Here is a 144,179-nt window from a genome sequence, read left to right as displayed (position 1 = left end):
AACAGCAAGCTCTCGTCGCCGAGAGCTTAAACAATTTGTACGTCAGGAACCTAGAATAACCATGATGGAACTTCGCGCCGAAGACATGAGGTGGGAGCGTGGGGGTTTACCGGGTGGTGCGCGAGGTCATAGCTACTCTCTGCCTTCAGCTTTTGGTCTTCAGTGTGTTGTGCAGGGTCTTGTTCAATCCAGCCCTCGGGTCTCTCCACCAGAACCTACTGTAAGTGAACTGATGGATCTGATGAAGCGTCAACAAGAACAGTTGAACCAGCTTACCCAGACTGTAGCTTCACTCTGGGCCCCATCAAATTTTCATCTGTTGGAAGTGTCAACAGCCTGGCCACTTGCTAGGGACTGCACTGGGGAAAGGGTTTACCACCAGGGTCCAGATGGGTCAAGTGGTCAAAATTCAGGTAGTGCTAGGCTGGTCCCGTCCAATTGGCAGCCAGAAAACTAGCGCCCACTGAGCTGTTGAGCCACAGCTCAGGTGGGGAGCCCTCAGGCTCGCAGGAAGGTGCGGCATGTGAATTGGTTGCCTCATGCCCAAATATGAATGTTTCTATTAGTGGTGTGGTTGTTTCCTGTCTGGTGAACACTGGGTCCATGGTATCCACCATGACTGAATCTTTGACTAAATTAAGGACCCCCTCGAAAATGAGATGATTCATCTCAAGGGGTTATCCTACTAATAAATACATTAAATCTCTCTTTATGGAGCAGTTTGCACCTTGAGGCCAGGATTGCCTTAGCTCTTGTAACTGGCTTCAGCTTCGAGCAGCAAATGGTCTGGCAATTCCCTACATCGGCTATTTAGAACTGGATGTAGAGTTGTGCGGAAAGGTCATGCCCCGCTGTGGAATTCTTGTGGTGAGGGATCCCCATGGTGCTGTGTCTTCTGCCCCTGGCATCTTGGGGATGAATGTCATTCGTCGGTGCTATAGAGAACTTCTTGGTGTGCTTGGACCTTCTCTTTTTGAGTCATCTGCAGTGTTACAGGCACCTCGTCCTGTTGTTGTGGCATTGCAGCAGTGCCATGAGTCGGTTAATCAAGAATCAGAGTCCACCGCCGGCACAGTGAAAGTTTGAAGTAGGAGAGTTGTGCGTGTACCAGGAGGCCACATGAAGTTGGTTGCCAGTACTTGTTCGGAACAGTTTACAGGTGGGACTGTTCTTCTGGAGCCGCCTGAGACTGGGTTGCCTGCTGGGCTACTTGTTTCATCTTGCCTGGTGCAGTGTATGTTCCTGTGGTCAACGTGGGGACGACAGCTGTTCTTCTTTACCCACGGACTGGTCTGGGCAACCTCAGTGCCGCGCAGGTTGTTAGTCTGCCGGCTGGTGTGACTGAGAATAGGACCACATTGGCGACTGTTAACACTCAAGCTGTTTCTTCCTCTGTGCCTTATAGGGTGGAGTCTGTGGATCTGCCTGTGTTGTTCGATCCAGATAGGGAAAAAGTAAGGTCCTTGTTGCAAAAGTATGATGAACTGAATGAAAACGACTTGGGGTGTACCAATTTTCTCTCTCATGATATACCCTTGCTCGATGAGGTCCCAGTCAGGCAGAGATATCGCCGCATTCCGCCTTCAGTATGAGGTATGAGTATGAGGCAGTGAAGACGCATATCAATCAGCAGCTTGAGTCCCAGGTCATACGGGAAAGCTGTAGTCCTTACACTTCTCCCATTTTGTTAGTGCGGAAAAAGAATGGAAGTCTGCGCTTGTGTGTGGATTATTGCTTGTTAAACAGCAAGACTCGGAAGGATGCATTTCCTTTGCCGCGAATAGAGGAAAGCCTTGATGCGCTGTCGGGGGCCCGCTGGTTTTCAACTCTCGATCTTGCTAGCGGTTACAACCAGGTACTTGTTACAGAACACGATAGGCCCAAAACAGCCTTTTGTACACCCTTCGGCCTTTTTGAGTTAAATCGCATGCCTTACGGCCTGTGCAATGCGCCGGGCACCTTCCAGCGATTGATGCAGCGGATGTTTGGTGATCAGCAGGGTCAGTCTCTCTTGCTTTATCTCGACGACATCATCGTGTTTTCATCCTCGGTAGGTCAACGTCTGCAGCATCTTGAGATGGTGCTCAGACGTCTCCAGACCGAAGGCTTGAAGGCTAGGCTTGAGAAATGTTCCTTTTTCCAACAAGAGGTAGGGTACTTAGGTCATGTCATCTCAGACAATGGAGTGTCTACTGACCCCAAGAAGTGTGAGGCCGTGGCTAAGTGGAGGCGGCCACAGAACATGTCTGAGCTGCGCTAATTTTTGGGTTTTGCCAGCTATTATCGTTGATTCGTTGAAGGGTTTACCAAGCTGGCGGGCCTGCTGCATCGCTTGGTGGCTAAGATGTCTGGCAAAAAGTCCAAAAAGGGCTCTAATAAGGCTCTGGAGGCTGTGTGGACTCCGCAATGTGAGCAGAGTTTTGAAGGGCTGAAAGATAGGCTTGTTTCCGCCCCTGTGTTGGTTTTCGCGGATTTTTGCATCCCTTTATTTTGGAAGTAGACGCTAGTTATAGTGGCCTGGGAGCTGTCCTTTCCCAGGAGACTGTCAGTGGGGTGAGACCGGTGGCTTATGCCAGCAGACGACTTCGGCCGACAGAGCACAATACGGCGACTTCTTGGCCCTTAACACTGCATGAAAAGTGGGATTTTCGCCCCCGTAAAACGCCGGTAGAAGCCCGTAAATCTCCGTAATTTTCGCCAGTTTACAGGCTGTGAACGTTGCGTTCGTCTGTGCCACATATTGTCGGAAACGAACCATGACGTATGTGGAGAGCTCCCACGGAGGTGCTAATGGCTCTAATAAGCATATGAATAGCAGCCAAACCTCTCCTGGCCAGAGTGTCTGGCCTAATTAGCATATGAATAACAGCAACACCGTGCCTGTCGAGAGAATGTCTGGCCTGGCTTGAATTTCCTCACTCAGTATTGGCTGAAGCCACTACTTTTAAACAAGAAAACTCACTCTACTGTGGCTCACGTTCTTGTGGCTAAGTGGTTCTATAAGTTTGGCATGCCAAGCCGCTTGCACTCCGATCAAGGAAGGAGTTTCGAAAGCACTTTGATCCAACAACTTTGCTTAGTGTATGGTGTAACCAAATCTCACACTACCCCTTACAATCCGGCTGGAAATGGGCAATGTGAGTGCTTCAATTGTACGCTGCACAACCTTCTTCGAACATTGCCCTTGCCACAGAAGCAGGATTGGGTTTCTTGTCTACCTTATGTCCTTTTCTGCTATAACACAACACCTCATCAGGGTACTGGGGAGTCTCCATATTACTTTGATGTTTGGTCAGGAACCAAGGCTTCCGATTGACTTCCTCCTGGGGCGTGTGGAAGAACCAAGGCTGGGTGATGGGCAAGGATGGGTGGCAGAGCACCAGGAGAGGTTGAGCGTTGCCTTCGATTGTGCTAGGGAGCGGCTGCTAGCAGCTGCAAGTCGTCGGAAGGAGCGGCATGACCAACAGGTACGAGATGTACCGCTGAGTGTGGGACAATTGGTGTATGTGAGGGATCATGGAGCTAGGGGGCGCCATAAACTGCAAGACCTATGGAGCTCGGAGGTCCATCAAGTGGTGAGCGCTTTGTCGGGAGGAGCAGTTTATGCTGTGGCACCGGTGAACGCACTGCACAAAGTAAGTGTTGAGGGCTGTGGTACAGCCAGTTGAGGCTGATTTTCCTCCAACTGAATCACCATCGCCCTCAGGTGTTGCTCAACTTGACGAGTCATCGAACAATGACCTGTGGCTATTGGTGTCAGGCACATCAAGTGCGCCAGCTTCTGGTCCCTCGGAACCTTCAACAGCAACTAGGCCAGATTGGGGCCTGTTTCCATCTTTTCAGTCGCAGTTGCAAGCGCCGTTGTCTTTGGCCTCAGATCAGCCCAGTACGAGTGCGCAAGCTATGCGTATGACCACTCGTCCCACTGCCGGTCATCATTTGAATGTTTATCGGCTTCCTCAGCCTGCAAGTAATAAGGCTAGTGGTCTGGTTGGGAGACCTCCAGACCCAACTTCAAATCTTCAATCTGCCATCTTTCGGCCTTGGTCGTGACCTAAAAGGCCTTCTTATCGTCAGGACGACGATACAAAAGGGTAGATGTGGCAGGATGAGGTTTTTCCCCTCCCCCTTACCTGTACACGGGAGTGCGCATCAGCACACCTGGGATTCATCCCGCTTGATTGAGAGAGGTGGGGGAATTACTTAAGCCTGTGTGTGGACTTGTTCTGTTTCTGTCTTCTCCCCGTTGGGTCCGTGGAGACGTGTCTGGGCTGGCATGCTGCACGTTGTCACCACTGCCCTCGTCAGTTTGCTGTGTTTTGGTAAGGGCGCTCTTTCATCTTTCATGCTTTCCATGTGTTGTGTTGCTGTGCGTGTGGTGCTAACGTGCGTTCCTTCATAGAGCCGACCCTGCTTTCGGCGTTGGATGTCCCCTTGTGTGTTGATGTACACCTGGGCTGCTGGCGTTGGATGTCTGGGTAAGCTGCATGCCTCCCTGTTTCGACCCATTGGTGTTATCAAGCTCTGACATAGTCTTATTTGTTGTAGTATGGGCTGCTGTGTGTATGTGCACGGGGTCTGAGAGCGGCGTATCCTGCAAATCGGTAAGTTGCTGTGTCTGCCTGCTTGCTTTAGATTTATTGCAGTCCTGTTTTAATGGTGCGTTTCACACCACAGCTGGACCGGGCTGCAGCATCGTATATGCTGCTGCAGGGCTACCGTGGTGCCACAGCCAATTAAAGGGCCAGTACTCCCCGGCGAGTTCTCCTCCCACTGGTGCTGTTCTGGACTATATGGAGCTGGTCTGGAACGAATAGAGCTGTTCTGAACTATATGGAGCTGGTCTGGAACAAATAGAGCTGTTCTGGACTACACAGAGCTGTTCTGGATGACAAAGAACGTCTTCTGGACTAGTACAGCTAAGGTTGGAAAACCCAGATAATTATTGGGTTACTGACATTGGTGGTGTCAGCCTTAGACTGTACACAACTATTGTTTTAAGTAAATACTGTATATTAACTGTTGTACACATTGCATGTTTTGATCTTGGTTGATTTAGTTTACTTTCATTAGCATGGTGGTTTACTGATTTGAATTGTGTTTTGTTTCTTTTTCTAATATCCATTATATCCCTTTTTACAGAAAAGATTGCTATTTTAAACATATCTAACATTGCAATTGTATATTTTTACAATTACTTTATTGTCTCTGACCCCTAATTTTGGAAATGAACCTTAAATTCCCTGAGTGTCATTGCCCACGTATTGCCACACATGCAAACCAGGTAGCATATTTAAAAGTTCTCATTGAGCAGTATATTATGTCTAGAGCTACACTGTTTCCAGCTGTAACTTTGAAGCCAAAGCACCATTTCTTAATGCATTACCCTGAGCTCATTCTGCATTTTGGCCTATTAATTCGATTGTGGACTTTGCGTTTTGAAAGTAAACATACATACTTTAAACAGTCTGCGAGGAAGCTGCATAACTTCAAGAACTTAAATAGTACTCTGGCAGAGAGGCACCAGCTTCTACAAGCTTATCTTCAGGCTGGTTGTCTCTTTTCACCTACTTTACAAATGCAGCAAGCAGATAACCATGGTATCCAGGAAGCTGTTATATTGAGAAACATCCATGAGACCACAGGTGTGACATCAGCTGTTACCTACAAGGGTACCAAGTACCAGAAAAATATGGTTATGGCTATGGAAGACAGTGATATGGGCTATACCTTTGGGAAAATTGCTCTGATACTGACTGACTCATCTAATGTCTATTTTGTACTAGAGAAACAACAGTCAGTACCCTTAGTTGACTTTGGTGTACAATGTATCCTTGAGTCAGATTCTTATGTGTGTGTTAGTGTGGAGAACCTTGCAGATTACTATCCACTGTATTTGTATCCCCTGTCTTTGTACTGACGATTTGATGTTAATCTTTTGCCTTTGTCTGTCTCAGGTAAATGCCGTCTGTGGCAGAGGAGCTCACAAGGCACTACCTTCACTTTCAGAGAGCGACTTCAACAACTTGTTGACACATTTAGCAACTCATGGTTTAAAAGCGCATTCTGGCCTTCAGTTTCTTTCCATTGAGGATGTTGAGGGTGTCATCCCTCAACATCCCTGTTGCTGTAAGGAGACTAATGTCTTAATATCTCAAAACCACAGGTAAGAATCCACAAATCTGATACCCATCAGGTCAAAATCATTCAGCCAATTTCATCAGTACTTACACATTCTGTTTGTGAAGAAGTTTAGTTAGTGGTGTAGGAAAACAGAAGTTTGCGTCTGGCAGTTCTGTTGGTATAAATTGTATATTTGTATATCATTTGTTTGCAATGGGTTAGGCCCTGACATACACATATTAGGTCTACAATATTCAATATATTTCAATACTAGCTTTAAGTAGAATGATAATTGGTTAATGGTAGGATGGAGAACATTTTGAAAAAGCCAGTAGTCACAAATCTGATACCCATCAGGTCAAAATCCCAACAGCTCCAGCTACAGTGCATTACCTCCACCTCCCCCACCTTAAAGGTCCCCCCCTCCACCTCCCCACCCACCTCAGTGACGACTCTCTCCATCAATGAGGAAGACGTCAACAGACTGTTCAGGAGACAGAACCCCAGGAAAGCTGCTGGACCGGATGCTGTCTCCCCATCCAGCTTGAAGCACTGCGCTGACCAGCTGTCTCCATTGTTCACAGACATTATCAACACCTCACTGGAGACATGCCATGTGCCAGCCTGCTTCAAGTCCTCAACAATAATCCCTGTTCCCAAGAAGCCAAGGACCACAGGACTTAATGACTTCAGACCCGTCGCCCTGACCTCTGTAGTTATGAAGTCCTTTGAACGCCTTGTGCTTTCTCACCTCAAAGCCATCACTGACCAAAATGAGCCGTCCTCCAACCTGGAGAAATAACATTGGTCTCTACAAGCAGCCAGCGGTGAGACGGCAGTAAGAGTGCTTAGGGACCATTTACAAACTAGGCTACAACACCGAAAAGAGATACAACAAAAATATTTACTAATTAAATGATTAAATAAGGTAGTGTCTCCAAACTTACCTCAATTATAACTTGTCTCCTGCTAGTTGTACTACAATTCAATTTCAATTCAATTCAATTTTATTTATAGTATCAAATCATAACAGGAGTTATCTCAGGACACTTTGCAGATAGAGTAGGTATAGACCACACTCTATCATTTACAAAGACCTAACAATTCTAGTGATTCCCCCAAGAGCATGCATAAATGCGTAAATGCGACAGTGGCAAGGAAAAACTCCCTTTTTAGGAAGAAACCTCGGACAGACCCAGGCTCTTGGTCTGACGGTGCCGGTTGGGGGTGTGATGAACAGTGGCAATGATAGTCACAATAAAGATAATGAGCTGAGCGTCAGCTGCAACCATGATTTAGGTGCCATCCTAATCCAAGGAAACATGCTGGGCGAAAAAAAAAAAGCATAAGGACTCCGGGGAATAAGCTCCCCAGAGCTAGGTTAGTAACAAGCATTTCTGGGACATGGATACACACGGATGGAAAGAAAGAAGAGAGAGAACCTTAGTGTGTCAAAGGAAGTCCCCCGGCAGTCTAAAACTATAACAGCATAACTAAGAGCTGCAGAGAAGCAGAGCTAGGGAGGCAGCGCGCCGTGACTGTGGCTACACACCCTCCCCCGCCGGTCTAGGCGAATGCCTCAACTCCTCACTCCCTAAATATACATAAGCTTTCTATGAAGAGAAGCAGAGATAGGGAGGGGGTGTGCCATGACTGTGGCTACACACCTTCCCGCCGCCGGTCTAGGCGAACGCAGCAACTCCTCACTCCCTAACTATAAGCTTTATCGAAGAGGAGAGTTTTAAGTTTACTCTTAAAAGTGGTGATGGTGTCTGCCCCCCGAACCCAGATTGGGAGCTGGTTCCACAGGAGAGGAGCCTGATAAGCTGAAGGCTCTCAGTCACCAGTTGAAGTCACCAGTCTGTCAAGCTTCTGAAGTTCGCGGACGACACCTCCCTCATCGGACTCATCTCTGATGGTGACGAGTCCGCCTACAGGTGGGAGGCTGACCACCTGGTGAAATGGTGCAAGCTAAATAATCTAGAGCTCAATGCTCTAAAGACAGTGGAGATGGTTGTGGACTTCAGGAAGAATTCAGCCCCACCTGCCCCCATCACCCTCTGTCTTTCCGCTTCCTGGGAACTATCATCTCCCAGGACCTCAAGTGGGAGCTGAACATCAGCTCCCTCGTCAAGAAAGCACAACACAGGATGTACTTCTGCGGCAGCTGAAGAAATTCAACCTGCCAAAGACAATGATGGTGCACTTCTACACAGCCATTATTGAGTCCATCCTCACATCCTCCATCACCATCTGGTACGCTGCTAGCACAGCCAAGGACAAGGGCAGACTGCAGCGTGTCATTCAGTCAGCTGAGAAGGTGATTGGCTGCAATCTGCCGCCGCTCCAGGACCTTTACGCCACCAGGACTCTGAAGCGTGCTGAAAAGATTGTGGCTGACCCCTCCCACCCCGGCATGGGATATATGGGGGTATATGGGGTATATATATATATATATATATTTATACTTATATTGTTTGTTCTGTTTAACCTGTTTGTTTAACTTATTTTAGATAATGTCACACATTTTAGATAATGTGTGACATGCACCTACAACACCAAAACAAATTCCTTGTATGTGTAAAAAACGTACTTGGCAATAAAGCTTTTCTGATTCTGATTCTGAAAACTTAAAGCCACTGAGGGGCTGCTATGCGGACTTAAACAATCAAACAAACAAACAAACAACCAAACAAACAGTCTATGGCTAGTAAACTAGCTGACGCACTCTCTTCTACCGAACACCGCTTAGTAGTCTCCTGTTGAAATCACAGACTCCAATAGTCATCGTTGCATTTTGCTGGGCATTTATTGATCACAAAGTTCTTCATATCAACGTGCAAGAAACCATGTGTCCATCAAGCTCCATCAACAAACATTTCATCATCCACATGAGCGCACTGTAGCGATTTGATGCGGTCAAAAACAGTTTGTGCTCCTTCGCTTAACAGCACCCCTAGTTACCTGTTGAAAGGTTCCTACCTATATAGACTTCACCATTTTGCCTACCAGTGCCACCAGTGGACAATTTGTGTCCTACACCCAAACCAATGAAAATGGCTCTTACATACCGGCCCCTAATTGTAATGACATACAGGCAGGACAATTCAAACATTCATAAAGTAGAGCCATGGTCAAAAAGACAACTAGACACCTTTATCATTTCTCAGAACACACATTTTGAATGCACTGCTAACCTGTACCCTCATGTAGCAGGTACATTTTAGTCACAGGCCTTGTAATTACTCCAGACTTTGTCTGCAGCCGCACTGAGCGGACAAGTCCATTTTTGTCCTGGAAAGCCTCCAATACTCTTCCAAGTGGCCAGGAGCCCCATGGGGCACAGGGATCCATTTTGACAATAACATCTCCTGGTTTTAGATTTCTCTTTTTTTGATTCCATTTTTGCCTTTCCTGCAGCAAAGGTAGGTATTCTCGTATCCAACATTTCCAGAAAAGATCAGAGATGTACTGAACTTGCTTCAGTCTTCTCTTTACATACAGATCATGCGATTCAAACAATCCAGTTGGCAATGATGGTTTTCCTTTCATTAGGAGAATATGGTTGGGAGTGAGTGGCTCAAGGTCATGTGGATCATCCGACAGCTTGGTGATAGGCCGATCATTTAAAATGGCCTCAGCCTCACACATAACTGTCATCACCTTCCAACGTCTGCTGTCGAAGAACGGAACTGAGAATTCTTCTTATCATGCAGATTACATGCTCCCATACACCACCATGATGTGAGCCTGCAGGAGGATTATAAAACCACCTAACTCCTTGAATCTGTGCATGATTCAGAGTTGACAGAGCCTCCCTTAGCTCTTTTCCGCTCCTTTGAAGTTAGTTGCATTGTCAGACTGGATGCGAGCAACTTGACCTCTCCTAGCAATGAAACGACGCAAAGCATTAATACATGCATCTGTATCCAGAGAATTTGCCACTTCCAGATGTACTGCTCTGCTTGACATACAAGTGAATATCACTCCATAGCGCTTCACTGTGCCTCGTCCTTTCTTCACCTCAATAGGTCCAAAATAGTCGATTCCAACATTAGTAAATGGCGGAAGGTCAGGAAGAATCCTCTCCTTTGGCAAATCCACCATCTTTTGCTCCAACATTCTGCCATTGTATCTCCTACAGAAGGAACATTCAGTTATGATTTTCCTCACAGCTGAGTTAGCCTTTGTAACCTAGTACTTTCTCCTCAGCGTGGACAGCGTATGGTTACGACCACTATGGGCAAGCGGTTGATGTATGTATCTGATGATGAGAGTGGCTATGTGTTGATCCTTTGAGAGGATAATTGGATGTTTCATTTCCTCTGGTAAGGAGCCTTTTGTCAACCGTCCTCCAACTCTCAGAATCCCATTATCCACATATGGGTCCAACCTGTAGATAGCACTGCCTCATTATGGGTTTCCCAGATGCCAACATAGAAATCTCCTCTGCAAATTGTTGTTGCTGACAATATCGAATAATGGCATGCTCAGCCTCCAAAAGATCCCCTGTCGACAAATGCTGCCCTTATTTCTTTTGGTGACATTGAGCTACTGGCACAGGCCTCCTGTGACTCATCTCCAAAAGAGTCTTTCTGATTTTGAGGAACCAGGCCACTGCTACTTTCAGCTTCCTCCAATCTGAAAAGTAGGCCATTATCGATTGGTGGCATCAGGTGAATCGTCCACCTTAACAACATTCACTATGGCTTCCTGCTTGACCTCCAAGTCATCTGCTCCTATTGCAGTTTTCACAACATTTGCCGGCCAGTCCTCTTCTGGTCCATGCAAAAACTCTGGACCACCAATCCACCTACGACTCTGCATGAAATCTCCAACCCTCACTCCTCTGGATGAATCATCTGCTGGGTTTTCCTTTGATCCAACATGCCGCCATTGGGATGTTTTGGTGGCTTCCCTGATTGTCGTGACCCTGTTAGCCACAAGGGTATGGAAACGTTTGTCCTCATTTTCCATGAACTTGATGTCCTCTCTTGATATACCTCTCTCTTCTGTAGCTCTCTCATTGAACTCACGATTATACTTCTGACTCAGCAATTGCCCCAATCTTGACACAGAACTCCTGTTGACAGTTACTGCTGAAAAGATGTTGCAGTCGTTACCTTTTAAAAGGTCCATTAATAACCCAACCCAATGCTGTCCTTATAGCAGATGGTCCATCCCCTCTGCTGTTAATCTACCTCCCAAGGTTCCAACATCTTGGGTGTGTTGCTTCCAATCAACAGGTCCACATTAGCCTTAATGCTGGGGATTTGAACATTTGACAGATATGGCCATTTTGCCAAATCTCCTTCGGTCACAATGTTATCTGTATTGACAGGCATTTTCTCTTGGGTGAAGACTTCTGGTAGATTATAGAAGAGGTTGCTCTCCAACCCAGACACTTCCAAGTCTGAACATTCATATGCCGGCACAACCTTTTCCTGTCCCATGGTTTTCAGCAAAAAGTGCGTTCTTCTACCAGGCAGATTGAGTCTTTTCATTAGATGTTCTGAACAGAAGGTGGCAGTACTGCCAGGGTCCAAAAATGCGTAGGTGTTAATTATCCGGTCTCCTTTGATGGACTTGACTTGGACTGGCAAGATGGAGAGAAGGCAGCGATCCCTACCGGCCCCTGTATGACCACAGGTTTTATGAGATGCTGTGATGTTGTAAGTGACCTTTTCTTTGGAATGTTCCTTGTCTGTGTTAACTTCATTTCTCCTGTCGAAATGAAGCACACTTGGATGGTTCTGACCACAACTCCTACAGGTCAGACTGCAGTCACGACTCCTATGCCCATAAGCAACCGAAGCAGAGCTCCTTCTCCCTCAGAAAGTGTATTTTATCTTGATGCTTCTTTCTTTCTTTCTTTCTTTCGAACCTTTGACAGTCTACCAAAGAATGATCATGAGAACAACACACACAAGTAGACTTTACTGTAGAGACATATGAGACCTCCTTTAAATCTCTGTGGCTCTCATTTGATGACACAGGTGCAACGGCGGTTGCAAAGCTATTTCCCTTAGCTCTATTCCATATCTGTGTTTTTAACCTGTTAACAACCCTTTATCCAGAATTTCCTGACGACGTTTCCTGAATGTCGCCAAATAAAGGGTCTGAGAGGACTTTGACATGTTTTTCAATGAATGCAACCAAATCCTTAAACAGAGCTCTGCAGTTGTATTTTTCCAGAATGTCATGTGCAACAGTTCTCCATCGCTCTCTTAACCTAAATGACAACTTGGACATCACTGCTCTCATGTTGCTCGTCATATCCAACTCTTGCATGTACTGTAACTTCTCCATGACATTACAACATGAACGCAGGAACAGAGAGTAGGCTTGTAATGCATTCACATCTTCTGATTTTATTGATTGCCAAGCCAAAGCCTTTTCCATGTATGCAGCAGCAATTTTATATTCATTTCCAAAATGTTCATGCAACAACCTTTTTGCATGAGCATAAACTTCAGCAGGTTCAGCATGTTGGCAACTACGAACTAGCTCCCTTGGCTGCCCTCTAGTAAACGGCTCCAGGTAATACAAGCAGTCAGCAGCAAATATCTCCAAGATGTTTGTCCTCCACTGGTTGAGCATTGAAAAGATATGGCTGATTTTCATCCTCTAGCTGCAGGTTACGCCGAGTAGGATGCCTTTTATTTGCTGGCTGAGCATGAAGCAAAGAGGGTTGTAACTGTTGATCCGTGTAACTGTATTGTTGTGAATTGTGAGGATAAACCCGGTTTTGTGGTTCAGTCCACTCTTTTGGTTGAGTTGTTTGTTGCCAACATGCCTCCTGTGGCTCCTTAACATTTGATGTTGGGTAAGTTGCTGGCAATGACCAATCTTTACTTGATTGTGGTTTGTTCTGCTGAACTGGCTGGTACTCCTTTGCCATTGCATTCAGCTCACTTGCTTCTTTTCTTTGTGCCTTTTTCAGGTAGGAATTCATAGCGTTTGATGATGTCCTTGAAACACTTTGTACGTCTGAGGCCTGCAAAACTGCTAATTTAGCAGTAGATGCTTCTAGCAAAGCTTCCAGCTCCAGCTGTTCCCTTTGCCTTTTTAGCTTTTGCTGTTGCTCTTTCAAAACCTGCATTTTGAGATCACATTACACCTGTTCTTGCCTCGCTTCATTGGCTACTGGTTTGCTTTAGAATACATTTCAAGATTCTGTTGTTTGTTTTTAAAGCTCGTTATGGTCAAGCCCCAGCGTATATCGCTCAACTATTAAAGCCGCACGTTCCTCTGAGGTCGTTAAGGTCTGCTGACCAGCTACTCCTTGTTGTCCCTAGAACGCGGCTCAAAAATAGGGGAGATCAAGCGTTTTGAGTCGTGGCCCCAAGGTTGTGGAATGAATTGCCTCTGCATGTCAGATTGGCCCCCAGCGTTCACAGTTTTAAATCACGACTTAAAACTCACTTTTATTCATTGGCCTTTAAATCGGCTTGAGAGCTTTATTATGTATTTTATTTTTCTAGTATGTTATTTGTTTTTAAATGTTTGTTTTGTTACTCGTGTGTTTAAAATCATGTCAATGTCCAGCACTTTGGTCAACCTGGTTGTTTTAAATGTGCTTTACAAATAAAGTTGGATTGGATTGGACTTTCTTTAAAGCTTCCATGCGAACGAGCAGTGCAGCTGTGTCTGCCTCTTCCTTGACTCTGACAGAGGAAGCAGTGCTTGATTTTCCACGGCACACACTCTTTTTGCTTGTGTGCTTGCTTGAAACATTTGAAACACTGTCCTCTGGATTTATTTTATCATCATCATCATCATCATCATCATCATCATCACCAACTTCATCATTATTGTCAACCTTATTTCCATGCTGTTCAGAACTTGTTACCCACATTTTCACATTGGAAATAAGATCATTATTACATAACATTTTTGCTTTGAACCATATGTTATGCCTTTCCCTTTCATCATCAGGTAGCAAACCCATTAAAGAACCATGAATACCTTTTGCTTCAACACACACATTTACCAAATCATCAAGAGCACATTTTACCTCTGATTTATTATCACCTTCTTGTTTAAGCTCTTGTAGCTTTTTCCTCAAATTACTAGCCTTATTTAGCTTAGCTTTCCGGTCACTCTGTAACCTTTCCAACCTTTCAATATGTGCTTTAGCAGTTAATTTCACAACACGTTTTTCCCTTTTTTCTCCTTGTGTATCACAGTCATTCGCGCTAATGTTCGTTTCAGCTGATTGCGCAATAGCCTCGGGCCTGTCCATGATTTCACGTGTATCCACTGTTCAGTTCAATCCAGTAGTTCACAAAGTCAATTGTAATTTGTCTTTGACCACCAATGCATTGGATTTATGACTAGTGTGCACACAAACAAAAATGGCCATTGATAGTGTAGCGCTACTCATACCTCGCGTTGGAGCCCTGCCAACCCCTGTGAACGACTCCGCTGTCCGGTATTTGAAGTGCAGCTCTTTTCCTGGCGCAGTTGAATGGGATCTTGATCCGATGGTTGAAACGTGGTACACACCGCTACACCGTACGCCATCCATCGCCCGGCCTCTCGCTGATCAGCTGGATGCTACACTGTCAGAAAAAGAGGTACAATACAGGTCCATTTTTGTTCCCTAAGGTACAAACTTAGCAAATGTTCCCTTAAAAGTACAAAAATGTATCTTTAAGGTACATTTATGCACGTTTAAGGTACAATTATGCACCTTCCATTGTACATTGTGGACTTTCCGAGGTGTAAGGTACATATTTGTCCCTTACATATTTGTACCTTAATGTTTAAATGTAAAACGGCAGGAATTAGTGGATTCTCATCACAGCAGAAAATGTCATCTCTCAATATAGAAACACAAGTTAACCTATACTATCAAACTCAATAACTCAATAACTAAATTAACTGTAAAGTTTTGGGACAATTGCAAAATAAATTAGAATGTTTTTTTGGTGAAGTGTCCCTTTGAATCATTTTTAATCATGTTAATGAGGAGTGTGTAATAATTTATATTTACAAACAGTATTGAACAATTTAATTTTCAAACCCTTTACCCTATTTATATTAGAATGAAACTGACAAATAATTGTTAACGCTTTAAGTTGTGCTATATTGAAAGGATCTAGCTATAGGCTAACGAGAGCTCAACTCGGCGGAAGCATAAATATTGCAGCGCGGAAGGATACCTGAGTGAATCGACAGTGATCCAAATGTCAGTGTCGGGAGTATGGCGCTTGGACATTTATCAACGGAGGATTTAATCACGGGGTTACTTCGTTTTGGAATAGAGGTCACTGAAGAGGAGAGAAGTAAATTCAAAGGTAAGTTATGTGAATGTTTTATCTGTGTTTGTGGTGTTAATATTCAAAGTTGGAAGTTAACTTTACCGTTAGCACTAGCTAGCCAAGTTCATACTCTGTCAACATTAGCTAGCTACACTCAACATTGATGATTGCCATTATTAACGTTAACAAGTTAGTTAGTTAGTTAAAACATTAGCAGTATTATGTCCCATACACGCCATTCTACACGTTATGACATGGTACTTAGCTAGCTAGCTAGCTAACGGTACTTAGCTACAGTTCACCATCGAGCTAGCTAGCTAACATTAACGTTAGCTATAAAACTACTGCGTCAGAGGAGAAAAAAGTGTTTTTGCCGCCAAAAAGTATTTTGTTCTGACTTTCGTTAACGTTAGCTATAAAACGTTAGCTGGACTGTGTCAGAGAAGAACGATGAAAAGCATGTTTTCCGCCTAACAGTCTTTTGTTCTGAAATATAGCTATGTTAATGCTAAAGCAAAGCCACTTGGGCGGAATGTGTCTACCGATAGCCAGTGAGGGTTTGAAATGATGATTTATTCTTTATTTTGTCGTCAAACTGTCTTAGAACATTTTCGTAAAACCATGTAATGTTAACGTTAATTAACGTACAAAGACTAACGTCAAGTTACAACACCAGTCACGTTAATGTTACCTGACCCTTTCGAGTAGCTAGCTAAGCTTAACGTTAGCTAGCTGCTGTTTTCAAAATAACCCGATTACTATCATTAATTTAAAAAAAAGTAAGATAGGCCTAATGTTACGTTATATTAATATATTCTGTGAGTGTGAGAGCGAGAGACACATTTTCAGCGTCTCCAATGAGGTAGCTACGCCTAAATACTTTCTGTGTTTTTATATGGAAATTAGGTCCGGACCAAACGGAGGATGATAGAGAAGCGTGATTTAGGCATCAGCATCATGTGCCTTTTAAATTGCGTAACGGCACATTATGCTGTTACCACAGTGGTGGTTAACATTGCTGTTTTTCTTTTCTGCATTGTTAGATAATGAAGTTGACGGAGAAGCAGTGGACTATGGATTGACTGAGAGGATGGTTTCGTACCTCTTTGAAGGATCGTTTAAGAAGCAAGCTAAATTCAACCGATTTGTTCAGCAGTGGAAAGAAACCGTCACACTAACCCTTGAGCCTATCCTGGTACATTCAGAGACGGCTACAGCGGAATCAAGGTACCTGTAACAGTAATGTTATGTGATTGTTATAACATTAGGCCTAAGTAGAACCATGGGAAATAACTCTATAATCTCATAGACATATAAATAATATAAAATGTAAAGGTTACTACTGAAGAAGTTTTTATCTGGATCTGAATTCACCTGGCTCCAGTAGTTTATGTAGTGTAACATTATGCATTAGGGTGTACACACTGTAATGCATAATCTTAAACAGTCTTTGTAGTCCGAACGCAGGGGTAGAATGTAACTAAGTACATTTACTCCAGTACTGTACTTCAGTCTAAATGTTGAGGTACTTTACTTGAGTCTTTTCTTTTCATGCCACTTTCTACTTCTACTCTACTCTACTACACTTCAGAGAGAAATATTGTACTTTTTACTCCACTGCATTCATCTGTTACAGCTTTATTTACTAGTTACATGTAGTTTATAAATCTGATGTTTTATTCTAAAGTAAACTAGCCAACAATATAACGGCTACAAGTCCTGCTGAGACGATTAGACCATTAAACACACAACTGGTTGGATCCTTTACACTTTACACAATGTTTTAATACTTTAACTACATTTTCCTGATGATACTTACAGATTTCTGCTTAAGTAACATTTTCACTGCAGGACTTTATTTACTGTAACAGTATTGGTTAATTTGCCATACATTTTAAGACTATTGTTTTATTTAAGAGTCCATGCGGGGTTTGTCAACATGTTTTATTTCCCTATATTTGTGTTGGAGTTCATATTAAATTACTAAAGGCTCTCTTTAAAATTTAATTTTAAAATCCTATGATAATGTTGTGACATGTTTCCCGTTTGTTGTTTGTGCTATGTTGCAGCTATTTCAGGAAATGGGCCAGCTTCACGATGAAATGAATATCTGCCGAAGATTTGAAGATGGCTTTAAGATCCTAGTACCAACAGTGCTTAGATTGACTCAAAGGAAATCTCCCCTTGCAGATCTGGCTTTGGAGGAAAGAGAGGCTGCCCTCACAGAATATGTCCCTTGTAAGTGACTCACTGATCAGCCATGGTCACCTCTAGTGTTGTGGAGCAATTTAAGCTTAATTTCTTTTCTATTTGTCTTCAGACAAGATAAGGCCTAACCAAACAAAATACACTGTACATTCACGTAATACACTTTCTTCTTTTTTTTTTTTATTACTTATTTTTCAGGGATTTATTTCAGAGCTGCAATCCTGCTGTTGCCGATCCTGTTTAGGGAGAAAAATGACATTCTCGTCATACTTGGGGAGGTGTGTAATTTGCGTATAATTATTTTTTGTTTACATTACTTCACGCAGAGACTGGGAGAATTATATGTAACAACACGTCCCTTGGACATACCTGCAAATGTTGTTTTTTGGCGAAAATCGCCGCTTTGAATGGGAAAATGTCATCCACGTGAATCGTGTAGATCAGAAGAGTTTTTATTTGGGGGAGGGTCCGAACCGGTGCTAATACGGCAAGGTGTGTAAAATGTGTCACCTTTTTCAGCTTTTCTGAGTTTGCAGGTATGCTTGGATGTCTTATTTCATAATACAAAGTTTGTAGCTATCAATACTGGGCCTTGGTGTGGACATGGGGGGGCCGCAAAGCTAAATATAGCTTAAAAAAAAATGCATGAACCGTAAGAAAGATCTCTGATTTCACAAAAAAATGTTTTAGTCTTTTGATAGGCCATTTAAATGATGGCCTTTACTTACCGGAGACGGGGTTTATATATATATATATATATATATATATATATATATATATATATATATATATATATATATATATATATATATATATTAAAAAATGTAATCTAATTAATTACATACTCTATGATTAATTAATCGCATACATAATTAACCTGCCTGAACCGATACTTTTTAAGAAAGTAAAAAAAGAAAAGAAAAAAAAAGGGTACTAAACAACAGTTGGTGACATTAAAGAACGGCTTGTTTATTGCTAAGGCCATATGGTCAAAATTAAACGATTTAATAATAATGTAACAATAACAATAACTTATTTCACTAGTAGATTGCTGTTGAGCGACAAAAACAACAACCAGATAGGAAAAGGACATTTACAATAACTTCAAATGCACCACAAGGCTGTAGTTTACCAGTTTCATTGAACGCACCGTCTGTGTTGTTTCTCCGACGGCAGTTACAGATTGTTACATACAGTAAAACACAGTCAAACTTTACACCGTTTAGCATTAGCTGTCAGCATTTTAACCGTGTTTAATCCAGCTACTAGCTAGCGGTAGGCTAACGTTAACTGCTGTCGAGTATAGTGTTAACTAGCATCACGTGCAGCGGTGTTTGTGTTTCCTGTAACGTCTGTTTCAGAGCAGCAGAGAGAAGCGCAGACATATCAGTGGCACCAGATTTTCGTCTGTATGCAAACGTCAATATGGAATGGATTAATCTGCGTTAATTTTTTTAACGCGTTATTTTTTCTCAGATTAATTAATCGAAATGAACGCGTTATTTTGACAGCCCTTAGGGCTTAGGGGTATCTACAGATTCCACCAGCAGCAAAAGACATGGTAAATCCACCTATCATGTGAGATGACAGATTGTCTCCCAATATTGCAGCTACAGCTCCAAAAACATGCTTCTCCATGCCATGAACAAGGATAATAAGTCCCTCTGATGATAGTTTCTTATGGTCATCCAGTATTGGTTTCAAAATGACATCTTAACCAAACTTTGACGTGGACAAGCAAAGCTAGATGGGTATGTTTTAGCTGTGAGCAGTACTTTGAACCTACGTTTCCAACAGGGTTGTAGAGCGTTGTGGATGAGCTCAAAGCTTGGTTTTTTTTATGCAGAACACAGACATCATTCAGTGTCATGTAGTTTATCCTTTAAGTGACTCATGATTTTATTGTTTTTATAACATATTTTTTACTTTGGCTTGGTGTGCTAAAGTGTTTTGCTTGGTCTTTGATAAAAATACTGTTTTTATATTGTGTTTTTCTGCACTATAGTGCTGTTCTTATTAGTGATTAGTGATGTTCATGAAATTGAAAGAAGGAAAAGATAAATGGTGCCATTGTATTTATTCCCATGCAGTTATTCTCTGATATCACTGTTCCTTTGTTTTTGGAGTGCCAGTATGAAGTTGTCAGTTGGTCAATGAAATGCTTCTTAAAAAAAAATTTTTTTAAATGGTTTTTATATTGGACATGACATCCTAAAACATTGTGGCATTTTATTTTGGGATGTTACACCGTATGGTTGTGAGATGAATTATTGAATCTGTGAATTAAACTGTTTTGCATTTTAAGGACTAAAATAAATAAACTAAAATTCAGTTAGTTGTTGTTTGCCTTTTTTATTTCACTTAACGAATAAATAGGAACGTTTTTGCCACTTAAAGATACAAAATGGCTTTGTCACTGGGGCGTACCTTAATGGGACAAAATTGTACCTTTTACAGGGGTACTTTGTTTAAGGTACATTATTGATCCTCAAACGTACAATATTGCCCCTTTAGAAGGTACAAACAAGTAAGGTACAAATTTGCTCCTCTGATTCAAGGTACAACAATATACCTTTTGAGGGTACCACCCCAGTGACAAGCTTTTGTTCTATTAAAGGTACCGTTTTGTACTTCTTTTTTTTTTCTGAGAGTGTACAGCTGACTCTGTGAAAAGCTGTCCATTTCCAGCCGCTTCCGACATCTAACGCTGCCGAGATGAAACTCCTCCAGTTTCCATTGTTTGAGCAAAGTTTTTGACTTGTATAATGGCTAAGCCTAAAACTTAAAGCCACTGAGGGGCTGCTATGCGGACTTAAACAATCAAACAAACAAACAGTCTATGGCTAGTAAACTAGCTGACGTGCTCTCTTCTACCGGACACCACTCAGTAGTCTCCTGTTGAAATCACAGACTCCAATAGTCCTCGTTGCATTTTGCTGGGCATTTATTGATCACAAAGTTCTTCATATCAACGTGCAAGAAACCATGTGTCCATCAAGCTCCATCAACAAACATTTCATCATCCACATGAGCGTTGCGCACTGTAGCAATTTGATGCGGTCAAAAACTGTTTGTGCTCCTTCGCTTAACAGCACCCCTTGTTACCTGTTGAAAGGTTCCTACCTATATAGACTTCCCTCATATGCCTACCAGTGCAACTAGTGGACAATTTGTGTCCTACACCCAAACCAATGAAAATGGCTCTTACACTGATAATAAGGAATTACAGTAGTCCAGCCTGGAAGTAACAAATGCATGGACTAGTTTGTCAGCATCGTTTTGAGACAAGATGTTCCTTAAAATACGTAAATTTTCACCAGACTTGATGCAGTTTTTGAGTTTGTTGAGCACCTCAAAAAGGCAATCAATTTGCCGGATAAAGAATAATAATAATTCCTTCAGTTTCAATAGGGCCTTCGCTGCTGTCGGCGCTCGGGCCCTAATAAGAATTTCTTCAGTTTCAATAGGGCCTTCGCCGCTGTCGGCGCTCAGGCCCTAATAATTCCTTCAGTTCCAGTTGTCGGTGCTGACTGAAAGTCCTTGACTAAACTATACACAGGTTTCCTGTTTACAAACATTACAGGGTGTGTGTGCATACCAGGGGCAGAAAGCCAGATTGGTGAGCTGGTCCGCTACTGCAACAACCTTAAGTATTGAAGCTTTCCTTATTGTTTGTATATAACTGCTAACTCAATAAAATGTGATTTTAGTTGGATCTGTTTGTCTATCTTTAATTTTGCATGTTACTGTGATATACGTATGGCTATAATTGTCATGTTAGGCTAGTAATGTAATGCCATGTAAGCAGTGCAGCATCTACTGGACAGCCCGAATTTGCTTTTATATTAAAGTTACGTTACGCTTATTTACGTTACTTTACGACCTGCCACATTTCATGACTGCACACATACACAAAATACTGTACTGTATATCAAAGATTTGACCATGGATTATGTGGGAAGCCTTAGCACCTCCGACCGTGCCGATTATATTAAAAAACTTACTCTCAGCAATGGTGAGATCTTGCCAGATCCCTATGCTATGCAGGACGATCTGTGGATTGTGGATCAAAAGAAATGGCCAGCAATTGAATGGCCTGATATATACAACTATCTAATTCAGACACCAAGTGTCTATACTAGAGAAAGGATTTGAGCGTACAAATCCCTTGATGCATACAACTACGTGCTATGTGGTCATGTGCAGCTTGTCAAATACTTTGATGCTGCACCGGATTTTTGCGTGTTGAGGTCAGGTGTGCTCCCTAGTCAAAGGCAAGGCATTAAAGCCAAGCTGTATGATGCCTGGGTGTTATGTCCACAAGGTCCTTGGGTACATCCTCACGGCTAACTGCAAATGCATGGCAGGGTACGTCTACCTATCAAAATGTATCTGCAATCACACAAAAATTAATGTATGCTAATTCTGCTTTTTTTCACATTACCCTGTCCATCACTCCAGCCTCGCCTCTTGTTGTAGTCATGCTGCTGCCATCATGTGTCAAGTTGAACTGTCAGGATGGAAAAATGCTACTGAGGAGGTTGCCTGCACGTCCAAGCCCAATCAGTGGAAGGATATGTCCCGGTCAAGGGACCTGTCACCAGCTGACCTAAAAGTTAAGTGTGCAGTAAGCTTTGACAAAATGAGAGGAAGATGCACAATTACTAAACTGGAACATCTACAGGATGTGACTAAAGAGCAGGCAAAGTGCACAACATGGAACATACACAGAGTAGGACGTATAACTGGAAGTACTTTTAACAGGGTTGTTAGATGTAAGCAATTGAAAGTGTGGTCAAACATGTAATGCAGTATGACGCCAAAGAGCTCACTGTACCAGCTGTCATGTGGGGCAGGCAAATGGAAGATACTGCACGTCAGTGTTACGAAACAGAAATGAGGAACACACATACAAATTTCAACCTAAAAGCAGTGGGGCTAACCGTGAAAGCAGACAAGCCATATCTGGCTGCTTCTCCTGATGGGGTATTCTCCTGTGACTGCTGTGGAACAGGTTTACTAGAGATCAAATGTCCATACAAATACAGAGAGGGACTACAGGGGTCTCAAGCTGATGCTACCTTCTGCCTAGATGAATATTATGAGCTGTGCCATAACCACTCATACTACTCACAGGTTCAATTGCAAATGTATCTTTGCCAACTGAATATGTGTGATTTCATGGTGTGGACAAAGAACAATAGCATCACCCGCCGGATATGGAGAGATGGCCACTTCCTTGAAGAAGCCCTTTCAAAGGGCGAAGTGTTCTTCATGGACCACCTCCTTCCTGAGCTGGTCTGCCACCACCAAGACCCCCAGTTGGCTGAAGAGGTCAACTGTCCTCGTTGCAAAAGACCCAGCTTTGGCAAAATGATCACATGCAAAGACTGTTGCCAACAGTTCAACAGTGACAACATTGTCAGACAGACCAAAAATTGGAAATGTGGATATAAAGACATAAATATTAGCCTAGGTGGATACTGTACTGCACATGATGCCCCAAAAAAGTCACCTCAAGTCATACATCATTGTTAAATATATATTCATTAATTTCACTTTGTTTGTTACATCACAAATTCATTAATTATTCATACATCACACATACAGTTATACATTTTTAACACTTGTTTTTACAATCATAGTATTGTACGCTATATTCAAGTTGTCGGTCCGTTTGATCACAACAAAGCAGTGGTTCTTAAACTAGGGGTCGGGACAAGGTTTTTACATATATGCATACAAATGCTGCTGTCTATTTCCGGGGTACCACAGACCTCTTCAGATTTGTGAGACCTGCACAAATGGTGACAATGTGATCCAGCATGCTAGGGCGTGAATCCCAGGGGGGTCGGGGAGGTCAGGACCCCCCCCCATCTAAGGGTTGTCCCCCCCTAGAAATATCATTAAAACAATGCTGTGTATTGTAAATAACATAAAGATGTATACTTAAAATATCTGTGTAAGCAGAAAAACAATACAAACCCCCAAAAATGCTTTTTAAGTTAAGAAACATTTTGTGTGTCCCCCTCCCTTGCCTCACAGTGGTTTGGTCCACTGCATGCTGTAGGATCTGCGCTAGACTCACAGTCACGTCGGGTAGTAACGGAAATGTAGTAAGTAGGCGGTTCAGGGCTGTTTTATTCACATTAAACATCGGATGAAGTTTTTCTTTTCTCAAATAGAAATGATGCTGAGTAATTAATAAATTAGTCATGACAAAAAAGTTCGCTATGTTAGTGTAATATAATGTAACGTTACCTAGCTTATAGCTTGTTGGATAGAAATGCACTCACAACTAACGTTACCACGGCGATAAGCCTAACGTTATGTGTGTGAACTGATATTAGGGTTAATATTGAAGATCTACAGTTGTGTTTTGCTTAATATGAAGTTAAGTGGCTGATCAGTTAAATATATATCCTCTGTCCCAGAAGAAACCTAATATTTATGTGGAGGACGCAAGATCATTTTATAATTATAATATGACCACGTGGTGAACTATGAACCTAACTCATATTTAGATATCTGACGTTAAAGATTTGTGTTGTTGTTAAAAATGACAGAGAAAAGAAAAACAGACATAAGATCCTTTTTCAGTAGGCCTACACCAAAACGCCAAGTAAGTACAATAAGTCCTCATATCAAGACAATTTGGTAACGTCTTTATAAGAATGGGTGCTTATGGAAATACTAACGTCACTATGTCACAGGCAAAGGAGACAGAAAGACCTGAGGAACAGGGAGACCAGGAACAGTCAGGTGGAGAGTCTCAGGGAGACCAGGGACAGTCAGGTGTAGAGTCTCAGGGAGACCAGGGACAGTCAGGTGTAGAGTCTCAGGTAAGTGTGTTGAGCTTAGTTCATATTCTTGATATACACACTGACACTGTTTGGTACCCACTCCCTTAAAATTTTGGAAACAGTGGAGAAGGGAAGGCCGAATCGGTATGCTATGTCCTTGTTGGAGAGGCCAAGTTTGAATTTCCTGAGCACTAACAGGAGGTTCGCCCATGTTAGTCCACCCTTCAGTGTGATCACTGTGCTTCTTTTGAGAATGCTCAAAAGCCATAAAAAAGCCTTTGCTTTTTAGAGACCGTTGAAGAAGCAAAGCGCAGAGTCTGAAATAGAATTGAACCCGAATTTGGAGTTCTTCAGTTTCTCTTTCAGCTTCGGTTTTCGTCTTGTACGGCCTCCAGCTCTCTTTTCAGTGAGGAGTAGTCCTCACGCAGCTCTCTATATTGTCTTTCGAGTGCACTCTCAGGGGAAAGCTCATCTAAAGGAGAGAGACAGAGACACACACACACACACACACACACACACACACACACACACACACACACACACTAACTTACAACAAGTTGAAAGGGATTTTACTAAGGAAAGGCAAACATTGTGTAACAAACTAACAGTGTCAGTTTATGAATTAATCAAAATTAGGAGTTTGGCATACCTGCAGCTGATTCCAGATCAGGCATGACACTACAGGTGCTGGTCATATAATTAGAATATCATGAAAAAGTTGATTTATTTCAGTAATTCCATTCAAAAAGTGAAATTTGTATATTTTATTCATTCATCACACACAGAGTGATATATTTCAAATGTTCATTTCTTTTAATTGTGATGATTTAACTGACAACTAATGAAAACCCCAAATTCAGTATCTCCGAAAATTAGAATATTACTTAAGACCAATACAAAAAAGGATTTTTTAGAAATGTTGGCCAACTGAAAAGTATGAACATGAAAAGTATGAGCATGTACAGCACTCAATACTTAGTTGGGGCTCCTTTTGCCTGAATTACTGCAGCAATGCGGCGTGGCATGGAGTCGATCAGTCTGTGGCACTGCTCAGGTGTTAGGAGAGCCCAGGTTGCTCTGATAGTGGCCTTCAGGTCTTCTGCATTGTTGGGTCTGGCGCATCGCATCATAATCAGAGATTGGCATGGGGTACTTTCCATAAAATCATCTCTCAATGCAAATCAAACCAGCTATTAGGCTAACCGACATAAAAACATGTCAATCTCTAGGTATGGTGAAGGGTATGTGATGATGTGGGGCTATTTTAAATCCAAAAGCCAAGGGAACTTTATCAGGATGCATAGTATCCTGGATCCATGAAATAACTGGCCTTTAAAAATAAAAATCTGCCTGCCTCTATGGGAATTTAACATAGGGGTGTACTCACTTATGCTCCCTGTATTTTAAGTAAGAACATTTATTTATTTACGATACATTATTCATTCACAAAGAAAATTGGTGTCCTTAAAGGTTGGATTTTTCCTCATTTTTTTAATTAAGGCATTACATTCAATTTATCGCACCGTTGTGACGAAAAGAGAGCTGAGCCAGAAAGCAAAGCTCTCAATCTACCGGTCAGTTTTTGTTCCTACCCTCACCTATGGTCATGAAGGCTGGGTCATGACCGAAAGAACAAGATCCAGGGTACAAGCGGCCGAAATGGGTTTCCTCAGGAGGGTAGCTGGCGTCTCCCTTAGAGATAGGGTGAGAAGCTCAGTTATCCGTGAGGAGCTCGGAGTAGAGCCGCTGCTCCTTTGCGTCGAAAGGAGCCAGTTGAGGTGGTTCGGGCATCTGGTAAGGATGCCCCCTGGGCGCCTCCCTAGGGAGGTGTTCCAGGCACGTCCAGCTGGGAGGAGGCCTCGGGGGAGACCCAGGACTAGGTGGAGGGATTATATCTCTAACCTGGCCTGGGAACGCCTCGGGATCCCCCAGTCAGAGCTGGTTAATGTGGCCCGGGAAAGGGAAGTTTGGGGTCCCCTGCTGGAGCTAAGCGGATGAAGATGGATGGATGGTTGGATTAAGTTCAATTTCCAAAAGATGATTTTTTTTATTCCTCTTTTTAGTCAAATTTAGCATGGGTGTACTCGTTTATGCTGTGCACTGTTATAAAGGGTTCTGCGGGAATACTATTAAATCTTCAAGTCCGATGCCATATGCCAGCACAAGGTCGAGGGTGTGGTTAAAACAGTGAGTGGCCTTATGCACACTCAGACTAAAACCAATTGAATCTAGTAGTGAGTTGAAAGCAATACTAAGGCCATTGCTGCCAACGTCCACATGGATATTAAAATCACCTACAATAAGTACTTTGTCTGATTTAAGCACTACATATGATAAAAACTCAGAGAATTCCGATACAAATTCAGAATACGGACCTGGAGCTCGGTAGACAACAACAAATATAATTGGCTGTAATGTTTTCCTTGTTGGATGTTGAAGATTAGGCTTTCAAACGAGTTATAATTTAGTTTAGGTTTAGGATTAATTAACAGGCTTGAATCAAATATGGCTGCAACTCCCCCCTACAGCAATTACTTAAAAAAAAAAAGAAGCATATTCATAATTTTGGTAAATAAGTTTTGCCAATTTCTTTTTTTTATATATGTCATAATTACAGAGTCATGTCTCCAAAACTTTGTTGTACTACAGGACTTACCTTTCAGAAATAAGCATAATATAATTTTAAGGGAATATTTATTGCCAAAAACATTTAATATTTGAATAATTAAAAAGAGTGGTCTCTCTTAACTAGAGACACCACTAGATAATTAGTCTTCTGCTGGTTTTACTACAGCACTTACTTTTTTAAAATAGGCATATGCATAATTTAGGGGAATATTGTTTGCTAAAAAATGTAATGGGAGTCATAGCAAAAAAACTATTCCTAGACTTTCAGTTCACGGCTGTAACGTTACTGTTACAGCGCCAAGGTCTGATCCCAGCAAACTTTCTGTTGCTGCCGTTGAGTTTGCTGATCTGGCGGAGAGTCATATGGCGGTTCGGGATCAGATCATGGGGATCAGACCTCCGTTGCTGCCGTTTTCTTGGATCCTTGACTTTGAGAAACGGCTCCTATGTACGTTCAAACTTTGACCTGTGGAGGGCAGTAATACGCTTAGCAGCGTCTACACTGCCGAAATTCTACAATAAGAAGAAGAAGAATCACGTGACGTCGGGGCCTCTACAGTCTACTTTATTGTAGTGAGGTGGACACTAATATTTAGTAAAACTATATTTTAGAAACAGCTATGGATATAACGCTGTACCTTATAGCTGCGACCATCCTCAGTGTCCTGATTTTGTTTGCGTTGAAGTTGCGGAGGAAAACACAGGAAAGTAAGGAGCTAGAGCTAACGTTAACGTTACATTGGTGAACTAACGTTAATGTTAACAGCATAGTCGTTAACAAGCCGTTTGTAAAAGTTAACGTACCGTTTTCTACACAGTGTCATATTTTGACATTATAATAGATATTTAAGTAGTGAGAGGAGACGTTCAAGCTGAAATCTTTTCCGCTGTAACGTTAATTAATGTTTTTCTTAGTGATATTAGGCAACGTCAGCTCACAGCTGTCAACCTGTCATCAACTACGGAGGGTGCAGTTGTCGACCTGAACGAGAATTATTTTTTTCGTCATCTGTCAACAATTTTACTGGAGACACACAAGTGATTTAATCTTTATTGATACTCGTAAACTCAGTTATACAAAACGATGTTTACTTTGTCATTGCATTATTGCATAAAGTGAAAGCCTTACTCCAAAGTTGTTATATTTTATGCATATGATACCTAAACTTAATGTATTCTGCGGCTACATTCAGAAGATTAACGCACCTATCTAGTCAGGACTGGGCAAATGCTTAATTTATATTAATACATACTTGGCTTTAGATCAGAATTGGTGGTGATGATGACATCCTTAGCTGAAACCTATTTCAAGAAAGATAGATTGTTGCGTTTTTTATGTCCAAAGGTTTCTTACCTAATTCTATGAATGGAGAGATAAATTGTATCAGGGTAAGGACAGGGATGCACCAATCTAACTCTAGTTCTAGTGCCCAACCTCAGGGTATTAACTAATGCCTTGTACTGATCTGATATATGGATAGTGCTTTTTTCCTTTGCAGTCTTAACATATGTGTATTGCATAGACCGTACTATGACATATTGTGCTCTCTCTCCATGCTCAGTTGATGAGGAGCAGCGGAGGGATGTTGTCCAGGCAGTGGGGCCCCCTCAGCGGCCAGCCGAGGAGCGAGGTGCTGGTATGCCTCGCAGGAGGAGGAACCTTGCAGCGGTGATGGCTAACAGAAGACCACAGAGAGAAGCTGTGGAACAGGGTAAACACTGTCAGTTATAACTTTGTTTAAAGGAGACATATCATGCTCATTTTCAGGTTCATACTTTACTAGAACATGTCTACATGCTTTAATGTTAAGAAAAAAAACATTTTTCTCATACTGTCTGTCCGAATACACCTGTAAACACCTTCTGTCAGAAACGCTCTGTTTAAAATTGGTGTGTCAGGGCCTTTGGTGTCCGTCTCTTAAACCCCCTTGCCCGAGAAAGCCCAGTCTGCTCTGATTGGCTGACGTGAAAAATTTGGCACACCTTTGCAAAGGCACACTGATAAAAAATATCCTGCTTGATCTACTTAATGCACAATCAACGTTCAATTAAGGCAACGTTTTGCATCAGATTATTATCTAGATCAAGCAAGGCCAGTATTTGTACAAACATACTTAATCTTTTATTCGTAAAAATATCTTTGCAAATAAAGTCAACTAAGCCATATTTCTGAAAGTATAGTTATTTGAGAAGAGTGTTAAAAACTAGTGTTGTGTCGTTGGCGAAAGAGTCGTTCAAAAGTTCTTCTGGGAGAACGAACTGAACCGAATCACTTCCTAAAAAGATCCGTACATTTCTCAGTTCAGTTGAGCTCTCAACAGCTCAGTCAATCGTGTCCCACTGCAGAGCTCCAGGCTCAGGACCACCTCCGGTGCTGGAAGCTGAGGAGTCAGTAAGTGACTGATTCAAGTCATTCCTTCACAGGAGGAATGGCGTGTGTTTAAGACAGAAAATAGAGAGCTGATTGGGGACGGGTTGCTAACATTTACTGGAGCTGCAATGAGTCTCTGTAACGGATGTATGTTGCCAAACTGTATGTAAAATCCCGTAACGCTATTCTAAGGTGCCGTCTATGTGCTGCGTTTTTCCTTAGTGGTGGTTAGCTAGCAAATAAGCCCACTGACAGCAAGGTTATTGTTCATATTTTGGCACAATGTTTAGTAATGACAGTAGTAGTGGTCATAGTCAGTGAATCTGAGATGCACATTGCAAAATGTATATGGAATTGTTCATTAGCTATGTGTGATATCTGTAAAGCTGAAGACTCACAGTAGTAAAACCGTTTTTATTTTTTTTTATCCAAAGACTCTTTTCTGTGAGAGAAAGGACACTATATTCTGGAATGTAATTGTCAGACATATGATGCTTTTAAGAAATGATTGCAAATAAAACTGTTGATAAAAAGGAACAATACAAGGACCCTGGAACTGATGCACCTAAATGAGAAGTTGTATTGTTTGTGCGTCGTCTTCTTTGGGATAATCAGATGTATGAAAAAGATATATAGCCAAACATGTAGAACCTCTATATCAGATGCTACAGAATGAGTGAATTGACTCAGTACTCATATATCAACATTTGGAAGATTTATGGGCCTAGTGTGTAACAGGGAAACCCAGAATGGAGTCAAAGCAGAACCGAACTATAGGGTTCCTACATACATGTACAAAAATATTTACATGGAAATCAAAATATGACAAACTGTCTTTAGAAGTTGCAATTGCATCACCTACAGAGTAAAATTATTAGTTGAAAGCTCCCATCTCAACAGATGAAGTCTTGTGATACATGTAATCTGTGATGTGAAAAAAAGCATGTAACAAGTGGGCTGTTGATTTCAGAGGAGGAGCATGTGGAGGAAGAAGAGGGGGAGCAACAGAACTTTCAGCCGACCGTGAAAGTTGGAGCCAAGAAGCAGAAAAAGCTGGAGGAGAAACAGGCCAAGAAAGTTCAGAGAGAGGTAAGGGGTTCATACTTCACACTAATACCTCTTTCACACCAATGAACAGAAGTGGACTAGGGTTATCTGACCTTTCAACCCTTCTTTTGTCAATTCAAACCAAGCCAGTCAACATGGGTTAATCCCCTGTCATGACTTTTTTGACTGAGGTTTTTAAAAAGTCTGAGTGATGGACACAGAAAAAGTTCTGGAGCATGAAGTCAACATGGAGCCTGAGCAGACTCTTCTGGGACACATTTTAGGTAAAATTTAAAGTAAAGCTAGGCTTTGCTGTTGGCTTCCCAACTCAAGACGGAGAGAAAAAAAACAGAGAGCTTGTGCGAGTCATCGTTCGCACTGAACTGCCGGCTGCAGAAGTGTGTCTCGGGCGTGCAAGAGAGAAAAAGAAAGCGGCGGTGCTTTGAATAAGAGAAATACAACTTCTTTTCTAATGGTTTTTCTGGTGGTTCTGATGGTTACGCACAGTGATACAAAATCAGTTTTTTAGGGTGTTTTTACACCTATAGTTTGTTTGCTTTGGTCCGAATCAGTTGATGAGTTTGTAAACTTGGAGCGGTTTCCCCTTGGTTCAGTTTTGTTTTACACCTGGAAAAATCAAGCGTACCAAAATGGCGCCGCGTTAAGCTAAACGCTAAAGGGGGAAAGAGTCATCCAGTGGGGATTTACGGGCGGGTAACTGCGGACCTCCGGGTACTGCCGCCATTCATCTGCATGTACGGCAGTATAGAAAATCTGCAAACTTTCCCTTAATTTACCAGCTAACGCTAGCGGTAGCTAGCTAGCTAGCTTGATTGTCATAATGATGAACAAGACATTTTTTGGTGACCAAATGTTCCAATTAACTGTGATGAAGTAAAAGTTTAAGAAGAAAACATGGACAACATCCAAACAAGCTATTAAAATGTACACAGGGCCATGGTTAGTATTGCTAAGTCTCTGTCATGATTGACAGGTCGGAGTGTGTAGCTACGCTCCTAAAGCATCACCTGCTTTATTGTCAATTTAAAAATAAATGGGACCATAATTTACAAAATGAACATCATACTGTATTGAAGAAGACTTGGAAATAGCGATTGAGGTCATAACCTTATTATAAAAAATGTTTATTGAGGTAATAAATCAAGTGAGAAGTAGGGTCATTTTCCCATAGACTTCTACAGAAACAGATTAGATAGAATTCAGGTTTAAGGCACTTCCGTGTTGGCTTTATTTCTCAGGCCCGAAAGGTTCATTGATTGTTTTTACAGTCTGTGTAAATGTAACTCTGAGATTGGCAACTTCATTCATTGTTTCTGGTCATGTGTGAAGCTACAAAGCTACTGGTCTATTATTGTGGATGATTTTTGTGTAATTTTTGGTGCTCCTATAGTGGTAGATCCTACAGCTTTCCATCATAAAGCATCATAAATGTCAACAAAAGGCTATTCAGTCTACTGACTTTTGCCGCTAGGAAGAATGATTAGCTTTTTTGGATCAAGGACATCGCTCCAACAAAAACGTCATGGCACAGTCTTGTAATGGAGCGTATTCTGAATTACTACCTTACATGTGTGCTTCGCTCCTCTCTGAACACATTCTATAGTCTGGTAATGAGGTAATGCCTCCTCGCTCATCTTAATTTGTTTGTGACCCGTTTCTCTGTACGGTGGAGGCCTCTCCTACTCTGTAATGTTAGCCTTGCTATGTTAGCATACACTATGCCATTCCTCACTGTCTCATTTTCCGCTTAATTTCTTCCTTACTACGGACAGATAGTAGCTCCCGCACCTCAAAGTCTTGTTACATATCCATGTCGTTTTTTAATGAGCTATGGCTCCAGTACAACTGCGCACACCCATTTGCAACCGACATATACTTTTACTGCCCCAGCTAATCACTTCACAGTTTAGGCCTTTACAGGTCACTATCATTCATTTTTCCAACCCACCCTCTTTAATTTAGCAGCTGGCTAGTTAGCTAGCTAGCTTGCTAATTCCACCCACTACACTGGTTACAGAAAATGAGCAGAACAAAGTTGTCACTCATCTGGTGATAACAATGTGCTTTTCTACACTGTAACAATAATGTGTGTATGAAGCATTAAGGCTGGCTGGCTGGCTGGCTGGCTGGCTAGCAGCGCATAATCAATAATCAGTCCTTCTGACTGATATGACCGCGTACATTGTTTTCAGTGCGCAACGATGAAAAACACGAAGAACAGTTGTTACTGGATGTAACTTTAACTTCAGCTCTATGAGCGGGTGAGACTGCACCTGGACGCAGCAAGAGATGTGACCCATGACCAGATTGTCATAGTTCATAAAAATGCAGCGTAGTGACGATACAGGCATTTCTTTTAATCAGTCTTTTATTGTTGTTGAAAACAGCTAAAGGAGCATTCTCAGAGAGCATATTTTTATTTAATATAGGCTATTTGTTTTAGATACATTTTTCATTTACATGTGTTCTATCCATCCATCCATCCTTGCTTCAAAGTCTTCACTACATATACTGTATGATTCTGGACATACATGGGTGTGAACTGCAACTTGTTGTTGGTTGGTGGACGCATACAACCGCAAGGCAGTAATTCTACATTTTAGTATTTCTAGTACAGCAACTTTAAAGATTTAGTTACAGTGTCTAATGACAACCTCAGTTCCCTGTTGAGGTTTTAAAACTCCACAGTTTGCAGCATCATCCAGTGTTGTCATGCGTTGCATTGTATTGTGTTGTTTTTTTTATTTATTTCCAGGCGGAGATGGAGGAGAGGGAGGAGAGGAAAAGGATGCAAGAGCTCAGAGAGCAGGAGAGACGTCAGGAGGAAGAGAGAGAACGACACCTGGAGCAGAAACAGGTTACACACGTTTACCAACGGTTTTGTCCCTGTGTGTTTATACGAGGAGATGCTGAGACTCTTTGGTGGTGTTTATTCAGGAGGAGGAGGAGCGTCAAGCTAAAGAGGAGCAAGAAAGACGAGAGGAGGAGGAGTACTTAAGACTTAGAGCCTCTTTCATCATAGAAGACCAGGGGGAAGAGGAGCAGCTCACTGATGACCAGGTCACATCTCTGCTGAGCTGAAATCATTTTAACATTCCATATTCTCTGTATTTTGTCTGTAATATATTTTAAATAAGTGTTTTTGTTTTTTACTCTCAGTCACGCAACCTGCTGCAAGAATTCATACAGTACATTGAGGTAAGAGCTGACAGACTCTTCACACTCCAATCTATGCTGACGTATTTGAATACAGTGTATTTTACACTTTCTCCTTTGTCCTGCAGAGCTCGAAGGTGGTTCTCCTGGAGGACTTGGCTTCTCATTTTGGGATGAGGACACAGGATGCTATTGGCAGACTGCAGGACCTGTTAGCTGAAGGCTCTCTCACAGGTTAGTGTGACCAGGGCAGGTATGGATTAAGCTGATCCGAGTAAAGAGAGAAACATGAGCTCTTTTTCTTTGAATAAATGGCAACAAAAAGTTCCAGGGTGTGACGACTCATGGCTCTTTTCTCCACATCTTGCATCTATGAAGCCTGAAATGTGTATGGATGTCTTTCTTATCTGAGATCTGTGTTGCAGTAGAGGGAATGCTACAGTTTTCCTACAACTAATATACACAGGAAATATAGTTACAAAATAAAAACCATACGATGTGCTGTGTACAGTCATTAAAACCAGATAAATATCTGTTACCACACTGATAAGAAATAAGCTCCAACCATGTTTTCAGAATGCTTTAAAATACCAGAAATGTCAGCAAAACTAGTGCTGAGTTGATAAGTCGATCAACAAAGAAGTAATTGGCTTTAGCGTTAATGGCAACATTACATTCTTCTCACTTGTGAGCTTTTTCTTTTCTTGAGTACAAATAAATATCTTTTAGTGTTAGACTGTTGGTTGGACAAAAAAATGTCACTTTGGGCTTCGGATTTTGTTTTTATTAAAAAAAATCAATTAATTGGGAAAATAATCCACATCCTTATTGATTAAGAATAAGTGATAGTTGCACCCCCACAAACAATGCCACAGATTTATGATGGAGCATGACAAGCAAACAAATACCATCAGAGATCTGTGAAAATGCAGCACTGATGTTTTCCATTATCTGTGGATGAAATTGCAGGCTACATTAAACCATAAATTTCCTCTGTAGACTCCATATCATCCCACTTAATTTCTTGCAAACATAAAGAAAAAAAGCTGGCTTCAATGACCTTGACTACTTGGTTCGGTCAGTGGTAGTTAGATATGATGCAAGTTTAAACAATGCCATCGCCATCAACTGGGGCCCGTTTCAGGAAGGAGGTTTAACAAACTCCGAGTCTAATCCTGATCTCTGAGTTGATTGCGATGGGAAACTCTGAGTTTTTGGTTTCAGAACAGCTGATATGAGTTGGTTCAATCAACTCAGAGTAGGTTCACGCGCGTGCACCACCACAATAAAAAGGCAGCATGAATGGAGCCATGATACGATTCACCATGGTAACAACCACAAACAAACGGGTCTGCGGAAATACTCATGCGCACATACAGGAAGTTTGAACATGTATTTCGTTTAAAAAAAAAAAAAAAAGTGTATATCATATTTAATCATAAGTATAATATTACTGGTGAAATGGTATTGAACCTATAATCTATTTCATTTAGGTGCAATACTGCGGGCGAAAAATAATTATTTTAATTCTGTTAATGATGGAGCTGCAGCCTCAGAATGGGAATCCCATTCTGAGGCTGCAGCTCCATCATTAACAGAATTATAATTCATAATCTTTTATTTCAAAGGGTACACATGGATGTATTGGGTTTACATCATTCACCTGCAATACTGTGGAACTCCTTTTTTACTGGCTCTTACTGGTATGTGTCCAGGGAACACTACAAAAACATTTACAACAAGTTTCTGAGCAAGTCACACTCTTCTGATGGCGCTTTGTTATAGTGGCTTTACTAAAATGCTCCACATCACCAATGTTGTAAAGAAAACTGCCGTTTGCAAAAAAAAACGTAATGTGACACAAATAATCTGCTAAGGTTATGTAGGCTACATATAGTAACTGCATAGAAAATCGATACTGCTCAAATAGTAGTTAGTTATATGGAAATTAAAATGCGTCAGGGCCTCAATATCATCTCCCGACGTATGTTTAACACCCTGCGAAGTAACACAGCTTCTTCATCGATGGGATTGTCGACAAAAGGAAATGCCATGTTCGAGAAAAAAAACATTTTATAGTCTGCCTAACATGGTTAATAAACCAACACGTTTTTTTATTCATGCCGATTACAAACTGCGCTAAAATGCGCCTGCTACAGACTGAATGAATGAATGATGAAATGAAACCGCGCTGTGTCAGAGGGAGGAGACTGAGAGAAACTCAAGGTTTCTTGAAGAAAACCTGCTCCCGACCAGGTTAGGTTCACAGGCTGTTACCATAGTTACTGACTCTGAGGTTAAGTTACCTCTCTTTCTGAAACAGAAAACCCAGAGTTTCCCTCATCTCAGGGTTAATAAACTCAGTTTTCACTAAACCTGCTTTCTGAAACGGACCCCAGATGTTTATATTAACCAGAACAAATCCTTGTTCCAGTATTTTTTGTGGCAGTTACAGTTTATGTAATACTGAACTCATTATTATGTGTGTATAAGTGATTAAGTAGTATATCCATTTCCATTTTATTGGGGCCTGAGCACTGAGTAGTGCAAAAGCCCTATTGTAATGAAAGGAATTATTTTATTATTAGTGTATCTTCGATGACATGACATGCTGTGTTTTGCTGTATGTTCCTTGCAGGAGTGATTGATGATAGAGGGAAGTTTATCTCCATCACTCCAGAAGAGCTGAACTCAGTGGCTCATTTCATGAGACAGAGAGGCAGAGTGTCCATCACAGAGCTGGCTCAGGCCAGTAACTCTCTGATCAACCTAATGCCCGAGAGCCGCAGCACCGCCTGATGGACACCTTACAGTAGTAAGCAAGACACCTGGAAGACGGCTCACCTGCTGGCGAAAAGCATATTTTGGACTGTTCATCTGATATAAACTGGTGTTTGTTCTTTTATTTAGGGCTCAGTAGGTGTCAGACTTCATATAGTTCCGGACTTGTTAGATTGACCTTAATTAGTTTTGAAATTAACAAACAGTAACTGCTGTGTATGACATTAAATTAGCAAGCCCAATAACATTAAAAATGATTTTTACATTATTGTGAAAATTAAGAAATCCAGTTTGAGATTCATACTTTTGTCATGTTTTCTGTTTGGGCTTGTTTATTGTGACATGACTTCATGACAATTGCGTCATATAAGGTCTGTAAAAGGATAAGATGTACCAATTAAACATAACTTCTCACCTAACATGCCATTGAGATGTCCAAAACCTATGTCTTTAAATCCATCTAAGTGGATGCATGTTAAACAAAATGCAGAGTATGCTGCTATAGTACATCTCTGCTTCTCACCACACAAGGAAAGCGGAAGGTGACGGACATCTGGCCGAAAAGAGAGTCATCTGGCGGAATTTCCGGCGGCACCGCAACAATCATGGAAATGGAACGTCGTGGATATAGACTAGTTTGAACAAATGTCATTTTTGTAAGGATTTATATGTAGCACAAATTACTTCGCTGTACTGGGTGGAAAGAGATATCAGACTGATGTCTAATCTGACTGTGGGTAATATTTCCCCAAATGTCAGAACTGTGCCTTAAATACACTTTAAATGTGTAGTAGCATTATAGTCCTGTAGGATCAGCACAGGACCTGATGTGGAACTACTATTTAAACTGAGTGGAGGACAACACTCAGTATGCCTTCTGTGTTCTACTCACTTGTATCATAAATACTAACATCTGCACCATGTATTCAACCGCTTAAATAGACATATGTTATAATCTACTTTCTGACTTATGAAGCAATAAATATAAGAGTTCATACACTGATGACAGGCACATCAGGCATTTAACCATAAGTTAGCTTTTGTTGTTATAAAATCAGGATGGTTTGGTCTCTTGTCTTTCCGTTGATGAAGTTAAATTGAATCCACAAGCCTAAAACAAAGTCAGTCTTGGATGCAGAGATGTATTTCAACTGGATGTCTCCTGATCTTTATCCTGTCCTCTCTGACTCGGTTTTCCCTCAGTTAGCTCCCATGTGGAGGTGGCTCCTCTATCCTGAAAAACAAGAAAAATGTATCAGTCCAATCTTAACTCAAATTGTGTAAAATTGTTTTTATTTCGATGTGAGCCAACACAGCATACCTTAATCAGCACACCTAAGGGTGCCAGTTCACTTCTGAGGATGTCACAGGCTTTGAGGAGAGGGATTCTCTCTGGGTAAAGTCCAAGTTTGTTGGGGGATCCAGTGATTGTACCATCCTGACGAGCAAGTGCGAACGCTCGAACTTCACTTCTGAAATGAGTCAGCTTCTCCACAATGCCCTCCAGACTTCCACAGCTACTGACTCCATCAGCCTCCTGAATATGACAGTAGAACAGCAGAGGTAAGGAAATGTGTCAGAAACAACCGCTTCTAATGTGGACTCCCAAATATCTGGTGATATTCTGTGTTGTTCTTATTGTCAACAAATCCAATATGCAGAGCCAAACCAACAATGAATGTATCCTACTAACAAGTACAAACAAACAGCGAAGGAGGCTGACAGCGGAGCTACGCTCAGTCGCCCACTACAACCTAACTTACCTGTGGCTAAGGTAGTGTTTATACAACTAGCTTACAACTATTTTGTTTTGAAAGGGAAACCATGTTAAAGTTGCTTGTATGTGTATTCATTCAATTTGAGTTTATTTGACTACTTTGCAGTTTGCAGAAAAAAAAAATAGTTTAGATTCTGTAACCGTTTCATGGATTCTCCTTCATATAACGTTATTGTATAATGTTGATGAGCCAAGCAAACCCTTTAGTAATCAAAGCTTTTAGTAAACATGATGGCATTAAAATGTTTTTGTGATATTTTATGTACTCCTGACAGTAGAATAAGCCATTATAAACCTATATAAAGGCCCATTATTGTTATTTATTTAAATTTATTTTAAGAAGTTTGATTATATTTTCGATTTGAATGCACAATTGTTTTTTTTTAATAAATAAATAAGAATTCAATACATTACATCTATGTTATTTTGTCTTAGTTAAGTAATGTTTAGTTAGGAAAGTCTGGTGCCTATAGTCTCTTCCACATGGTGGAAGGAAGGTATAAGGTGGAAAAGGTATACAGTGTATTATTAATTCAACAATGGTATTGGATCAATATCGACAGATACACAAAGCCCTGGTATTGGGACTGAAAAAGTTGGATCGGTGCATGCCTAATCAAAGCCTGACTTATCTTATTCCTCTGCACCAGAGCTCCAGTGTTGTCCAAAAACTATTCAAAACACACTGTAGCACTGGGTGGCATGTTCTCTCATTACCATGAACAATTTAATTTGGACTCATAGCAACACACACCCTTCTGCTGCAGGTTGAGAATCTCCAAAAAAATAATGTAATGTAAATGTTATCCCTGAGCTCTGACCTTAATGTGCAGCAGATCGATCCCAAACACATCCAAGATATCTCTGATGTAACTGACCATCGCTCCGAACACTGCAGGGCTCCGAGCCACTCCCTCAGACTGAAAACACACACACACACACACACACACACACACACACACACACACACACACACACACACACACACACGTAATAATAATAACTTAGATTATATAGTGCCTTTTGTGAAACCCAAGGATGCTTTACACAAGTTGAGGGGGACAAAAAAGAAAATAGTAAGCTAACACAAACACACACTGAAAAGAAATAAAAACTGGGTGCTAAATAGGAGGGGTGCAATTTCATGTATGCTACTGATGTACAACCACATGTAAAGTGCAAACCACTCAATTTCAACATTTTATTTATTTAAAATTTTTACACAATTGACAATATAAATCCCATCCCTCTTCCCTCCCAAATCCGTGCCTACAACCTTTTACATGAAATAATTATATATTTTTTACACTGCACTGTAACTCCATCTGCACCGCAGCTCTGCGCGCAAGTGTGTCAGAGCCGAGTCCCTCCCTCTGTCAAACTTGCAGAGGAGAGAACAGAGAAGCTTGAGCTTATGCGCTCTTAGGTTTCGAAACTTGGCACAGATTGATTAAACGTGAATCGGTACTCGGTAGTACCGACGTAATTTGGTCGGCACCATAAAAAGGACTGAGTTCGGTACCCAACCATATCCACTACTGGTAAGGTAGTAACAACCTTTGAATGAATAGCAGAAATATTAGAACTGTAACCTTTAGTCTGTCCATGTAATTCCAGGAGTCACAGGTCAGACACAGTGAGTTTACCTTAGAAACAGGCTGAAGTTGGCAGTTTCCATGATAAACCAGATTCATCACAGCACTAATGGCTCTTGGGGTATCAAAGTCATCTGCCAGTGCTTTCACCACGCTGCATTTAGTCTCAGCCAACCTGAAACACAAGAACAAAAGTCCTAATCTGAAACATGAATAGGATAAGAAATAATAATTTTGTATTTACTTTTCATTTTTGAGGGGGAGGGTTACCTATATAGTGCATATGGCTATCTCGCTGTGAAAACAGACTTCAAAAACACCTTTAAAAAGTGATAAAAAATTCAAGCCAACGCATACAGAACCTTATTCTCCACACAATGCATTTTGCATATGCAGGTGCTGTTGGAAATCATCTGATGATTCTGTGTTGAAAGCCTCATCCTGTGATAGCATAAGTTGCTTTCCTGCCATCACGTTCCCACGCCACTTCAAACCTGCACCCAGTTGTCACTTTACCATTGTGAAAGTGTACACTGCTGATTTGGTAATTTTAAATTAAATACAACTTTTAATACAGTGTGCTGATGCACAAGGCAAAATGTTCGTCATACTTATTATACTGCTTATTGTCCTTCCGTATAGATGTTTCGCCACACTACTTGTCTTGCAGCATTGACAAGACATGCGCATAAAATACATCAAAACGTGGAATGTTTTTGGGGAATGGTGAGCTATGTCTTGTCTCAAAAATGTGTAGACAATAATGGGAAATCGTCTGGAAACGACGTGAACAGAGCTCAAAACTCTCTTTTGAAGCCATTCCGATCCGCCATACTTTATGTAGAAAAATTATTACTAGTTTAAACAGGCCATGACACTGGGCTAAATGGGCATTCTGATATCTGTTTCGTCCAATTTTAAGACCATTTCAGATTTTAGTGAATGGAATGTTCAGAGCTAGAACGCCAGTGCCCAGAGGTCCAACTCTGCTGGATGACTTGCGTCAGTCGGTTGAAAATCTATGACTTTAGCAATTATGACGTAATATATAATATTTCTTTTATCTGCTAAGTTCATTTTACACATACACGCCTGGGGACCAACTCCAGTTGTAATGCCAGTAGCTACCTTAAAGAGTTACCTAGCATGCATGTTTTTATGGTGGAAGGAACCCCGAGCAACTGGAGGAAACCCATGTGAACACGGGGAGAACATGCACACATAAAGGCCCTGCCTGGACTGTGCTGGGATTGTACCCCGAAATAACTAAGGCCCAAATCAGACCAAAGATTCGCGAGACAAAGCCATTTAGGAACAAAAGTTCAAAACTCAAAACTGGCCCATCTCAGCTCGGGTCAAGCAAGCTGATGGTTTTGCCTGCAACTCAGCTTGTCAAGATGCCAGTGGCTGGTTTAAGAATGTAAGGGACGTCACCTGTTTCAATCATGGATGTATAAAAAAAACGGTTTCAACAGCCAATAGCGAAGTCAGCTGGTCAAGTCAGTTACAAACTGTTAACTGATTGTGTTAATGTTCATTATGTCCTCAGTTGTATATTATGTAATGTAATGCTGTACTGTTCTGTATTGTGTATTTGTTTATGCAACAGGGAAGCGCTAAGGTGCAGGCTATAGAGGACCCGTCTGCGTCATTATGTTTGTTCCAGTTGATTTGCCGTAGTTAACTTAGAAGCTGTCTGACCGTGAGACTGATGTGTCTGCAGCTCAGCAATAAATATGCCAAGAACGGCTAAAGATGATTCATCTCTATCGTCCACTCTTTTACTCCGAATGCAACGTTAGCTGCAACAATAGTGTAACATAACAGATCGAAATGGCAGAATTTTGGACAGAGGCTCAACGAGCGTTCACGTGCACAGTATATGGTTTGGTTTAGCGAGCTAGTAGTCTATATCCTTCGTGTTCCACTTCCGGGATTTCTCCAGTTCTGCAGGAATGCATGCATTTTCTGTTTCCTTCCGCTTTCTTTGTGTTGGAATTTACAAAAAAGCCTGAAATTCTCATCAACAGGCAACAGCTGGTTCGGGTTAGTAACATCTACTTGCCCCTGGTTACAACTAGCTGCTTATTAATCGCCTGTAGCCCGCTGAGGAAAGACATGCTTCACAGGCCCTTAAGGCCTGAAGCCCTGCCCCCGCAGCTGCACACAGTGGCTGTTTCTTTTTCTTTTTTTAACCTTTATTGTGCGGTAGCTTAGTTTTATTTTTACAGTTTAGTATTATACTATCTGTAGGGATCATTTCCATAATTTTGTCAGACACTTAGAATAACAATCTGAGCCTGTCAGTGGCTAAAACAGCACTTTTAGCAGACAAAATTGACGTTGCACATTTGCCCTATAAGATAACAATGCAGCCCAGGTTGTGCAGCGTTCTCACTCACTACTCGACCAATTTCAAAGATTTTTGTTCACATTAGTCACTTCAACAACTTTTCTAGTTATGTTTACTCTCCAACAACCATAACCCCTCACACAAAGAACAAATAATATGAGATACAAATACAATGAAGACAATCCAAAACATCAATGAATTGATCAAATTATGGAGGAAGTTACTACCTCTCCCAGAGAACAGCTTCCTGTACAGGTGTACACTGCAGCTGACCCTTTATGTAGGCCTTAGCATCGTGGATGAAGGTGGAGATGGTGCCCAGAGAGGTCCGAGCCTCCAACATGCTGCTTTCACTGTAGTCTATAGCTGTGAAGACACCCAAAGAAAACATGAATGCTCTTCTGTTCAATATTTAAAAATAAACATCTTACTGCAATAAATGTCAAACAAGACACGGCCTACATCCTTCACCATTACTGTGGAGAATATGGAAGCTGAAGTGTGCCACTGAAATAATTAGCTACTTCTTTCAGTGTTAATTACATTAAACATGAATTGCCTGATATTAGAAAAACAATTGATTTTGCTTTTACATTATGCAGTTCCATGAATACCAAACCAATAAAGTTAAAATTATGACTACATTTAGTTTTTTTGGATAGGGATTCAAATGTATTTTTTAGTTATTTGATTTCTTGATTTGCCTTCATATTACATTGCACTGGGCAAAAGCACAGAGTGAAGAAACCAAGACATTAACAAAAAAGAACCACTTATTTTTCCCACCTGATCTGTATTTGGTCAAAAGACAAAACATCCTAAATTCACTGGCAGAGTAAGACTGCAAGAAATCCTAATTGAAGACAAGAAAAGACAGAATTACTATTTTCACAAACTGCAATTTACAATGGGGAGGATACAGGGATTTATTCTTATAGTTACTCGATATGTGATGAATAATTCATGATGACTTTACCTTGATGGTGACATAGTTCTTTAAAGATTTAGACATTTTCTCTGCACTGCCTTTTAGGTGTAAGTGTCCTAGAAGCATAACAATAAACCAGGTACACATTAAAAAACAGAAACACTAGGCTTGGCAATCTTTAGAGAGGAAGCCACTTGACTTGACATATAAAGAGTTGTGCAGCAGTGTTCAGAGTTCGCACAGAGGTTAGTTGATAAAAAGAGGACAGGAATATACTTAATTTTTAATATTCCCTTGTTCTCTAACCACTGTGTAAAGGAGTCTTTCTGGTGAACCGGCAACCGCAATACAAAATTCACACAACACAATTTTGTTAGACTTTTAGGAACAAAAACAGTTTGAGAGTTAGGATTTACCTGAGTGGAGGAAGTAGTTTGCCCATTGTCCACACTGGTGATAAGCTTCACTCTGAGCAACCTCATTCTCATGGTGAGGAAAGGCCAGGTCAATACCTCCAGAGTGGATATCTAGCTGACTCCCAAACACTGAGCTAAAACCGCAACAGAGAAAACACAAAAGACTGAGTCTGAAGAGCATGCAATATAATTAGTACAGTCTATTGATTATTTCCATGAATTGATAAATCTGTAAAATGGCAATAACAAGTTCAAAGAGACCATAGCGATCTTTTACAACTGCAAATGTTTGTTATTCATTTTTACAATGATATTAAAGGGTAACTACCGTTTTTTTTCAACCTGGACCCTATTTTCCTATGTTTTTGTGTCGAAGTGACTGATGGGAACAACAATCTTTGAAATTAGTCCAGTATTAAGCAAGATCGCTGCAGTTGGCAGCCGCGAAACAAGCTACAATATAAGTTAATAGGGCAATTGTCCAGTTTGTATTTACTGAACATTCTTACAGGATTAGACTGCATTAGCTTTAACTAGGTAGACCTAATAAACCATCAGCTGAGTATAAGTTTGCAGTACAATTGTCTGTCGCGATGCTCTATAAGACTGCGATTCAAAGTTTTACTAGTCCTATATGTAATAAATCAAATACACAGTTGCATATGAATTGTCCTGAAATCCTTTCATATTATTCCCATTTGTTCAGTACCACATTTTTTAGGCCTTTCAATTAAAAAAAGGAAGCATTTGCTCATAGTAATTTATTAACATTTTAGGCGCATAGGTCTTAATTAAGAATTCATTTCTTCAAGTCTTTTCTTTATGCATTGAGGGCATGGTTATGTTGAACCTGCATCCTCAGAAAGGCCCAAGGATAAACTCAAGGTATAATATAAGATTAAATAAAGCAGACAGGTTGTTGTAAATCCAAACCTAGCGATGGTAGAGCATTCAATATGCCAGCCAGGTCTTCCTCTGCCCCACGGAGATTCCCAGTATGGTTCCTGAGGTTTGGACTGCTTCCAAAGAGCAAAATCCCTTGAGTCTCGTTTATTTGTGCTGCCTGTAGAACCGTGCAGTTTGTTGTCCATTAGTAAAGCCAACATTTAGTTTGCCTAATACAGAACAAGCAGTGCCAGTTATCACACTGTTTCTCAAAAAACTAGGGCTGTCAATCAATTGAAAAATGTAATCTAATTAATTACATACTCTGTGATTAATTAATAGAAATTAATCGCATACATAATTAACGGTGCCTGAACCGATACTTTTTAAGAAAGTAAAAAAAGAAAAGAAATAAAAGGGTACTAAACAACAGTTGGTGACATTAAAGAACGGCTTGTTTATTGCTAAGGCCATATGGGCAACATTAAATGTTTAATAATAATGTATAACAATAACTTATTTCACTAGTAAATTGCTGTTGAACGACAAAAACAACCACCAGATGGTAATGGACATTTACAATAACTTCAAATGCACCATGAGGCTGTAGTTTACCAGTTTCATTGAACGCACCGTCTGTGTCGTTTCTCCGACGGCAGCTACAGATTATTACATACCGGTGTTGAATCCTCTACAGTAAAACACAGTCAAACTTTACACCGTTTAGCGTTAGCTGTCAGCATTTTAACCGTATTTAATCCAGCTACTAGCTAGCGGTAGGCTAACGTTAGCTGCTGTCGAGTATAGTGTTAACTAGCATCACGTGCAGCGGTGTTTGTCTTTCCTGTAACGTCTGTTTCAGAGCAGCAGAGAGAAGCGCAGACATATCAGTGGCACCAGATTTTCGTCTGTATGCAAACGCCCTTAGGGCTTAGGGGTATCTACAGATTCCACCAGCAGATAAAGACATGGTAAATCCACCTATCATGTGAGATGACAGATTGTCTCCCAATATTGCAGCTACTAGCGTAACTAGCGTCACGTGCAGCAGTGTTTGTGTTGCCTGTATCGTCTTCAGAGCGTCAGAGAAAAGCGCAGACATATCAGTGGCACCAGATTTCGGTAGCCAGGGTTGGCAGGAAGAAGATTTTTACAAGTAAATGTTCCAATTAATAATCCAGGCAGAACATTCTCATCTCCCTCCATTTTACAGTCCAATGGTGGCTAGAACGGTCCGGGTCAAACGTCAATATGGAATGGATTAATCTGCGTTATTATTTTTTAACGCGTTATTTTTTTTCTCAGATTAATCGAAATTAACGCGTTATTTTGACAGCCCTAAAAAAAACACATTCCAAAACCTTTAATGGCCTACTGAAAAGTGAGCAGAACTCTGATTGACAACAAAGACATTTTGATAAATTAAAACAGAAAGAATAGCTGTAGAGAATAATATATTCTGTTATTACTGAGTCATTATTATGATTATTTTTTAAATAATTTTAAATAGGCCAAAACTATTTAAACTAGAGATGCACCAAGTGACCGGAATTGGCCGGTTTTCACGTGCTCGGCCATGACCACCGACTGGCAAGTCAGTCTGACATGCCGTTTTCATGCCAGTCAATGCTACAATTAACTGACAACATAAGTTATAAGAGTTACAGTTCTCAAGGACACGGACACAGACACACACACACAGTCCCTTCTTCCTTTCTCTCAACTTTTCCGCCGTGTGTCCGCGCTATTCTTGAACATGTAGGGAACCTCGTGAATTAACCTGCAACATGTCAGCTGTTTGGAAATTCTTCAGCGTGTGTGCAGAAGATAACAACTTTGCAATATGCAACACCTGCAAGGAAAAAGTAGGGCGTGGAGGGATGACAACAAAAATCAAATTTTTTTTGTTGGTATTGGATGTGAAAAGAAGGAAATGGTTCTAACATTGCACTTTAGATGTGTGTGAATTCCCCACGCCAGGAGTAATTTATATAGTTCTATTTTATAGTGATCCATTATCTGTTCAAAAAATGTTCTATGTTCTGTGAAAAATGTTCTATTAAAGAAAATATTTGTGTGTGCTGTAAAGTGGTTAGAAAAAATTAAATCGGAATCAGCTAGAATCGGTATCGGCTGGCCTAACTCAATGAAAATCGGAATCGGCCTAGAAAGTTGTAATCGGTGCATCTCTAATTTAAACTACTTCAACAAAGTGGGAAATAATCCCACCTATGCTATCTGTATTAACAGATACAGACCATGTGTAAGTACTTCTCCTGGTGGGAAGAGTTCTCCCAAAAAGTCTCTCACATTTGGAAAAGATAACAGCACTCCGCTCTATCAAATGCCTCTTTAGCGTCCAAATAATTGTCTTCAGTAATACAGACCAGGGGCCGAATTACAGAAACTTCTTAACATGCAGATCCTATCCTAACTGTTACCATGTAACGGTAACCATGGTAATTAGGGTAAGGACCAAATTTAGAAAAATCTATTTAGGAAACAAATGCCAGTTTCTTGTTTCTATTGTATGTTTCAATGTAGAGTAGGTTTCAGTGTGTTTAGCTTGGCGAGATAAGAAAGTAGCATCAGTTGCTAGGTAGCAGACATAAAAGTTGATAACCGATGTTGGATTGAGTATTTCCTAGTCTCGTATAAGTCTGGCTACACCACAGATACATTTTAGAAAAGAAGAAAAAACGCTCTGGGCTGTTTGCATTTCTTTACAATCGGAACCTGTGGTGAAAGAGGCTCATGTTGTCTTTATAATACTTGTATTTCTCTACCAATAATTCAACAATGTTTTTTATTCAAACTAATGAGTGTAAGGCAACCGTGCCTGTCTAGAATTAACTAAAACACAAACAAAGATTTTGGTAGAATTTTGATTATTATTACTCCAAGAGAACAAATCATACATTCAATCATGAAGATAATCTCATAATTGTGCATTTATATTGCAGACAATATATATATATTTTTTTAATTTGCCTGAACTTAATATGTAATCACTGTCTTTGGTATTCTAAACGGCTAATATTACTACTTTAAGCAATTTCTTATGTACAAATCCTAAATAGTATTATGGCCTATAGGCAGGAAATTACAATCAGACACCCAAGACAGAAACAACCTACTGTAATATATTATTTATTAATGTCAAAAATTGCAAAAACTGTGCCTCTGCTAGATAGTCTCATGAAGGAACTTGTTTTGGTAGGTGTTTGCACCCAGCAAAAACATAATATATTAAATGAAGTTAACTGTTCACACAATACAGTAACGTGAACTATTTAAATTAGCTGGATACGTGGTTAAACGTAATTTGCTCTTACCAATGTATCGCTGTGTACTTCGTCAATAGCAATCCCCGCCAGTCAGTCCCAAAACATCCCAGTTAGATATAGTAAATGCCAGAAACATATTCCTTGTAAACATTTACAATCATTCGCTGAAAGAAATGTAATTTAATTGATCCAGACTAAGTATTTCCTAACCATACGTTAGGATGAAGTGAGAAAAGATAGGATTCCTAAAGTTAGATAGGGTTTGCTTCTACAATACCAAATTGGGAAAAATCTTTCTCCAGGAAGTTTCTGTAATACAGCCCCAGTCCTCTAAAGGCTCTGACACACCAACCCGATTATCGGCTGTCGGACAGTCTGGCGAGGTCGGTGACTCGAGTCTGTTCGGTGTGTTCCGTGCTGTCGTCAGTCGGAGGAGCCGTCGGCATACATTTTGGCCGATTTGACTTGTTGAATCGGCCAGTGGGCAGTCAGACTCAATGACCAATCTGATTGGTGGAGTGCTAGCCCTTGAGTAGCGAATCAGTGCTTCTTCCACAAAAAGAAGCCTGAGAGCTGACAACGCCACTATCTTCTTATTACTAGCCATTGTATTTTCTTCTGTTCAGCGAGTAATGCAACAACGATCCTTCTTGACTACTATCAACACTCTCTGATGAAAACAATGACTGACGACAGCGTGCTCGGTGTTTACTAGGTCTAGAGAGATGTTCCGTCATTTCCGGTTTTCATTTTTGGACGACAAAACAGATTAGCGCCACCTGTTGTTATGGAGACGTACTACGTCTCGCGCCCACGCAGAACATACGCTCAAGTTGGCGTCGCTTCGGTGTGTTCCGAGGCACTTTTTTGAGAGACGGGAACCGACTGATCAGTCCGACTGCCTTTTCTGCCGATGGTCGGCCGTCGGGTGCTGTGTCTGAGCCTTAATACGACAAAATGACTTACACTGACTAAAGCAGACATAAACACTTACCAGGTTCTCCCTGAGAATTCACAGCTCCTACAAACTTGCCATAACGATCACCAATGGACTGGATGTCAAAATACACATCACCTACAACCAAGGCATTTCACAAATGTTGAATCAGGTATTGTGGGGATACAGCCATTATTTCATAGGCGAAATAACAAGAATTTCTAGAGGTACTACATAATCACCTTCTTTTGTGGCATAAGCATGTCCATTTTTGATGATCCCCTCAATAAATGCAACAATATGATGCACATTTTCAGTGACTCTTAAATACACTGCAGGAGGAATCACCTTAAAAAACAATGACAGAATATTAGGTTTATAGACACAGTAGCCCCAGTTTGTGCCTCACAGCAAATCACTTTTTTTTTCCATTTTCCCTGCATTTATGGTTACACTTGAATTAGAGAAATAATAATAATAGAAAATGAAATTCAGGACAAGACAGGTTGAGTAACAAGATTTACTTATATACTACCTTTTAAAGACATGTTAATAACTGTCACAGACTTTTATATCCGGTTGATTCAAGAAAATGTTCCCTCTGGTGTATGTTGGAATAGTATACATTTAGCAAGTGCAGAATCTGACAACACAGATCAGCTTGGGAAAGCGTCCTTAACCAGACTGAGTAAGTTAGGTGGAGACAGAGCTCAGAATCTACTTGAATAAATTAAGTTGATACATCTTGTTAAATGCAAAGATGCATGATCTGATCCATTGAATCAGTATAGGCGCTGATACTGACCGATTAAGCGGATTGAGTATCAGCAAGATGTGACATAGTTTCCTTGCCAATGTCATTTTAGAATTCTGTATCTCCACTACAGTCATTATTTTTGTTTGATTTCAACAAAAGTTGTTATGTTTAAAAGCGCTATTCTAAGAGTGTCTCACACAGCTTAATCTAAAATAATTGATGTCATCCTTGAAGCAAATTAAATCTCATACATTAGCTTTGACCTAATCACACACCTTTAATGACAGCATATCCCTCTTGAATTCATCCTCATACACGGTGGCTATGGTGGTTGGGGAAACATTGTCCTATTAAACAAGGGAAGCAAATTTTCTGAATAATGCTTTCAACAGAGGTTATAAAAACAGCAGTCATAAGAATCATTAATTTTAACACACTCTTGTAATCTTACCTCCCAACTTCTTTTGATAATTTTGTCATCAATGTCAGTGATGACCATGGCATGGATGACAGTGATTCCAAACAACCTGGACAAAATCCTCTGCAGGATATCAAACCTGACATATGAGCTGTAACAAGACACAAAACGCCACTTAGCTGAAACACATTTTACAATCTTTGGCTTACATAAAAAAAGTGTAAATATCATTACCATGCATGACCCAGGTGGGCATGGTCGTATACGGTGGGTCCACAGCTATACCTGTAACACAAAACATGTAAAATACAGTGTAAGGTTATTATGCATGCGGTGTAACGTTAGCTACATTTGTCATATAACGATATTCCGTACCAGGTAGCTACTCTCTCTCTTTCCAGAATGAGAGGCTCTTTTTGTTTGGTCAGGCTGTTGAAAGTCTTTAAACCCGTGGCAAACCCGCTGGGTCTCACCCATTTCTTCCCTGAAACACTGCTACAGGGTCCATTTGAAATGAATTTGTCACTGTTGACAGACTGAGCTGTATTGAAAACGCCGCGGAGAAGCTTTGCTTTCCATAACACCGACCTTAAGTACCTGCACATGGTGAGACCTTGTTATGAATAGAGCCACATGCGCACTGATACCTTAGCCTTACTACTTGACTCGCACAAAAATAACAGGGACGCCACTTTGCATCTAATGTAGCAACAGAGCCCCTTTTATAATCAACAAACTAGGCGCTATTTCAACGACTGTTTTAACGCGCATTTACAGTATGTCATCCCCACCCACACTTCTCGTGAGATTCGGATACCGGAAGTGTTTACACGTATCATGTGATTTGCTCTGGTTGGCACTGTGCTTGAGTAGCTATAATAATTTTCACGTTACGGTTTTGAAGAACCTTGGGTTTTTATCTAAAGGGAACTCTACAAGATGCAGAACGTGATAAACACAGTAAAAGGGACAGCTCTCGGAGTGGCTGAGTTTCTCACTCCAGTGTTGAAGGTAAACTTCCATTAACGTTACACGAGCTAGCTTGTGCTAGGTGGTGGCTACTATGAGATAACATACGGACATGCACATGATCAACGCTATCCCCTATCCTACAGTAACATGCGTCATTATTATTTTTGTTAGTGTTATCAATGGCACAAGTTGGATACCCCTAATGTAGGGTTTTCACCTTAAGTTACTATGATAAGGCTTAGGAGCAGCACCCAAGCCGTTTTGGGCCATACCACTTAAACCTAAGCATCGAAACTAACTAAATTACTTTCCCCAGATCTAATGGTTCTAGTTGTTCCCCAGTGGTATTATGTAGCAAGTTTTGTCTTTAAGCTTTTTGGGGTGCTGTTTATTTATAATCTGCTTTTGCTTTTCCAACTATTTGTACACAGATATGGAAGTAGTAATAATGGTTCAAAATTATGTGAAATTGCATATGTTTTTTTAATTGAAAATCTTAACATTTATTGGGGGGAGGACCTCCAAACCCCCCGCCAATACGTGCACCTAAGTCTTCCTCAAACTAAGGGAAAACCCTTTATTAAGACCCTTTATAAAAGTATCTGCACAGTTCTTGTAAATACGCAGCACATTCGAGCTGGAGTTTAATGCTATATATTAAAATAGCATTAACTCTATGATACAGTTTTGGTTCTGTTTTTACAGGAATCGAAATTCAAAGAGACTGGAGTCATTACACCAGAAGAGGTAAGAACATACAAATTCGGATTATGTGTTGTATTACCTTACTTTATGTAAATAGGTACTCACAAATCATACATCCTATCTGTAAAAGTATGGATCATTAATCCTCTCTTTTTGTATTTTAGTTTGTAGCAGCTGGAGATCACATGGTTCACCATTGCCCCACATGGAAATGGTGAGTGTCCACTTTGAGGTGAATCACAGATATATGATTTCCTCATGGTAAGATCCCCCCTGAAATATGATTATTTGCTCTTGGAAGCATGATTGATGTTTGGGAGAGTGAGTTCAATGATTAACTTTCATATAGACAGAGGCCAGCAGTACTTAAAATTATTATTATTATTATTTTGTAATTATTTGGTAAAGTTAGTTTTTACCCTATAGTACCACAACGGTGATGTTTGCTCATATATTGGACTAGAGCTGTGTAGTACGGATAAGAAAGGCTATTACCGTTAAATTGCTGATATACTTACATTAAATATCCTTTTGCAAAAATATCTGTATATGTGTAGAAAGGGCCTTAGTGAAGGTTAAAATAAGGACAAATATTATTTTATATCTGTGGTTCCATCTCCCGTCAGGGCCACTGGAGAAGAAGTGAAGGTGAAGCCATATTTACCCCAGGATAAACAGTTTCTCCTGACACGCAATGGTAAGAGGTGTATTTCATTAATTTCATCTTTTAGTTTTGTCATTGTTCTCCACTGAATTTGAACTCTACTATGCAAATCACTTTGTCACATCAACAATATGTATTTGTTACATTTAAAACTCCAGTTCCTCCATTAATTAAGTTAATTAAGTTCTCTAGCGAAGCAACTCTGCAATATCCATGCATTTTACTTAATTTAATTTGCAGTGTGGCACACTGGCTGCATGTCTTTTAAATTAAAGGGAAAGCAAGTTTAAATAAAAAAGAACTGTAAATTATTTTTGACAGGCATGTAATTGCATGACACATTATAAAATGTAAATAGTGAAAATTACATAAGGCTCCTGGATTTAATTTTAAACAATTTCTAATTAACACTGAACATTTAAATTCTTATTTCAGTGGCACAGTTCAGCCTCCATAAATGCAGATAGGGTCTTCTATAGCCCTTTTCACACTGCATTCTTTTAGCCCAGGGTTAACTCAAGCCCAGGGCTATACGATTCACACTGTATTCTACTAGCCCTGGGTTTAGTGTCAGTTGGTCATGTAACGTTAACATTCCTTTAGCCCCATTTCAACTTTCAGCCCCAGGCTACCCCTTTAACAGGGGTTTGAAACGGTTAACCCTAATTGATTGACCCGGCTACACAACCCATGTCAATGTTCACCTCCAAAGTTGACATAGAGGTAGTTAAAAAGCTGCCTGTGAAAACCAGCGTTAGAACAGTACGAAAAAGTAGGTCTTGCACATTTCGCGATTGTGAGAAAAATGTACTTTGCGGAAATGGGCGTGTTCTATGTCATGTGATTCAGATTGGTTTTACAAACAAGTCGTGTATATAAGGTTTTTAAATATGCGATGTGTAATGTGGGAGTTATAGGCAAAAACATGTTTAACGTCATAGGGCCACCTAGTGGTCCACATGTGTAATTTTTGGTATGTGAGGTGTATGATGCATTCTACATCTACCCTGAAAATTGAAGTTGCTCACATGAGTTTAAGGCTATGTTTAGACGGAAATGATCTGAAGAGAAAACGCAAAAGTGGCGTTGCGTTCTCACTTTTTATTCCGCGTTTAGACAAGAGTTTTGGGTGCATATGGTGATGCAAAAGTGTGTGAAATCCGATGTAGTATGCATGCCAGGCGGCTAGGTGGCACTGCCCCACAACACCACCAAGTCCGCGCGCCTACGTAGAACCTTCCTTCTACTTCTCTCCTTAGTAGCGCGAAACCAAAACATGTCGAAGCGAACAACAAAAGCTTGTCTGGAAAGACGAGGAGGTGGAGTTGCATGTTTGTCTGATGATGACCGGCACAGTCGACCGTGATGAGCCACAGCACAGCACCCACGGGAGCACTACCAATATTCTGAGCCTCGCAGCCCTTCAGCCACTGCTTGAGAGCGAGAGGCAGCGGGCAGAGGAGGCTGAAGCAGACCCTCCTCTGCCTGCTGGCCGCTGCCACGCTCTCTCTCTCTCTCTCTCTCTCTCTCTCTCTCTCTCTCTCTTCATGCAGACAGAGGTCCTATCATGCAGATAAAGGTCCAATAGACCACGTTGTAGTCTACTCTGGCTCAAATGAATAGCCTACATATGGTCATCGAACTATAACAACCTTATCCACATTGTTGAAATCATTTAACTATTGAGCCATTACATTGAAAATCTTTTAGCTAACAGGAGCCTATAATTTCTATAGCCTACTCCGTAACAACAGACTACCTGGACGCCTTTTTCTCGTCTCCACACCACTGTCTTCAGACTTTTGCGTTTTTACCCTTTAGACGGTAACGCGACAGAGGAGCGTTTTTAAGATTTCCACTCTGGAGAGTGGTTTCACTTTTTTGCGTTTTTAAGCCCCAAAAACGCCGTCGCCGTATAAACAGAAGGAACATCCGATAACATATTTTTTTGTTTTTAGGGCCTAAGAGGTGGTTCCAATAGACCATGCCCACTTTAACGAATCAGTACACCATTGTAGGCGTGGCCTCAGGAGTGGCCCTAGATGGTACGCGGTAATTGTTATGCATTGCTCCCCGCTTGTGACCCAGGTAATTTCTGAATTGTCATGGCCAGGGATATACCCATGTTGACTGGCTTGGTTTGAATTTCCAAAAGAAGGGTTGAACACTGGTCAGATAACCAGGGCCCATTGGCGTGAAAGAGAAGTATTAGTAGTTTTTCAGGGGATATACACACCAATTAGGCTAAACCTGCTCCAGTAGTTTTCTGTACTTTTAGTTTTACTGTAGCTCTTTATTCTCTGTTTTGCAAGAAAATGCTACTGGTTGCAGCTTGTCTTAAGCATCCCATAAATTAATTTTGGTAGCCTCCAAAGACATTTTTTTAGGAAAATTATTATAGTTAACACATTTTACCTTTTCATATCAAAACACCATTACTGGCTAACTTAGGTCACCATTGAGAGCTGTACCTTTTTAACCTTCTCTTGTGTGTCACTCTTTTGTGTTCTTGCAGTTCCCTGTTACAAGCGTTGTAAACAGATGGAGTATTCAGATGAGCTGGAAGCCATCATAGAGGAGGATGATGGAGATGGGGGCTGGGTGGACACTTACCACAACTCAGGTTGGACACCATCTCTCAACATCCATACATTGCATTTATCCTGAGCATGGCTGCATCAAGTTCAGTTTTTCAAAGCCAGAAACCCACATTGGTTGGACCAATATGCAGCAAATTTGATAAATTAACATTTGTATTTGCTCTTGAAAATACATAAAAACTTAAATTCACACTAGGGCTACAGGATTTGAAGAAAGTCATATTGCGATTGCGATTGCGCAAGAGCCTCGGTCCTAGCCTCATCACTGTCGCACCAATAATGACGTTAAATCCAACCCTCTCGTGTAATATTGCTTGCTGAAACGTTCTACACTTGTGATACTCACGTGACCATACACGACACACGTGCTACTACCTAAACAGACTGATTAGTCATATCTTTTGTGGACGTTTTTCCGACGGCAGCTCTTAATACATCGATGGGGAAGCGTAATTCAGAGGGCAGATTCAACGTATATTCAACACAGAACCATAAATCAGGCATTAGTGAGAGCGAGAACGGCAGGTGCTAACGAGTGACTGAGTGGTGAAGCAAGAGAATATTGCGACCTCCCGTGAGCAGTGTCGGCTTTAGAGTAGTAGTGTTAATTTCGTCAGACGAGACTAAATATGTTCGTCAACGACCTTTTTTTCCATGACTAAGATGAGAAGATGACGAGACAACACCAATAAAATAAAAACTAAGATAAAATCTCTCTTCATTTTCGTCTACAATCGTCTCTACTTTTTCATCATGAGATAGAACTAGTACAGTGTCCGTTTGGAGCGCGTGCCTGTTCCAAACAGGCAAATTGCTGCTTGGTTCCCAGTATTTTATTCCCCACAGCTTTATCTAACTAAGCGCGGTTCAATCAGGCGCAGCCCGTTTGCGTCTCATCTAGAGATTCGACGTGTCCCCTTTTTGTCGTCTAGCCATCACACATCCAGTTAGCGATGTGGCGGGGGAGGGAGGGAGGAAGCCCGGTTCAGCCTGCTGCAGAAGCCGCTACAGCGCGTAGCAATGTGCCCTGGCCCCGGGCAAGGGAAGGAGACAGGCTTAGCCTGCTGGTGAAGCCGCTCTTCAACAGCTTGCAGAACGGCCGGAGTAATGTATGCAACTGCTGGCAACAAAACAACGTGCTGTAGAGCCCAGGAGCCCTGGCGCTTATCTAACATGTGTCTGTGTACAATTGTATTTGCATGAAGGAGAGGCTCAATATAAAACCAGACGCGTTTAACAAAGTTGCATTCAACAAAAATCATTCAACAAGTGTATTTTGTCAGGTAATTATGACATTTAACCAATATTTGAGATGTGTGAAACACTATTTGACTTTATTTTTTTATTTAAAAAAAGACTAAAATGTTTTGACTAAAACTTGACTAAAATGACGAGACTTTTAGTCTACTAAAACTTGACTAACAAAAAAAAGATATGTGAATGACTAAATATAACTAAAACTAACAAGGACATTTGGCACAAAACTAAGACTAAATTAAAAATAGGTGACAAAATTAACACTATAGAGTAGCAGCTGTGTGAGGGAAAAAGAGATAGCAAAGACAATATAAAGTGAGTTAACAGTGAACAATAAAACAAGAAGTTTCTTGCATGTCAATTCCTTATCAATTATAGTTCTTTTAACATTTCCTGACACTGCTGTGTTTCAGCAGGTGTGATAGGAGTTACAGATGCTGTACAAGAAATTTCACTGGACAATATTAAGGTATGCTTCATAAATGTTTTTGGTCTTGTTTTGATTCTTTGATTGAATATAATATATATATATATATAATAAAGGGCTGTCAAAATAACGCGTTAATTTCAATTAATTAATCTGAGAAAAAAGAACGCGTTAAAAAAAAAATAACGCAGATTAAACCATTCCATATTGACGTTTTACCCGGAGCTGTTCTAGCCACCATTTGATTGTAAAATGAAGGAGGGAGACGAGAATGTGCTGCCTGGATCATTAATTGGAACATTTACTTACTAAATCTTCTTCCTGCCAACCCTGGCTACCGAAATCTGGTGCCACTGATGTGTCTGCACTTCTCTCTGATGCTCTGAAACAGACAATACCGGCAACACAAACATCGCTGCACGTGACGCTAGTTAACACTATACCCGACAGCAGCTAACGTTAGCCTACCGTTAGCTAGTAGCTGGATTAAACACGGTTAAAATGCTGACAGCTAACGCTAAACGGTGTAAAGTTTGACTGTGTTTTACTGTAGAGGATTCAACACCGGTGTGTAACAATCTGCAGCTGCGGTCGGAGAAACAACACAGACGGTGCAGACGGTGCGTTCAATGAAACTGGTAAACTACAGCCTCGTGGTGCATTTGAAGTTATTGTAAATGTCCTTTTCCCATCTGGTGGTTGTTTTTGTCGTTCAACAACAATTTACTAGTGAAATAAGTTATTGTTATACATTATTATTAAATCATTTAATTTTGACCCTATGGCCTTAGCAATAAACAAGCCGTTCTTTAATGTCACCAACTGTTGTTTAGTACCCTTTTTTTACTTTCTTAAAAAGTATCGGTTCAGGCACCGTTAATTATGTATACGATTAATTTCGATTAATTAATCACAGAGTATGTAATTAATTAGAATACATTTTTTAATCGATTGACAGCCCTATTCATAACACATCCCAGAATTCAACAATACAGACATTCCTGCTCTCATGTCGTCTCCTTTGGTTATTTATTAGTCTCACATTGGCAGAGCTATCTCCACAGCACTGAGTAAGCCAGAAAACTGAGTGGTCAAAGCAGCGGCTATTGAACGGTTTCATATCCTATGCATTTTTTCACAATAAAAGTCCCCCGTTGTTTTGTTATTTTAATGCTTTTATTAAGAAGCGGCAAAATCAGGAAAAGTTTGGTCTTCATCTGCAGTAACGTGACACAACTCCTAAAAGCGAACAAAAAACATAAAATAAAGCAGATATAATATATAAACTAAACTTCAAACTACAGAGATTCAGTTAGAAGCTACAAATGTACTGAGAGCTCAACACACAGACTTTTAAAAACGTCTTTCTCTCCTGCACAGGTCCTTCTGCCCGCCTGTAGACATATGTCGGCACACAGACAGACTGTGGGCAGTGCTTTTTTATTAGTCATTGCATGTTTCTAATGTATGATTTATGTGAGAGTAACAACAATTACAAACACACATACACTCACACACAAACAACCCTTATGACTAGCCAGACTACATACAACATATACACTAGATGGCCATAAGTCAGTGGACACACCTACTAATTATTGAGTTCAGGTGTTTCAGCCACACTCATTGCAGATGCATCAAATCCAGCACATAGCATCTCAGTAGACAAACATTTAGAATTTAGAATGGTTCGTAAAGAGCTTAGTGAATCTAAATGTGGCACTGTCACCTTCGCCAAGTCAGTTTGTGAATTTTCTGCCCAAATAGATCTGCCCCAGTCAACTGTAAGTGCAATTATTTTGAAGTGGAAGTGCTTAGAAGCAACAACGGCCCAGCCACAAAGTGGTAGACCATGCAAACTCACAGAGCGGGATCCACGAGTGCATAGCAAATACACTCACAAAGTCTTCCCAGAACAGTGGTGGCTGTCTTTGCTGCAAAGAGGGGTCCAACTCCATATTAATGCTCATTTTGGAATAAGATGACCAACAAGCTTATATACGTAGTTGTGAGGGTCAGGTGTCCACTGACTTTTGCCATATAGTGTATCAAAAGTCACCCAAAACACCACTGTTGTAAAAGCATGTTTTTTACACTTGCCTCTATTGGTATGTTCACATGTAGATAATGTCAGGTTTATGTGTCCAGATTTACAGGTGTTTGCCTTTGAAACACCAGCCCCCACAATACAGTGGAAGTCAATGGAATTATGTTTGGGTTGCTTAAGGCTTTGATAAATTACACTATAAGATTAGTGCCCATTGCTGGTTGGTGCACCCCATCTTTTTTGAGTGGAGAATAATGGCCTCAGACTCAGAGGTGCTGTTCTTCATCCAACAGTTACTTGACAGGTTTTGTGGAGGTTCATTCTTGACCTAGGAATACATACTGTATACTGTGATAACATTTCTAATCTCAGGGTTAATTTACTTAGCTAATCCTGAAGCTTCCAACTGTATGGTCGTCTTCAACAACAGCTGACAGCTGTTGTTGAACAGCTGACAGCTGTTGTTGAAGTGTGTAGTTGCAAATGTGTCTTTTTAATTTCATTTCTCTAGGACAAAAATATGAATGCCACATCGGCAGCATGTTGTGGTGATGATGATGATGATGATAATGAAGATGATGAAGATGGAGAAGCAGCAGATATGGAAGGTACTAACCATTAATGAAGCAGTTATTTTGTTTCCTTCAGAAAGCCTGTTCTTTAATTTATGTTGTCCTTAATGCTGTTTTCAGAGTACGAGGAAAGTGGCCTGTTGGAAACAGATGAGGTAGACGTCACAAAGGGCTGCAGCAGATCATTTATTGTGTGATCTAATACCAATTACCGTCATTCCAACTACCACCTTACACTTCTTTCCTCTGTCTAGGCGACCTTGGATACCAGTAAAATGGTTGAAACCAAAGCCAAAGCAGAGCCTGGTAGTGAAGATGCCATCCTTCAGACTAGAACATATGACCTGTACATCACATATGATAAATACTACCAGACCCCTCGACTCTGGCTGTTTGGATATGATGAAGTATGTTCCTGGGCAAAATAGGACTTTATACCCCTGTTTATTCAAAAAAAAAAAAAGCCTGAAATAGTATAAGCATGGAAGTGTTAATCTGTTCTATAGCAGAAGGGAGCCCTTTGTTATGTATGAAAATGTAAAGCATATTCAGAAAATCTCAGATTTTATACAATTGACCATACTGTGTAGCAGTCAAGTGAAATTTATTTTTAGGACATATACAGAGTTTTGATAATCAAGGAAACCATTGATGTGAAGTTGATATTCTTTTGCTAAGCTGCAGTAAGTGATTTTTTAAAACTAGGTTAGAGAAAGACAAACTAAACTCACATAGACACAGCACTAATAAACTATCCGCTCATCAAGCTGTTGTGGCATTTCCCAGGATAGGCAACCGCTGACTGTAGAACAGATGTATGAGGACATCAGCCAGGACCATGTGAAGAAGACGGTCACCATTGAGAACCACCCCCACCTTCCCCCACCTGCCATGTGCTCTGTCCACCCCTGCAGGTAAAAAAGACCAATGGGGAAAAACCTTTCTTCTTTAGATGCCCACATGCAGGTAGAGTTTGAGAGCAATTTCACTGTCATTGTTGTGAGTTTTATATAGATCTTAAGTGTTTCCTGTATTCTATTTTTCCATAATGCCATACAGTAATTAATAATATATATATTAATATATAATTATAATAATATAATAAACCACACAAGGGTACAAACTATATGCCTATAAATGGTAAAATTAAAATATTGCCTAGCCGTACTCAATTCAATCTAGGGGCTGATATGGCCAAAATCTTAAATCCCGATATTCTGTAGGTCATTTCATATCTCGATAACAATATATATCACAATATAGCATGTTTTCTGTTAATTCAATAAATAAATAGTTATAAGCCACATGGCAAAGTCTATTTTTGTATACTGCTGTATGAATTAAATACTTGATGATAAATGAAAAGGTCTGATTATTTTCTCATTTTGAACTTTACTGCGAAATTAACATAACATGCAAGGATCACAATGTAATTTGTTGTCCGAATGACGTAAATATTGCCACCATGCAGTTCGGTCGCTGGTTATTTGACATTGCGAGAGAAACAATATAGAAAAATATATAAGATAGACAATGTATATAATTTTGACGATTTATATCGCCCAGTAGGGGTGTTGGATTAAATTGACCAATAAGGAATTAGCTTTAGCCTAGCCCGTAGCCTATCTTTCCCCGTCTTTGTTTACTCAACCCAGCCTGCAAAGCGCTTCCTGTCTGCTGAGCCGGGGTGATAGCCCCTGAGTGTATTGTAGTACAAATTTTTACTCTGTCTGAGAAAGATGAGATGTGACAGCAGAGTGAAGACCGCTTCTATAAAAACAAAAGTGCATATATGTTGCTTTGCCTGGCCATAAGCCCACAGCACGTTACTTTAAGCATGCTCATTTTGAGTTTGAATACACAGTTGCTGATCAAATATAACTTTTTACCAAGTCAATGCAAGTTTAGCATGAATCAATGTTACCTTTTGTCTTAGATTTGCCTTTGCATGTTTACACTATTGCAAACAGTTTGATACAACCTTTTCAAATATATAAACTCCATAATCGTATACACACTTTACTCTGCTTTCATGCCATACATTTTTTGCCACACCGCCTTTATTAAACACACAGCAGACTGAAGTAGAGTTTTATTAGTTACCATATTATTTAATCATGTAGCCTATATATTTAAACTTATATTTAACTTGCACTATTGTATGTCTCATTTTTTACTTTTTTTATTTGTGATTTTCTGTTTTATAGAACGACTGCTTCTGTAATTGTTATGCATCTGACAATAAATAACTTGAATCTTGAAACTAGATTCTGAAATTAGCACCCCTATGTACTGAATCGGAATACATTTTTAATCGGGAATCGTTTTGAACCAATAATTGATTTTGAATTATATCATGACCCCAAGAATCCGAATCAAATTAGTCTCGCATTGCCAGACCTATTTCCACAGTGGAGTAAGGTCTGGCTACACAACACATACATTCTAGCATAAGAGGAAAAAACGCTCTCGGTTGTTTGTATTTCTTTAAACCAATCACAATCATCTAAGCTCCAGACACAGCAACAGTGGCTCTGCAAAATAATCTCATAAAGCAACTGCTTCTTATAACTTATTAATTAAAGTTAACTGTTTACACAATACAGTAACCCGAGCTATTTAAATTAGCTGGATACATGGTTAAACGTAATTTGCCCTTACCCAAACGTCCCAGTTAGATAGTAAATGCTGTATAAACATCTTCTTTGTAAATCTGTACAATCATTCCCTAAAAGAACCAAGCATGCCATATTGCACGACCCAAACTTTCTTCAAAACTTGTCATTTTCAGCGTGCAGCTTGCTAGCTCTAAGTTTGTTGTTGTTTCCCGATGCGAAGGCACCGTGGTCTTTCTTTATCCTGCAAGGGGAAATTCACAATTTGTTACAGTTATTACACACCTGAAAATACACACCCGCATAGGACCTATACATGCACTAAATGGAGAGATGTCAGGCAATTATCCATTATTTTTTACATGGAAACATATGATTACATGTTTTTTCTTTATAGTGGTGTCTTAATGGATTTGAATAGGAGTGTTTGATAGTGTGACTGTCTGTTAAAAATGTTATTTTAGACTTTTTCACAGACGTAAGAACCTCTGGCTGATCCACCCTTTACTTTCAGACATGCTGAAGTGATGAAAAAGATCATTGAGACTGTGGCAGAAGGGGGTGGAGAGCTGGGAGTGCATATGTATCCTTTCATGGTAATACCGGTTATATGTCTGCTTCTTTGACTTATGCAACAATTCTAGTTGACTGTTGTGGACACTTACGACGATATGTACTAATGTCTTGTGGCCTTTTTTAGGCATTAAACAGCCAAATTGTGTTTGTCTATTTTCTAATGGACCACTGACCCACCCCATGCACCACAGAAAAGTGCTGTTTTCTACAGCAGTTTTATCACAGAGTTAGAGCTACTATAGCCAGTTCAAAAGAGTGAGTGAGATAGAAATGCAAGAAATATAAGATGCTTTGGAAAGTTATTATAGCGAAGCTCTCAGTTCAGTACCGCAACATAAGACAAAAGAGCAGCAGCGACAGCCTGTTAGTTCTCACAAAACAATTTACATTTCAGTTTCCCTCAGGTTTCTTGACTGTTAATGGCTGACAGCAGCTCCTGTCTAGTGGGACATGATAGTTATTTACAGAAACAATCTAGTCAAATGAGGTTTAAAACTATTACTAAAAATCTCCCACTGATCTTGTATAATTTGTTCTATCACTGATCTTTTTGTTAAGCTGACAACATTAGGCTATTTAAGTAATGTTTCCTCACGTGTAGTCTTCCTCTTGCACAATAACTGTATGCTTGCAGCTCCGACAGTGCCTTTTCTTCAAACAATACTCTAAGTTCAACAGTAGGAAAAATTATTAGTTAGTTAATTTATATAATGGAGCACATCTGAAGCCGAGTGGTTACTTTACTGCAACGGCCAGGGTTCGATTCCAGCCTTAGGTCCTATGTTGCATGTCATACCCCTCTCGCTCCAGCCATTTCCACTCTGCCTTTACTCTGTCAAATAAAGGCAAAAATGCCACACAAAATGTTTTACATCTGTTGTCTCATAAAATACCCAGCTTAATTAACAAATTGCCGTGATGCAACATTTCACACCTCTGATGGTAATTTACAAGGTTACAAGGTTCATTTGGTTGTAAGTTATACCCTCTTTATGCTACACACACACACACACACACACACACACACACACACACACACACACAAAATAATAAAAACAATATATACAGTTACTTATAGAAATCCTTATATACATAAAGTATATACTTAGAGAGACTTTGGTTTCAAATGGGAATGAGGGTAGTGCAAAAGGTAGTGGTATGGTAATGTAATAAAACCAGCATAACAGAAAGTTCCAAGTCATTTTTTTAGTTAGAGTGCAGAGAATGAGGTGGAGTTGAGGAGTCTCACTGCTTGAGGAAAGAAGTGGATACTCCTGTATTGATTGCCAGACAGCAGCAGGGTGAACAGAATTGCTGGGGCGGGTATTGTCTTTTACCTCACTGATAACACTGATGCTTAGTAGATAGGTACCAGTAATGTTCTTGGTGGATTTAATGACTCCCTTCAGAGCCCTTCTGTCCTAGGCTGTGCCAGTTTGTAATATTTCTAGTCGGGGTGCTTTCTATTGCTCCCCTGTGAAATTGAACAATAACTTGGTAGGGGGATTTTGCCTTCATTAGTTTCCTTAGGAAATGCAGCTGTTTCTGAGTGTTCTTTACCAGGGTGGAGACATGTGATGACCATGACAGGTTCTCTGGGATGCTGAATCCCAGGAACATAAACTGCTCAGTTGCTCCACCACAACACTTATGATGTAGACAAGGGTGTGTGTGTCTTTGCCTCATTTTGAGAGGCTGATGTTGAGAAGAAGAAAGAGGAATTTATTATTCGTCACATACAGTCGCACAGTACAATGTAGTGAAATTCAATCTATCCTATTAAATTAAATTCAATTTTATTTATAGTATCAATTCATAATAAGAGTTATCTCAAGACACTTGACAGATAGAGTAGGTCTAGACCACAAGCATTTAGTGCAACAGTGGTGAGGAAAAACTTCCTTTTAGGCAGAAACCTTGAGTGGTGAGGAAAACATCCTTTTAGGGAGAAACCTCGGACAGACCCAGGCTCTTGGTAGGCAGTTGTCTGACGGTGCCGGTTGGAGCTACGATGAACAGTGGCAATTATAGTCACAATAAAGATAATGGAACTATGACTAGAAATAATAGTTCTAATAGTTCAGGGTGTAGCAGGGCATAGCAGGGCGCCGAGCAGGACCACAGCGAGAGCTGCAATCATGATTTAGGTGCCACCCTAATTCAAGGAAAACTGCGGGGCGAGAAAACATAAGCTGGGGAATAATTTTATTTTTATTTTGTTTTTTTAATAAGCTAAGCTAAGTTAGTAACAAGCATTTCTGGGACATGAATGCACACGTCTGCATTTAACTCATGCTAAGCATTAGGAGCAGCGGACAGCCACATACAGCGTCTGGGGAGCAACCTGGGGTTCAGTGTCTTGCTCAAGGACACTTTGACATGTGGCCAGATAAGCCAATCTTGTGGTTGAGGGCTGACCCACTCTACCTCTGAGCCACAGCCACCCCAGCAGTAGGTTGTTCTCTAAGCACCACCCTGCAAGATTGTTAATTTGCCTGTGATATGAAGTCTGGTCATTGTCTGAAAATCAGCTAATGATGGTAGTGTCATCCACAATCTTCACAACAGAGTTCTCTCCATGTCAGGGTACGTGTGAATGGGGTGAATGGTGCCTGTAGTGTGTAAAGTGCTTTGAATGGTCCCTAAGACTAGAAAACCATTCTATAAATGCAGTCCATTTAGTAAATATCCTCCTTGGTGAGATTGTTGAGGTCATTTTTGCCTGCTTGTATGGGGCCTTGTGATGTTCCATCTGTCCCAACACTTTGAACACTGGAAGATATCCCAACAACTAAGCGCATGATATTTGGTATGGATAATCATAGTGAGGTAATTGGTGACTACTAGACCTTTTCTCTAGTGTCACCATCAGTTAAACCTGTTCACTTCTACACAAAAAATATCATGATGAAACAAATGATATAACAATATACATTTTTTAGTCAGAGATTATAGTATATAGTAAATTTCTGACTGAAAAATGTATATTGTTATATCATTTGTTTTCATTTGTTTCATCATGATATTTATTTATATATATATATATATATATATATATATATATATATATATATATATATATAGTATATATATATATATATCTTGGGTTGTATTATACTGTGTGGGCCCATGTCATTTTCTCTAGTGCTACATTGTTGTGTTATGGTTCTGATAACAGTATGTTTGTGGGATGATTGCAGCTGCAAGGGGCCACTACTGGTGCTTTAGACTAATTCTGATACTAACCATATCCTTGCTAGTAACTTGGATTCTACTCATTTTACTGTTCATTTGAATACAAAGTTATCTTTAAGTCTGGAGATACACCTTGAGCACCAACATAATGTCACACCTACAGAGTTACTGTATTGTAATTTCTCTCAATGCTCCTCTGTGTTTTCCTTAACTGAGACTTTCAGGTATCTTCTGATTTTCCTGAAGTTTGTCCAGGCCGTCATTCCCACAATAGAATACGACTACACAAGACACTTCACCATGTAGTTTCATAAATCTGCCTCTCTTAATGCAACATGGGAAAGATCAGCTCTTCTGCCTCTGTGATCAGATTATATCTGGTCTGGTCTGATTACAACCAGTTTGTTGAGTGTTTGTATTACTCTGAGACACTTTGCGTGGGCGCAGGACATTGGGGAATGTTGGAGGTATGTGGCTAAACTGTTCTAACATTTTGGGAAACAGACTTGTTTTCCATGAAACCCAGAGTCAGATAAGAAGACCAGTGTCAGTTTTATCTGTGTGCATTCAGTACAGTTACACGTGTTCTGTATAACTGTTTCTAGCCTAGCTATGGTATGAAAAGTGCAACTTTCATTAAAGTCAGAGCTGTCTTATTTTCATGTATCATTTAATTTCACCTGTTGCAAAATAGAAATGTGAAAAAAACAGGCTTGGATATATTGGAAGTAGCTTGCTATCTAACAAGTTGTTGAATTATGTTTTTTTTTTACTTTTGACAAAGCTGGCTAGTAGTTTCTTTTTACTTCCAGTCTTTGTGCTACCCTAGGCCTACCACGTCCTGGACACCTCTTTACTGGATACACAAAAATGAAACTGATGTCTTTATTATCTGACTCTGGGTAAGGCTGCAGACAAGGCTTCGTCCCAAAGTTGGACAGTACATCTGATGTTTCTCTACAGGTTTAATGTTGTGACCACAATGTGGTGAGCTCTCATAAATTCCTTGTTAAGCTTTTGATGATGTTAATAAAATTCACCCCATTCCACACTGCTTTGCTGCTTGAAATGTAAGAGTCTATTTCAGAAAATAAATGAACCCTGGTCATGCAAAGGGTCAGCTATTGCTGGAAACCAGGTTGATGAGAACAGTGAAACTCAACAACAACAGTAAAGTTGTGGGCCATAAAACCAAAACAATGAGCATGCCCTGTTCTACACTGTGGACCTTCACTGACTTTTGTTATCTGTTTATGTACAGTACATCATTTCCCTGTACCACTACAAATAATATTCAGAAGAAAATATTTCAAATCTGTGGATTTGAACTTGGACAACTATTGGTAGGAAATGTATGTGTTCTTGCTAACATCACTGTCTAAAATGTTTCTGTACGTAACAGCAGCATTGACTGAAGTTTCTTGACTATTAACAATACTGTTCCCATGCCTTACTGCAGTGATTATTATTGCTTCCATTCTGATGCACTTTGTAGAAGGCATGGCTGAACCTCATTATTGCAAATCAGCTCTGTATGCCAGTTTGTCTTAATACTTCATTCTCTGAATGTATTGATGGCCAGGCCTTTTCTTTAACCCATGGTTCTTGTGGTTTGCTCATATGTTTTTTGTGTTTTACTTCAACTGGATAATTTTCCCCCTGTAGCTTGTAAAAAAAATCTTGAGACGGATTGACTTGTTTCTACAAGCAATGGTGTATCACTACCTGCTGTGTCTAAGAGCTGTGTGAAGGTTGGCTCTATCTATTGTGTGGCATTTTCACAAAACAAATGAATTATTTTATTGTCACAAGCCTCTTTGTGTACTTCAATAAACTATTCAATGAATTTCTGGTCTATTTTGTTGATAAGATTTTGAATTATACACTATTTTGGCTCAATACAGTAACATGCGTTTGGCAGTAATTACACAACTAAATTAAACCTTGCTTGTTTTCAATTCAATTTTATTTATAGTATCAAATCATAACAAGAGTTATCTCAAGACACTTTACAGTAGGTCTAGACCACACTATAATTTACAAAGACCCAACAATTCCAATAATTCCCCTAAGGGCAATCATTTAGTGTAACCGTGATAAGGAAAAACTTCCTTTTAGGCAGAAACCTCAAGTGGCAAGAAAAACTTCCTTTTAGGTTGAAACCTCGGGCAGACCCAGGCTCTTGGTGGGCGGTTGTTTGACGGTGCTGGTTGGGGGTACGATGAACAGTGGCAATTATAGTAACAATAAAGATAATGGAATTATGACTAGAAGTAGTAGTTGTAGTATTTAATGGCGTAGCAGGGCACTGCAGGGCGTAACAGGGCATAGCAGGACATTGCAGAACGTAGCAGGGCACTAAAGGGCACTGCAAAGTATATACGTGTATTATAGTAGCAACAAAGATAATCGAAATATGACTAGAAATAATAGTAGTTGTAGCAGTGCAGGGTGTCGAGCAGCACCACAGCAGCAGCTGCCACTGCAGGGCGGGATGGTGAGTGTCGAGCAGGACCACAGCAGCGGCTGCCAGTGCAGAGCGGGATGGTTGGGCATCGAGCAGGACCACAGCAGCAGCTGCTAGTGCAGGGCGGGATGGTGAGTGTCGAGCAGGACCACAGCAGCGGCTGCCAGTGCAGAGCGGGATGGGTGAGCGTCGAGCAGGACCACAGCAGCGGCGGGATGGGTGTGCGTCGAGCAGGACCACAACAGCAGTTGCCAAAAACGAACCACCTGAACCACCAAATTTGCTAGGCGATAAAGCATAAGGACTCCAGGGAATAAGCTCCCTGGAGCTAGGTTAGTAACATTGCACATGAATGCAAACAGATGGAGAAAGAGAGGAGCACAGTGTGTCATAGGAAGCCCCCTGGCAGTCTAAAACTATAGCAGCATAACTAAGAGCTGGTCCGAGGCAAACCTGGGCCAGCCCTAACTATAAGCTTTATCAAAGAGGAGAGTTTTAAGCTTACTCTTAAAAGTGGTGTCTGCCTCTCAAACCCAGACTGGAAGCTGGTTCCATAGGAGAGGAACCTGATAGCTGAAGGCTCTGGCTCCCATTCTACTTTAAATTGATTGGATTAAATATTCACTCTGTATTGCCAGTTGGTCCAGTCTCCTGATGTGACTTGCTCAGTGGTAACACTTGAATATTTTTGTTCATGAACATTAAGTAATGTACATTAATCAATAAAGAGTTTCTTTATAATATTGCAAACCAAATGCTATTTGTGTATTTATTGGGGAACAAATCCTCCTAGGTTCTACCTAGGTAGGCCTACATAAACGACAAAACACCTATGCAGGAAAACCAAAAATACTATATTAGACCTTTATTTTTTGCATTTATTTTTGGGAATTTGTAAAACAAAAAAGTTAAAATGTCTTTCAGAGAACTTGTTTCACTCCTCTGCTCTATATTTACACCAGCTGATGGCGGTAGTGTACAAAGCCTGGCCATTAAGGTTCTCACCACCAGAGAAGAAGCTGTATGTAAGCAGTATAATAACAAAGATTCTCTATATTATAATAAGTAGCAGTTAGTTGTGGAGCCGAGGCAATGCTGGTGAGTCCAACATGTCTGTGCTCAACCCAACTGTTCTGCTCTGTGTGTATGGCTTCTTTTCCAATCTCCGGCCGTTGGAGCCTTTCCTCACCGCCTACCTCATGGGACCAGACAAGAATCTGACAGAGACTCAGGTGAGTTAGCTTGCTTGGCTAAAGACTGAGCGCTGCCAACTGCTTACAAGACCTTGCGTCACATTTGACACAATAAACATTTGAAAGGTTACAGAACGCAGCAGAATGATACCCAATTTGTGCCTCCTATTTATCAATCGTTCGATTTTTTTTTTTTTTAAATCAAATTACGTGAAACTTTTAATTAAATTGTCAATTTCTTTAATCTGTCCTAGTAATAAAAATGTTAGAAGACTCTTCTGCAGGATCTGCCACACAAGAGACTAACTGCTTATTGTCACTTTTCTGGGTGGCTATGAGAGACGACGCTGAAGTTGGCTTCCGATTCGGAGCTTTCGATTCGGCGGTTAAGGGGACATTTAGGGGAAACTTAAAGCTGAAGTTAGCGTCCGATTCAGCAGGGACACATAACTTGCATTGCTGAGTGACTGATCCTCCGTTTTTTGAACCTCTTACTGCATTGAAGCATGTCAGTCATTAAGTTTAATTATTAATTATGTCTAAAAACACACTTTTAGATTTGTGAAAGCTTTTTTGTCTTTATGAGAACGCAATAAAGGGAGATTTCAGTTTTTTCCAAATGTAGACCACATTAGACCAGGTCCAGATCCAAAACCACTAGGCCTACATCTAGACTTGTCAGATCTGGATCTAACTGTGGTCTAACTGTGAAATCCCTTTATTGCGTTCTCATAAAGACAATAACGCTTTAACAAATCTAAAAGTGTGTTTTAGACATAATTCATAATTTACCTTAATGACTAACAAATTTTCAATAGCCTACAGTAAAAGGTTCAAAAAACGGAGGATCAGTCACTCAGCAAGGTATGTTTCCCAGCAGTGGCGTAACGAGCCAACACCGGGCCCTTATGCAGGATTATCAAGGCAGGCCCCCCTACTACAGCAGGTGATGACGGCGCAATGTCCATGAGTAGGCTACCATGAATAGGACAGGATAGGATCATAGAGACACAGCATATAAGAGATGAGATGACAAAATCAGGAGTAGCCTACACGCACCACAACAACAACAAAAACACTGGTGAATGCGCACCATAATGCGATTTTGTTTGTGGTTTGTTGCGGAAGACAGTGAAAGTTGCAAAAAAGTTGCAATTTCTTTGTATAGTAAATAAAAAGGAAACTTGTTTTGGGGAGGATAATAATTATTACTATTAATTAATTACTCTGGGCTAGGAACCTTACCAAAAAGGCTCAGAATGCTGCAAATGTTGGTATAATATGAAAATGGCTGGTGGATTTAAGTATTTAAAAAATATGAACATATCTATCACTGTCAGTGACTTGTTGATCTTTACATTGTTAGTTAATTTCCTATCCTGGGCTGGGACACACATTCATACGGTTTGATAAAGTACTTATTGGACTTTAACTTATCATTGCACTTACAATAACGAGCGTAGCTGTCCTCAATTTAGGTCATCCTGTACGTCTCATCTGCGGTTTGTCCTGTATCCACCGTGTGTGATTGTGTGTGTTTGTTTGTGTGTGTGTGTGTGCGCGTCAGTTGCGGGGGGAACGGAGCAGCAGCCCCGCCCGCTGCAGAGAGCCGACAGGATTGAAACAGCAGCAGCTTTCAGCAACTTTATAGTGAAAAATCGTTACAGTGTACATTGATGTTAAAATGTATACAGGTTGGCAGGACGATCTGAAATGTTTTGCACGGTATTTTGCTGTACGTTTTGTTGGTAAATGTGAGATGTTTGTGAGCATTTAAGTAAACAAACTAACTTAAATATGTCTTAACCTTAATACATTTAACTTAGTGCAGCAAATGAGTCTTTTCTCTCAACACCAAAACAGTTCTCTTTAGGATCCCAGCAAACCCCCAACCAAAACATAAACCGTCTCTAAACTGTCTCCCGCTGGACACGAAAACAAAATTTAGTGACGCTCTTGCGCTTAATAGTCAATCTTTGATAAAACTAAACTTAGTGATGCATCTTGCGCTTAATAGTCAATCTTTGATTTTCTTCTTGTGTTTACCGATGTCGGGTCCAGGAAATGAACGGCCTGTAAGCGTAGTTTCCTAGTGGAATCACGGAAGAATTGTGGAGAATTGAAGTAATCCACTTCTGTAAAACGGATGACTAAGAAAGACAGACTTTTTTACTTGTTGCTAAGGGCTGGCAAGCTACAAGACACCCTCTGGACAGAAACTGGTGAGTGGCCGTGCACCATCTTGGTTTGAAAGTGCCGGCATCTGGTGGTGTTTCTGTCTGGGCGTTTGTGATTAAAGTAGTGCTGAAACGATTCCTCGAGTAACTCGATTACAAAAAATCCTTGATGCAAAATTCTTTGCCTCAAAGCTTCGTTTAATCAATGTAACTAACGTTGTACGGCTCACTGTGTTTCCGCACGGATGATTATTACTAGCGCACAACGGGCTGACACTTCTGTGGACAAATGAAGGAAAACAGCGAAAATAGTGAGAGGCTAAGAGAAGAGACAGGCGAGAGAAAATGACAGAAAGTTTGGGATCATTTAAAGCTGCAAACATGCTGCTACATCATCTCAGTAGAAAACATCCAGTGTACTCATACATTCCACGGAATGAACCCGACAGAAGGTAGAACATACGTCTGCTGCTCTCGTCCAACACACTGTTTTACACAACTACAGCATGCAACTCTGCAAATAGCGATGTTTTACAAACAATTTAAAACGAAAGCTGTCAGTTTGTAGTCTAACTGTTTATTAGTTTGCTACTAATCTTGAAATTTGGACAATTCTTTGTAAACTTAGCTGCTGCGGGAGACAAACCAGCCCCTTCCCCTTGGAGCGGTCAACCTCATGGCTACTTAATATGCACGTGAATGACGTCATCGGACCATGCCAGTGATGTCTGCATTCTTTATTCTTTCTCCTCACTCAGTATTAGGCTTCTGAAAATGTGGCCCCCAGAACATTATAGTTGAATGGACCTGCTGTAAGCTTTGTACCGTCACATTTACCCTCGGGTTAGTGAACAGCTCTTTCCAGTGCAAGGAGCCAGAGGCAAGAAGGGGGCCACCAAAAATGTACTTCTTTTTTTTTAAGGGTCTTGGTGGCCCATGCAGCTGTGCTTAAAAATATTAGCATCTATTCCTGTTATTGTATGCAATTTGGCAATAAAATATTTAGCTTTTTCTAAAAAAAGGAAACCTCTCTTTTGTATATTTACTATTGCTGTTTACTATAAAGCAAAAGTATTTCTTATCCGATTACTCGATTAATCGATGGAATAATCGGTAGAATACTCGATTACTAAAAGAATCGATAGCTGCCTAGATTAAAGGCAGCGATCACTACAACCTGATGTAAATGATCGGAGTAAGGTAATTGGGATAATGCAGACCCCTGATCAGTTAAAAAATACTCATATCGGCTACAATCTGATACTTGGGATCAGGACATCCCTAGTGACAATTTGTTGTTGTCAGTTATCTGTTACAGTTGGATCAAGCTACTTACCCAAATCCATATTAAGTTCCATATTTCTATCCCTATATAAAACTGATGTTTTGTAGATGGCTTCATAATAATACAGCTGTGTGTCTTGTAAAGGCTCAGTCCTTTTTTGTCTGTTTTGTGACGCTAGCCCCAACAACAGGCCCATACAAACTTTCCATAGACAGAATAATCCCTCATTAAAAATGGTCAGATCCTTTGGAATTTCTGGTTAATCCTTCAATAATTACGTCCACCAAGTTGTAAGCTGGCCTAGAAAAAAACTAGCAGTAATACATCTTTTGTTGCCCTGAATGACGTTACCAACGCTAGCCCATTCTAAGGTGGCAAATTACTGTCAAGATATCCATGCTTTGTACTGTATCTGAAGTCTTGGAAAAATTGGTTTAGGTGAAAAAGCAGATTTTTGGTAAGTCAAAGCAGTTTAAGTAAATGCAGAAACTCTTAACTCATTTTTAAGTAAATCTGACTGGAAAATATGTGCATTCGCTTCCCAAGAAATATTAGGCCAATTGGCCAGATGGTGAAGCTCTAATTAAGGCTTTAAAATCTGATTTTGGGAAGGCCACGCCCCTGACACCATAAATCCGATTGACCTGAATTTTGACACATAAATCCAGCTCAATCTGATTTACAAAAAAGCCTCTTAGACCATAAATGGACCATTTTGGATTTTTTGAAAAACACAGGCTGTGGTCGAATAGTCAAAAATTACCTCCTTTTTTCTTTACTAACCACTTTTCCTTAACCCCAAAGGTAAACGTCATGAGGTCAAGAAAAGTGAAGTGAAGGTAAATTGAAAAGGAATTATAGCTGCTCCGCATCGACGGTCGGGGTCAAGCATTTTAAACACGTAGAGAAGGTGTCCAAAACACAATGGCTGATAATGTGAAAGACGTGACCTTATAACCGTTGAGCCTTGAACTTGCAACCTTTGAGTCCAAAGGCAAGCACTGATCTCAGTGAGCTATTGTCCATGGATCTCATTTATAAAACTGTGCATAGGATTCCTACTAAAAGTGTACATATGCCCAAAAGCCAAAAATGGCATACGCCAAAAAAAATCTGATTTATAAAACCGTGCGTACGCACATCTATAAGCAATGTTCCCTTTATAAATCACACATTACCCACAAGTGTGTGTACTTGAATCAGCCTCTTATCCCGCCCTGTACATGCCCATTTTTAACCATAAATAGTCAATGCAAAGCACCTCATTAATGGTGATCAGTATGTTAATGACACTGGCAGTTATTCTTTCGTTACGCTGAATCATGATGACTGGCGGGTGGGGAAAAAGCAAAAAACTTCTCAGACACTCGGGAATTGCTGCAAATTAAATTATAATTTCGGCCTGTTCTTGCAATGTAGGGAAACCTGATCCTGGACTACCTATAGTAATAATACTGTCCAAAACGGCAGGCATTTCGGCACTCGGGGACAGCTTCGATATACCAGACCTAGATTTAACAGAACTATATATTATATCCAAACGGGCCTTAGTGATAAAGGTGAAGATTATATATAATATTTACATAAAAAACACGTAGCTTCTGCCATTTCCCTCTGGAAACAGCCGGTGGCCCCCAGAGTGGCAAAGACCTGTATTTGGACTGGGATGGACCGGGATGGCATGGTTCCGGCGTGTTGCCCTCTCTACCCGACCCAATTAAGTACATAGATCCAAGAGCACAGCTTTAGGGAATTTAAATCGGCATATTAGCCAGTCATCGTCATGGTCCCTGAAGGCTCTTTCTCTCCCGATTCTTCCATTGGCATAGTCCTCCTGCAGTGCCATCATGCAGCATTACACACGGGGGGGTCACCGTATTATATGTTTACAACAATTTGTGATTGTTAACACCTTGCCAAAATCACAGCATCAACTAGTGGTATCCACCACCCCGAGATACAATTTAAAGACGAAAGTGTAATGGGCAAACACAGTTTCTTCATGCAGGTTTTGTCACGAACAGTATTAAAGTTCGGACCGATAACGAGTACCTTAAGTGTAACGATTGCGCAAGAGTTTAACGGCTGTATTTCCAGAATTTGACATTTGATGATATATGCACCATATTGATCTAATACTAGGGTATTTGATGCTATCCTGTATTCCATGGAGTCGGGCCTTCTCCTCCTCCTGCGCTCCGTAGCAGACAATGTGACGGTGAGACAGCGCCGATTAAACATTAGGAAAAAAAAAATTATTAAAGATTTGAGTCAGATTTTAAAGGTGTTTATGGAACAATTCTAACCCAGTACAAGCACAAATAACACTGCTGGATTTAATCTTCATGATAACGTGGATGATGTGGAGTGAAAAAATGTGCGTGAGGCATCAATACTTGAAAATATTACGAGTAATCGTTATTCCCACGTGTACTTTCTGCAGTCTGACATCAGTTCACCACCTCATCATATGCGTCGCCAATTCCCATTGTCTCCAAAATGTGCGTACGCATGGGTCAGAGTTTGCGTGGAGGACCGCACATTCTGCCGTCAAGTTTGTTTTTTATAAATCACAACCTTTGCGTGGGAAGTGACGTTCGCACATTTTCAGCCCCGTTTTGTGTGTACGCCATGTTTATAAATGAGACCACAGGTGATGACTCCTCCAGCTATTGATAGTATATTTTATTGAGTCAGCCTGGGTTGACTACTCGATTACTAAAAGAATCGATAGCTGCCTAGATTAAAGGCAGCGATCACTACAACCTGATGTAAATGATCGGAGTAAGGTAATTGGGATAATGCAGACCCCTGATCAGTTAAAAAATACTCATATCGGCTACAATCTGATACTTGGGATCAGGACATCCCTAGTGACAATTTGTTGTTGTCAGTTATCTGTTACAGTTGGATCAAGCTACTTACCCAAATCCATATTAAGTTCCATATTTCTATCCCTATATAAAACTGATGTTTTGTAGATGGCTTCATAATAATACAGCTGTGTGTCTTGTAAAGGCTCAGTCCTTTTTTGTCTGTTTTGTGACGCTAGCCCCAACAACAGGCCCATACAAACTTTCCATAGACAGAATAATCCCTCATTAAAAATGGTCAGATCCTTTGGAATTTCTGGTTAATCCTTCAATAATTACGTCCACCAAGTTGTAAGCTGGCCTAGAAAAAAACTAGCAGTAATACATCTTTTGTTGCCCTGAATGACGTTACCAACGCTAGCCCATACTAAGGTGGCAAATTACTGTCAAGATATCCATGCTTTGTACTGTATCTGAAGTCTTGGAAAAATTGGTTTAGGTGAAAAAGCAGATTTTTTGGTAAGTCAAAGCAGTTTAAGTAAATGCAGAAACTCTTAACTCATTTTTAAGTAAATCTGACTGGAAAATATGTGCATTCGCTTCCCAAGAAATATTAGGCCAATTGGCCAGATGGTGAAAGCTCTAATTAAGGCTTTAAAATCTGATTTTGGGAAGGCCACGCCCCTGACACCATAAATCCGATTGACCTGAATTTTGACACATAAATCCAGCTCAATCTGATTTACAAAAAAGCCTCTTGGACCATAAATGGACCATTTTGGATTTTTTTAAAAACACAGGCTGTGGTCGAATAGTCAAAAATTACCTCCTTTTTTCTTTACTAACCACTTTTCCTTAACCCCAAAGGTAAACGTCATGAGGTCAAGAAAAGTGAAGTGAAGGTAAATTGAAAAGGAATTATAGCTGCTCCGCATCGACGGTCGGGGTCAAGCATTTTAAACACGTAGAGAAGGTGTCCAAAACACAATGGCTGATAATGTGAAAGACGTGACCTTATAACCGTTGAGCCTTGAACTTGCAACCTTTGAGTCCAAAGGCAAGCACTGATCTCAGTGAGCTATTGTCCATGGATCTCATTTATAAAACTGTGCATAGGATTCCTACTAAAAGTGTACATATGCCCAAAAGCCAAAAATGGCATACGCCAAAAAAAAATCTGATTTATAAAACCGTGCGTACGCACATCTATAAGCAATGTTCCCTTTATAAATCACACATTACCCACAAGTGTGTGTACTTGAATCAGCCTCTTATCCCGCCCTGTACATGCCCATTTTTAACCATAAATAGTCAATGCAAAGCACCTCATTAATGGTGATCAGTATGTTAATGACCCTGGCAGTTATTCTTTCGTTACGCTGAATCATGATGACTGGCGGGTGGGGAAAAAGCAAAAAACTTCTCAGACACTCGGGAATTGCTGCAAATTAAATTATAATTTCGGCCTGTTCTTGCAATGTAGGGAAACCTGATCCTGGACTACCTATAGTAATAATACTGTCCAAAACGGCAGGCATTTCGGCACTCGGGGACAGCTTCGATATACCAGACATAGATTTAACAGAACTATATATTATATCCAAACGGGCCTTAGTGATAAAGGTGAAGATTATATATAATATTTACATAAAAAACACGTAGCTTCTGCCATTTCCCTCTGGAAACAGCCGGTGGCCCCCAGAGTGGCAAAGACCTGTATTTGGACTGGGATGGACCGGGATGGCATGGTTCCGGCGTGTTGCCCTCTCTACCCGACCCAATTAAGTACATAGATCCAAGAGCACAGCTTTAGGGAATTTAAATCGGCATATTAGCCAGTCATCGTCATGGTCCCTGAAGGCTCTTTCTCTCCCGATTCTTCCATTGGCATAGTCCTCCTGCAGTGCCATCATGCAGCATTACACACGGGGGGGTCACCGTATTATATGTTTACAACAATTTGTGATTGTTAACACCTTGCCAAAATCACAGCATCAACTAGTGGTATCCCCCACCCCGAGATACAATTTAAAGACGAAAGTGTAATGGGCAAACACACTTTTCTTCATGCAGGTTTTGTCACGAACAGTATTAAAGTTCGGACCGATAACGAGTACCTTAAGTGTAACGATTGCGCAAGAGTTTAACGGCTGTATTTCCAGAATTTGACATTTGATGATATATGCACCATATTAATCTAATACTAGGGTATTTGATGCTATCCTGTATTCCATGGAGTCGGGCCTTCTCCTCCTCCTGCGCTCCGTAGCAGACAATGTGACGGTGAGACAGCGCCGATTAAACATTAGGAAAAAAAAAATTATTAAAGATTTGAGTCAGATTTTAAAGGTGTTTATGGAACAATTCTAACCCAGTACAAGCACAAATAACACTGCTGGATTTAATCTTCATGATAACGTGGATGATGTGGAGTGAAAAAATGTGCGTGAGGCATCAATACTTGAAAATATTACGAGTAATCGTTATTCCCACGTGTACTTTCTGCAGTCTGACATCAGTTCACCACCTCATCATATGCGTCGCCAATTCCCATTGTCTCCAAAATGTGCGTACGCATGGGTCAGAGTTTGCGTGGAGGACCGCACATTCTGCCGTCAAGTTTGTTTTTTATAAATCACAACCTTTGCGTGGGAAGTGACGTTCGCACATTTTCAGCCCCGTTTTGTGTGTACGCCATGTTTATAAATGAGACCACAGGTGATGACTCCTCCAGCTATTGATAGTATATTTTATTGAGTCAGCCTGGGTTGACTCAATAATATGACTTTCCTAAACTGGAACTGGACTGATTGTTAATCAGAATCAGGTGTGTTAATGCAGACACACATTTAAAATATGCAGGGCAGTTGTCCACATCACAATGCATGATTGTATATACAGTATGCAACACCAGGGGCTTGAATTTAGAACCTTTGACACCATAGGCAGTTTCTGATCTCAAGGAGCTATTATCTGGGTGATGTCACAAGTGGTATCGCAACACCTAGTAGACAAGGAGCAGGCTTGCATGAAAATTAAGAATTTTGAACTGCTGTTAAAAAAATATATATATATCTAATTAGACAATTCTGAGAATTTGTGTATGTTAAGACATAAACATTGAGATGCCCCCAATTTATTTTTTACAAAGATCAATAATTGCCAAATTGATGTTTAAAGATGCTCTATTTTTCATTGACTTCAATGCGTAGACAAGGACACAATTTAAAAAAAAATAAATAATAATAATTAAAAATTCAGTTTTTGAGATAAAATTCTGAAATTTTGCACACCACATTTACAGCGATCTTTGAATGTTGTGAATTTTTTCCATGAACATCAAAGATATAGTTTGGAATAAATTGCAGGATTTGTTTACACTACTGTATGCAGTAAAATGTTTTTATGCACTGTGAGCTCAATTTTTGACATATCAAAAATCTTAATGGTAAATTTGTGGAGGACAGTCAGGAGATCCCCACATTTGGTGTCAATTGAAACAAAACTGTGGGAGGAGATAGGGTTAAGAAGTTTTGCAAAAAGTAGACTGATGGACTTCAAAATTGCCACTAGGTAAAAGCAGAGTACAGTTTCAGCTCTATTGGGGCTACAGTTTGGTGTAAGTTGTGACGTTTAGCTTATACAGCTGATTTGTTATGAATTTTTAAAGTTTTGAATTTTAGAAGGCTGTGTAGCGCCACCATCAGGACAATTAGCACACAAATCACTCTGATTGAGTTTGGCATAGGACTGGACTTGTGTGCAAAGTTTTGTGAGTTTTTGTGCATGGGAACATGGATTTCTTAGGAAGAAGAAGAAGAATACCGACAAATACAATAGGGTCCATACACCTAAGCTGCTCGACCCCTAATTAGATAAAGATAACCCCGGTGCGAGGAGAATCCGACAGCCCTTACACTCAGCTATGTAATTATGCGACGGCTGACGATATTGACAGGGGTCTGCGGTAGTAAAACTACACTGTTCCGAAGGTGGACTAAAGAAAGCGTAGCTGGATACATTGCCCCGTCCGATCTCACCGTGTTGTTTCATGCAGGCTCTATAAACGTGGACAACCCAGTGGAAATATTACAAGATAAGCAAAACGTGTTAGGCTTACAAATTTACTGCACATTAATATGGTTTTATGGGTTAAATGGTGGGTTAAAGAAATTCATCAATAATGAGGACAATATTCTCTAAACTGTAAACACAGCAGAGCTGTCTGCTGATAAAAATGAGTTCTGTTTTCTCTGTCAAATTTATAACTACAGTTTTTGAGTTTTGCTGCTTAAATGTCCAATGGCATTACTGCGCTCATGGAAATGTTTACAGTTACTGAAAGCAGCCTCTCTAATCATTAAAGTAAATCTCTAAATAAAAGACTCATACATCACTACAATACATAATTTTAAAAGCAATAACTTATTTGGGTGTGTGTATGATTTAGAGCCCGACCGATATATCGGCGGACCAATATTAGGCATTTTCCAAATTACCGGTATCAGCATTTATAATGGCCGATAAATGAATATTTAAAAAATAAAATACTCCTACGCCAAGTTATGAATGTTGGCGTTGCATAGTCCACCAGAGGGCACTCTACAACGTCCCTATTGGCAACACTGGTGTTTAACCCTTTAAGTTTCATATCTTAAGTTTGTATTTTTATACATTTTATTTACTTTAATATATTTTGATGTTCCTCTTTTCTGTTGTGACAATAAAACAAACAAGTTTATTTTTAAACTGCATTATCATTATTTTAGTGAGGACTCATAAGTAACTACAAATAACTGTTAGGGAAATCTGTTTATGTTTTGTTACGCGTTTCTGGATTGTTTTTTAAAATATATATCGGAGTATCGGATTTTTAAATCCCCAAATTTTTGTATCGATATCGGCCTTAAAAATCCTTTATCGGTTGGGCTCTAATATGATTTAAGCGTAATTGATTCAGATGCTTCTCCGGGAACCATCACCTTATCGTGGTGGAGAGGTTTGTGTGTCCCTATGAACCTGAGGGCTGTGTTGTCTGGAGCTTTGTGCTCCTGGTAGGGTCTCCCAAGGCAAAGTGGTCTCAGGTGAGGGGCCAGACAAAGAATGGTTCAAAAATCCTATGAAAAATCGAGGAAGGGATGAAGTGACCCTGCCCGGAGGAAGCCCGGGGCCCCCGTCTGGAGCCAGGCCCAGATGGAGGGCTCGTCAGCGAGCGTCTGGTGGCCGGGTTTGCCACGGAGCCCGGCCGGGCACAGCCCGAAAAAGCTACGTGGCGGACATCCCTCCATCCCATGGGCCCACCACCTGTGGGAGGAACCGCTGGGGTCGGGTGCGCTGCCACATGGGTGGCAGTGAAGGTCAGGGGCCTCGACGGACCAGACCCGGGCAGCAGAGGCTGGCTCTGGGGATGTGGAATGTCACCTCTCTGTGGGGGAAGGAGCTGGAACTTGTGCGGGAGGTGGAGCGCTACCGGTTAGATCTGGTGGGGGCTTACCTCTACGCACAGTCTTGGTTCTGGAACCATACTCCTGGATAGGGGTTGGACTCTTTTCTTCTCCGGAGTTGCCCAGGGTGTGAGGCGCCGGGCGGGTGTGGGGATACTCACAAGCCCCCGGCTGGCGCCGCTACGTTGGAGTTTAACCCGGTGGGACGAGAGGGTCGCCTCCCCTACGCCTGCGGGTTGTGGGGGGGGAAAACTCTGACTGTTGTTTGTGCATATGCACCAAACAAGAGTTCAGAGTATTCGGCCTTCTTGGAGACCTTGAGTGGAGTCCTGCATGGGGCTCCAGTCAGGTACTCCATAGTTCTGCTGGGGGACTTCAACGCGCACGTGGGTAATGATGGAGACACATGGAGAGGCGTGATTGGGAGGAACGGCCTCCCTGATCTAAACCAGAGTGGTTGTTTGTTGTTGGACTTCTGTGCTAGTCATGGATTGTCTATAACGAACACCATGTTCAAACATAGGGATGCTCATAAGTGTACTTGGTACCAGAGCACCCTAGGCCAAAGGTCAATGATCGATTTTATAATCGTTTCATCTGATCTGAGGCCATATGTTTTGGACACTCGGGTGAAGAGAGGGGCGGAGCTGTCAACCGATCACCATCTGGTGGTGAGTTGGGTCAGGGGGTGGGGGAAGACTCTGGACAGACCTGGTAAGCCCAAGCGGGTAGTGCGGGTAAATTGGGAACGTCTGGAGGAGGCCCCTGTCCGACAGACTTTCAACTCACACCTCCGGCGGAGCTTTTCATGCATCCCTGTGGAGGCTGGGGGCATTGAACCCGAGTGGACAATGTTCAAAGTTTCCATTACTGAAGCTGCGGTGAGGAGCTGTGGTCTTAGGGTCTTAGGTGCCTCAAGGGGCGGTAACCCACGAACACCGTGGTGGACACCGGTGGTCTGGGAAGCCGTCCGACTGAAGAGAGTCTTTCCGGGATATGTTATCCCAGACGACTCCGGAGGCAGTTGCAAGGTACCGAAGGGCTGCAGCCTTTGCCGTGAAAGAGGCAAAGCAGCGTGTGTGGGAGAAGTTCGGAGAAGACATAGAGAAGGACTTTCGGTCGGCACCAAGGTACTTCTGGAAAACCGTTCGCCACCTCAGGAGGGGGAGCGGGGGAACCATCCAAGCTGTGTACAGTAAGGATGGGACGCTGTTGACCTCAACTGAGGAGGTAATAGGGCGGTGGAAGGAGCACTTTGAGGAACTCCTAAATCCGACTAATACGCCCTCTATGGTAGAGGCAGAGATGGAGGATGAGGGGGGATTGGCATCAATTTCCCTGGTGGAGGTTGCTGAGGTAGTTAAACAACTCCACAGTGGCAAAGCCCCAGGAATTGATGAGATCCGTCCAGAAATGCTTAAAGCTCTGGGTGTGGAGGGGTTGTCTTGGTTGACACGCCTCTTCAACATTGCGTGGAAGTCTGGGACGGTGCCTAAGGAGTGGCAGACCGGGGTGGTGGTTCCCCTTTTTAAAAAGGGGGACCAGAGGGTGTGTGCCAATTACAGGGGTATCACACTTCTCAGCCTCCCCGGTAAAGTCTACTCCAAGGTGCTGGAAAGGAGGGTTCGGTCGATAGTCGAATCTCAGGTTGAAGAGGAACAATGCGGATTCCGTCCTGGTCGTGGAACAACGGACCAGATCTTTACTCTCGCAAGGATCCTGGAGGGAGCCTGGGAGTATGCCCAACCAGTCTACATGTGTTTTGTGGATCTGGAGAAGGCGTATGACCGGGTGCCCCGGGAGGTGCTGCGGGAGTACAGGGTGAGGGGGTTCCTTCTCAGGGCCATCCAATCTCTGTACGACCAAAGCGAGAGCTGTGTCCGGGTTCTCGGCAGTAAGTCGGACTCATTTCAGGTGAGAGTTGGCCTCCGCCAGGGCTGCGCTTTGTCACCAATCCTGTTTGTAGTATCTATGGACAGGATATTGAGGCTTAGTCGGGGTGGAGAGGGGTTGCAGTTCGGTGGGCTGGGGATCTCATCGCTGCTTTTTGCAGATGATGTGGTCCTGATGGCATCATCGGCCTGTGACCTTCAGCACTCACTGGATCGGTTCGCAGCCGAGTGTGAAGCGGCTGGGATGAGGATCAGCACCTCTAAATCGGAGGCCATGGTTCTCAGCAGGAAACCGATGGAGTGCCTTCTCCAGGTAGGGAATGAGTCCTTACCCCAAGTGAAGGAGTTCAAGTACCTTGGGGTCTTGTTCGCGAGTGAGGGGACAATGGAGCGGGAGATTGGTCGGAGAATCGGCACAGCAGGTGCGGTGTTACATTCAATTTATCGCACCGTTGTGACGAAAAGAGAGCTGAGCCAGAAGGCAAAGCTCTCAATCTACCGGTCAGTTTTTGTTCCTACCCTCACCTATGGTCATGAAGGCTGGGTCATGACCGAAAGAACAAGATCCAGGGTACAAGCAGCCGAAATGGGTTTCCTCAGGAGGATAGCTGGCGTCTCCCTTAGAGATAGGGTGAGAAGCTCAGTTATCCGTGAGGAGCTCGGAGTAGAGCCGCTGCTCCTTTGCGTCGAAAGGAGCCAGTTGAGGTGGTTCGGGCATCTGGTAAGGATGCCCCCTGGGCGCCTCCCTAGGGAGGTGTTCCAGGCACGTCCAGCTGGGAGGAGGCCTCGGGGGAGACCCAGGACTAGGTGGAGGGATTATATCTCTAACCTGGCCTGGGAACGCCTCGGGATCCCCCTGTCGGAGCTGGTTAATGTGGCCCGGGAAAGGGAAGTCTGGGGTCCCCTGCTGGAGCTGCTACCCCCGCGACCCGACCCCGGATAAGCGGATGAAGATGGATGGATGGATGGATGATTCAGATGCCATCAGAGCCGATGCGCGGATTTTCAGACGATATTCATAGTTTCACACATGTTCTAAATAATGTAGTCATATCTGTACTTTCAACAAACCATATATTGAAATAAGTTACTGAGGGGCGAACAGGTGAACTTGTTCTAGATGCTGCTCTGGGCTTAAAATTTGTATACACACGCTCACTGTAATGTTCCACTGCTAGTAAGTCATGGACAGAGGTAAGTTCTTGCATTAACTGGTTTATGAAACCACTCAAACAGTGCTATAAAGTGCATTATTATTAGTAGATGTGTTGCAATGTCTCACAGAAAATAAAATGTACGCACAGTGCATACCGCTAGTGCACACCTTAATATTCAGATAAATGGCCAAATGGTGATGCGTCGCTTTAAATTATGCTGCCGCAAGGAATTGTGGGACGGCATTATCTCCTTTCCTTTCGTAAAAGACGGTCCAGTGTATCCTACGCTAAAGGGGATATCCAAGGAAGCATTGAAGGAACTTTTTCTTATCACTAAAGGCCCAGACACACCGACCAGACGGCCGACCCTCAGCAGAAAAGGCAGTTGGACTGATCAGTCTCCCTGAGTTGGTCAAAAAAGTCCCTCGAAACACACCAAAGCGACGAGACATAATACGTCTCCATAACAGCAGGCGGCGCTAATCTGTATTGTCGCCCAAAAATTAAAACCGGCAGCTGATTGGATGAACGTGTCACGTGGGTCTGGTTTCTCCAGAAATTCAAAGACACTGTCATGGCGGCTTGCTCAGAATATGATCTAATATTGTACTAAAATAGTTCACCGAAACTTGTTTCTGAAAACATTTTAAGCGAGAAATAGACCATGCAGTCAGATTTTGAGAGACTCTAGTCACGCTCATCCCGCTCGTCGTTTCCGAGTTACCACTCTACCAATCAGATTGGTCAATTGAGTCCAACTGCCGGCAGTGCCCGCCTTCTGATTCAACATGTCAAAACGGCCAAAATGAACGCCTACGGCCCCTCGGACGGATGACGGCACGGAACACACCGAACAGACTTGAGTCACTGACCTCACCAGACTGTCTGACGGCCGATTATCGGCTTAGTGTGTCTCGGGCTTTAGACAATTGGAATTAGACTTTAGATTCTCTGCCCGATTCTCTGCCCGATATTTTATGCCGCTATGATCGGGCCGGGCCCTTGATCAAGCATTTGTGGGGTTTTTTTATCATTACTTTATTAGCCTTATTCGGTGGGGAGCAAGCCTCTCCAGCTTCTCCCGTAGTTCTGGGTGTAGGCTATGTCCTGCACTGACTTGAGTGTGAGGTAAACTGTGCTACATCGTGTCTCCCCCATCTGCAGCACTGTTGTCGGCCAGTGCGTCAGCATGCAGACTGTGGCGAAGGACCGTATTAATTAGGTGATCAAGACAAGAAAGTCTCCTATATGGTTCCAGGGCTTTGATTATGTTGCTGCCTTGATCTGTTACCCACACTATTCGGCTGAGGGAGCTAGGGTCGAGTTTTTTTTTTTTTTTTACGTTTCTTCATTCGGATCCATTTGCGATCCATTCCATTCTGAATAAACAAACAGTGCAGTTTACATGCTGGTTTAAATCGCGCTCAGGCTCATAATTAGAGTTAATGTGTTGGGCCGGGCTTGGACACAACCTGCTCAGGTAGGGTCGGGCTTGATTTTTTTGGGCCCGATCTAAGCTCTAATTGGAATGGCTCTTATCATGGCTGCCACTTGCCACACAATACTTGCGAGTCATTTCACTCCGTAACAAACCTTCCTAAGCAAAAAGGACTATTCGACCACTACCACATTCTTGACATTTCCTCCCAAACCGTAGGTGACATTGTTACCAAATTTTCTGTAGATCATCATTGTATAAAGCTTGTTGGTATCGGATTTGGTTTTCAAGATATTTAACAATAAACATTTTCGGGAAATTAATGTAACTCTAACAATTTGGTCAAACATCATAAAACTAAGTATCAAGGTAAATATTTTCAGTCTGTGTGTGAAAATAGACCTACCAAAGCAATTTGAGCCCAGCCCATAGGGGGCACTACTAATACCAAAAATGTGTACCTCAAAACTTGGACAGAATCTCACCAAATTTGGTGCACATACTCTGGGGGCAAGTATGAAGTAACATATGGGTGCAAGTGGGCGTGGCTTATTCATTGTTATCTGCCATGTTATGCTTTTGCTTAATTTGTTATGAGCTAGAAGAAGTTAGCAACATGAAACTTGGTACCATAACCATGACATGTGGTAATGCTTCCCATGAAATAGGATTTTCTTTATGTCAAATTTGACTCACACTTTTAACTCAATATACTATAGTTAAGCTTTTTTGAAGTGGGTTTGTATCAGGTACTTAATGATAGTTAATGTATTACCTACAGTAGATGAAGGTAATATTGGAATATGAACAATGTGGGCTTTTTAAACAAAGAACACTCTGCAGCCATATGGCCTCCTCTAACAAAGGAAAGGCATACATGCAGGAAACATAGCCTGCCCAAGCCAAAAGGCGCCAACAAGTCTCTCAGCTAGGTGTTACTTTTAGTTTGAATTCAGACCCTGGCTTTCCATTGGAAAGAACTGAAGGAAACTCCAAGGGTCCCTGATCATGTGATCCAGCAGATAAAAGTACATTGCTAAAGAAGGAATTCCACTCAGTCAAATGTTTGTAATTTAATTAGCAGTTTTCACCTCATTGGATGTGAACAAGGCTGTTTTGTGTTCACTTTAACGTGTTCTGGATCCTGTGGAAACACTGTACCACCAGTGTTTCATCTAACCTGCAGAAGGAAAGAAACACTTTCTCCACAAGAAGAGAAGGACAACACCGTGAACCGCCCTTTTCTTTAGTCGACTCAGTTGTTTCCTTCGCAGCCATTCGAAGGATCAGTTTTTCCGTTAATTCGCTGACAAGCGATATACGGCTGTCTCGGTTCTACCGGGTGGACCCGCCAAAAAAAATTATGGGGCTTTAGTTCTGGGCAGAGATAAGTTCGTGTTTATTTGTAAGCTCTATTGCTGTGTAAGTCTTAATGTGAATCTGACCAGCGCCCTTTTTTAATTGCTGTTAAAGTGCCTTCATCACGGTGTCTGCTGCTTGTTATGTGTTTTTAATACGCTGCATGAATTCTGTTGTCCCACGCCATGGGAACGTTAGTTGCTGTGGGTGAGTCTAATAAACTTTATTTTCCTCGTTCAAAAGTTCAGACCTCAGACACACATCGGAGCTCTTGCTCATTTTTATGACGCTATGGCGCTTAATACATCCATGGGGTAGCGTAATTCAGAGGACAGATTCAACGTAGATTCAACAAGTGAGAACGGCAGGCGCTGATGAGTGACGTCAGTGCCTGAGTGGTGAAGCAAGAGAGATGAGGGACTGTTGATGAGCGGTGTCAGACTTGTAGTCCGTGTCCATATACGCGTTGTTTTCACGGATGGGATCGCCCCGCTTCCCAGCATTGCACGCTAAGTGGGCTTGCCACCAGTTTCTCTTCACTGACCACTGACAAAGAAGTCAAACAGTATCTACCCTGCTACAACCGCGATGGCTGCAGCTGATTGGACAAACGCATCACGTGGGTCTGGTTGCTCCCAAATTTCAAAACCGACCATAATGGTGGCTCATTTGGAATACGATCTCGTATTTTACAAAAATAGTTCACCGAAACGTGTTTTCTGAAAACATTTTAAGAGAGAAATGGACCATGCAGTTGCTGAATCTGTCTTCATTTTAGATTGAAAAAGGTCAGTTTAAAAGATTTTCGTCAGCTTTTGAGGGGCGGCGAGCCTAGCCGGCTTCTCCTGGAGGAGCAGGCGACTCAACACCCCGCTTCTCCAAAGTCCCTGCAACGCTACCAAAATGCATTGCATGGCTGCTCCCATAGAAATGAATGGGAAAAGGGGAAATGACACTGACGATGGACACACCATTGCGTTGGGTTTCCACAGGCAGCTGAAATAACAGCAGAGAGGAGCGATTCAATTCATTCCCTATGAGAACAGTGTTATGAGCTAATATCGCTGACGGCGGCCAAAGTGCCCGGATGTTCACCGCTCTCCCAAAGTTGACTGAGTCAATTTTTACAGAGCGGTAGAGGTTGATCGATATGGGTTTTCTCAGGCCGATGCCGATCTTTTGAAATCAGGGTCAGATATATGCTGCCGATTATTTTGGCCGATATTTGCTTGTTTTTAAACTCTATTTGAAAGATACATAATAGAAGTACTTAAGATACACAAAATTTCTCAACAAAAACATTTATTGAACACTTGAACACCAATCTGCACTTGTATACTTACATTAAACATGTATAATGTAAAAACATATATTGTATAAATAAACGAAACGAAAATAAACTTAACTTTGTCAAATAAACTTTTCAATGTTTAGTGCCCTTAGCAGCATTTATCAAACATCTGAGAACAATAAAATAAACTAGAAAATACATTTCCTGCAGACAATGCGTAGGAATGCTGGATAGCTGAATTGCTAAAGCTAAACTGGATGCATAGCTTAAATCAGTAAGAAGAAGTTGAAGTAGTGAGAATAGTTGAAAAAGTATGAATGGTTTCAATTAACATGAATTTCATTAAAAAGTTGAATAACACCACTAATATATAAAATAATTTATTTTCTAACTGAAATTATGATTAAGTCTGGAAGACTTACAAATGCTATGAGAAACAGAGATGAAACTGCGGAAATATGAAATAAATTGTTTGAAAAATCTCAAATGGATTGCACTGCTGAAAATCTTGGACGTTGAAATGTAAAATTGTCAGTTTGAAGATGAACTGCATTACCTTATTAAGCTAAGAGCTGAAATACATTTCTAAAAAGCTAAACTGTAATACTGTCAAAAGTGGAAGTTCAAATAAATTGACTAAAAAGGCTAAAAGTATAAATACTTTATTATCAGACATATCCATTGCATAGAACAAAAAAGCATGACCCTAAAGAGCTGAGAGGTGAATATATTGCCTGAAAAGAAGCTGGATATATACATGGATGAAATCAGAGAGAGAGAGAGAGACAAGAAGAAACAGAGAAACAAACAGACATACAGAGAGACCGACAGGGAGAAAAAAACAGACATACAGAGAGACCGACAGAGACAGGGAGAAACAAACAGACATACAGAGAGACCGACAGAGACAGGGAGAAACAAACAGACATACAGAGAGACAGACAGAGACAGGGAGAAACAAACAGACATACAGAGAGACAGACAGAGACAGGGAGAAACAAACAGACAGAAGTGGAACGCAAAAGCTATAGACTAATGTTCATATTACTGCCTGTAGTATTCAAGTTGACTGTCTGTGAAAGGGTTGTCATGGCTACTAATGACCTGTGACCATGTTGATAAACATCCTTTGAAGTCTGTGATGAGATCTCTTTGATCTTTAATCAGGTTAACGACCGTGTCACCTGCTGAAACTGTCAGCTGTGCCCCACTGGAGCTATTCAAAGACACAGAGCAAGCTCTCAAATAAAGCCTCAGGCTGCTAAAACGATAAAGGGTATCAGTGAAATGATGTAATCATGACCACCACAAGGCCTTCATGAACGTATTCATGTAAAATTTATGTTGATAAACTTAAAAATGTGGGCATATCAGCAATTTTAAAAAAGTGGTTCCCTCTGCGTTTCGCTCAGAAATGTGGAGAATGTTAAACAGGGCAGCCAATGGAGGAAGATGTGGAACTCTTGTCATTTGGAAGCTCACCGAGCCAAAAGTATAAGTCATATCGCATAACTAACAAAAATACCTACGTTTTGATGTATAAATTGTGCAGGACAAGTAGATATTGTGGGCGTGAGAGCAATTTATAGCGAAGGGACAAATAACTTTTTAAGGCTCTGCACTCTAGTGTATGACATCATCCACTCTGGCAGACGCCACACACACTCATTAGAAACGCAGAAAAATCCTGAAATGATCACTAAACTTAAACAGCTTTTTCACAAAAACTGTAAAAGATATCAAACTGAAAAGCCATAGCCTAATACCTGAATATTTGTGAACATTTTAAAGTTTGTGTGGCGTCTGTAGGTGAAAGTTTGAAGGAGCTGAACATTTTGGGAGTGGAAGAAGATTTGAAGGATTTGAAACATGCTCTCATTGACTTCAATGTTAAAAAAAAAAAAAGTGTTAAAAAGCTTGAAGAAGTCCCATCATTAGCTGAAAGAGCTGAACATTTTAAAAGTTGAATGGTTTTAATAGCTGAAAGTATGCAGGCGTTACGGAGAGCCAAAATACGTACGGAATAAGAAAAATAAAGAAAATGGCCGAACAGAATAACAATAGTTGGAGTGCTGCTGAATCAGCATTCCCACTAATTAACCATTTTATCAATAGTAGTGCTGACGCACAGTAGCAACCAGCAGCATTTCTTTGTTTTAGGTCTGAATAAAAATGTATACAGTAACACAAAAAATCTTAGTGGATCTTCACTTCTGCTATGGCTACTTAATCATTTTAAATAAAAGTCTTGAAGTTACTAAGTGAATAAAAAGTTAGCAGCATTAGATAATCTGCTTTAGTGCAATTGATTTAGCAGCGCCATCTCCTTTGAACATTTGTAAACAACAATACAAAAAGGAATGTGCATAATATTATATTTAGTTTTAATCCCACTTCCAGATCCTGAGTCTTCTTCACCCCACCCATTCCCCACTGAAAGCTCTTAACCTCCCAGTTTAAGAGCTGCAGGTTGTAGTGCAAGAAACACAACTGCTCTGCATGTTCTCCTGTGAGCCTGCTCCTCTTCTTGTCATAGATAATCCCAATCTCACTGAATATTCTCTCGCTGGGAACAGAGGAGGGCAGTGGACAGAGGAATTTTCTTGCAAGTGGTGCAAGAAAGTATAGGCGGGATGCATTCTGTTTCCACCATTCTAGTGGCAGACCAGTCTGTCTGTCAATCAGTGGCTCTGGGAGGTACTGATCAGCTGTTCAGACCAAGAAGACCAGAGGGACCGGGTTGTTCTTCCTCTTCCTCCTCCTGGTGGTGGCTGTTTTGCACTGTTCAGACACGATGGCGTGCTCTTCTTTCACCCATTCTTTGGCCTTGCTCAGTGTCTCCACTGCAAAGATTTGACCCTTATCCAGCAGCATCGCCAGCACCAAACATTTGGTCTCCTCCATCTTTGAAAATCTCCTCTCCAAGCTTTGAAACATGGTTTCCCTGAGTGTTTTGATACCCCTCGTAGTGGGACCCTCTGCCTGAAGCACCATCTTCAGCACAGCAATGCTGGGAATGACGCAGGAGATGGATGCCTCTGTCTTAATCATCTCAAAAGTGACTTCCTCAATGGGGCCCAGTGTCTCGGTCAAATTTGAGACGGGGGCCCACTGGTCTGCAGTTGGGGTTGTAATCTTTCCATGTTCTCCTGCATAGATGTTCAGAGCACGCTTCTGCTCCAGCATCCTCTGCAACAGGTGTAACGTGGAGTTCCAACGGGTGGGAACAGCCTGAATTATGCTGTGCTGGGGGAGGTCAAGTTCTTCTTGAATGTCTCTCAGACGCTGTTTTGCGAGCACAGAGTGGCTGAAGTATGTAGCACATCTTTAACTTGGCGATAATGTCCCCCACTGCTCTCTGACTGCTGATGCCCTCGTTTATCACAAGCTGTAATGTGTGTGCACTGCAGCTGAGATCTGGTATTTCTGCCAATCTGAGGAATCTGAATCATATTAGCACCACTGTCTCAGAGCACAAACACAACTCTGTTGTGGGTGATGTCCCAATGTTTCAGCATGCTAAGGAGCATCTTGCTGATGTATTCCCCAGTGTGGGAGCCAGACATGGCCTTAACATTTAGTACCACTTGTTTTCTTTCCCATTCACTATTGATGAAATGGCATGTTAGACTTATCAATGACTCTGTCTCCCCAGACCAACAGTCTGTCGTGAACGACAAATGATGGCCAGCATTTTCTGAGGTGAGCAGTGTTTTGATTTTCATCTCCACACCTTTCATTATGTTTTCCAGCATGTCTGTGCGGTAGTATTTTTCAGTCTTGAGGCTATACCGGGGTTCCAGTGTTGCAATCAAACGCCGAAAGCCAACATCCAAGACCACTGTAAATGGCTGGTTGTCTGTAGCAATCATTTCAAGTATTTGTTTATAATTTTTTTTTACCTCTGGTCAGAATTCTGCCATTTTCTTTGCGAATCGAACATTTGTGCTACAGTAGGCTGACTGAGATTGGCGGAAGCAGCAGCAGCAGCAGCCGCTGCATCTTTTTCTTTTACTGCCTCTTTGTAATCCTGGAGGTGGTTTTGCCTTCAGGTGATTCCACAAGTTTGTAGTATTTTTACTTCTACCTTTCTCAGCCCCCATGCTTACCAACTTGCTGCATATATTACATTTGGCCTTTCCTTGTGTTGGCTGGGTGAAGCGCTGCCATAAGGGGTAGTTTTCTTTTCAGCCATCAGACTTCATGACTAAAACAGGGGGAAAATACAAGGTTAAGTTAGTATTTTTGTATAGTATCTTTATCTTCAAGTCATTTTATAGATACCTCTCCGGGAACCATCACCTTATCATGGTGGAGAGATTTCTGTGTCCCTATGAACCTGAGGGCTGTGTTGTCTGGAGCTTTGTGCTCCTGGTAGGGTCTCCCAAGGCAAAGTGGTCTCAGGTGAGGGGCCAGACAAAGAATGGTTCAAAAATCCTATGAAAAATCGAGGAAGGGATGAAGTGACCCTGCCCGGAGGAAGCCCGGGGCCCCCATCTGGAGCCAGTCCCACATGGAGGGCTCGTCAGCGAGCGTCTGGTGGCTGGGTTTGCCACGGAGCCCGGTCGGGCACAGCCCAAAAACGCTACGTGGCATACATCTCTCTATCCCATGGGCCCACCACCTGTGGGAGGAACCGCTGGGGTCGGGTGCGCTGCCACACGGGTGGCAGTGAAGGTCAGGGGCCTCGACGGACCAGACTCGGGCAGCAGACGCTGGCTCTGGGGACGTGGAATGTCACCTCTCTGTGGGGGAAGGAGCCGGAACTTGTGCGGGAGGTGGAGCGCTACCGGTTAGATCTGGTGAGGCTTACCTCTACGCACAGTCTCGGTTCTGGAACCATACTCCTGGATAGGGGTTGGACTCTTTTCTTCTCCAGAGTTGCCCAGGGTGTGAGGCGCCGGGCGGGTGTGGGGATACTCACAAGCCCCCGTCTGAGCGCCGCTACGTTGGAGTTTAACCCGGTGGACGAGAGGGTGGAGAAGGACTTTCGATCGGCACCAAGGTGCTTCTGGAAAACCGTTCGCCACCTCAGGAGGGGGAAGCGGGGAACCATCCAAGCTGTGTACAGTAAGGATGGGACACTGTTGACCTCAACTGAGGAGATAATAGGGCAGTGGAAGGAGCACTTTGAGGAACTCCTAAATCCAACTAATACGCCCTCTATGGTAGAGGCAGAGCTGGAGGATGATGGGGGATTGTCGTCAATTTCCCTGGTGGAAGTTGCTGAGGTAGTTAAACAACTCCACAGTGGCAAAGCCCCAGGGATTGATGAGATCCATCCAGAAATGCTTAAAGCTCTAAGGAGTGGCAGACCGGGGTGGTGGTTACCCTTTTTAAAAAGGGGGACCAGAGGGTGTGTGCCAATTACAGGGGTATCACACTTCTCAGCCTCCCCGGTAAGGTCTATTCCAAGGTGCTGGAAAGGAGGGTTCGGTCGATAGTCGAACCTCAGGTTGAAGAGGAACAATGCGGACCAGATCTTTACTCTCGCAAGGATCCTGGAGGGAGCCTGGGAGTATGCCCAACATGTGTTTTGTGGATCTGGAGAAGGCGTATGACCGGGTGCCCCGGGAGATACTGTGGGAGATGCTGCAGGAGTACGGGGTGAGGGGGTCCCTTCTCAGGGCCATCCAATCTCTGTACGACCAAAGTGAGAGCTGTGTCCGGGTTCTCGGCAGTAAGTCGGACTCATTTCAGGTGAGAGTTGGCCTCCGCCAGGGCTGCGCTTTGTCACCAATCCTGTTTGTAGTATTTATGGATAGGATATCGAGGCGTAGTCGGGGTGGAGAGGGGTTGCAGTTCGGTGGGCTGGGGATCTTATCGCTGCTTTTTGCAGATGATGTGGTCCTGATGGCATCATCGGCCTGTGACCTTCAGCACTCACTGGATTGGTTCGCAGCCGAGTGTGAAGCGGCTGGGATGAGGATCAGCACCTCTAAATCGGAGGCCATGGTTCTCAGCAGGAAACCGATGGAGTGCCTTCTCCAGGTAGGGAATGAGTCCTTACCCCAAGTAAGCATTGGTCGGAGAATCGGCACAGCGGGTGCGGTATTACATTCATTCATTTATTGCACCGTTGTGACGAAAAGAGAGCTGAGCCAGAAGGCAAAGCTCTCAATCTACCGGTCAGTTTTTGTTCCTACCCTCACCTATGGTCATGAAGGCTGGGTCATGACCGAAAGAACAAGATCCAGGGTACAAGGGTTAAATGGCCGAAATGGGTTTCCTCAGGAGGGTAGCTGGCGTCTCCCTTAGAGATAGGGTGAGAAACTCAGTCATCCGTGAGGAGCTCGGAGTAGAGCCGCTGCTCCTTCGCGTCGAAAGGAGTCAGTTGAGGTGGTTCAGGCATCTGGTAAGGATGCCCCTGGGCGCCTCCCTAGGGAGGTGTTCCAGGCACGTCCAGCTGGGAGGAGGCCTCTGGGAAGACCCAGGACTACGTGGAGGGATTATATCTCCAACCTGGCCTGGGAACGCCTCGGGATCCCCCAGTCGGAGCTGGTTAATGTGGCTCAGGAAAGGGAAGTTTGGGGTCCCCTGCTGGAGCTGCTACCCCCGCGACCCGATACCGGATAAGCGGACGAAGATGGATGGATGGATGGATTTTATAGATAGGTATAGATATAAAAAAAAATTTTTTATAAATCGGCTAATAATTCAGTGCATTTTAAGTGATACAAGACTAAAAACGTTTCTATCACCTTACCAAAAACTGTCCTGAAACATGTATTTTTGGTTTGTTGACAGACAAAGCCAAATGGACAAAACCTAATAATCGCAAAAGGGGGGAAAACAACTTTAGGCCATTTGGTCAAAATTAAATGATTTAATAATAATGTAATAACTATAACTTATAACAATAACGTATTTCACTAGTAAATTGCTGTTGAACGACAAAAACAACCACCATGGCAAAAGGGTATTTTACAACAACTTTGAATGTGTTGTTCTTCAGACAAGTAGACAACGGCAGCTGCACACTGCTTAACATACTGCTGTTGGATCCTCTACAGTGAAATAAATCACTTTACACTGTTTAGCTGTCAGCATTTTAAAATTACACTCGTCAGCAGCTAACGGTAGGCTAACGTTAGCTGCTGACGAGTGTAATGTTAACTAGCGTCGCATGCAGCGATGTTTCTGTTATTCTAACATCCGTTTTTGGAGCATCAGAGAGCAACGCAGGCATATCAGTGGCGCCCAAATGAGGCACAGAAATCCGCGTTGCTGTTCGGTCCAGTAGATACGGGTCTTTAAGGAACCTGTGCCATATTAGCACCGGGTCTACTCTGTACCAACCCTAGCAACGACGCTAGCAAAGCAAAGCCAGTCCTTCACTAGCCTATGGTGCGGTGGTCTCTTTTATCTTCAACTTCTTTCTCTGCATTGAGTTGACAACCCTCTCAAATATAAGACACACAAACAGAACAAATAATAAAAGTCTCAGATCCACTGTCTGGTGCAAAATTCTAGCTTAATTATTGTGACATGACAGCATGACATGGCAGCTATCAATATCCAAAGTAGCCGAACGTCATGTCGCCTATTCATGTTTTTTCTCGAAGTTGGCAGTAACGTGTTACGTTTTTCATTAAATATATAGGACTTATAAGAATTTAATCCTTACCGTTTTCTCCGAGGAACAGCTCCTTCCTTAGGCACTGGATGAGGTCTGCTCACTCTGCTGGTAATTGACTCTAGGGGCAGCGTGCGTCGAACACATGTTCCACAACAACAACACCAGGCTGCCCGCAAATGCGCCTGCCTATTAATCGGCTTGATATTGGCCGATGCCGATTATGTAAAAAATGCCAAAAAATCGGCCGACCTCTACAGAGCGGTTGCCAATGAGAGGGCAGACTCGCGAACGTGCCTCCAATATATTTTGCCGTGCATACTCGCATGCTATACGTGCAAATTAAAAGATCGTGATTTTCCTATAGCCTACTTTGTGATACGTCTTTGTATGACTACAGGGATGCTAACAGCTAGCTTGGCAAAATGTTGTCCAGGCAGTTGGTATACCTGGTAAGTTTTAGTATTTTTTGTTTTAGTAGTAGTAGTTGTTTTAGTAGTAGTAGTAGCATTGTAGTAACGTTAGCATTGTAGCAATGACAACTAGCTTGTTGCTAGTAATATGTTATTCAAACTAAACGGTGTGACAGGAGTAGTTGTGTTAGGCCAGATATAAACTGATAGAAAACGCATATCAACACCAACAACTACTTGTCTGCAAAACATGTACACCGTCGGCATCATGTTGTGGTGACACAACTCTGCTTGGAATCCAGTTGCAGTTGAAAAACGCTGCCTCTGGAAACCCAGCTTTAGCATAGCGGCTGTGTGAGAGAAAAGCGACAGGAAAAAGAGATGGCAATGACGATGTAGAGTAAGTTAACAGTAAACACCAAGTTTCTTAAGACACAGTGGCTTCATCTGATACTGGTCGCTAAAGTGAAGGATGTTACAACCTGGAGACTGCAGTGCACACAGAGTGTCACGTACAAAGCACACCTTTTTGTTTACTTAAATCGCACAATTTTAGTGAAATTGCGATCAGAATAATCATACAGCCCTATCTTGATTGCATCATCAGGCCGTGACCTTCAGCACTCACTGGATCGGTTCGCAGCCGAGTGTGAAGCGGCTGGGATGAGGATCAACACCTCTAAATCTGAGGCCATGGTTCTCAGCAGGAAACCGATGGAGTGCCTACTCCAGGTAGGGAATGAGTCCTTACCCCAAGTGAAGGAGTTCAAGTACCTTGGGGTCTTTTTCGCGAGTGAGGGGACAATGGAGCGGGAGATTGGCCGGAGAATCGGCGCAGTATGTGCGGAATTACATTCAATTTATCACACCGTTGTGACGAAAAGAGAGCTGAGCCAGAAGGCAAAGCTCTCGATCTACTGGTCAATTTTAGTTCCTACCCTCACCTATGGTCATGAAGGCTGGGTCATGACCGAAAGAACAAGATCCAGGGTACAAGCGGCCAAAATGGGTTTCCTCAGGAGGGTGGCTGGTGTCTCCCTTAGAGATAGGGTGAGAAGCTCAGTTATCCGTGAGGAGCTCGGAGTAGAGCCGCTACTCCTTTTGCGTCGAAAGGAGCCAGTTGAGGTGGTTTGGTCATCTGGTAAGGATGCCCCCTGGGCGCCTCCCTAGGGAGGTGTTCCAGGCACGTCCAGCTGGGAGGAGGCCTCTGGGAAGACCCAGGACTAGGTGGAGGGATTATATCTCCAACCTGGCCTGGGAACGCCTCGGGATCCCCCAGTCGGAGCTGGTTAATGTGGCTCGGGAAAGGGAAGTTTGGGGTCCCTTGCTGGAGCTGCTGCCCCCGCGACCCGACCGCGGATAAGCGGACGAAGATGGATAGATGGATGGATATATATAAACATAAATATTTATGGTGCCAAATCATAACAAAAGTTATCTCAACCAGAATCATTGAGTGCAGCCACAATCTATGACAAGTCAACTGGCAGCACTATTGTCAGTGTTCAGTTGTCTTAGTGTGATTTTTAGTAGTGAAAAGTACAGTATCACTGTATAAGTTACCTAATTCAATTCACAAAACTCTTGAAGCCTTAGATGGGTTAATACAGTCTTTTTATTTACACAAGAGAACTGAGACATGTCTCTGCAGAGAAGGATCTGAACCTTACTCAAAACTCTTCGGTTTTATACCAAGGCATTACCTCATTCTGATCCCTCACCAAGAACCAAAAACACCTAATAACACATCCTAATATGTTCAGTTATTTCTATCACGCCATATCTATTCCCATTACCAATCTCATTCCTGCATGTTGTGTGGCGCCACCACTCATCAAACAATTTTTTTGCATTCACTGCCCTGTCACTATTTGCCACTGCAGATTTTCTTTTATTGCTCATCCTAGATGACAAACCAAGATAAACATTTCTTCCTTGCCTCCACCTCCTTGATCAGAACCTTAATCTCACAGTTGATGAAGTTTTTTTGTCTGCAGCGGGATTACCTGTTGTGATTGGACGAAGAATGATGTCAGGGACACACGTATAGTCATTTGCACAGTAATTTATGGGAGGAGACAAGGCGGGGTCAGTGGCTCGTTCACGTGCGCTCAATTACCCAATTGCCCAATTACCTTTCCTGCTATATTAACAATTTTGAAAAGCATGTTTTTGTCTTTCATGTTCAGGTTGCCATACCAAGCTGTTATATTAAACTTTAAAATGCTTTCTAACAGGCCCCTGTATGCCATCTTTAGTATGTGTTGACGAACACTAAAGCTCCTCAGTTTTCTGATTATAAACAGTCACTGGTTAGCTCTCTTAAAAATACTTTTACATAAAAACCTAAAGTGTGATCAACACAATGCTTTATTTCTGTGCAGTTCTGTATAACAGAACTGTTATATGCCTCAATCTAAAGTACTTACTTCTTTCTTTGTGTAAAAAGCATTGTGTCGAATTGATCGGTGTAATCAGTACAGATGTGTCTCCTTCAGCCATATCCCTACTTCCTTTTAAAAGCATAAAAACAAACAATCTGTAGTTTATCAGGGTATTACAAAATGCTTTAGCATATTTTCACGACTGGTCTACATAATATGATAATAACGTAGCTTTAGGAGGTACACTCCCATACAGAAGGCTAGATATCAAATTTGATAAGAACAGTTGATTTCTCAGGCCAGTAAATGGCTTCAGTGTCTTTGCAGAGCCATGCACCCTCCTGGCAGGCCGAGGTGTCTTGTAATTTACAGTCTGGAATCAGTTAGACAGGCCTACAGTACAACGAAACAAACCTGTCTACAACTACTAACGTAAATTTAATGGAATTGAAATCTTACTACTGTTATTTTTTATCTGTTATCTGCAGGTCGTCAATGAAATCTATCCCATTTGGACGTATTCCTACCTGGTGTTGCTGTTTCCCATCTTCCTAGCCACTGACTACCTCTGTTATAAGCCTGTATTGGTCCTGCAGGCCATAAGCTTAGTAGTTACCTATGTTATGTTGCTAAAGACACAGGGCATGCTGACCATGCAGCTCCTGGAGTGTTTCTTTGGGCTGGCCACGGCCTCGGAGGTGGCCTACTACTCCTACATCTACAGCGTCGTGGAGCCGGCACACTACCAGAGAGTGACGGGTTACTGCCGCAGTATCGCTCTGTTTGGATCAGCTGCAGGATCTCTGATTGGTCAGCTCGTGCTCTCTGTGGCCAAAGTTCAGCTGGTCCACCTCGTCATCATCACTCTGACGTCAGCCGCTGTGGCCTGTGTTGCTTCCTGGTTTCTACCAATGCCCAAGAGGAGCTTGTTCTTCCACAAGAGTCCAGGAGCAGCAGAGGAGAGGCCACACAGCAGCAGCACAACACTGTTGGAAAAGGCTGTGGATTCAGAGAGTGAGTTGCCTCTAAACAGCCAGGATGTCTCCACAGTGAGTGACAATCTTTTTTTTTTTTCTGGTCACAGCAGGGTCATGATAGGGAATCACCTGTTAAAATGTGAATAACTATTTGTGACACACTTAGTCACTTGGCCATGTTTGACCTCTCCCATTCTCCATGCAGATGTCCAGGTCCTTTAAGACAGGAAGCCATAACAGTGGTCTTGTGGAGGTGTTACGGATACTGTTTGATGACTTCCTGCAGTGCTACAGGTATCAGCCCCTGCTTGCCTGGTCGCTGTGGTGGGCACTGGCCACGTGCGGCTACTTCCAGGTCATCAACTATGCTCAAGCATTATGGGAGAACGTTCGTCCATCCCAGGACTATGAAATCTACAATGGCTATGTAGAGACACTGTCCACAGTGCTAGGTGAGCGTGCCAAAAAGGGTTGCCACTTCATCTAATTTAAAAACTGTCTGTTGCCATTGTTTTTAGATGTAGACAATTTTTTTCGAATTTGTTAAAGGAGAATTCCGGCCAATTTTGACATTAATCTTGATCGCTATAAATATGCGTGTACTTTCGATTGAAAAAAAAACCCGACTTGAATCGGTGCAGGCAACACAGAGAAGCTGCAGCTACATGTATGAGCTTCCACTCAGCTAAAACGGCAGCTGTCAGGGCAAGTTTTAAACATGTTTTTAGCCTTTTAATATGTTCAAAATGTCATTACAAGTGCCTACCCATGTGCAGTGATTCCTTCCGAGGGAACGCAGCGAGTCTAGCTGCAGTAGATGTGACAGAAAGGCATACAAGTTGGGTTAATCCATACCTCTGTTGATTTCCTGTAGTCGATTGTCGAACTCATACAATCCAATATTCCAAAACATATTTTTTCCACAAAAAAACGATTTGCCGTGTTTATGTCCATACTAATGAGAGCAAGGCTGTAACCTGACACCCCAGCTCAGCCAGCAGCAGCAGTTCAAAAGTTCAAGAGCTATTGAGCATGCGCATAGGTAACTATAGCAACGGTGGAGACTCACAGACACAGTCACCTGAGAGAGAGACAGAGCTTGGAGTTAGATCAGGAGGAATATGAGAAATGGTTCGAGTTTGTGCCAAATTGCGGCAACCAAATGAAGAGAGATTTGCGCTTGAGCTTTCACCGTCTACAAAATCTCCCTGTTGCTGAGGGCCACAACTGGGAGATTTTACAGTTGTGGCTGGTTGCACTTCAGCTTGATGTGAAAACTCCCTTGCGAACTTTACGTGAAAGAGATTACCATGTTTGCAGTCAACAAAAGCACAAACAGAATATGTAGGCTACTGTTATATTATAAAACCACTAGGGCTATCAGCGTTAACATGTTAGTCGCGATGCGATTAAGGGCCGATGGGATGCAATTAATTTTTTTTAATCGCATGCCGGTATTTATTAATTTATTTTACACTTCACTCGGCCTACCCTCACCTATGGTCATGAAGGCTGGGTCATGACCGAAAGAACAAGATCCAGGGTACAAGCGGCCGAAATTGGTTTCCTCAGGAGGGTAGCTGGCGTCTCCCTTAGAGATAGGGTGAGAAGCTCAGTTATCCGTGAGGAGCTCGGAGTAGAGCCGCTGCTCCTTTGCGTCGAAAGGAGCCAGTTGAGGTGGTTCGGGCATCTGGTAAGGATGCCCCCTGGGCGCCTCCCTAGGGAGGTGTTCCAGGCACGTCCAGCTGGGAGGAGGCCTCGGGGAGACCCAGGACTAGGTGGAGGGATTATATCTGTAACCTGGCCTGGGAACGCCTCGGGATCCCCCAGTCAGAGCTGGTTAATGTGGCCCGGGAAAGGGAAGTCTGGGGTCCCCTGCTGGAGCTGCTACCCCCGTGACCCGACCCTGGATAAGCGGATGAAGATGGATGGATGGATGGATGGACTTCACTCGGCTTCACGTCGTGCCTAACAGGCTACTATTTTGACCCTTTGCAGCACCGTTACTTATCATCAAGCTGCCACTTCCTCGTAACACATCCTGCTGTTGCAGGCTGCAGGCATGATGGAAAAAGACCGCAGCAATGAAATCCTGAATGGCGCTTTTTATTTTCCAAAACTCCCGGACGGCTCGTAGACAAGTCGAAAGCCATATGCACATTGTGTAAAGCTCAATTAAAATATCACCGAAGCCCGTCAAGCTTGAGCTACCACCTACGGAGCTAAGCATAGAAGTACAGTTAACGTGATGCTACTTGCCGACCTGTGGATGAAACCAAATCCCAAAAAATTACTACAGCTCTTGCGAAATGGATGGCAACTAACTGCAGACCTGTCAGCATCGTAGAGGACTCGGGTCTTAAAGACGTACTACGGTTGACCTGTCTCGTTGCCGTCGAGGGGGACAGTAGTTTTCACAGATACACTGTGCCTGTACGACACAGAGAAAGCAGCCACAGTGGAACAGCTGCAAAGTGCTGCAAACACTGTCTCATTAACCGGTGATCACTGGACATCAGTGAGTAATCAACATTATTTAGGAGTTACCAAACACTATATTGACTCTAGTAAGGATAGGGATTTTTTTGTTTTTTAGTTAGGTACTTGGAGGAATTGTGCAATAATGACAGATTCACACATTTTTCTTTTGTTTACAGTATTACAAATCTTAAAAAGTAGAAATAAAAAAGAAATAAAAAAAGTTCATAAAGTAACTTTCTTTGCATTCATTGCATTCATTCATTTCTTTGATTCCCAATCAAGATACACTGGTAAAAATTGCTTTCGATTGTTAATAAGTACTTAAAAACTGTTCTGAAATGCAAAATAATAGAATTTTTTCATGCGATTCATGTGATAAAATATGCGATTAATCACGATTAACTATAGAACTTCAGCGATTAATCGCGATAAAAAATAATCGTTTGACAGCCCTAAAAGCCGGTTTAATTATTTCAATATAGTATATAACTGTACAATTTACTTATTCTTACAATTTATTTATTCAACTTTACTTGTACAATATACATATTCTTACTTTTTCCTAATATAACTGTGTAATTTAACTTTATTTATTCAGAGGAGGGTCACAGAGCAGCATCCTCTCTTTTGCAGGAACGCCCTGATCACATTCACTCAGTTGCACACATTCACACCTGGAAGCTGCCCAGCACAACCACAGTCTGATCTGCTGGCTACTGGAGCGGTTGGGGTTAAGGGCCTTGCTCAAGGGCACTTCAGTGATATTAATGAGGGAGGGACAAGCGCTGCTCTTTCACGTTCCCACTTTGCCCATGTGTAATTGCTTTGCAATATATTATAGAACTGTAGAATCAGAATCAGATTTATTGGCCAAGTATACGTACATACACAAGGAATTTGACTTTGGTAGGTGTTAACTCTCTATGCATTCAACAAATAGACACGTATTAGTAACATACTGTACAATAGAGACAACAGTGTATGTATGTGTGTATATATATATATATATATATATATATATATATATATATATATATATATATATAGGCACATATTAAAATAATACAAATATATAAATAAGACATAATATCAAGACAAGTACACATAGTGTGGGATGTAAAGTGCAAAAAATAATAGTGAAAATTAGTGTGCAAGATGCATATTTTTACAATTTACTTTTTCAACTTTACTTGTACAATATACTTATTCTTACGTTTTCGTAATAGAACTGTGCAATTGTTTTTTTTTTTTTTTCCTAGTAATGACAATACGAAGTAATACTAGAAATCACAGTATTAGACTCAGAAAATGTCCTCTGCCTCTTTGAATCCTGTGTAACTTCCAGTGGCCAAGGCGCTCTCCTCTCAGAACCCACTCTAGAATCACCCAGTAGGCCACAAGTCTGCATTGACTGGGGGGGGGGGGAGCTTTGGTTATTTCACTAACAAAATGTTGCATCTATTTACAACAAAAAGCAAATGTACCTAAGCAAGGACAGAGTCACGAAAGCCTGTACTCACTCATTAGACAACTGGCCATCTGGTCCGTCCGGTTGAGGTTGCTTCTTCCAATTTGCTTTCGGGACAAAAAAAACACTTCCAGAACATCCTTGTAAATCAGATGGGGAAACCTCTCTGTATGGGCGAAACAGTGTCCGTTATCTGGGGACCCATCCAGACCATCATACAGCCTGTATGAGATCCCATTCCTTACAGCACAGGCGTTCTTCCTCGGTGGTCATTGCGATATAGTTTCCACAGCACCACCATGTCCCCGCACGTCGTGGCCTTGAAGCAGCAGCCTCTGCCTGCTCCTCTGATTGTGCCCTTCTCTCGACAAGATCTTGTGCCAATAACTCTTCGTCTGGTTTAAAAAGATAACCCCGACCATCAAACTCCAAAAACTCGGTGTGTTCCACATTGCATTGGGATGAACTATCCATCTGAGTTGATATTCTAAAAACACTGACGCTATCTCGTTATTATCCCAAAGCTCCGTCTCTCTCTCTCAGCTCTCCACCGTTGCTATAGTTACCCATGCGCATGCTCAATAGCTCTTGGAACTTTTGAACTGCTGCTGCTGGCTGAGCTGGGGTGTCAGGTTACAGCCTTGCTCTCATTAGTATGGACATAAACACGGCAAATCGTTTTTTTGTGGAAAAAATACGTTTTGGAATATTGGATTGTATGAGTTCGACAATCGACTAGTGTGGACTTCACCAGAAAACAGGAAATCAACAGAGGTATGGATTAACCCAACTTTTATGCCTTTCTGTCACATCTACTGCAGCCAGACTTGCTGTGTTCCCTCGGAAGGAATCACTGCACATGGGTAGGCACTTGTAATGACATTTCGAACATGTTAAAAGGCTAAAAACACGTTTTAAAACTTGCCCTGACAGCTGCCATTTTAGCTGAGTGGAAGCTCATACACGTAGCTGCAGCTTCTCCGTGTTGCCTGCACCGATTCAGGTCGGGTTTTTTTCAATCGAAAGTACATGCATATTTATAGCGATCAAGATTAACGTCAGAATTGGCCGGAATTCTCGTTTTAATATGCTATGTTGCATGGCATTAACTGAAACACGTTGAATATGAATGTCGGCTGACATTAATTACTAGCTAACTTTTAGTTTACTCATTGAGTTAAAAATATGTAAAACTGGAAAATGCTTTAAGATAAAGTTACACTCCCTGTAATTGTTAACCCTAGGTTTCAGACTGGCCAACAGGACTTGGATACAGATGTCACTAAAGTGAAGTATTAATGAACTCAATTTCTAATGGTCTTTCTTTGTTCTGTTGGCCCACAGGGGCTCTGGCAGCTCTGCTGGTGGGCTACCTGCCTGTATGCTGGGCTCTGTGGGGTGAGCTGGCTCTTTGTGCCCTCTCCCTGCTGATGGCTGTGTGTGTGTTTGTCATGGACACAATAAGGAACATCTGGCTATGTTACAGCTCATTCGTCCTCTTCAGAGCCACATACATGTTGCTCATTACTGTGGCTACGTAAGTACAAAGAGGCAGCCTACGTTTTTGTTCTTGCTCACTCATTAGATTAATGTAAGACTGATATTATTCAAATGCTGAAATTACTATTCGAATGTGACTTTTTTTATAAATATGTTGGTTACGTTAGCTAATCTCCCTCGCCTTGGCCTACCCGCATGTGATACTCATGTCACGTCTTATGTTAATAAGTTAGTGGGAGTGAGAAACACAAGGCATTGTGAGGTTTGAGCTAACGTTACGTACCGAGTTACGTTAGTACAATATCATGGAGCTAACGTTAGTACAGGGGGGAGTTACAGGCTGCGGCTGGAAATCGGAAGAAGGATGGGAAATAGTTTTAACATGAGCTAAAGTGCTTATGTTAACATTAGTTGGCGCATTCTTGTTTCCTAACTGCGTCATGAGTTATAGTAACGTTAGCTTAGCTGGGAGCTTCATGGAGAAAGCTAAAGTTAATGTTAGCTGCCCTACAGTTGTCAGCGTTAGCTTCGACTTCATATATTACCTTCAAATAGCTGTAATCTCAATAACGTGACAATCTGCAAGAAACAGGTTGCTTATAAATCACTAAAATAGTAGTGACCGCACCGTTGGCTTAGTTATGAATTATTTTAGCATCGTAGCTAACACTATTGTTACTTAGTTTATGACAAATCGTTGTAGCATTGTGCTATCCGAGCACCGTTAGCATGTACAACAGAGCCTCTTCACTACACTTGTTAAATAATGTTTCATTACAGAGTTCTCTGTTGATTAGTGTTTGTCGCTGCTTGCTAGTGGTGGAAAATTAATGTAAACAAAGTTGCGTACAATGCGCCATTACGTACATCCCCTTCAAGACCATTCTAAAATTAACTATTATTCAAATATAAAAAAATAAATAAATTTGAATGGTATTATAGAGGAAGATTGGCAGCTCTAATATATATATATATATATATATATATATATATATATATATATATATATATATATATATATATAATTTCAGAACCAGACATACATGGAAGAATAAGCATGTGTTGAATGTGTTGCAATAAATAAGGACAAAAAATAGAGACATTTGGTTTGTTCTTTTACACTGTACCTTCATTACTGTATCATGTCATCATTTAACCTTAGCTCAGAGTCAAGCCTGCATGGCTTTCTGTTCAAACTGCTGTCAGCTTCTTAGCAACTCTTACAGCTTACATCAGAAATGTAATAATGTTGACTATACACAAGGACTGAACACTGACTATGCTATAATGATGGCTAATTGAGCTAAGTAAAATGACCTACCTCTGTGCTTTATACTGTGTAAACACCCTGTGTTTTAGGAGTTGACTGTACGAAATTGTATAAGCCTGAAACATGGAGAGCAGAGCTACTCTCAATTAGGGCTGGGCAATAAATGATATGATACCTTATATCGATATATTTTCAAATGAGATATGGGATAAGACAATACCATTTATATTGATATGGTTTAATGTTGCGTTATATGACCCATTTCTTCTGTAAAGCCGTGCCTGTCTTTGCATCTCTTCTCTCACTCTCTGCGTAGCCCCGCCCCCACTCACTAACAAACAGGCACTCCTGCAGCAGCCCTGGGTCCACACTGCTGACATTTGTCTACAGTTGTATTTGTGATTAGCACAGCTGTATATTTTGTTAAGCATGAGAGGAAAACCTGTATTTGTACCAGTGTTTCCGCTGGTAACTTTCTGTTGTAGCGGCCACGGCGAAAAAAACATGGAAGAACAGTAGTTAGTGGATGTAACTAACAGTTCTATGAGTAATAGTAGTAATAGTGTGTGAGATGGCGCCTGCTGGACCCGGGAAAGAGATGTGACCCATGGCTAGATTACCATAGTTCATAAAAATGCAGCACAGTGACAATATAGACATTACATACACGAGACGTTTGTAACGCCACTGACCTGCCAAATGCGCATTCAACCCGCACTGGACCCATTCATAATAAGTCAGCCGTCACTCTGTGTAGAAAATTCAGTCTTCAGACACTTCACTGATAAACCAGAGGACTGTACAGTAACAATTGCTTCATGGTCAAAGAAAGTTTTTGTATCATACATTTCAGTCCATCGCACACTCTTGTCTATGAGCTCTCGCTCTCTCACTCTCTCTCTCTCTCTCTCTCTCACTCTCTCTCTCTCTCTCTCTCTCTCTCTCTCTCTCCCCCTCTTTTAATTAGTCTGCTATTGTTGTAGAAAACAACTGAAGGAGCATTCTCAGAGATAGGGCTTTTTATTTAACATATGGTATTTATTTTAAATAATTTTTCATTTACATGTGTTGCAGCTGTATATTTTCTTTTTTGTGATTAACATTTTTTTCTTTTTTAACAACGTACAACTAAACATACAACTCGCAACATGAACAAATCCCCCCTCCCCCCTTCGTCATCACCACCCACCCAGACAAAAATCAAGAAAAGATGACCCCGTAACTACAATATTCAAGACCATTCAACAAAATAGTAACAAAATAGACAATAAACCATAAACCAAATAAACATATGTATAAATGACAACACCATAAACCCATCATACACGTCTCTCCCCAGCACAAAGCTTCGTAGGAGCCCTCCAGAAAGCTCAGGTACTTTCCCCATTTTGTGGTATAGACATCCAGTCTGGCAAACCGTTTATATGACATTTTTTTAGATGCCGCCACCCTAGCCATCTCACAAGCCCACTGGATTGCCCTTCATTCTTCCATCCTCTTAAAATAATCTGTCTTGCTATCATTAAACTAGTCTGGACCAAGGTTCTTATGTGCTTATCTACTGATTGATTGATTTTATTTGACCACTTAAATATGAAACAGTACTCTGTGTCATACATTAAAATACATACATAGTCAGGGATGACGCAATAAACCCCTAAGACTTATTTCCATTGTGGTCCCTATAAGGGCAGGGGGAGAGGACAAGTGGCAGTAGGTCACACATCAGTCATTCATCATACATTAAACAAATTCATCCATGTTATACAAAAAACAACAATACAAATAGATAATGACTATGATTGGCACCCAAGCCATACTTTCAAACCTTGTTTAAAACTGCCTGTGCTTCTGACTGTCTTGAGTGTACCAGGTAACCGGTTCCAAAGCGTAGTTCCAGCATAAAGAAAAGACTGTTGACCCAGATTAGTCTTAGCTCTGGGGGGTACAAAATCTGTTGAGCTACCCCTAGTGGAGTACCTGTGAACTTCATTTACTCTATTAAAATAATTTCTAAAGTATTTGGGAACATCTCCATAAACAATTTTATGTACCATACCCAGCTGCAACTGAGATACTCGATCCTCAACTTTCAACCATCCCACCCTTTCAAAGTGAAGATTACAGATGAGTTATTATGGAGAGGTCTAAAATAAGCCTTATTAATTTATTTTGAGACATCTGAAGCCTATGTTTCAGGTTCCCTGTGACACCATTGTACCATGAACCACACGCATAATCAAAATAAGGCTGAATTAAAGCTCCTGCCAGAATTGGCTTTGTTTTTTCATCCAAAAATCTTGATATTCTGGCCATAAAGCAGACTGGCCATAAAGCAGATCTGATTTACTTTGGTGTTTACCTTTTGAGCCTGACTTACTCCAGATAAGTGGCAATCTAAGGCTACGTTTAGACGGAAACGATCTGAAAAGAAAACGCAAAACGTTGCCCTTTTATTCCGTGTTTAGAAGAGCGTTTTGGAGGGGAAATCTGTGTGCATATGGTGACGCAAAAGTGTGTGAAATTCGATGTAGTATGCACGCCAGGCGGCTAGGTGGCACTGCCACACAACACCACCAAGTCTGCACACCTGCGTAGAACCGTCATTCTACTTCTCTCCCTAGTAGCGCGAAACCAAAACATGTTGAAGTGAACAAAAAAAGCTGACAATTTTGTCTGGACAGACGAGGAGGTGGAGTTGCATGTTTGTCTGATGACCAACACAGTCGACCGTGGTAAGCCACAGCACAGCACCCACAGGAGCACTACCAATATCCTGAGCCTCGCAGCCCGTCAGGAGGGGGTCTCTCTCTTTCTCTTCATCCGCAACGTTGTAGCCTACTCTGGCAGCTGGCTCAAATTAATAGCCTACATATGGTCATCGAATTATAACAACCTTATCCACATTGTCGAAATCATTTAAAAATATTGAGCCATTACATTGAAAATCTTTTAGATAACAGGAGCCTATCATTTCTGTAGCCTACTCCTTAACAACAGACTACCTGAACACCTTTTTCTCGTCTCTCTACACACCTCTGTCCTCAGACTTTTGCGTTTTTACCCTTTAGATGGGAACGCGACGGTGGAGCGTTTTTAAGATTTCCACTCTGGAGGGTGGTTTCACTTTTTTGCGTTTTAAGCCCCAAAAACACCGTTGCCGTATAAACGAAAGGCACATCTGATAAAATATTTTGTCGTTTTCACCTGCGAGCGTCATCGTGTAAACAGGGCCTAACATACATTCTAGGTAACTGATTGATTCCTTGGCAGTAATCACAATATCTCCAGCTAGGACCTTAAAACATGAGGCTTTCTTTAACTTTATCTTCCTTCCAAACAATATAGTTTTCCCTAAATGAAGTGATAATCTGTTAGCCATCCACATGCTAACAAGTTCTGCACAAGGTGTGCTTTCAATCACATTTCTATCCTTGTGAGAAACCACCAGCGTAGAATCATCTGCATATAAAAAAAGACTGCATGAACAAGCAGACTTTAGGTAATTTATATATAGCAGAAAGAAAAGTGGACCCAAAACGCTCCCTTGAGGTACCCCACAGTTCATTTCTTTTGGTTGAGACATTTTCCCCCCAATGTCCACTACTTGCGTTCTATTCTCCAGATAGGAGCCCACCCATTTCAGTGCTAGTTCACTAAAACCCATGGCTTTCAATTTATACATTAAAACACAATGGTCGACTGTATCAAAAGCTTTTTGTAGGTCTAACATGACCATGCCACAGAAGTTTCCGTCCTTCTTTTTTATATAGTCAGTTAGAAACAGTAAACAGGAATCCATAGAGTGTGATTTACGAAAGCCAGACTGGAGCTCATAAAGTAGGTTTTATGATTTTAAGTAATTATCAATCTGTTCAAAAATGATCTTTTCAATTATCTTTGACAGACAACCAAGAATTGAGACAGGTCTATAATTACCAGGGTCTAGTTTACTCCCTTTCTTACATAGTGGAATCACTCTGGCAATCTTGAGATCATTGGGAAAGTATCCTTGTTCTATCGACCTGTTTACAATATGAGTAATGCTCGGAGTAATGATGTCAGCGGCATGTCTCACGAATCTAGATGGAATAGAATCTAATCCTGTGGCTTTAGAGCAATCAAGCCTTTTCAGCTTCTCAAGAACAAGTGCCTCTGACACCTTTTCAAAAAAGAAGCTTCCCGCCTGGACACCTAACTGAGAGTAAAAGTCATGCACATGACTTACACCATATTGACCAGTCTGGCCAGGTAACTTTTCCACAAGCTTCCTGGCAACAGATGAGAAATACTTATTAAAGCTATCTGCCACTATCTCCTTCTCTGATGTAATATTGTTCTGATGTAAGATCTAGAGTGATGTTAGTGTTTTTTGTTTTCAGCCTTTTACTGTAACCAAGTTGCTTAAGGGATTTACATAACTTTTTGTATTCTGTATTTCTGTATTCAGCAGTATTTTCATTAAAATACAGTATGCCTTTTTAGTATTGACCACTAATCTATTAACTGCATTTCTTGCCTTTTTATAATCAGCCCAACTCTGCTCATCCTTGCTTTCTCTGAATTTACCATACTTCCTATTTCTTATCCTAATTGCCTCAAGGAGGTCATCATTTACCCAGGGTTCTGTTCTCTGATTTATTCTAATTTCTTTACATGGGGCTACTTTATCTACAGCTTCTAAAAACATACTTTTAAATGAGCACCATGCTCTGTCCACATCAATACATTGCAAAACCGTAGACCAGTTAATTTTATTTAAACAGCCATTCAATGCTTCTTTGCTATACTTTTTCAGTGACCGGGTTTTTATTGAAGTATGACAGTTAAGCACTGCTTGCTTGATCTTTCTACTACAGAAAATAATAGAATGGTCACCCATATTTTATAACCCTGCTTTCTGTTATCCTAGATTTGTCTGACACTAGGACAAGGTCAATCGTGGTTTGGGTGGTAGGACACACACGTGTAGGTTAATTAATCAGCTGATGTAAACTATAGAAGCTACAGAAATTCATCCATGCTTTATACCCAGAAACTTCACTTTTCTGAAAATCAGTGTTAAAATCCCCCAACATGTTAACTTCAGATTTAACCAAGTCCATGCAATTTGAGCAAACATCCTCTAAACGTTTGTAAAATTGTGTTAGATCAGGCGGTCTGTAACATGCGCAAATTAGTATGGGCATACTCTTCGGTAGCAAAATATCTAACCAAACCGCTTCAACCTGCTCACTATTTAAGTCTGTTCTATGATTTAAAACCAATGTCCGCTCTTACATATATGCACACCCCTCCACCTTTGCGGTTTTGATCTCTCCTAATTATCAAATAGTTCTCCAATTCAATTTCAGCATCCGTGATGGAGTCATCCATGTCTTGGTGAAACAAAATATTCCCACCTTTCTGCTTTTGCTGAGGTGTCGTATCTCTGTGATTTTTGGGAGAAGGCTCCTGATGCTTCTATCCCGCTTAGGATTGACCCATCTCCCAGAACAAATAGTCTTGGGCTGAATGGAACCTGGGTCCCTGCAATCCAACATAGGTTATCATGTATCCCAGTCCAAAATTCCAGCACCTTATCATAGGACCATAGGACATGAAGTAATTGGCCGTCCTCTCTCTTACATTTCCAACAATTTGGTGTGTCTTTCAGACCAATTCTAAACAATCTGGAGGGAGTCCAATAGAAGCGATGTATAATCTTGAACTGAATGAGGCGCACCCTCACATGGCATGACATAGTTTTAATATTCCTATAGATTCTGTTCCACCTCTTATCATCCAGTGTAATACTCAAATCCCTTTCCCATGTCTTTTTGAGGGCTGTCCAGGCTCCATCCTCCAGGTTCTGCATAAGCATAGAATAATACCCAGAAGCCTCATGACCTTTTCCATATTTTAACAACACCTTATCTAAACATTTTGGTGCCTTTGGAGCTGAAGAACTGGATCCAAAAATCCCCACTAACTGATGGCAAAGTTGCAAATATCTAAAAAAGACCTAGGCATTCCAAATTGCTGTACCACATCCTCAAACAATTTTAATATGCCCCGGAGATACAGATCCCCCAGTGTGACGATTCCCTTTTCCAACCAGTCTCTCCAAAAAAGGGGAGATCTACCAATACATAACTTTGGATATCGCCAAACACTTGGTGAAGTATTTAGATATGGATCCAGTTCAAACAGCCGGGCGACTTTGGTCCAAACGACATTTAAGTGAGAGATTATCAGATGTGTTTTTGCCTCACCATACACTTTAACAGACAGGCATTGTAAGGGCGATAATGGGCAAGAACAAATTGCTCAATTTACTCTAATACCAGGGTGGGGCTCTCTCAGGAGGAAGTGACCAGTGGGCCAGATGGCTTAAGTTAAAAGCATAGTAATAATACAACATATTTGGTATTTTGGGTCTACCAAAGATTTTCAAAGGATCTAAATTCACTTTAATTAGGTCTTTTAACTAAGATACCCAGATAAACATTACCTTGCTTTGGCCACTGAAATGCACCCGATTGGAAAGCTGTTACAGGTCACTGGGCTGTTAAAGGTAACGTTTCTGACTTAGACCAATTTACCCTATAACCTGAAATTTTTGAGAGAGTCAATGATCCCGAGTAGACAGGGTATTAATATGCTAGGTTCGGACACAAAAAGTAATATATCATCCGCATAAAGCATAAGTTTGTGCACTACACCTCCTACCATAACACCTGGGAAGTTAAGTCTCCCCCCTATGGCTGCTGCCAAAGGTTCTATGCTTAAACAAAATGGCAAAGGAGAAAGAGGTGAGCCTTGTCTTGTTCCCCTTCCAAGAGCAAAATATTCAGAAATGAACCCGTTAGTTTGCACCGCGGCCTCTGGTTGCTTATACAGCACCTTAATCCACTTTATAAAAATGCTGCCAAACCCATACATTTCCAACATTTTTAACATATAGCCCCATTCAACCATATCAAACGCATTTCGGCATTGAGATAAATAGCAGCTATAGGGGATTGTCTATCAGCTACAGACCATGCAATATTAATGAGATGCCTGATATTATCTAACGAGCTACACCCACGAATAAACCCCACCTGATCAGGATGAATTAGAGAAGTAATAACCTTATTTAATCTATTTGCCCACATTTTTGAAATAATCTTAACGTCTAACTGCATTAGGGAAATTGGACGGTAATTCTTACAGTTTCTTGGGTCTTTAACCTTTTTTAGGAAGCAAAGTTAAGCCTGCCTAAAACTTGGTGGCAGTGTTCCTTCTCCAGTTCCTCTCTATATAGCTCTAAGAGAAGTGGAGCCAGTTCAGTTGCAAAACTCTTAAAAAATTCTGCTGTGAAGCCATCATGCCCTGGAGCCTTAACCGCAGTCAGGGCCCCTATTACCTCTTTAATTTTCTCTATAGTCAAATCTGCATCAAGGAGTTCTCTTTGCTCTTCTGTCAGTTTGGGAAGCCCTAGTGGCTCAAATGAAGGAACACATTGCATCAGTAGAGATAGACAATGACCTAAAGAGATCAGTGTACAATTCTTTAAAAATCTTGTTAATATCTACAGTTGATGTAAAAACATCTCAAGAATTGGATCTAACTGTAGAAATAGTGAAAGCTATTTTCCTGCTTTGTCTCCCAATTCAAAATAATGTTGTCTTGCCCTGCATAAGTTGAATTCAACCTTCTGAGATAAAATATTATTATATTGTGCAGCTGTATATTTTCAAACAGGGAAGAAAGCCTGTCTTTGGATTTTGTTTTGATGAATCTGTTTTAATAAAAGTGCTTGTGACATCTCACATATGGCTTTGACTTACAAAAAAATTCATATATATATCTTGTTTATCACCATTCAGCGGAAAAATACAGAGATATGATTTTTAGTCCATATCACCCAGCTACTCGCAATACTAAGGAGATGTCTCACATCCTTCTACTCCCTTTACACTCCAGTATAATAGACAACTTATATGACACATGTCAGCAATAATTATAGCTTATTATAAATATCTCAAATATAGCTATGGCTGTAGAACATTGACTTCTAAGCCAAAATGGAAAGACATTTTACAAGGTCTTCCTAGACCAGCAGACATGTAAAAAGTACCAAAAAACAATTTAATCGTCTTTTGAATGCTGAAAAAGTATTCTCATGATGTCAATGAGGCCTTTGAGTCCACATTTAATAGGTTGTATTTTTTACCGTTTCTTACTGTTTACCGTATATTTTGTAATACATGTGCACTATATTTTTTACAGCAGTACTTGACTTACTTAAATATAAGTATATTCAATATCAGTAAAACAGGAGTCGAGCAAAGTTTAGCTTTTTTAAACTCGAGATAATAAAATGACAAGAAAATGTACAGCAACAGAACATTATTACAGTTCCACTTTGCATTAAACATGCAAATTCAGCACAGTCATTAAGAGAAGACAACACATTGTTGCAGTGCTTTCAATACTGTTTATTGGATTAATGAATTTGATATTTTTTTCTAATACTCATATGTAAACTATATAAATATATAAAATAATAACGTAATCTTTTTTGTTTAAGTTACTAGTAGTGTTTGTATACATGTCTCTTACATTAGTAACAATTCTCTCCCCTTTTCTTCTTTTTTTCCTTCCAACTTTTTATGGATTCTCTTCACCTGTGTCACATTAGCAGGCATGCAAACTGGTCAGGGATAAAAAAAAAGGTGAGGACACACAAGCAGAGAAACACAGTGACAGTGTAAGAGGGGTCTGCAGTGTTTCCCACAGGTTTTTGTGGGACTACAATGGGTGGACCTCAGACCCTTTAGGAGGAGGTCTCCGGGGAGCCCTGGTCCGTCGCACTCTGCCAGAGAATAGCCTACCAAATCTACCAAAATCTTAGTATCTGCAAATATACCACGTCTAATATCTTTCTAATACAGTTCTCTTGTGTTGTTCTTTGACATCACTAATTTAGGCCGAGAGAATCCTAAAAAAAATTAGGCTACATAAAATTATTGAAGAGGCATGAGGGGGTCATATTCTCTATAATGTAAGGGGTCATTGGTTGAAAACAAAAATTAACAATCTTGTGTGAAAATTTTTTTGACAACTCTGGGTTTAGTGGCTATTAGTTTTTATTCTCATTTGCTTTGACACATTTGTCCTTTCAGAAGTTACATTTTCAAACTGTTCACAAATGGGCATAACCCGAAAGTCACTGGCCAAAATTACTCTTTTTGTTTGCAAAATACTTGAACAAAAATCAACAAAAGCAAATCATTCCATCCAATAAACTAGTTATGGTGAAATTAATATATTCTTTATAGCAATCATAACAAAATGGACAACAAAATACAGCTATCAATATAAACCTTAACTTTAGTCTTTTCTCTAATTAATAATTATCAAATTTTACTAGAGATAACAAACCCTGCTGCACTCAGCTTTTAACTTATTTAAGATATCCCTGTTTGAGTAAAATACATTTAAAAGGGGGTGTCACGTGACCTAATGGCGAACTAGTTGGGTGAAGGACGAGCTCCGTATAGTGCACTGCTGTATTTATCCTTTTCTTTTTTTTTTTAGATCAACTTTTTTTAATTTTTATATTTTTGAACATACAGAACAGACAAACACAATTCTCACCCCACACCCTCTGCGGTCTCGAGGAAAACAAAACAAACAAATCTTCACACCTTGCCTAGTCGCTCTCCTCTAATTCTTGTGATGCTGAGGTCATTAGGACTGATTAGGACTTACATATGCTGCTGCGTTTTTCCATAGGTCTATAGTCGATGATTTGGCTTTGTTAATCCTTGCTGTAGAGAGCTCAAGCATAACTATGTCTAGAAAATACGCCAACCACTGTTTAATACAAGGCAAGTGGGGGGGAAGCCAGTGTTGAGCTATCATTTTGTTGGTTGCGGTTGAGCCGGCTAGCCAAACTTTCTTCTGTCTCCCAAGCAGGTGTAATTTAGAGTCGTCATTAAGTAACAAAACAATCGGGTCAGTAGGAATTCGACATCTTATCACATCAGATATTATTGATGTTGTTTTAGCCCAGAATTCATGCACGTGTTCACACTCCCAGACAATGTGCAGGAAAGTTTGTTCAGGTTGACAGAATGTGCAATAGGGAGTGGGAATGACTTTAGAAACGTATCTCTTCTGGAGAGTCCAATATGTCCTATGACATATGTTGAAGTGGATATACAGTAGTGGTGATTTGGGTTCTTGGAACAGTGGAAAATGTTGTCCCAAACTGTCTCCCAATTAATTGCGTTCCCCTCAGGGCTCAGCTCTCATTCCCATTTCTTTACTATTGGGAGTTCTCCTATGGATACTTGCTAGTCTGGCTATCACCAGACCAAGCTCAATCTTTTAAGATTGAACATTAGTCTGGGGAGTCTGCTCTGGATTCAAATGACTCTGTACGCAATTGGATAGTCCTTCAACCAATCAGACCAACTGTAGTGGCAATCTTTTCTCAATGCACTTTACCACCACTATTAAGCAGTCCTCTTGGCTTTTAAGCTTGACATGCAAGAATCTTCGGAGGCAGTAACTTCTGTTCATGAAAAAACTTTACTAAAAAAGTAAAAACAAAGTTACAAAATTCTTCTCTATTGTATGGTCAAAAAACTGTGTAGCTCCGTGGGCTGCTTAACCTAGTCTGCCTAGGGGGTGGTGATGTCATCACCCGTATACTTAAAGGAGCATTACAAAATGTTTTAAAGGAAAACTACTAAAACTTTACAAGTATCAATATGGCTCTTACATTTCCACCCCCTAATTGCTTATGCTAAATGCAGAACAGTTATCAAATATTATCAACATGAGAGCCATATAACTTTCTACAGAATATCAGTTATGCTGTTATACGTACATCATACTACACAATATAAAACTATATACGTAAACTGTTAACATTCTCAAACTGTTCACATTGCATGTTTCAGCAGGCACAGTTTGTTTATAGGTCTGATCAGTATGTTAGTCTTAGTCTGCACACTGACTCGTCTCACTGTACCACTGGAATCTGGTAATGTCTTTATCACTCGACCCATACTCCAGAAGTTGCGAGGGGCAGATTCATCCATTATCAGTACAATATCTCCTGGTGCGAAGTTCCTTTGTGGTGTGAGCCACTTTTGTCTCCCCTGAAGGAGTGGCAAATATTCTCTTGTCCATCTAGTCCAAAAGAGATTTGCTATATACTGTATCTGTCTCCATCAACGCCGTGCATACTGATCGTCTTTGTCAAAGACTCCTAGTCGTGTTCTCATAAGCAACAGGTGATTAGGTGTTAAGGCTTCGACATCATTAGCGTCATCTGATGAGTAGATTATCAGCCTGCTATTGATGATGGCCTCAACTAATGGACGCACATGACGAATCGCACATGACGGTTTGGAGTCCTGGAATCATCTAGAGTCTGTTGCTGTAACACGGAGTTCAATACTTTCCTTACAGTGCGGATTTGCCTTTCCCATATGCCACCTTGATGTGAGGCTGCCAGGGTGTTGAAAATCCACTTGATACCCTTTTCTGTCATGGTGTTCTGTATTTTTGTCTGATCCAGGTTTTCCAATGCTTTACGCAGTTCCTTTTCCGCTGCGACAAAGTTCGTTCCATTGTCTGAGCGTATCATTTTTACTTGTCCTCTTCTGCATATAAACCTGCGTATGGCGTTGATGCAGGAGTCTGTATCCAGGCTGTGAGCAATCTCAATGTGCACAACTCTTACTGTGAGACCAGTGAAAATCACACAATATCGTTTAACAAGGCTCCTTCCACATTTAATCTCAAATGGCCCAAAGAAGTCAACCCCCACATTTGGTAAAGGGTGGCAGGTCGGCCATCTTTTGTCTTCCAACCTTAGCATTGAGCCTTCTGCACACGATGCACTTTGAAATAATCCTCTTTACAGCTGAATTAGCTTGAGGGATCCAATATTTTTCTCGCAGTACTGCCAACATATAGTTGCGACCACAATGACCAACTTCTTGGTGGATGTGTTGCAGTATGAGGTTGGCTATGAGTGAACTTTTAGAGAGGATGGCAGGATGTTTAGCCTCTTGTGGCATTGCAGCTTTATTAAGGCGGGCTCCAACTCTCAGTATACCATCTTGCAACATGGGGTCAAGTTTGCAGATCTGGCTCTTTTTCTTGATTGGAGCATGTTTACTTAGAGCACAGATTTCTTCCGTTTAGTCTTGTTTCTGACTTATCCGTACTAACTTTTCTTCAAGACCACACACCCCAAGATCTGAGAGGACAACACTCTTCATTAACTTGTGATTATCAGAGTTGTCTTGAGCAATTGTGTCAAGAAGGAACTGGGTGCTCTTTCCTTTGAGATTTAGTTTCCTCTGAATGTCTTCAGTGCAAAATGTTGCTGTACTACCTATAAAAGCGTATGTTTCCACATATCTCTCACTCTTCCTAGACTTGAGCTTAGCTGGTACAACAGCGAGCACACATTCCACTTCTCCAGCCCCAGTGTTTCCACATGACTCTTGACCCAACGACACATAGGCACTAGAAACTAAGTCGTTGTCAGTGTTGCTTTCTTCTGTCTTTTCTGAACCACTGTTATCCTCTGTCTTGACATGAAGTATGTCTGCATGAGACTGGGAACAAATCTGACACTTGAGTCTCCTTTTGCAAGTTTTACTAAGGTGCCCAAAGGTAAGGCATCCAAAACACAGGCCTCTAGATTTCAGGAAGTCTATCCGTTTCATGTTTGTCAGCTCTTTAATTTTATTGCAGACAGAAAGAGCATGATTCTTCTGGCAAAACAGGCAGGGTTTGTGAAAGGCTGTTACAACACCTTTTACAGGGCTGTTTTTCCTTGCTGTTGCCTCCATGGTTGTGTCCTGTACACCTGTAGCAAATGTGCTTTCTCTTCGTCCGGTCTTCCTGAGATTTTTCTCTTTTGTCTCCTTTTCTTTACCTTTGGTGGTTTGCGAACCTCCACCTGTTTAAAGTTGGTCAATGTGTTGGTGATAATAGGGCCATAGGCTAACATACACTTTTTTGGACACACACCTGCAAAGGCAAGGTCTTGCAGTCTTAGACTTCCAGTGAGGTTTTGTCACTATTTCTCTCCATGGAACTGTAGATGAGGCGTCCATCCACACTCCGGGCCCGTAGCTGAAAGGCTCTGCGATACACTTTAAGGTTGGGGAGGGCCAGGCCTCCCGTGTTTGAGGTACGTTGCAGGGTCGGTGGGGGTAAGGGGATCATTGTACTTAAGAAATTCACACGAATTATGTTCATTTTAACAACAGCAATCCTGGAGCGTAGTGATGCCGGCAGCGCAGACCAATTGGCCAGATCCCTTTGAACACTATTTAATATAGTTTCATAGTTGTCCTGGACAACTCGCTGTAGGGATGGTGATGCCCAAATACGTAATTTTGCTTTGGGTTGGTATTGTAACACTAATGGTTGATGCCACATGCCTGTTGTTCAATAAAAGAAGATTAGATTTATTCCAGTTAATTTTATAGCCGGAGAATGAGCCAAATTCGTTTTTTCGAATTTTTGGAATAGAGTCCTCAAGATCAGCAATGTACAACAAAATACCATCTGCAAATAAATATATTGAGCTGCTACTGGATTTAATCTGGATATTCCAGATTTTATTTTGCCTTATGGCTTGGGCTAACCGTTCAAGAGAGATTACAAATAGCATCCCTGTCGCGAGCCCCGCTTAATGGGAAATGGCTAAGAGTGCAATCCATTGGTTGAGACTATGGCCGTGGGATTCGCATATGAAGTACGCACCATGTCAATGAATTTGGCCCCAAAACCAAGCCTCTCCATTACTTGCCACAAGTAGTTCCACTTTTCCAGCTTTTTCCGCGTCCACTGATAAAACTTCTGCCGTTGTTGGAAGGTTTTTGGCTTCTTCTATTATATGAAATAGCCTGCGTACATTGTCTGCATCATGACGAATGGGTATAAAACCTGATTGGTCGGGATGGACTAGCTTCTCGATAAAGCACTCTAAGCGGAGAGCCAGGACTTTGGAATAAAGCTTAATATCAGTCCCAATGAGGCTGATGGGCCTGGAAATAGAACAATCCGTAGGATCTTTACCCTTCTTTGGCATAATGGAAATCAGCGTGGTGTTGGTTTGTTGGTGGAAAGTACCCTTCTCTATGGCTGAAGGTAAAGCTTGTAAAATGGTAGGTCCTAATATGTCAAAATACTGTAGAATAAGTTCTGATGGAATTCCATTCAACCCTGGTGTTTTCCCTTTTTTAACTGTTTTTAATGCTGATTTAAGTTCCCCCAACGTTATAGGTTGACTCAGTTCTTCTGCCTCCTCTGGGTCAAGAAGAGGCAGGTTTAGTTGTTTTAGGAACTTCTGGCACTGTGTCGGATCTGGGTTGCAGGAGGACCCATACAACTTTGAGTAGAAGGATTGAAATGTGGCCCTGATATCCTTAGGATTTCTTGAGATATCTCTGTCTGTGCGGATGCTGTTGAGAACCCTAACCCTCTGGATTTGCTTTGTTTTAATTTCAGAGCAAGCAATTTGCTTGGTTTGCAGCCATTAAAATAGTAATTTTGCCTCACTCTGTGCATTATGAACTCAGCTCTCCTTCTTAGCAGATCATTCAGCTCTGTTCGACTTGTGACTAGAAGAGTATGTGTAGATTTAGAAATACAAGTCTTAAGAGATTACTCTAACGATTTACAGCGTTTTTCCAACTCCGCTATTCTTGACTCTCTTTTCCTCTTCAAATTGACCGTGAAGGAGGATGTAAAATCTCGGTAACCCTCACCCTTACTTGACAGTACCGACATAATCGTGACATGACACTGTCATGAACGTGTCATAAACCTTAGAAACAAGTCATAAACGTTTATGACTTCTGTCATAAAATGTCATTCGGTTTTTGTCATGACAAGTTGACATTGTTTGGGTTGTCTTGGTTATGACAACTTGACATTAATCAAAGTGACATTACCAGAAGTTGTCTTGGTCATGACAAGTTGACATTAAATTTGTTTGGGATGTCTTTGTAATGACAACTTGACATTAACCAGGATGACATTACCAGAAGATGTCTTTGTCATGACAACTTGACATAAAAGAAAATTCACCTCTTTTTGTATTTATGACATGTTGACATAATGATTATTATAATTAGATGTGCAAAACTGCTTTCATGACACTATTATGACAGTGTAATGGATAGATTCTTAGACCTCAAGTAAAGTGGTACCATTTTGAATTGCCATTAAGATATCATGAAGGATAAGACTGGCTGTCATGACACCATTATGACAGTGTAACAAATACATTCTTTGACCTCAAGTAAAATGGTGCCATTCTGATTTGTCATTAACATGTCTTAAGAAGTGCCATCGCACACCAAATTACCTTCCTAACACATTATCATGTGATGTAAAAATCTTTGTTGACAGTAGTGCTATGTAGTTGATACCAGTGTCAATTTGGACCAGAACCAGAAAAAAACTAGATTAAGAACCAGAGAATTGAACATCAATAAAGAGACTAGAAAACCAGGATAAAGTTTGAGAAGTGTATTAATATACACAGAAATATGGCATACATACAGATAAACACAGGTATGAAAAATAACAACTGAAATAATAAAGTGCACACATAAAAGAAACCCTTTTCAGTTCTATGAGCTCAATTGTTCTTTGATGACAAGAGTTCAGAGATGTTCAACGTTGGGGCCCATATGAGTTTGGTTTGTCCTTCCACCATTAAGAAGGAACCCAGGGCAATCCGTCTAAGTTCAGAGTTTCGATCCTGTAGCTCGCCACCCAGCCAACTGAACTGGGAATCTCTAAACCCTGGAAGTCAGGCTGTCATGACATCATTATGACAGTGTAACAAATACATTCTTTGACCTCAAGTAAAGTGGTACCATTCTGATTTGTCATTAAGATATCATGAAGGATAAGACATGTCTTAAGAAGTGCCATCGCACACCAAATTACCTTCCTAACACATTATCATGTGATGTAAAAATCTGGTAGCGCTTTACATTACACCACGGTAATAAGATGGGAACAGTGGGGTAACAGTGTGAGAATAAAGAGGTAATGTATAGGTAATAACATGTAATTACCATGGTAATAACTGGGTAATACATCAAAGTAATAAGATGTAATACTGGGGTAATAAGGTGATAAGAAGGTAACAGATGTAATAACATGCAATTACCAATGTAATAACTAGGAAAGGGTTTGATGATAACCATATGTATATCTGGGTAATGGTAATGTAGTTATATTAATATTGTAATAACATGATAATAATGGGGTAATATATGTTGATGTTTTCACAGTATTATAGGCTACTATGCGCATAATACCTTCCAAATTAGATAAAACTTCTTGGAATTTAAAATTGGTAATTACCATGTTATAATGCTGAAATTCATCCACCCTTTATGGTCCAAATATTTCCCTTTTGTTTCAATGTAATACTTTATAAACAGTGTTGGGGAAGTTACTTTTAAAAAATCTTGTGACTTCTTACCTGGAAACACATCTAGTAGTTTCTTCTGGTAGTTTGTGTAACAACCATGAATCAGTGGTGCAAAATGCAAAACTACCTGTTTCTATTTTATTACATGGTAATATTAGATTAAAAAAAGTATCCAAAGGTGCAGCGATTACCTGGAAATGCTTCTGGTAGTTTCTGTGTAACAACCATGAATCAGTGGTGCAAAATGCAAAACTACCTGTTTCTATTTTATTACATGGTAATATTAGAATAACAGAGGTGCAGAGATTACCTGAAAATGTTTCTGGTAGTTTCCAGGTAATCTCTGCACTTCTGTTATTCTAATATTACCATGAAATGTGTCTTGTACTGCATACATGTAACCCTGTGCAATCTGACCAGCAGCTAAACACCTTCCACCATCAAGCATTGGAGACTGGGATCGTAATAACTCACACACGCATGCGTCTACATGCTACAGTCTACATGCGTGTGTGTTCCTTTAAGAACTGTAGGACCTTTGCACCATGGGATTTAGTCAGGAAGTTAAATGAGATCAGGACACCCCTATGGTTTGTGTTATCATCTCTCCATACTATCCGCTTCAATCTTGGGCGTTCCGTGCCTTTGGTCGCATTCTCGGTATGTGAAATAGATGCTGACATACTGTTCTGATATCTTTGTTAATTATTGTCGGAAAGTTTTAAGTGCAATATATATATTTTTGATGATGATAGATAACTCATATTATGCTTCAGTAAGCTAGTTTGCCACCATTATCTTGGGTTGTGCTACATGTAAGTATATTTTAGTATACTACGTGACTACACTGTATAACAATACATTACGTATTTCCTTTATTTACATTACATGTTAGCTACTGTATATACTACTGTATTACAGTGACATGTAGTTATATTATTTTTACAAATATTGTATAATGTTTGTGACTCATCAATATGTAAGTAACTGGTCATTGTGTTTCATTTCCCGGTTTCACCCATTCTAAGTCAAATAAACTGAGTTATGACGATCCCAGTCTCCAGTGCTTGATGGTGGAAGGTGTTTAGCTGCTGGTGAGATTGCACAGGGTTACATGCATACAGTACAAGACACATTTCATGGTAATATTAGAATAACAGAAGTGCAGAGATTACCAAGAAACTACCAGAAACATTTCCAGGTAATCTCTGCGCCTGTGTTATTCTAATATTACCATGTAATAAAATAGAAACTGGCAGTATGGCATTTTGCACCACTGATTCATGGTTGTTACACAGAAACTACCAAACATGTTTCCAGGTAAGAAGTCATAAGATTAAACATATAATTTGTAAAGTATTACATTGAAACAAAAGGGAAATATTTGGAAAATAAAGGGTGGATGAATTTCAGCGTTATAACTTGGTAATTACCAATTTTAAATTCCAAGAAGTTTTATCTAATTTGGAAAGTATTACACTGATAGTAGCCTATAATACTGTGAACACATCAATATATTACCCCATTATTATCATGTTATTACAATATTAATATAACTACATTACCATTACCCAGATAAACATATGGTTATCATTGAACCCTTTCCCAGTTATTACATTGCTAATTGCATGTTATTACATCTGTTACCTTCTTATCACCTTATTACCCCAGTATTACAGCTTATTACTGTACTGTATTACCCAGTTATTACCATGGTAATTACATGTTATTACCTACATATTACCTCTATTATCACACTGTTACCCCACTATTACCATCTTATTCAGCCAATTGAACTGGGAATCTCTAAACCCTGGAAGTCTCTGGGATCTGAAGAGTCGATGTGATTCAATATCCCACTGTGGACTGGCCCTCCTCTGTGTAGCGTTTCTCAAATCTCCACCTCCTCCACCTGTAGATAAGGCCAAATAATTTCTCTCAATTACTATTCAGTAATAAAATCAATTGCTTAGGCTACAATTAAAATAAAATGAGGTCATATTACAGTTAACCCATATTGAAATATCTAAACCTCTATTCAGGTTGTACAACCATTCTTAAATTTCTTCTCTTAGGTATCAGAAGTATATAAATCCCTTTCAGGTATCAAAAGCACATTAATATTAATAGGCAACCTTTATACAAAAAATACATTTCTAATTCAAGTTGTATGGAAACTTAGTAACATTAACACTATCCTAAATAAAATTGCATGTAAACATCTCTCAAATTTTATTATTTTCCCATAACTTAAGCTACAGTGTTGTAATCTAGAGGCATTAAGACATGCATGCTTATTTATCCCTCCCTGCACTGGTAACAGTAGAAAGAATGCACTAAAAATGTGCCTCTTTAAGTTAGCTACTTCACCATAAACTCCAGTTAAACAATTAAACTCACAGTTTGTACTAACATTCATTCAACAAAATACCCACAGCTAGCAATAGTGTTGAAAAGCAACATTATTTCCATAACCAATAGATAGAATTATTAGCCTTTTCACAGGCAATATGCAGTAGTCCGCTAGCCTTTTGTGGTTAATTACCCTATTAGCATATGAATACAGCACCTTAGCTAACTCATTAGCTTTGCGCTATTAGCAACGATTAGCATGGATGCTAGCGAACTCGGGGGGAGGTCCAGTCCACAGTGGGATATTGAATCACATCGACTCTTCAGATCCCAGAGACTTCCAGGGTTTAGAGATTCCCAGTTCAGTTGGCTGGGTGGCAAGCTACAGGATCGAGACTCGATGGATTGCCCTGGGTTCCTTCTTCATGGTGGAAGGACAAACGGAAACCAAACTCATATGGGCCCCAACGTTGAACATCTCTGAACTCTTGTCATCAAAGAACAATTGAGCTCATAGAACTGAAAAGGGTTTCTTTTATGTGTGCACTTTATTATTTCAGTTGTTATTTTTCATACCTGTGTTTATCTGTATGTATGCCATATTTCTGTGTATATTAATACACTTCTCAAACGTTATCCTGGTTTTCTAGTCTCTTTATTGATGTTCAATTCTCTGGCTCTTAACAATCTAGTTTTTGTCTGTGTCTGGTCCAAATTTACACTGGTATCAACTACATAGCACTACTGTCAACAAAGATTTTTACATCACATGATAATGTGTTAGGAAGGTAATTTGGTGTGCGATGGCACTTCTTAAGACATGTTAATGACAAATCAGAATGGTACCATTTTACTTGAGGTCAAAGAATGTGTTTGTTACACTGTCATATGTCAATGTCAATAGTGTCATGACAGCAGTCAGTCAGTCTCATCCATGATATCTTAATTTTTTTATTTTTTTATTTAACCTTTATTTGTTCAGGGGAGTTTCACTGAGAGGCAGCCTCTCTTTTGAAGGAACGCCCTGATCACATTCACACAGTTGCACACATTGACACCTGGAAGCTGCCTAGCACAACCGCAGTCTGATCTGCTGGCCACTGAGCAGCTCCACATATTTATTAGTTACACTGTCATAATAGTGTCATGACAGCCAGTTTTGTGAAATATCCTGTCACACATCTATCTGACCAAGTGCTAGAATTGGTCTACCAATGCACATCTAATTATAGTCATGAATACAAAAAGAGGTGGATTTTCTTTTATGTCAAGTTGTCATGACAAAGACATCCTCTGGTAATGTTATCCTCCACTTTGATTAATGTCAAGTTGTTAAAATCAAGACAAATTTAATGTCAACTTGTCATGACCAAGACAACTTCTGATAATGTCACTTTGATTAATGTCAAGTTGTCATAATCAAGACAACCCAAACAATGTCAACTTGTCATGAAATGACACTTAATGACAGAAATCATAAACATTTATGACTTGTTTATAAGGTTTATGACACGTTCATGACAGTGTCATGTCACGATTATGTCTGTACTGTCAAGTAAAGTGTTAGCAAAATCTCTAATAAATCCGAATCAAGTCAGAAACACATAATCAATGCGGGAGTGGGTGAGGTGACGTGTGGAAAAGAAGGTGTAATCCTTGCTAGTAGGATTATGCATCCTCCATATATCTGTAAGATGGTGGGATTCCACAACTGCTTTAAACGATATATGTTTTTGGGCTTTCGTGTGATTGGCGGCTGAGCCGGGGCGGCTGTGGCTCAGTGGTAGAGCGGTCGCCTGCCAATCGGAAGGTTGGTGGTTCAATCCCTGGCTTTGCAGTCCCATGTCGAAGTGTCCTTGGGCAAGACACTGAGCCCCGAATTTCCCCCGATGCTGCGCATCGGAGTGTAAATGTGTGTGAATGTTTATCTGATGAGCAGGTGGCACCTTGTACAGCAGCCTTAGCCACAGTGTATGAATGTGTGTGAAGGGTGAATGATTCCTGTACTATGTAAAATCGCTTTGAGTAGTCATTAAGACTAGAAAAGCGCTATATAAAAATAGTCCATTTACATTTACAGTCCATTGACCCCTGATCTATCCTGATTTAGATCTAGAACTGCATTCATGTCTCCCCCTATAATTAGTGAATATTCATTGAGAGAGAGCAATTCATTGGTTAGGCATGGGAAGAAGCTTTCATCATATGTAGACGGTGCATATACCGAAACGAAGGCTATTTTCCTACTCCTTATCGTGGCACATATATAAGATATCCTGCCTGATAAGTCTTTACTGCTTTTGTCTACGGTGAGTGCGCATTTCCGCAACAGCAACACAATGGAGCCCTTGGTTTTGGTGTCGTCACTAGATGAAGCAGCAACCTTGAAGTATTTATTTTGTAGACGATTTACATCTCTTTTACGTAAATGTGACTCCTGTATAAGCGCCACGTCTATGTTTTTCCTTCTTAAATAGTCCAGGAATTTAGCTCGTTTGATCGGCCCGTTTAGCCCCCTGATGTTGACTGAAAGGATTGAAAGCTCAGCCATCTGTCACGCCATGTCTCGAGTACCCTTCTGGATTTCGCTGACAAGTCTGTAGCAAAGGGTGAACTGTTAGCTCTGAGCAAGGTGTGACTAAAACATAAAAAGTAAAATAAATCCCCTAACCCTCTGAGACCGCAGACCCCCTCTTAACTTACATACAGTGTACGTGTATACAAAAACACAGTCTGTAGACTGAGTAGCCAGCATTCATCATTTCTTACAGTCTGGTTAAATGTTCCTTCAAATGTTGGTTCCACAACCTACACACAGCGTCCTCCAGTCAAACTCGATTCAGTAGTCCAAATACCGTTAGTCCACCGGTGCTGAGTCCTCCAGTCGCAGTCCTGGCACCGAACGTGAAGTTCCTTTGTCGGCAACAGTCCGCGGGGCGGCCTGTACGTGTGGCGGCTCGTACGTGTGGCAGCTTGTACGTGCACTTCCTTCACTTCCAATTCCAGCCATAAAACGCCCAGCTCCGGAGGCAAACTCTCTCCCTCCGTGGATCGCTCCCAGGGCGGCCCGGCAGATAAACGAGTCTGAGTTGCGTTTAGCGTGTAGCTCGTGTTGTGTCCCTTCAGGCATCCGAAGCTGCTGGATCGTGAATGTGACGCAGTCAGATTGCTCTGGCTCATATACCATAATTTCCTCCATCTCAGGTTCTCCCCCGATGTGTTGCTGCAAGGCATTAATTTCCACCAACACTCCCTTCACTGCGTTGTAGATCACTGATTCAAGCACACTTAGCTTCTTCTCCAAGATCCGAGCAATTAAGTCATCCATGTTAGGGAACATGTTCACATCAGTTGCTCCATTAGCCACCACTCCATTAGCCGCTGCCATGCTAGCAAATTTCTCTGAATGTGTAGATAGTTTAGGCGACATGAGACCTGCTTTTTTGTCCCTGCAGGCATTTCACTGAGTCACCGTGATAACAGACAAAACGATTTGGCGTCGAAGAAAAAGTAATAGACCTGGTTATTTAGTGAAATACAGAAGTGAGTGTGGGAGCTCTAGTTTCTTGCAACCATTGCCCCCCCGTAGTTATCCTTTTCAAGATTCTGACCAGAGATATTTGTGCTCAGCCGGGACAAGTAACATTCTGGATGCTGAAAATGTCCAAATCTAAAAAGTTACGGCCGGTGGAGATATTAAGCAGCGTATGCTCTGTGGTGGAGATGCGGCTGAAAAGAGTCCAAATGGCGTGGCAGAAAAGCAACAAGCGAACGACATGTCGCTGGTGGATATTGGTAAAATGGTCTAAAGGAAATTTGCCGCTCCATTGTTTCGATGGAGTCAAAGCTTTTCGGCCTGGTCACCAGAACGAATGAGGATGAGAGCTGCGTCGAGAGTTTAGAGGCGGCCGAGAGGTAGAGACTGGATGATCCTGCCACTAGCAAGAGAGACGTCGACATGCTCTGGGAAAAAAATTAAGATTGTTGTCCGTTTTGTGGGCATCCCCGAGGGGTAGGGAAGGAGGAGATACAGTAAAGTTTTTGGGGGAGCTGATTCGGGAGTTGCTGGAGAGATTGAGCGAACACAAAGAACCGCCGGCCAGCAGTCCCAGGCAGGAGGCAGACCACGGACCATTCTGGCGAGATTCCTAAGATCATCGGACCAGGAACTGGTGTTGCAGGCGGCAAGAGGCAAGGGCAAGTTATCCTGGCAGAATAACAACATAATGCTATTTCCAGACTTCTCCACAGCGACACAGATAAAACACGACATGTTCAAGGAGTGTAAGAAAAAGCTTCATGAGAGAGAGGTGAGATTCCGAATCCTGTATCCTTCCAAACTTAAAATAGAAGCCAAGGCTGGAGTTGCCCCCGAAAGGCGATTCATTCATAGAAAATATAGAGTGATTTGTCAGCGAGGGATTTATAATGATGTGCAGCCGCTGCTCATGGACTGTTCTTTGATTATTATTATTATTATAGAATTAATTCTGGCTAACATATGCACCTAATGTAGATGATCAGGCATTTTTTTTATAGATTTGGAAAAGAGATTGCAAGCTGCAGATAACCAAAATATTGTTCTAGGGGGCGATTTTAATTTAAAAATGGATCCAGTTCTGGACTACAGTGGGGTTGCAGTATGCAGGGCCCCCAGAGCCTCTCTCACATTACAGAGGATGTGTAAGATTTTAGGCTTGGTTGATATTTGGAGAATTTTGAGCCCAGCTGGAGAGACTATACATTTTTTTTCATCAGTGAACAAGGCATATTCTAGGATAGACTTTTTATTAATGTCCAAATCACTGGCTCTCTCTACTATAGGATGTGTGATAGGAAATATCGTAATCTCTGGTCATGCGTGGGTGTGCCTAGACCTGCTGCCTCAAAGTGAGAAAAGGTGCTCTTATAGGTGGTGCCTTAACTCCTCCCTTTTACAGGAGCCAGAAAATATAGAATGGCTTAGGTCTGAGCTTAAAGATGACTTGGCAATCAATTGGTCCTCAGTGTTGCCTTCAGGGTGTCAGGGGTTTGGTATTGTTCTGTCTTATTGTGGTAGTCTTGTTTTTCTGTTATGTTCTGTTTCCTGTTTTTATTTTGTAGTCTGTCTTGTCTCCCTTGTCTTGTCTAGCTTTCTTCCTGTCTTTGTTTGTTTCCCGCCTTTTTGATTGTTCTGCCCGACCCTGATTTGTTTCACCTGTTGTGGCACCTGTCCAGTGTTAGTCCTCGTTACCTGGTGTATTTAGTTCCTGTTCTGTCTTTGTCTGTTGTCGGATCATTGTATTTTGTTGCGTGCTGTTTCTGTATGTTGGATTCTGTGTTTCGTTTGTTTCCTGCCTGGCTACCTTCCGGAGGACATTTTGTGTAAGACTGTTTTTGTTTTAATAAATTACTTCTAACTGCATTTGGGTCCAAGCCTCGCCACACACTTGACAGATCGTGACACAGGGGTAGCATGGGAGGCCCTATAGGCTGTGATCAGGGGGCGCATTATACAACATGCTCCATTTCGTAAGCGGAATAGTACTAAAGCACTGTTAGAACTAGAAAGTAAAATCAAACACGCTGAAACAGGGATTAAACGAAGAATGTCACAGGATGGCCTAAGAAACCTGACTCAATTAAAATACCAATATAATAATATTCTATCTCAGAAGGTTGAATTCAATTTATGTAGGGCAAGACTAAATTATTTTGAATCAGGAGACAAAGAAGGAAAATTACTCGCTAGATACATAAAACAGAGGGAATCAGCTTCTGCTATTTCTGCAGTTAGATCCAATTCTGGAGACGTTTTTACAGCAACTGTAGATGTTTACAAGATTTTTAAAGAATTTTACACTGATCTCTATATGTCATTATCTACCTCTACTGATGAAGAAAAGCTTCATTAAGCCACTAGGGTTTCCCAAACTGGCAGAAGAGCAAAGAGAACTCCTTGATGCGGATTTGACTATAGACTATGTTTAAAGAGGTAATGGGGGCCCTTCCTGCGGGTAAGGCCCCAGGGCCCGATGGCTTCATGGCCATCAACTTTTTTTATTGGCACCTTCAGACATACAAAACAAATTCCACACAGTGTGACAGGCAGATGGTGCACAGAACAGATCAACACAAATTGAACAAGAACAAAAACCCTCTCCCACCCCCTACCCTCTGCAGTCTCGAGGAAAACAAAACAAACAAACAGAAACCACACCTTGCCTCCTCTAATTCTTGTGGGGTTGAGGTCATTAAGTCTGATATTTGTGCTGCTACACTTTCCCATAGGCTGATAGTTGATGATCTGGCTTTGTTAATCCTTGCTGTAGAGAGCTCAAGCATAACTATGTCTAGAAAATACGCCAACCACTGTTTTATACAAAGCAAGTGAGGGGGGAGCCAGCGTTGGGCTATCATTTCCTTGGTTGCAGTTGGGCCCGGCTAGCCAAATTTTCCTCTGTCTCCCAAACAGGTGTAATTTAGAGACGTCATTAAGTAACAAAACAATTGGGTCAGTAGGAATTCAACATCCTATCACATCAGATATTATTGATGTTGTTTTATTCCAGAACTCATGCACCTGTTCACACTCCCAGACCATATGCAGGAAAGTTCCAGTTTGTTCAGGTTGACAGAACGTGCAATAGGGAGTGGGAATGACTTTAGAGACGTATCTCTTCTGGGGAGTGTAATGGCAAAAATTACATTTAAACATGATTTGAATTATATTATGCTTACAAATGGCAAGGTTGTATAGAGATTTTGAACTGTTTATGGTGTTTTGTTTAACCGTTTGCTCCTGCTAAAAATATTAGGAGGAGGGGTGTGTTTGACTGCTTGTCTTATATATTGTGTACTGAATTTTAGCTCACCAGAAGACATTTTCCTCTGTGCTGTTTGTACTGGGGAAACTGTGTTCTCTATATTTGCAAATATAAATAAATACTCAAAGACCAAACTTTGGTTTACATTCTCAGATAGTCACTATTTGTTTCATCTTATACTTTTTGCAAAACACTCTTCCACCACAGGAGTCCAATATGTCCTATGACACATGTTGAAGTGGATATAGAGTAGTGGTGATTTGGGTTCTTGTAACAGTGGAAAATGTTGTCCCAAACGGTCTCCCAATTAATTGCGTTCCCCTCAGGGCTCAGCTCTCGTTCCCATTTCTTACTATTGGGAGTTCTCCTATGGATACTTTCTAGTCTGGCTATCACCAGACCAAGCTCAATCTTTTGAAATTGAACATTAGTCTGGGGAGTCTGCTCTGTATTCAAATGACTCTGTACGCAATTGGATAGTCCTTCAACCAATCAGACCAACGATCTGGGGGACATAGCAGTGACAGCGGTATCAATGGGTTGCTGCGCTTCGGTGGCCAAATGTAAACAAGAAGCTGCTTGGTCGCTTCTCTATCGTCATTGTGTTAAACCCGCCAATTTATCCAGGTGGATTAGCCAGTTTGTGATTGGTCCCCGCAAATGCTAACTGAAGCAGGATAGATAAATGTATAGGTTTCCAGCCTGAGCTGCAGGGCGAATCAAATTGCCGGCAGATCGGGCTGGGTTTACCCAGTCTAGATACTTGCATCAGTTTAGCATAAATCTTGGACACTAATCCTCTCACATGAAAATCAACAAACCATTTAATGACTGGGTGTTCCTCAATACTGTTTCCCCATGGCACTCATAACATTTTAGGTCTGATCTTAAGCGAAGATAAAAGTAGAAGGATGTCCTGGGGACCTTAAAACTAGCTCTCAGGTCTTCAAAACTCAACATACCTTTCACATTGAATAGCTGGTCTAAAGTATAAATACCTCTGTCACTTCACTTGCTTAAAGCAAAGGGTTTGTTACCAGACATTAAGTGTGCATTGTGCCATATTGGGGTATTCAAATGCCACTTATTGGTGTAGCGTGGTTGCTCCTCCACCTGTTTAAAGTTGGTCAATGTGTTGGTGATAATAGGGCCATAGGCTAGCATACCTGTTTTTGGACACACACCTGCAAAGGCAAGGTCTTGCAGTCTTAGACTTCCAGCGAGGTTTTGCTCTATTTCTCTCCATGGAACTGTAGATGAGGGGTCCATCCACACTCTGAGGGCCCGTAGTTGAAAGGCTCTGTGATACATTACGGCAGCATTTTTTAAGAGTTTTGCAACTGAACTGGCTCCACTTCTGTTAGAGGTATATTTTCAATATTTATTTATTGTACGAGGAATACCTTTTGAGATGTGTCATCATCATTTTCGAGAGGGTCCTCGGTAGGACTGGACAGTACAGAAGACAAGACATTGCAGTACAACATACACATTCACTTACAATACTGTACATACTTTGAATATGTGAGGCACATTAAAGGATAGGTATTCGGTGTGTCTTAAGCTATAATTTGTTTGGTAAGGTGTTAAGTATTGTTTCAAGTAGGGTGGATAGTTAAGATATATGCTTTTGAAAATGATCTGGAACCAGTGAAACTGTCTCCTAGTGTTAGGTGACAGGATATTCAATGAAGAATACAGGACACACTGATTTGTTCTGTAGGGGCATCTCAACCCAACTCTACAAATACTATTAACAAGCCTAGTGTCCAGAAACGATTCTGCTTCTTTAGCGCATATGAACTGGAACATCTTTCCAGCTGATTTGATCCTCAGTGTTGCTGGGAAGAGAAGATAGTTTTCCATATCAAGTTCACGAAGCCTTTTTTGACGTTATCAAACTGCCGTCATTTATTCATTGTTCCTGCGGTATAGTCTGGGAAGATGTAGATCCTTTTACCCTCGTATTTCAGTTCTTTTTTCTCACGCGAAAGTCTTAGGATGTGTTGATGAGTGCGGAGGCTGTGAAATTTCACCAGAATCGGCCGTGTTCCGGCTTTCAAAGCGTTGTAAAGTAGTGGGGAGCCTTCTCGATGACTGGAGAAGTGGGGACATTCTCAGCTCCCAGGAACTTCCCGATGAGACCACCCATGAATCCAAAGATATCCGTGCCTTCGGATTTCTCCGGAACGTGCAGAAAACGCAGGTTGTAAGCCCTGCTTCAGTTCTCAATATCCTCGACTTTATCACGGAGGTAAGTGTTGTCACTCTCTAGCGTCTCGATGCGTTTTTTCAGGTCGGTAAAGTTGTCCTCGTTTGAACTCACTCTTTGTTCAAGTACAGACACACGATCCCCGAGAGTGGACAATGAGCTTTTTATGGTCCGTAAACTCAATTGAATTGAGCCCATTTTAGCATCAATGTGAGAGACCATTTCCACCTTTTAGTTGCTGTATGGCTTCGCAGATGAAGTTGTTGGAAACAGGTTGCTGGTCCATGGCAGACTGCTGAGCTTTTGTTGACTATACGCAGGTAGCCCAAAGTTATCGGTACAATTCAGTAGTACAAACTGGAAGGGTTCACTCTGTTGATAGCCTAGTTTGTTGCATGTGAACTAGTAGGCTAGAACTTAGCATATTAAGGCCAAAAAATAAAGCATTGAGCAGACGTCTACACCTGCCTCTCACGCCGACGCCATGTTTTTTTAGTATATAGAGAGGAACTGGAGAAGGGCACACTGCCACCAACATTTAGGCATGCTTTGATAACTTTGATTCCTAAAAAAGGTAAAGACCCAGGAGACTGTAAGAATGACCGCCCAATTTCCCTAATGCAGTCAGAGGTTAAGATTATTATAAGGTTATTACTTCTCTAATTCATCCTGATCAGGTGGGGTTTATTTGCGGGCATAGCTCGTCAGATAACATCAGGCATCTCATTAATATTGCATGGTCTGTAGCTGATAGACAATCCTCCATAGCTGCTATTTCCTTCGATGTCCAAAAGGCGTTTGATATGGTTGAATGGGGCTATATGTTAAAAAGTGGATTAAAGGACAATTCCGGCCTAAAACGAACCTAGGGGTTAATAACGGATGTGTACCCACTCCGTCATTCTCTGGGACATGTTTTCATGCTAATTGATTGTGTTTGTAGCTTGAAAGAAGCTAGCGCGGACCGCTGATTAGCTTACAACGCTAGTATTCGGGGCACAGGGAAAGTGAAAATAAATCGCTATTTTGTACCACTAAAAAGGCTCAAAATATCACCAAACTTCAACGGTAGCTGCATGTTCCCACTTCAGCCACTGATCAGCCAGTTCGGACGGAGTGATGGGGTCATCCCAGCCTTGTTTGGTTTTCCACAAGTCCTGTACCAGCACTTTGGCCCAGGTGGTATAAGGTAAGATGTACCCTAATGGGTCATATTGACTGGCAAGAGTGCAGTAGATGAGGTTGGGTGTGGGAATCCTAATGGGAGTGACCCGGTGTTTGTATCCCAGGCTATCAGGAAGGCAGCTCCAACACAAGCCTAAGGTGGATTCTTGGGGATCAACACCCACTTGAGAGAGCCACAAGTCAGTGCTCACAGATCTTGCCTCAGGGGTTGGGGTTCTACTACACTAGAGTCATTACTCACCCACTGACGGATTTCAAATCCTCCTTGGGATAGTGTGGCACGAAGTTTGTCCAGCAGGGCTTTGGCTGTGGCTGATGTGTTGAAGCTTTGCAGGCAATTGTCAACATAGAAAGCTCTGAGCACTGAGTTCAGCACTTCATGGTCACTCTCTGGGTGCTCCTTCGCATGATGCTGCAGGGCGTAAATGGCGCAACAAGGACTACAAGTTGTGCCAAAAGGTAACACTTGCCACTCGTAGGTCTTTGGTAGGTCCATAGCTCGCCAGAGAAACATGAGTAGTGGCCAGTCAGCAGGAAGTAGGTGAACTTGGTGGAACATAGATTTTATGTCACCACTGATGGCCACACTATGTTCACGGAAACGGCGGAGCACACCAAGAAGAGAGGGGCCGAGAGTTGGACCAGGAAGAAGGCTACGATTAAGGTTGAGACCATGAAGCTGGAAAGAACAGTTGAACACCAGTGGATGTTTCCCACTGGCTTGTTTGATAACGTGATGTGGAACTAGCCAGGATGCTGACCCTGGCTGGTCGTCTTTGGGATCCACCTCCTTCACGTACTCCATATCAACGAGCTTCTGGATCTCCTGGTTGTAGATCTCAATCAGCTCTTGGTCCTTCTTCAGTCGGCGCTCGGTTCCCCGGAGCCATGGCAACAAGGTATGGACTGAGGAGAATAACTTAGGACTGTTGGGTGCTCTGAGCAGTGGGGTAGCATACCGCAAGACCTCAACTACTTCTTTGACGGCAGTCTTAGTCTCAAGCAGTTCCAGGCAATAATGATCTTGTTTAGATCGGGTTACTTCCTTCTCCTTACGGTGTGGGAAGGAATCCAGTCTCCACAGTCTCTCCACATTCTCCATCAACTCCGCAGTAGCTGGGCAGGATACACGATCACAAAGGGGGAACAAGGCTTGTGCATCCGAAGGAGGAGATCGTGGTAAGGCATTGGATGGGCCTTGGACAGCCCATCCCAGGGCAGTATGAACGGCGATGGGTCCCCCATAAGGTCCAATGCGGACAGGCTCTTTGGGCACCAATAAGTGGGAATGATCTGAGCCTATTAGGATTAATGGCCGAGCATGGACAAAGTCCGGTAAGGGTAAGCCTCGCAAGTGGGAATACTCCCTCTGCAGGTCAGAGGCACGACAAAAATGCCAAGTTGAGGACAGGGGCAGTAAAGACATTGGCTATAGGGAACCTAATCTTCTTCTTCTTCTGGCTCACAAGGGAGATATGACAGGAGATGGTCTCACCACTCATGGGAATTACTTCATGGCGCACGGTTCTGAGATTGAGGCTCTCATTTGGTCCTTTTAAGTTGTAGCTGGGACGCTACCGAGGTCAGAATGATTGTTCTTTCTGAGCCATCGTCGAGTATGGCATACGTCTGCAGCCTCTGCCAGCCATTGATTAGGAAGACCGGAACTACTTTCCACCTCACACGAGGAGATCGGTTTGGCTGATCGATGTACAGTGTGTCCTCAATGCAGGGTGCATGGATGAGCACATTGAGAATGTCTGCTGTAGCCGAATTCTCAGGGCTTTGTGGGTGTGTGGACAGTTGACGTGCGATGCCATGCAGGATGGTGAGATGCAGCTCATTGCAGGTGTTGCAAGGCTTTTTGAGGGTGCATTTATCCGGCTTATGGCAGCGGGCACATCTGTAGCAATGATCATTCTTCTCTATCCAAGTTCTCAGTTCTGATGGGCTGAACTCCTTCACTTTTGGACAGGTTCCCAGGAAGTGGTTGTTGTTACAGTATGGACAGAAAGGTTGGAACTTAGGTTTACCAAGGATGGCCATCCTCTTTCCACGGCCTCCTTGGACACTAGGCTGGCTTTCCACAGTGGCTGTCTTGCTCAGGTACATAGTGGTAGGCGTCTCCCCTGGATCCTCTGGACTGGCTCTCGTCTCTCCATTGAAGCAGGGATTGAGATTTGTTGGGCAATACTCTTGGCCCGAGCTTTCACCTGGAGCCAGGCAGAGAAGTCTTCCAAGGTGAACATAATTGTGGGTGATTCCTTCTTCTACCACTTCTCCCTCCTCGGCTGCTGTCTCCTCTTCCTCCTCCACGTCTCCATCCTCGGCTGCTGTCGAGTTAGGCGATGGTTTGGCTGCTTGGCTGTGATGAGGGAGGCTCTTGGGCTTACTAGAGGCTTTCCCATCAGGAGCCGGGAAGCCATAGCGGTCAGGTTGGTGCCTCTCTCGCCTGTATAAGGTGCTACTGGGTTTGACTGGGAGAGCCCTCTCCAACTCCAACTCTTTTTCATCTTTTCCATCCATACCTATGCCTGCCGTGGTATCCCTCACTCAGTAATCCGGCTCGAAGGACCATTAAAGGAACTGTAGGGTGATGGGAATGGTTCAGGTGGAGTGAGGGTTTGGTGAGCAAACGGTCTCGGTCAGAAGACGTCAGGTGATATGGAGTGATGAATGAAGCAGGGAGAAGGCAGGGTTTGATGCAACACGAGTGGTATTTTATTTTATCATTCAGGTTGAATTTGATTCATTGCATTGTCTGTCTGTGTGCGGCAGAAAGGGATAACAAAGAGATCATACAATTAGTGAAAGTGGTCAATTAACACATAAATTAAACAATCAATTTATAGGCAACAGGTGAGGTGGGCGTGGGCAGGTGGTAAAAGTATCCTTGAAAGAGCGAAATGGAGTGGAAAGGAATGGAATGGCAGGAGTCTTTTCAGTAGCATAGTGAGGGTACCTAAATGTTAACCGAAGCATTGAGAACTTTGTAAATACAGACAGTTTATTGAACGAAGAGCTGCGGGAGCTCCGTGAAAGGGCTACGAGAGAGAGAGCTACCAGTAGTCAATGCCGCAACAGAACCTCGTACTTCGGGAAACTGGTGGTGTACCTGCGGACATTGTGAAGCTATGGCCACTGAACAGGAGTGTCTGTGTTGCGACAAGAGACGCAGTGTTTTGTACAGTCTGAAGATTTCCCCTCTCTGATAAACAGGGCTGTACTTTTTTTCCATGTCCCAAAAATAAATTGGAGACGGCGACCCATACCGGAGGGACCAGATGGACAGTTATCCACTGAGTAAGTAAACTAGACAAGTTATGTTTTACATCAGTGCGATTATTTCAGATATATTGAGCAAATTTCTTTTGATTTTAGTTTGCATCGCCAGCTGTAAGTCATGACTGGTTTCCCAAAGTACGAGGCTCTGTTGCAGCACAGCTCTCTCTCTCTCTCGTAGCCCTTTCACAGAGCTCCCGCAGCTCTTCGTTCAATAAACTGTCTGTACACTTACAAAGACCCTCATTATGCTACCGTTGAAGTTTGGTGATATTTTGAGGCTTTTTAGTGGTACAAAATAGCGATTGATTTTTACTTTCCCTGTGCCCTGAATACAAGCGTTGTAAGCTAATCAGCGGTCCGCGCTAGCTTCTTTCAAGCTACAAACACAATCAATTAGCATGTCCCAGAGAACGAGTGGGTACACATCCGTTATTAACCCCTAGGTTCGTTTTGCGCCAGAATTGTCCTTTAAGGTGCTGTATTAGAACCCAGAGGCTGCGGTGCAAACTAACGGGTTAATTTCGGAATATTTTGCTCTTGAAAGTGGAACAAGACAGGGCTCTCCTTTGTTATTTTGTTTAGCCATAGAGCCTTTGGCAGCAGCCATAGGGGGGAGATTAATTTCCAAGATGTTATGGTAGGAGGTGTAGTGCACAAACTTATGTTTTATACGGATGATATATTACTTTTTTTGTCCGAACCTAGCAGATCAATACCCTGTCTTCTCGGAATCATTGGCTCTTTCTTGAAATTTTCAGGTTATAGGGTAAAGTCAGAAGTCAGAAGCATTACCTTTAATGGCTCAGTGCCCCGTTACAGCCTTCCAATAAGGTGCATTTCAGTGGCCAAAGCAAGGTATCATATATGTGGGTATCTTATTCCCTCCCCAGTTAAAAGACCTAGTTAAAGTTAATTTGGATCCATTATTTAATAAAATCTCTTGTGATGTTAATAGATGGGCGACTCTCAATAGCAGGGAAGGTCAATGTTATAAAAATGGTTTGTGTTCCAAAGCTGAATTACCTCATCCAATCTCTTCCTCTGGAGGTTCCCCTGTCATATTTTAAATGTTCTGACAGGATAACAAAGACACTTATATTTAGTGGTAAAAAAACCCTTGCTACATTTTAATAAATGACAAAGACCAATTATTGAGGAGGTTTGGTTTTACCAAAGATGTTGTATTATTATAATGCTTTTAAGGTATCTGGCCCAATGGTCACTTCTTCCGGAGAGAGCCGCACCCTGGTATTTTATTGAGAAATCTGTTCTTGCACAGATCTAGCATCTACCCCCTACTCTTCCAGGTTCTCCTTTTCCATAAACAACATGAAATCCAGGAGAGGTTTAACTTTTCCTGCTTCAGATTTCCGACCATTGTCAGAAAGCACAGGGTAGACACTTTGTTTCTCTCACTATGCCTCTCTAGAGTCCTCGCCCCCAAGCTAATCACCATCACTCTCTCACTCGCTCTACCACACACTCCGCACACACACATTCCAGCCCTGCTATTCTCAGGCTGATTTATGGTTCTGCGGAGGCTCCACGCAGAGCTTTTGCCATAGCCTATGTAAGTGGCCTGAAGTTTGTGCGTTGGTGTGTGCGTCGATCTCTTTAAGACAATAGCAGGGCCGGCATGCTTTTCTGTATTTCCTGTCAAATCTATAATGTGACAATGTTGGATGTTCATGTTAAATGTGGCAAAAACTTCAAATAATGAGCTAAATGTATTTTAAAGAAATCCCTGTGAGCCAAAACCTCAGATTTCCCACGGTTTTGAACACTCACACTGGTTTCAACAGTTTTTTTTCTACTCTTGGCTCTGTATCATGTCATACCTAGACGGTTTCCTATATACGGTCATCTGCTCCAACTGTAAAGAGAAAAAGGGCTTGTGTAACTACGATCCAGTTGCAGCAACCATTGACTTTAATGTCTGAACATTAGACATAAGGTCCACAATAAGAAGCACATTCATCTTCAGGTGCTTGAATATGTTCTGGTTTGAAAAGTGTGTTCTCCATCTATGTTCTTTTTCTTTCTGGATCTCAACCCTCTGCTTAGGTGAGGCAGTAGGTTGTGGGTGCATTTGGATGTCAGCTTTCTTAACCGCTACACTACACGTTTCACTCAAGTTTTACTACTGTGTATTATTTCAGCTTTAAAGGTGCAATATGTAATATATTTACTGTATTTAATAAAAAAATTACCACAATGTGTCATCAGATATTAAGGAAACATGCTAAGTTGAAATACTATGTTTTCTGACAACAATGCTAATTGCTCCTTTTAAAATTTCCGTTCCGTAACGGAATATCTGTTTTGTGTTTTGACCTGTGTTGGTATCAACTGCCTATTTTAATATGCTTGTTTTATGTGTTGGTTTTATTGCTTATCTGTTTTTTAATGTGCTATATGTGCTGGTTTTACTGTAAAGTGTCTTTGAGTACCATGTAAATATATAAATAAAAAATTTATTATTATTTTGACAGCTGGGCCGGGTTGCCAGATATACCTGTAAAAACGCAAACTCAGCGCATTACCGCTGTAGTACAGCCATAGAAGCAGCAAACAAACAAACAAAAACTTGCCATCTTTCTAAACGGTTGCATAACCAGAGACGAGGTAAAACACAGGTAAATATTGGAGATGCATTTAAAAGATGGAGACAGCTTAGAGCCTAAAAGAACACAGAGTTGACTAATTTCCTCCTTAACAGGTGAGTGTTGAGCTTTATTAATTTATATCACAGCTAATGTAGGGACAGTCCTTTTCACTCATTTCAACATTCATGTGCTCGCATTAAATTATATAGAGTACTCAAGTTAGTTACTCGCAAAACATTTTTAGACACAGCCGGTGAAGTGATCCTGACTGATGCGAACACCACCATGCTAACACACGCTAATTGCTCACATAGGATCCATGACACATGCAGGTTGCTTTGCAATGTATGTGTTATGTTATGTTTCCATCGCCAGCTTCAAGGTTATTATATGTTGGACAGTAAGATGATTCTCACTTTTTTGACAAACTGGCATGCAACCATAATGTGTAATGTACAGTGTATAGACAAGCTTTATAAGGAGGAAGTAGTAGTACCGACAATCTTCCCCCCTGCCAAAATTGTTCCCCTGCTTCAGTACAGCGGGCGTAGCCGACAGACAGTGGCTGTGACCTGGGTACAGACGACCTCGAGGTCGCGGCCTTTAAGCGGCTGTTGCAGTGACGTTAAGCCGAGGAAAGGTGGCTGTCAGTCGGGCACAAAAGCTCCGCAAGGTAGCTGTCTTTTTAGCGGTCGTTGTGGTTACGGTTAGGCAATAAAAGATGACTGTCAGCTGGGTACAGAGTTCTGCGAGAGCACAGGCTTTTAAAACCATCAACATAGCAGCATCTAGCAACTCTGCTACACTGTGGAGTAATGTCTGGCAATGTGAGACTAGCATCAAGCTAACATTGACATTGGGTTTAACGTTTTTCAACATGGCAACTCCCGTGAACTTCGACACTGGGGAGGAGGGGCCGGGGGAGACGATTCTTTTCAGTACTTTGAAATTGGACTGCAGTAACCATTTCAAATGCTAGCTGTCAGTATTACATATTCAACCTTTACAATTAAATATAAAAGAGAGACACTGTACTACAGATCTAAATGTTCTTCACATATTTCATGTTTTCCTGTTGTCACCCTTCAGATATCAGATTGCATCTAGTCTCAATATGCATCGCTACGCCTTGGTGTTTGGAGTAAACACCTTCGTGGCCCTGCTGCTGCAGTCTCTCCTCACTGTGGTGGTGGTGGACTCAGCTGGCCTAGGCCTCGATGTTTTCACTCAGGTGAGGCGGTACAACAAGGCTCCTTAGTTGCCTATGACAACATACATGGAGACACCTATGCTGTTTATCCACCTCCCGCAGTGTAGATTTGATTGATAGTTGTCTTGTTTCTTTCCCTCAGTACCTCATCTATGGCGGCTACTTTGCTGTAATTTCAATGGTCTTTCTCCTTGCTGGGCTTTGCAAATTGGCCTACAGGAGACACTCCAAACAAGAGGAGGAGGGCCTGGCCAACAGCCAAGCTTAAACAGAGTCAGACTCTCCTCCAATCAGGGACACCATCTGATGCAGATAGGATATACATTATAATGATAGATCTTGTTTAGCTTCTCACATACTAAAGCACCATAGGTGAGTCAGCACAGTGACCCCACAAGGTGAGCTTCTCTAATCTCTTTAACCACATAGTTTTTTTCATTGTATTGTTCTGTATAATGACTGCAGGCTACTCGCTGTAGCTTTGCCTACGCTTATTAAAACACCTCAAGATGGATTAATTAAAGTTAAAGTGGCAGAAGAACAAGCTAACAGACACAGCCCTGACATATCATTATATGGTTGTCATGGCTAACATATTAGATTTGAGTTAGACATGGTTTACACACACAAAATTAATGCTGGGCAGTCAATGTCAGTAAGTTTATTACAGTTGGTGTAGTCATTCGATTCAGTGTGAAAAAAAAGAGAGATTGATCACTGCTATTCTTTAAAAGACCACTTTTTGCTGATCACAGATACAAGGCTTCATCATATATCTACTGAATTTGATTTCTATCCATTTCCCAGCTTATTGAATTGGTGCAATAGACGATGTAAAAAAAAACATTTTGCTAACATTTGTGTCATTTTCACATGACAAATATTGATTGATTGATTGATTGATTTAAAAGCTAAATAAAAACTAGGAATGGTACCTTAATAGTACTACTACTTCTGTGTTACAATTGGCACCATCCAAAAATATATGTTTGCATTTGTATTATCTTCCTGTAATTGCAAAGATTGTCAATTGTTCTATCATTGATAAGTATTGGTACTGATAAGGAGTGTTGGAATCAGGTTTATCAATATGTATCTTCAATGAATGGCAATTAAACAATGCTGTTGAAGCTTGAAATTATACATTGTTCACCTGCACCACATGTGACATTGATATTTTCAGGCTGCTCATATCTGTACAGGATGTTCATTACTGGAGTAAAGGAACATTTCACCCAGTGCAACAGTTTGTAATAGTTTTTGGACAATGGAGCTCTGTGGTACAGAATAATAAGATATATCAAGTTTTGGATGCACACACAATACTTATTAGATAAGACCGATATACAATATAACCAGACGTATCTTTTATGTGTAAAAGTGATGACCAAATTATTGTCTTAACCAAATTAATTTTAAAGAAATAAGAAAAATATGGCCACATACAAATGTCTTCCACACTTTACACACTTTACACACACAAAGTAGTACCCTACAAAACAGTGCTAATTACATACCGTATCTTGGAACACTTAAAGTCTCTTTTTCACTGTCCAAATGTTATTCACCAATTCTTTTTTTTGTGTGTAGTAGTACATTTAACATCAGAAAATTGCTTTTAATACTTAAGTACATTAAATGTCAGGTACTTTAAGACTTTTACTCAAGTAATATGCTAAAAGGTGACTTTAACTTCTACCAAAGTCATCCAATTTTTTCTTTTTTCAGAAAAACAGGAGTAAGAGTCTAAAGCCAGCAAAGTTTTGTGCATGTGTAAAAAAAGCTTTATAGCTGTAGAATTATTTCATGCATCCATCCATCCATCCTCATCCGCTTATCCGGGGTCGGGTCGCGGGGGTAGCAGCTCCAGCAGGGGACCCCAAACTTCCCTTTCCCGGGCCACATTAACCAGCTCTGACTGGGGGATCCCGAGGCGTTCCCAGGCCAGGTTAGAGATATAATCCCTCCACCTAGTCCTGGGTCTCCCCCGAGGCCTCCTCCCAGCTGGACGTGCCTGGAACACCTCCCTAGGGAGGCGCCCAGGGGGCATCCTTACCAGATGCCCGAACCACCTCAACTGGCTCCT

The 144,179-nt window shown here is 41.4% G+C and overlaps 4 protein-coding genes across 5 annotated transcripts; 3 read left to right on the top strand and 1 right to left on the bottom strand.

The window, feature by feature from the left end:
* The first annotated feature begins 27,542 nt into the window (after positions 1 to 27,542).
* On the top strand, positions 27,543 to 36,693 carry ddrgk1 (DDRGK domain containing 1). Its single transcript, XM_078243486.1, has 8 exons — positions 27,543 to 27,736; positions 28,591 to 28,740; positions 30,370 to 30,488; positions 33,223 to 33,324; positions 33,405 to 33,527; positions 33,627 to 33,665; positions 33,752 to 33,857; positions 36,262 to 36,693. Exons 1-8 carry the CDS (start codon positions 27,649 to 27,651, stop codon positions 36,420 to 36,422), a joined length of 888 nt encoding a protein of 295 aa, XP_078099612.1. The 5' UTR covers positions 27,543 to 27,648; the 3' UTR covers positions 36,423 to 36,693.
* Positions 36,694 to 36,781: 88 nt separating this feature from the next.
* cars2 (cysteinyl-tRNA synthetase 2, mitochondrial) lies at positions 36,782 to 50,564 on the bottom strand. The gene is made up of 15 exons (XM_078243482.1): positions 50,133 to 50,564; positions 49,992 to 50,042; positions 49,791 to 49,908; positions 49,615 to 49,686; positions 48,825 to 48,930; positions 48,640 to 48,720; positions 44,407 to 44,536; positions 43,474 to 43,607; positions 43,106 to 43,173; positions 42,916 to 42,982; positions 42,357 to 42,495; positions 39,828 to 39,951; positions 39,003 to 39,101; positions 37,726 to 37,941; positions 36,782 to 37,638 (listed from the first exon to the last, which is right to left on the bottom strand). The coding sequence occupies exons 1-15, from the start codon at positions 50,360 to 50,362 to the stop codon at positions 37,552 to 37,554; spliced, it is 1,722 nt and encodes a 573-aa protein (XP_078099608.1). The 5' UTR covers positions 50,363 to 50,564; the 3' UTR covers positions 36,782 to 37,551.
* A 5-nt stretch (positions 50,565 to 50,569) lies between these two features.
* atg3 (autophagy related 3) lies at positions 50,570 to 67,233 on the top strand. 2 transcript variants are annotated; one of them, XM_078243484.1, is made up of 12 exons: positions 50,570 to 50,768; positions 51,435 to 51,476; positions 51,599 to 51,648; positions 52,061 to 52,131; positions 54,614 to 54,721; positions 56,369 to 56,424; positions 58,941 to 59,037; positions 59,122 to 59,156; positions 59,256 to 59,408; positions 59,788 to 59,915; positions 62,131 to 62,199; positions 65,612 to 67,233. In XM_078243484.1, the coding sequence occupies exons 1-12, from the start codon at positions 50,697 to 50,699 to the stop codon at positions 65,691 to 65,693; spliced, it is 963 nt and encodes a 320-aa protein (XP_078099610.1). In that variant the 5' UTR covers positions 50,570 to 50,696; the 3' UTR covers positions 65,694 to 67,233. The 2 variants fall into 2 exon arrangements, with proteins under 2 accessions (XP_078099610.1, XP_078099611.1); XM_078243485.1 differs by having other exon boundaries at positions 50,571 to 50,768; positions 56,372 to 56,424.
* Positions 67,234 to 68,850: 1,617 nt separating this feature from the next.
* On the top strand, positions 68,851 to 143,630 carry slc19a2 (solute carrier family 19 member 2). Its single transcript, XM_078243483.1, has 6 exons — positions 68,851 to 69,086; positions 98,765 to 99,325; positions 99,459 to 99,705; positions 104,547 to 104,739; positions 141,973 to 142,114; positions 142,236 to 143,630. Exons 1-6 carry the CDS (start codon positions 68,964 to 68,966, stop codon positions 142,359 to 142,361), a joined length of 1,392 nt encoding a protein of 463 aa, XP_078099609.1. The 5' UTR covers positions 68,851 to 68,963; the 3' UTR covers positions 142,362 to 143,630.
* The last annotated feature ends 549 nt before the right edge of the window (positions 143,631 to 144,179 follow it).

This window comes from Sander vitreus, chromosome 24, assembly GCF_031162955.1.
Source record: "Sander vitreus isolate 19-12246 chromosome 24, sanVit1, whole genome shotgun sequence".
In the NCBI taxonomy this organism is placed as follows: domain Eukaryota; kingdom Metazoa; phylum Chordata; class Actinopteri; order Perciformes; family Percidae; genus Sander; species Sander vitreus.
Note: the sequence above shows the minus strand (reverse complement) of the source record. Positions and strands in the feature narration are given on the sequence as shown.

Bases quoted from the DNA above. Each gene is read 5' to 3' on its own strand.
- atg3 (XM_078243484.1), top strand. From the start codon at position 50,697: ATGCAGAACGTGATAAACACAGTAAAAGGGACAGCTCTCGGAGTGGCT. The intron at 51,649-52,060 runs GTGAGTGTCCAC...ATCTCCCGTCAG, and splicing joins CATTGCCCCACATGGAAATG to GGCCACTGGAGAAGAAGTGA. The intron at 54,722-56,368 runs GTTGGACACCAT...GCTGTGTTTCAG, and splicing joins GGACACTTACCACAACTCAG to CAGGTGTGATAGGAGTTACA.
- slc19a2 (XM_078243483.1), top strand. From the start codon at position 68,964: ATGTCTGTGCTCAACCCAACTGTTCTGCTCTGTGTGTATGGCTTCTTT. The intron at 69,087-98,764 runs GTGAGTTAGCTT...TGTTATCTGCAG, and splicing joins AGAATCTGACAGAGACTCAG to GTCGTCAATGAAATCTATCC. The intron at 99,326-99,458 runs GTGAGTGACAAT...TTCTCCATGCAG, and splicing joins ACAGCCAGGATGTCTCCACA to ATGTCCAGGTCCTTTAAGAC.
- cars2 (XM_078243482.1), bottom strand. From the start codon at position 50,362: ATGTGCAGGTACTTAAGGTCGGTGTTATGGAAAGCAAAGCTTCTCCGC. The intron at 49,687-49,790 runs GTAAGATTACAA...CTTGTTTAATAG, and splicing joins TTATCAAAAGAAGTTGGGAG to GACAATGTTTCCCCAACCAC. The intron at 39,952-42,356 runs GTAGTAACTTCC...CTTGTGTTTCAG, and splicing joins GAAGCTGTTCTCTGGGAGAG to GTTGGCTGAGACTAAATGCA.
- ddrgk1 (XM_078243486.1), top strand. From the start codon at position 27,649: ATGGATATAACGCTGTACCTTATAGCTGCGACCATCCTCAGTGTCCTG. The intron at 33,528-33,626 runs GTCACATCTCTG...TTTTACTCTCAG, and splicing joins AGCAGCTCACTGATGACCAG to TCACGCAACCTGCTGCAAGA. The intron at 33,858-36,261 runs GTTAGTGTGACC...TGTTCCTTGCAG, and splicing joins AGCTGAAGGCTCTCTCACAG to GAGTGATTGATGATAGAGGG.